General features: G+C 44.5%; 1 protein-coding gene and 1 long non-coding RNA gene across 2 annotated transcripts; both read left to right on the top strand.

Moving 5' to 3' along the window:
* Nucleotides 1-11,602: 11,602 nt before the first annotated feature.
* Nucleotides 11,603-14,141, top strand: LOC137381343 (uncharacterized). Its single transcript, XR_010977150.1, has 3 exons — nucleotides 11,603-11,679; nucleotides 12,956-13,107; nucleotides 13,920-14,141. It is a non-coding gene; the product is annotated as an uncharacterized lncRNA (long non-coding RNA).
* A 40,911-nt stretch (nucleotides 14,142-55,052) lies between these two features.
* On the top strand, nucleotides 55,053-128,818 carry LOC137353534 (embigin-like). The gene is made up of 9 exons (XM_068020112.1): nucleotides 55,053-55,128; nucleotides 57,840-57,926; nucleotides 96,167-96,356; nucleotides 106,939-107,027; nucleotides 109,024-109,154; nucleotides 118,833-119,106; nucleotides 126,142-126,166; nucleotides 126,246-126,318; nucleotides 128,639-128,818. Exons 1-9 carry the CDS (start codon nucleotides 55,053-55,055, stop codon nucleotides 128,816-128,818), a joined length of 1,125 nt encoding a protein of 374 aa, XP_067876213.1.
* The last annotated feature ends 15,361 nt before the right edge of the window (nucleotides 128,819-144,179 follow it).

The following is a 144,179-nucleotide window of genomic DNA, read 5'->3' as shown; positions in this document are numbered from 1 at the left end:
ATGATACAAAAATCTCTGCCAGGGCCTCAGCAATCTCCTCCCTTGCTTCCCATAGCATCCTGAGGACCAGTCCTATCCTTTTCCATAACTATCTTGAAGCTAACAGAGTTATGGTCACTGGTCCCAAAGTGCTCCCCCACTCACACATCAACCACCTGACCAGACTCATTTCCTAAGAGGAGGTCGAGTGTAGCCCCTTGTCTCATAGGGCCATCCACATGCTGCTTCAGAAAACTATCCTGGATACAAATTCTTCCCCATCTGATCCCTTAGCACTAAGGCAGTCCAGTCAATATTAGGGAAGTTAAAATCACCTACTATTACAACCCTATAATTCCTAGACCTATCTGTGATTTCCCGACATATATGCTCCTCCACTTCCCTCTGCCTATTGGAGGGCCTGTAGTATAATCCCATCAAAGTGATCACCCCTTTCTTATTTCTAAGTTCTACCCATATGGCCTCGCTGAACCTTCCCCCCGGGATATCCTCTCTAAGTACTGCCGTGATGTCCTCCTTAATCAATAGTGCAACTCCCCCTCCTCTCTTACCTCCACCTCTGTCACGCCGGAAGCATCGGTACCTGATTGAGCTGCCAGTCCTGCCCATCCGTCAACCATGTTTTTGTAATAGCTATAATATCACAATCCCATGTACCGATCCATGCTCTGAGTTCATCTGCCTTACCTATAAGGCTTCTTACATTAAAGTAAATGCAGTTTAGCCTACCAGACCTTCCACGCTCCCTGTCCTGCCCCTGCCCGGCCTGCCTACTGGACTTGCTTGCTTTAACCTCTACATTTGCCTCAACTATCTCATCGGAGAGACTACTACTTTGGTTCCCAACCCCTGCAAGACTAGTTTAAACCCTCCCGAGTAGTACTAGCAAACCTCCCCACAAGGATATTGGTCCCCTTCCAGTTCAGATGCAACCTGTCTCTCTTGTACAGGTCACCTCTGCACCAGAAGAGATCCCAATGATCCAAGTAGCTGAAGCCCTCCCCCCTACACCAGCTTTTCAGCCACGCATTCATTTGCCTGATCCTCCTATTCCTAACCTCACTAGCACGTGGCACAGGGAGTAATCCTGAGATTACAACCCTAGAGGTCCTGCTTTTTAACCTTCTGCCTAACTCCCTATATTCATTTTGCAGGACCTCATCTCTCTTCCTGCCTATGTCGTTAGTACCAATATGGACCACGACCTCTGGCTGCTCTGGCTTTGGAATTATCTTCCTCAAAAGGCTGTGGAAGCTGAGTTTTTGAATGTTTTTTAGGCAGAGGTAGATATATTCTTGATAAGCAAGAGGGTGGAAGGTTATCGAGGTAGGTGGAAATGTGGAGAAATCAGTTCAGCCATGAACTTATTGAATGGCAGAGCAGGCTCGAAGGGTCGAGTGGCCTACTCCTGCTCCTAATTTGTATGTTCGTATGTTCATCGGGCTCTTTGATGCCTTACTCTGTCAAATGCTGTCTTGATGTCAAGGGTGGTCGCTCTCACCTCATCTCTGGAGTTCAGCTCTTTTGTCCATGTTTAGACCAAGGCTGTAATGAGGTCAGGGGCTGACTGGCTCTGGCAGAACCTCATCTGAGTATCAGTGAATAGGTTATTGCTCAATAATTGCTGCTTGATAGCCAACAGCCCCTTCCATCACTTTGCTGATGATTGAGTGTAGACTGATCAGGCGGTAATTGGCTGGGTTGGATTTGTCCTGCTTTTTGTGGACAGGACATACCTGGGCAATTTTCCACCTTGCCGGGTAGATGCCAGTGTTGTAGCTGTACTGGAACAGCTTGGCTAGGGACACAGCAAGTTCTGGGGCACAGGTCTTCCGTGCTATTGCCGGAATGTTTTCAGGGCCCATAATCTTTGCAGTATCCAGTGCCTTCAGCTGTTTCTTGACATCACCCGGAGTGAATTGGATGCATCATTAACATCCCATTAATTTTCCAGCAAGATGTGGCCCATTGTTTTACAATTTACTGGGGTAGAAATTGTTGGGGTTCTGCAATTCCCCATTGCAAGTTTGGTGGAAGATCAGTGGAAACTCTACAGGAATGGCATAAATGGCTCTTCACATTAATTTTCAAAACAAAAGAAGAAGACAGAGATAAGCAGACATTCGAGTGAGAAAAGAGAGACAGAAGCAAAGAGGAAGATAGAAAGAAATGTACGCATGAAAACATCAGTGACAGATTCGAGGCTGATCTTTTTGGATTTATTGGGCTGAATTTTATCGGCCCTCTCTAAATGAGCAGGGTGGTGGGGGAGCCCATAAAATAGCGAGGGAAGTCAGGAGGTGAAGTGCCATCGCCTTCCCGACTCCTTTGGATTTTGGCCAGAGCAGAGAAAGCGAAGAAGGGCCTTCCTGCCCAGAGGCCAATTGAGGCCCTGTAGTGGCCAATTAATCGACACTTAAGGGCCTCTTCTGGCTGTCATTATTTTACCAGCAGCTGGTGGAAGCCCCGCTACGTGGGGAGGCTGCCCAGTAAAGGCAGATGGCCTCCCAGTGGGCTTGGTGGGAGGGAATGGGGGGGCTTGGGGGCTCCTGCTTGGGTAATCTGTGGCCCACAGAGGGTCCCAGTAGCAAAGGCTGTTCCTACACCAACACCCATCCTACCCTCAACAACCACCCCTCCCCGACCTCCTCTCCAACCCCACAGGGGCCTGACTGAATGGTCCTGGCAAGCCCACCCCTCTTACCTTCACTCCAGCCTCCATCACTACTCCTGGTCCTGAACCTACAGCAGTAGCAGCAGTGTCCACCACTCCCAGTGATGCTGCTGGGACTGCAGAGCTGCCAGCCCTTAAAGGCAGGATCCCCTTCCTTAAAGTAACGGGGGCACTGGCAAAGAGCAGTTAACTGCCTGAGTGCTTTAAAATGCAGCCAGGGTTCCTCCAAATGGCCAAGGTGGGGTTCCCTCGCATTTTTGGCCAGGCGTCGGAACCTCTGACGCCTGCATAAAATTCATCCCGACCATGTGCAGTACCATAGGAGATTGGCTGGTGTGTTAGAGACATTGTGTGACACTGGGCTAAATTATAACTGCTGTCTAGGGACTGACAGGGAGGCGTGGCTACCCATAAGATAGTGAGGGAAGACAGGAGGTGGAATACCTGCCACCGTCCTGACAACATTGAATTTTGTCATGGGCGGGGAAGGCCAAGAATGGCTTTCCTGCTCAGAGGCCAATTGATTCCCCAAATGGCCGAGGCAGGGTTCCCCTAACCTTTCTGGCCCGGCGTCAGGACCCTACCGCCTGCAATAAATTCAGTCCACTGTGTGCATCTGCTGCATTTTCCTCATTGGGAAAGTTTTCCTCTCAATGAAAGTTAGACCAAATTAATACCGCAGCAATAAAAGCAGCAACAGCTTGCATTTATATAGCATGTAAATGTAATAAAATGTCCCAAGGCACTTTACAGAAGCGTTTATAGAACAAAATTTTACACCCAGCCACATAAGGGAATATTAGACCAGATGACCAAAAGCTTGGTCAAAGAGGTAGGTTGTAAGGAGCGTCTTAAAGAGAGGTGGAGAGATTTAGGGAGGGAATTCCAGAGTTTAGGGCCTACGCAATTGAAGGCACAGCTTCCAATGGTGGAGCAATTAAAATTTGGGATGCTCAAGAGGCTGTAAGTGTGCAGAGATCTGGGAGGATTGTGAGGTTGGAGAAGATTATAGAGATGGGGGGTGGCCGAGGACATGGAGGGGTTTGAAAACAAGGATGAGAATTTTAAAATTGAGGCATTACTTAACCTGGAGTCAATGTAGATCAGTGAGCACAGGGGTGATGGGTGAGCAAGACTTGATGCGAGTTAAGATACAAACAACACAGTTTTGAATGCCCTCAGGTTTATAGATAGAATGTGGAAGGCCAGTCAAGAGCAGAATACAACACTATAATACAAACAAACTCATCTTGGACCAGCTCAGATTTGTGCTTCTTTCTCTTTTATCATAATCAGTCTATCTCTTTATCTCGCCAATATTTCTACAAGAGCTAAACAAATAATTATTATTATCACCAACTTGTGGCTTTATGCACCATTGTACATGAGGAGGATGCCATACTATTGGTGATGTGGTTTTCTTTTTCATACAATGGATTGCCAAACACAATAGTTAACAAAATAAAGAAAACAGACACTTCATCAGAAAAGATAGCAGGCGTGCAATTTATCTTCAGATGAACAAGAGCTAAAATATCTTTTTCTGGAAACTTTTTTTAGATGCCTAGTGCCATTGTAACACAGAAGGATTCACATTACACTTGGATAAGACTCTGTGGATTTCTGGACAATGCATTACTTAATATAAGTTGAACTGTACTAAAAGAGCATACAGATAGCAACCATGAGGTCAAATTCCTCTCCTTTAAAGTACTGGAGAGAGTCCATGTGGACACACCTCCATGGCAAGGCTGTTTACCCCCTCATTAGGCTGTCAATTATCAGACCTGTGCACCTCCCTCTCCATTATCCCAATAGGTACAGCACAAATGGCTACTCATCATGAGGCTGCATATCTCTAACCACCCCTGCTCCCAACCCCCCAACCTCTCAAAGAATACCAAGGATTTAAAGAAGTATCTGGATTGCCACAGTCTTGTGTTTTTTTTTCTCTCCTTGGGAAAATTGTGTACATCTTTAAGACTGGAAACAGATTAGTGCACCTTTAAGAACTCTCCGGAGGCTCAGTGAGCCAAAGTGCATTCTGGTTGCCAAGCAACAGTCACAGAAAGAGAGAGGACAGAGATTCAATGTTGCAGTTTTGACTTTTAAAAATTGGCTGAGCAGCAATCAGTTGAGAGACTGTTCCAGCAACTTAAGGAAGAGACAGAACTCGGAGACAATTTAAACTAAAGGAAGAAAATCTGTGTTATTTCTCTCAAAATTCCTTCTCTCTCAAAAAGTTTCAAGCCGAATTAATTCCATAAAAAATAAGGAAAAGCTTTTTTCTTTCACAACAAATTATTGATATCTGCTGTGCTCATCACTGAAAAAAAAGTGTTTATTACTACAACAGCCGAACTATTGAACCCCTATCTTTGGAAGGACCTTTTGTTTCATCGGGCCTTGGAAGACCGCAAGTGAACTTTAACTGTGTTGTAGTGAAAGACCATTCATCAGGAATGTAATCTGCAAAGAATATTTTTTTTAATTTTTTTAGTCAGCTAATTTAAAACCGAGTATATGTATGTGAATGTAGGAGTCAGATTTTTAAATAAGAAGTTATAAGGTCTTTAGATAATGGTTTATCTTAGTCGTATTTAATATTTTAGTTTTTTTAAAATAAATAGATAATTTGTTGATATCTAAAGATACCTGGTTTGGTTGGCTTCATTTGGGGGTTACTAGATTGTTCAATTTGGCTGCTTTTTCCTTCGATTTAGAAAGTTTAAAGAAATATGATGCGGCCTGTGGAGAGACGGGACTGAATTGACAGTGCGTTGCTCCCACCTCGATCAGAATCATATATATATTGATTGGGGGCTTTGTTCTGAGCAGTCGTAACAGGATTTATACACTTCCTGGATTGAACAATGTCCACTTGGCATGCAAGAATTCCCCTGTTCGTCCACTGGATAGAAATCATTGTAAAAACTTTGTCACTGTGGCTTTGGCCATAAATTCAACTCCAGCAGCTAACCTGACAGTAGGGCCACTTGATTGAGTTTTGTGAGGAAGTGACAAAGATGATTGATGAAGGAAGGGCAGTGGATGTTATCTATATGGACTTCAGTAAAGCCTTTGACAAGGTCCCTCATGGCAGACTGGTACAAAAGGTGAAGTTACACGGGATCAGAGGTGAGCTGGCAAGATGGATACAGAACTGGCTCGGTCACAGAAGACAGAGGGTAGCAGTGGAAGGGTGCTTTTCTGAATGGATGGATGTGACTAGTGGTGTTCCGCAGGGATCAGTGCTAGGACCTTTGCTGTTTGTAGTATATATAAATGATTTGGAGGAAAATGTAGCTGGTCTGATTAGTAAGGTTGCGGATGACACAAAGGTTGGTAGAGTTGCGGATAATGATGAGGATTGTCAGAGGATACAGCAGGATATAGATCGGTGTGAGACTCGGGCGGAGAAATGGCAGATGGAGTTTAATCCAGACAAATGTGAGGTAATGCATTTTGAAAGGTCTAATGCAGGTGAGAAGTATACAGTAAATGGCAGAACCCTTAGGAGTATTGACAGGCAGAGAGATCTGGGTGTACTGGTCCACAGGTCACTGAAAGTGGCAACGCAGGTGGATAAGGTAATCAAGAAGGCATACGGCATGCTTGCCTTCATCGGTCGGGGCATAGAGTATAAAAATTGGCAAGTCATGCTGCAGCTGTACAGAACTTTAGTTAGGCCACACTTAGAATATTGCGTGCAATTCTGGTCGCCACACTACCAGAAGGACGTGGAGGCTTTGGAGAGGGTACAGAAGAGGTTTGCCAGGATGTTGCCTGGTCTGGAGAGCATTAGCTATGAGGAGAGGTTGGAAAAATTCGGATTGTTTTCACTGGAACGACGGAGGTGGGGGGGTGACATGATAGAGGTTTACAAAGTTATGAGCGGCATGGACAGAGTGGATAGTCAGAAACTTTTTCCCAGGGTGGAAGAGTCAGTTACTAGGGGACATAGGTTTAAGGTGCGAGGGGAAAAGTTTAGAGGGGATGTGCGAGGCAAGTTCTTTACACAGAGGTTGGTGAATGCCTGGAACTTGCTGCCGGGGAGATGGTGGAAGCAGGTATGATAGCGATGTTTAAGAGGCATCTTGACAAATACATAAATAGGATGGGAATAGAGGGATACGGTCCCCGGAAGTGCAGAAGGTTTTAGTTTAGGCAGACATCAAGATCGGCGCAGGCTTGGAGGGCCGAATGGCCTGTTCCTGTGCTGTACTGTTCTTTGTTCTTTGTTCTTTGAAAACTGCTGGAGTAGATTTGCAGAGGGGCAAAATACATCACACATCAACCCAGAATCAGGCTTCGCCATGGTGACCAATCAGATGAAAAGCCTGCTGATATACAACAGCTAGGCCCACTCAAGAGGACTGGCCATTTGAGCAATGTTCTGAAAGACTCTCAGCACCTGTGGAGTGTTAGCACAGTACAAAGTCAATGACTTCAAGACTGGAGAACAGGAAGAAGTACATCGAAAAAAGGCAAGTAAAATGAAAATTGAGATTTTATCAAACTCAGCCAAGATAATTTAACTCTAACCAAGCGAGCACTAGTCAGTTTGATATACAGCTTGTTCCAAGCAGACATTTAGATTTGAAATTATAACTTCAACCATTTGTCTACTGGCTGTCTGCTGCTGTGTGGTAACACTGACAGATGGTTCAATTGCTCCACCCTCAGCTTTGTGTTGTAAAATCAAATTCTGAACTTTTGTATAAATATTTATTATTTTCAGGGAGCCAACAACAAATTGTATATATTACGGAAATGTAGCTGGAAAACCTAGTAATATTATTGGTTTTACTGAAAAGACGAGTAGCAAGGGAGCCAGAGCACATTGAAAGTGTAAAAAGACAAAGTTTAATTCAAAATGCAACTTCCAGTTTGAATATACAATGATTTCAATATTAATCTTTGTAATTACAATTTTAAAGTTGAAGTGTTACTAAGGTTGTTGATAAGGATGCTTCTATTTGCTTCTTTCCTAAATGTGAAAACCTGTTGCACATATAATTATGCTCAGAAAACTTTTATTTATGCATCAAACTTTCAGGAACTTTTAACACTTAGATTGCTGGAAGATTCAGGGCAATTCCAGTTTTCCGAGGCCAGTTGGGTCTTGTAAGTTCTCAACTCACACACTATTGTGGAAACAAACATAACAATACTGAAGCTTTCCAATATCAGGAATGCCTTCATCGCTGAAATATTGGGCCAAATTTTGCTGTAAAAGTTACAGTGAGGCTAACTGCGCTCACCGTTAATTATGTGCAAATCAGACAGCATCTTCTGGCCATGACACATGTGCAGTTAAATGCGAAAATCCAGAAATCTGAGATCCCCTGCTCCTCCACAAACTACCCAAAAACAACATCTCATTGTCTGACCCACTATTCCAATGTATTGAATGAATATGCCATTGCTGCACTTACCTCATAGATATGGACTAAACTCACCAGACAACATTAGAACTCATCTATTCCAGGGTACATATTCTTTTAAACGTGTGGTAAGTCTTAATTACTGCCAAACAAACTCACTGGCACTGAAAATTAACCTTTAAACGTAATGGCCCGTATTTTACCGGCCCCTCGACGTTGCGGGTCACAGCACGAGAAGGGCCCGCCACAAATTGCTGGTGGCAGGGGGACCTCGGTGCGGCTCCCCTGCTTCTCAGTGGCGGCACCCCAATTACCATATTCAAAACGGTACTTGCCTCTGTCGATTATGCAGCCCACCGCCTCTTGATGCACACTTCCAGATTTTACTTTGAACGGGCGGCCGTCACATGCTGTCCCGTTCCTGAACAGAAAAGCTGGTGGGTCATCAGAGACAGAAGGTTTCGTGACCGAAGGTAAGTTCTGATGTTCAGGGGTCTCACTCTGCATACTGGAAGAGAGGGGGAAGGGAAGGATATTCAGGGGTCTAACTCTGCATATTGGAAGGCTGAAGGGAGAGGGGGATATGCAGGGGTCTCGCTCTGCATACTGGAAGGGAGCCACTGCGATTCCGCCCTCTGTAAAGGTTGTCAGCTCTGTGCCATTGACTGCTTCTGTCATTGAAGGAACAATAGCACTTGAGTCACCCTGTATGTTGGGAGAGTGCCAGAGACGGAGGCATGTGAAGCTTATATGTCTTGTGGGCCAATCGATGCAGCTTGTACAATCTTTATGTGGGACTCTTAGTGGGAGCTAAGATGGGCAATGCCAAGCCATGCCACATAACTGCTGCATGAAAGCACCTGATGTACCACTCAACATCAATCTCTGCCCTGTCAGGAACCTTCAAAGAATTGAAGGAATCGAGTTGAATTGCAACTTGAAGATGGGATGGTTCACCCTAAATTCATTGATGCGCTTCTTGCGAGGATCCATATGCGCCGCAGGCAAAACCAACAGGCAAATGCAGCACACAAAGAGGCCCCCGGTCTTGAGCAGCAGTACCCAAGGAGAGCTCGCCACTACAGATCGCCACGCATCTATAGGTCCCGCAGGACATACCTGCAGATGTCAGAGCGCCAGTATCAGAGGTGACTACAGATGTCGAGAAAGGCATTGACACATCTCTGTGCCCTGCTGAATGATGACCTTCAGCCCAGGAGCTTCGGGGGACATCCTATGCTGTGGCCCTCAAAGTGACAGCGGATCTCAATTTTTACATCTCTGCATCATTTCAGAGGCCCACTGGAGACCTTTGTGGGGTCACACAGTCAGCAGTGCACTGCTGCCTCAGGGAGGTCACTGATGCCCTGTTCCAGAGGGCTGGTGACTATATCCACTTCACAAATGGACCATGAAAGCCAGGCCCAGAGGGCCACTGGTTTCAGCTCCATCGCGGGATTCCCACAGGTGCAAGGCATCATAGATTGTGCCCATGTGGCCATCAAGGCTCCCACCGGGCGACCAGCTGAACAGGTAAACTGTAAGGGCTTCAACTCAATCAATGCGCAGCTCGTGTGTAATTACCAGAAATGATTCATGCAAATCTGTGCCCGCTTTCCAGGCAGCTGCCATGACGCCTTCATCCTGTGCCAGTCGCAGTTGCTGTTGCTGTTCACTGAACTGGTTCCGATGGAAGGGTGGCTTCTTGGAGAAAAGGGCTACCCCTTGCAGACATGGCTCCTGACACCAGTGAGACACCCACCACTGCTGCAGAGGAGCTACAAGAGCCACCATTGAGCAGGCGATTGGCATGCTGAAAATGCAGTTCTGCTGCCTGGATAGATTGGGTGGTGTGCTGCAGTACGAGCCGGAAAGGGTAGCTCACATCATTGCTGTCTGCTGCGCTCTACACAACTACACACTCAATAGTGGGGAGGCCTTGCAAGATGAGGTGAAACATGAGCAGGACTCATCCTCAGACAATGAGGTCGCTGAGGACTTACAGCAGGGAAGGTATATGGGAGGACAGAGAGCATCCAAGCACTGCATGCAGGGTGAGCAGCGAGCTTTTGATGCATGACAGCACCTCATTGCAGCTCAGTGGTGCAGTGTTTAGCACCGCAGCCTCACAGCTCCAGCAACCTGCGTTCGGTTCTGGGTACTGCCTGTGTGGAGTTTACAAGTTCTCCCTGTGACCGCGTGGGTTTCTGCCGGGTGCTCCAGTTTCCTCCCACAGCCAAAGACTTGCAGGTTAATAGGTAAATTGGCCATTATAAATTGTCCCTAGTGTAGGTAGGTGGTAGGAGAATTGAGGGGATGTGGTAGGGGACATGGGATTGATGTAGGATTTGTATAAATGGAAGGTTGGCAGAGACTTGGTGGGCTGAAGGGCCAGTTTCAGTGCTATGACTCTAAAGGTTCTCCACCATCGGAACCACTGTGAGCTCTGCGCGCCACACAGCACCCTTATTCACCTGTTGTGCAGCAGTCTGCATCTGCAACATCTTTGCATCCACCATTACTGGCAGCAGAATACTGATACATGCTGGCACACTTCATTCACACAGTAAAAACAATGCACATGTTATTGAGGACAATTTTGTTTTCAGTCTTTCTATATTGTCGTGTCACGCATGCAGACCCATTTATGTCACGATGTTTTTTGGAAATGCTTGCAGATTCTCCTACGTTGTGCCACTTCTGCACTAGCAGCCTGACTTTAGGAGGGCTGCTGACATGATGGCCCTTTGGCTGTGGATGAGTTTGGCAGTCGTACCCTGTGCGCACGAGGCCTTGCGGGTCCTGGCTGGCTGGAAGAGTGATCGTTCATCCCCTTCTAGCATTGGACCCTTTGACACTGGATGGTCCCACGGCTACTCACCTCCTCTGCCATATCCAGCCAGGCTGCCTCGTTCAGGCAGGAGGGCCTCTTCTTATCATCGCTGGTGAAAAGGATCTCCCGCCTTGCCCACACAGCCTGAAGCAGAGTGAGCAGGGAGGCTTCGCTGAACTGTGGGGTCACCCTCGAGCACCCCTCTGCCATCCTCGACCTTTTGTGTTGTCCTTTAAATCCAAAGGTGACTGCACCGTGTAACTGCTCTAACTTCTGGCTGCAAGGTTTGACTTGCACATGTTTGAAAACCAATGCAGGACTAGTGAAGAAATCTGTGTTGTCACGGTTTTTCAACTATTACACATCGACACATGTTCACGGACACTTTGCTTCTGCAGCAGCTGATCATAGTTATTGGTGTAATATTTCTAGTTGACAATGCAGCTAGAATATGAATATATTTTCCTGTTTTTGTACAAAGATTGTTTAACTGAGGTCATGTCTTTTCACATAACAGTTGGCAGAGAAATTAATACAGGTTCCAAATGCATATTAGTCTGCGGCTTTTCATAGTCAGATGATTAGAAGCCCATAGTATGTAAATATTCTTCAATTATAGTTTCATTTCTGTTTTGTACTTGTCTTTTATGGTACTTTTAAGTCTCACAGCTGGAATGTGCAAAATTAAGATTATTTATCCAGGTGCAGCACGCCTACAAGAAGGAATGTTACATTTGAGTGGACGAAGAGGATCGCAACTTCACAGGACACTGGGACACAGCAGGGTAAGTATGTGGCAGCAAAGTGGAAATTGCTGGGGAAACTCAGCAGGTCAGGCAGCATCTGTGGAGAGAGAAGCAGAGTTAACTTTCAGGTCTGTGAACTTGGTGACAACTGACACTTCCTGGTTTAAACTATGCACTGCTAATAAACAATTCATCAATTTGAGTGGTTAAGGAGATATAGGGTTGACTTTTCATTCAGGGGTCGGGACACAGAAATAGGGACTGGTTCCCGGTCCCAACCCTCCAAGGTGTGCTTTAAGCACGTCCATGAGGATTCTCAAATCGTTAGCTAATTAAAGGCCAGGGAGTGGACTCGCCATCTAATCAGGAATGGCAGGCAAGCCCCTGACACTGGAGGGCCAATGAGTGACTCTCTAGCACCCAGTGATCAGCAGTTCCACTGACTGAAGGGGAGCTGCTTATCTGAAGATGGATAGAGAGAGAGATAAGGCCAGGTAAGGTTTTTTTTTTATATTTAAAGCTGCCACAGCTGCCTGGCTATGATCCTGAAGGGGCAACCTCTCCAGTGGACGGCTGTGGCCTGGCGGCCATTATGGGTTGGGAAAGGGGAATCCCTTGCGTGATTCATCCTCCCCCACCCCACTCCACCACCTCCTGCCCTGAGCCCACCATGTTGGCCTGGATGTGGTCCAGGACAATGCGGGCTGCCTGCATTTCCAATTGGAAATTTCAATCAGTAAAGGAACAGGGCCTTAATAGGCACCGTAATTGCCAATAATTGGCCTCAATTGGCTGCCTGCCGGGAAGCGGTGGTCAGCCGATCCGATCCCAAGTCACCCTCATTCAAAATGGCTCAGGGCCAGGATCGTGGCGGTGAACCAGCACAGAGTCTGGCAGCACCAAATTGCATTCTTGCCAGCCTCTGATTCGGACCCCAACCGCAGTTAAAAATCCAGCCCATACAGTTGCTTGTCCCAGATGCCTTGTTGAGGGAGAAGTGCTTTTTTTTGGATGGTTGGCTGCAAAGGACTTCCAGTGCAAAAGTCTATGCAAAGTCTATGGCCAAGTGCAAGTCCAACCAACTGCTCAGAGCAAGTTCCGGCCCATTAAGTCTGTAAAAATAATAAGGCATATAAAGCACAATGCTAAATATGAAGAAATGTTCTCAAACATTTTTCTTCTGTTGGCTATGACTTTCTTTTTCACTCCTTTTCAGTCCTGTTACACATTTTTTCTCTAGCTGCTACTTTGATTTTACATTTCTATCTGATACACCTCTCCTTACCTTTTCCTCCTTATAAAACTGACATCCAAGGTTGGAGCAATTTGCAGAAACCTGGCTAAGAAACAGCAACAAAGGCATTTGGAATCTCACGGTCAACTTCTGATGCATGAAAACATATCAACATAGGAAGGCCTGTTACCTCAGTGCAGCTCACAGAACCTCATTCCACCATTTCAAGAAAGGTAAGTGTTGATCTTAAAAGTGGGCTTTCTGAACTCAAGTTTATAATTAAATGGAGTATCGTGTACATGAAGATAATGATTTTTTTACTTGAACTGCTGTCAGTATTTCCTCAGCTGTATGAAACAAACACCTCACAGCCCACAATTTGTTATCTTATTTGCATATTTGTCTAGCTTTCCAACTGTCTACTCCTCACTGCTGCCTAAGAGAGGTCACTGAGCCTCTCTATGCATGGAGAGACAGCTTCATCTCATTCCCTTTTGCCAGAGACAAGCAGCCAGAGTGAGGGCAAGTGTTTGTCTGGATTACAGGCTGTCCCACAGTGCACGACGCCATGGACTGCACGCACATTACCTTAAGAACCTAAGAGCATAATAAATAGGAGCAGGAGTAGATTGTATGGCCTCTCAAGTCTGCTCCAAAATTCAATATGATCATGGCTGATCTTCTGCCTCAACTCCACATTCCTGCCTGCTCCCCTTAGCCCTTGATTCTCTGAGAGACCAAACATCTTTCTATCTCAGCCTTAAACTTAGTCAATGATGGAGCATCCATTACCTGCTGGGATAGAGAATTCCAAAGATTCACAACTGTCTGAGTGAAGAAATTTCTCCTCTCCTCAGTCTTAACTGATTGACCCCTCATCCTGAGACTGTACTCTTGTGTTCTAGATTCCCCAGGCAGGGGAAACAGCCTCTCAATGTCTATCCTGTCAAGCCCCTTCAGAAACTTGTATGTGTCAATCAGATCACATCTCATTCTTCTAAACTCCAGAGAGTACTAGCTTAATTTACTCATCCTCTCACCCTAGGAATTAATCTGGTGAACCTTTGCAGTACAAAGAACAAAGAACAAAGAACAAAGAAAATTACAGCACAGGAACAGGCCCTTCGGCCCTCCAAGCCTGCGCCGATCCAGATCCTCTATCTAAACATGTCGCCTATTTTCTAAGGGTCTGTATCTCTTTGCTTCCTGCCCATTCATGTATCTGTCTAGATACATCTTAAAAGACGCTATCGTGCCCGCGTCTACCACCTCCGCTGGCAACGCGTTCCAGGCACCCACCACCCTCTGCGTAAAGAACTTTCCACGCATATCCCCCCTAAACTTTTCCCCTCTCACTTTGAACTTGTGACCCCTAGTAATTGAATCCCCCACTCTGGGAAAAAGCTTCTTGCTATCCACCCTGTCTATACCTCTCATGATTTTGTACACCTCAATGCAAGTATATCCTTTCTTAATGTGGAGATCAAAACTGCGCACAGTACTCCAGGTACAATCTCACCCAAGCCCAGTACAATTAGAGTGGTGCAGTGGCTAGCACTGCAGCCTCACAGCTCCAGCAACCCAGGTTTGATTCTGGGTACTGCCTGTGTGGAGTTTGCAAGTTCTCCCTGTGACTGCGTGGGTTTCCACCAGGTGCTCCGGTTTCCTCCCACAGTCAAAGACTTGCAGGTTGATAGGTAAATTGGCCATTGTAAATTGCCCCTAGTGTAGGTAGGTGGTAGGAGAATTGTGGGGATGTGGTAGGGAATATGGGATTAATGTAGGATTAGTATAAAATGGGTGGTTGATGGTCAGCACAGACTTGGTGGGCCGAAGGGCCTGTTTCAGTGCTGCATCTCTAAATAAAATAAATAAAAAATTGTAACAAGACTTCCTTATTTTTGTATTCCAAACCCTTTACAATAAAGTCCAACATGCCGTTTGCCTTCAGAAGTGTTTGCTGTACTTGCATGCTAACTTTCTGTGTGCCTTGTACGAGTGAACATTTAGAGGTTTCACACCATTTTAAAAATATTCTACTTTTCTATTCTTACGACAAAATGAATAACCTCACTTCCCCACATTATACTTTATCTGCCACCTTGTTGCCCACTCACTAAACCTGTCTTTATATCTTTGCAGCCGCTTTGTGTCCTCCTCACAGCTTACATTCCCACCTAGCTTTGTATCATCAGCAAACTTAGATACATTACTCTCAGTCTCTTCGTCTAAATCATTAATATAGATTGTAAATAGCTGAGGCCCCAGCACTGGTCCTTGTGACACTCCACTAATTACAGCCTACCAACTTGAAAATGCTCGGATTATCTCCACTCTCTGCTTCCTGTCAGTTAACCAATCCTCTATCCATGCTAATACATTACCCCCAACTCCATGAGCCCTTATCTTGCATATGAACCTAGGTGTGGCACTTTACTGAATGCCTTTTGGAAATCCAAGTATACTACATCTACTGGCTCCCCTTTATCTACCCTATTAATTACATTATCAAAAAAGTCAAATAAATCTGTCAAACACGATTTCCCTTTCATAAAATGATGTCAACTTTGTCTGATCATACTATGATTTTCTAAGTGCATTGTTAAGACTTCCTTAATCATAGATTTCAGCATTTTGTCGATGACTGATGTCAGGTTAACTGGTCTGTATTTCCTGTTTTTTTTTCTCTCTCCTTTCTTGAATATATTTGCTAACTTCTAATCCACTGGGACCATTCTAGAATCGAGTGAATTTTGGAAAATCATAGCCAGTGCATTCACTATCTCTGCAGCTACCTCTTATAGAACCCTAGAATGTAGGCCATTAGATCCTGAGGATTTGTCAGCTTTTAGTCCCTGAAGTTTCTACAATAATTTTTCTCTGTTGATATTAAACACCTTAAGATCCTCACTCTTATTATCCCCTTGCTTACCCTCTATTTCTGGTATATAATTTTTGTTTTATACTGCGAAGGCATACGCAAAATATTTTTTCAACTTCTCTGCCATTTCCTCATTCCCCATGATAATTTCTCCTGTCTCTGCCTCTAAGGGACTAATGTTTACTTTAGCTGCACTTATTTGTATATACTTGTAAAAACTCTTACAATCTGTTTTTATATTCCTGGCTAGTTTACTTTCATTATATTTTTTCCTTTTTATAACTTTTTATTAGCTCTTTGCTGGTTTCTAAAATATTCCCAATCCTCAGGCTTATTACTATTCTTTGCTACATTATACTTCTTTTTTCAATCTAATATAATCGGTAACTTCCTAGTTAGCCACAGATCGATCTTTTTTATGAGTTTTCGTTTTTGTAATGAATTGTTCTTTGAATATATCCCACTTGTTACGGTCAAGTGAGGAGGGGTCGAAGAGCTTCCCTCTTTTCCCTCTCCTTGTTTGACCACAACAGGTTTAATTCTTTCTTAAAGTGGATGTACTGGCCAATTCAGTAGGTGTTTGATTACTTACTTGTCATGATCATAACAAGAACCAATCGAACAGGTTTTCTTGACTTGAACAAAGAAAGAGGTTAACTTTATTGTACCTAAACTGAACTAATAAAAATAATAAACAACGTGCCAACTTTCACTCACAAATACATGCTGGATGCTTACACACACACAAATAGGTTACAGAGTGGGGAAAGGTAGATTGATTGAGTCCATAGAAAAAAGTGGTATACAGTCTGTGGAGTTTGGTGATTCGGCTGGCTTCTAGCTGAATTCTGTGGTCCTGAGGTTTTTAGTTTGAAGAGGTAGATGACTGGTTCAGTGGGTCTCTTGGAGAAAGCAATGTGGATGATTTCCTCCAATGAGGTTTCTGATTGTAGCCAGAGTATGCAAAGGTGGTCAGTCAACAGGCAGGATTTGAAAGCTTTCAAGCAGGAATGGAGAGAAAGAGAGAGAGGGAGATAGAGAGTTACCCCCACTTGGGTCTGCACATGTGAGAGTCCAGTTGCTTCTCCTCTTCTGCTGCAGAAAGACACAAGCTTAAAACCACAGATGGGGAGGGGCTTGTCACATGACAGTCACTTAGTCATTCAAACATAACAGCAGTATTTCTCTCTTTCTAAAAGAAGAACAAGCAGTTCCCTTAAACTTCCTGGATCTTGGTTCTTGCTGGGATATGAGTAGACATTTTGTCTCCCTCATCATAAGCATTGCAGTGTAAGATACGGTGCTGCAAATTAGGTAACCATCTTATGCTGCCAGCAAAGTCATCCTTTCAGCTGGTCTTTTTAAAATGTCTTAAAAAATATAAATTCAGATCTCCAATTAGTGGATTTAAAAAAATTATCATTCAACAAAGCACATTGACGTAACACTTCCCCACCACGTGAAATGAAATGTGATAACAGGAATATTTCATTATGAGGTCACAAATTAAAAAGAAGCCATACACACATACTCATCAGTCTCACTGTCATAGTCATGCTCTGGTTTAATTTTTAAAATCTGGGATTGGGCACGAGGACAACTGGGGAACTCAAACTGCTTTGACTGGGCTCAATCAGCTCCTGCTCCAGCATATACTGACTTTCTTCATGTATTTTTACAGTATATTCCTTGTCCAGCGTCTTTATTTCAGTGAACTCAACCCTGGATTTAAAGTTGTTCATAACTTTGTGAAAATCATCCAATGCTTTTTGTACATGTTTTTTTATTCTCGGTGCTCATCCAGCCCATCCCACAATTCCTCCTCAGTTAAGATTCTTGATTTGCAGTCACCACCACCATCACCACTATCCAAATCTGTCACAGAACATTTTGTGCTTAGGGTTTTCCTCTGGCTTATGAGCTTTTCTGTGTCTCCTTTCAGAATTTAAATCTTTAATTTCTCGGCCTTCAGTCTGAATTTCCTCCCAAACCTGGGTCAGTTTCTTGAGACCTAGGCAATAGGGATTTTGTTTTATCGGAGGGGTCTCTCCTACATCCACATTGTGTAGGGTTAGGGTTGTGCACTCTGGTTTGTCCCTGTAGGTCCCTTTAAATGCTGTAAGCAGCCTTTTAAGTCTCCTCTCTGTTCTGCATTTAAATAGGAGAGTACGGTGTCTATTTTCCTTAACAATTCAGTGTTAGCTAACCGATAACATTCTATTAGCTTTCCTTAATTACTTGCTGAACCTGCACACTAACCTTTTGCGATTCATGCACTAGGACACCCAGATCCCTCTGCATCTCAGAGCTCTGCAATCTCTCACCATTTAGATAATGTTTCTTTTTTATTCTTCCCACCAAAGTGGACAATTTCCCATTTTCCCACATTATACTCCATTTTCCAGGTCTTTGCCCACTCACTTAACCTATTTACATCCCTATGTAGCCTCCTTATGTCCTCTTCACAAGTTACTTTCCTACCTCTCTTTGTGTCAACAACAAATTTAGCAACCATACCTTTGGTCCCTTCATCTAAGTCATTGATATAAATTGTAAAATGTTGAGGCCCCAACACAGATCCCTCTGCCATATCACTCATTACATCTTGCCAAGCAGAAAATGACCCATTTATGCCTACTCTCTGTTTCCTGTTATCTAACCAATCTTCTATCCATGCCAATAAGTTACCCCCCACACCATGAGCTTTAATTTTTTGCAATAATTTTTGATGTGGCACCTTATCAAATTCCTTCTGGAAATCTAAGTACAATACATCCACTGGTTCCCCTTTATCCATAGCACATGTAACTCCCTCAAAGAACTCCAAAGAATTTGTTAAACATGATTTCCCTTTCACAAAACCATGTTGACTCTGCCTGATTACCTTGAGTTTTTCTAAATGCCCTGCTATCACATCTTTAATAAAAGCTTCTCACATTTTCCCTAAGACAGATATTAAGCTAACTGGCCTGTAGTTTCCTGCTTTCTGTCTCCCTCCCCTTTTGAATAAAGGAGTTACATTCACTATTTTCCAATCTAACGGAACCTTCCCCGAATCTAGGGAATTCTGGATAATTAAAAATAATGCATCAACTATCTCACTCGTCACTTCTTTTAACACGCAAGGATGAAGTCCATCAGGACCCAGGGACTTGTCAGCCCGCAGGTCCAACAATTTGTTCAGTACCACTTCCCTAGTGATTGTAATTTCCTTGAGTTCCTCCCTCCCTTCCATTTCCTGACTTACAGCTAATACTGGGATGTTATTTGTATCCTCAATAGTGAAGACTGATGCAAAATATCTGTTCAACTCCTCTCCTTATTATCCATTATTAATTCCTCAGACTCACTTTTTATAGGACCAATGCTCACTTTGTTCACTCTTTTCTTTTTTAAATATCTGTAGAAACTCTTACTATCTGTCTTTATATTTCTAGCTAGCATTCTCTCGTACTCTAATTTTACCTTCCTTATCAATCTTTCAGTCATTCTTTGCTTTTTTAAATATTCTGTCCAATCTTCTGACCTGCCTCCCATCTTTGCGCAATTATAGGCTTTTTCTTTAAGTTTGATACTATCTTTAACTGTTAACCACGGATGGCAGGTCCCACCCTTGGAATTTTTCTTTCTCGTTGAAATGTATCTATTCTGTGTATTCTGAAACATCCCCTTAAATGTCTGCCACTGCATCTCTATTGACCTATCCTATAACCTGATTTGCCAGTTCACTTTAGCTAGCTGTGCTTTCATGCCCTCATAATTGCTGTTAATTAAGTTTAAAATACTAGTCTTGGACCCACTCTTCTCTCCCTCAAACTGAATGTAAAATTCAATCATGTTATGATTGCTGCTACCTAGGGGTGCCTTAACTATGACGTCAGTAATTAATCCTATCTCGTTGCACAATACCAGGGTGAAACAGTACTCTCCAAGCAGAAGGCAAGAATGTTTTTTTTGCAGGCAGGTTGAAGAGAGTAAAGGCAAGATCTAGGAGAAGCGTCTGTTATTTAGAGGAACTAATTAACCAGACAAGACCATACAGTGCACAGGGTTGTCACTGAAGAGCATGGATAAAGGTAACACTGGGAATCGATGCCATCAAGGCTGTTGTGAGGAGAACTGAGATGGTTCTGGAGAAATACATCGTTTTTCTTCTGGTGAAGACTGCACCTTTGAAGTTTGAGATTAAAGTGAAACTGGAGTCAGTCAGGAATTGAGGCTGCATCTTAGAAGATAGGATCTGAAGACCTACCTGGCGAATTTCAGAGTTTTGAAGAACTGTATGACTGCATTTGGTGCCAAACATGCTGAATGGACTGCCTAGTAAATCCATGAGATCCATCTTTATTGTTATGATATCTTGACCATGATATACTGATACACTGGTAATTCATGTTTAATTTATGTTGATATTGGTTTGATTTTTAAAGTAAAAGTTGTGAAAGTGAAATCTTGTCCCTTGGGTTTTTTAATTGGGGTTGTTCAGCAAATTCGGTTCATTTGGTTTGTTTGTTTTCATAGAGATCATAACACAGGGCTACTCCTCCTCCTCTTTTTCCATTCTGTCTCTCTTTTTGAAATGTTGTGTACCCTGGAATATTTATTTCCCAACCCTGGTCACCTTGTAACCATGGGCTGAATTTTATCAAACCTCTGGGGATGGACAAGGAGGCGGGGTTCCCCATACAATAGCAGGGGAATGTGGGGGTGAGGGGAGAGGGTGGAATGCCCATCCTCTTCCTGACACCAGTGAATTTTGTGGGGTGGGGGGGATGCCTGAGGACGGCCTTCCCACCCGGAGGCCAATTGCGGCCTTTAAATGGCCAATTAATGGCCACTTAAGGGCCTCTTTCCACCATTGCTGGCATTTATCCAGCAGCAGGGATGCCCTCTGCCATGTGGGGAGGCCTCCCAATAAAACCAGGCAGCATCCCTGTGGGCTGTGGTGGGGTGGGGAGCCTCCTGCTTAGGCAATCTGTGGTCCACGGAGGGCCTCTGGCGGCAAAGGCCGCCCAACACCAATACCCTCCCCTCGCCCTCATCAACTAACTGGTGTACTAAGGGCAGTAGATTGTGTAGGGGGATCGGTTCTGTTGGCAAGGAGAGAGACACTGGTGGGGGGCATTGTGGTGCAGTTCGGGCAGTGTAACCACGGCATCCCTCATATGAGGGAGGGGTTGGGAGATTCCATTAGCGGGCTGACCTATTGGAGAGAGCAGGAGGGAGAAAGCAGGGAGGGTTAGAGGGAGAGGGAGACGGGGCTGCAGCCAAAGCAGGTGGATAATGGTGGGGGAGGGTTCAGGGAGGGATCTGGAAGAGGAAGATAGAATTTGGGAGAAGGGTGATTTTGGGCGAGGTAGGGGTATGTTGTAGAAGGAATCTTTGGGAGAGTGGCTGATGGAGGTTTAGGGATTGATGAGAGTTTATGTCCCTGTGTCTGTTGTCATGAAGGTGCTTCCATTACTAACATTTTGTGAGGACTTGTGTTTAAAAGACTGTGGAAAATACCTGAGAAGATGGCTGGATTTGCTTTTTTTTTAAAGGGTCACTGGAAAGACACTTGGGGCTTTAAAAAAAAAAAATCTTACTAGAAGTCACATGTCTTAAGCTAAGTAAACAGCCAGAGACTTATAGACTATGGAACTGTTTGGACTTAGAAAAGTCACATGTCTAGATTTATAGTTGTCAGGAGTTTTGATATCATTTTTGGATATTGTTTAGAGCTCAGTTGGTGTGCATCCTGATAAGAGAGAAGCCACCCAATCCATTCTTTTCCACCGGCTTTGGAAAATCTTCTGAGATTCCAGTGAGATAGCTGAAATCATTCATGCAGTAATTCTCCCGAAAAGCCTGCAAGACTACTCCTCGACGTCTCCTGAACAGAACTGCTCCAGAAGGATCCCAGTGACAGCTGTCTACATGAACCCGGATGCCAGACCAAAGACAATTGGAACATTCCATATCTTATCTTTTTTCTTCAAGAATTCACAATAACTTGACCAGTTAACGACCACTGCCACAGGGATTTTACCGTTGGCTGGCGGGCGGTCCAGGCCTGAGAAAAGCCGACTGTTAAAAGTAGGCATCTTTCTGACAGCCTGGGGGTAGGGGACCCTCCTGATCAGGTACCCTATGCCCGATGGAGGGCTACCCCCATTGCCCCAGCCACCCCCAATGCCCAACATGCCCCCCATCCCCCCAAGCGACCACCTTTGCCTCACCGGGGCCCAACAGATTGCCCCCGGTGAGGCCCCAAAAACTTACTGGTTCTCTGGGGCACCCCGACATTTTCCGTCTACAGCTGGGTTGCAGTCGCAGCATTGGCCACCGCTCCAGGTGGCGCTGCTGGGACAGAGAGCTGCTGGCCTGCTGATTGGCTAGCAGCTCCATTAGGTGGAACTTCCTGCCTCAATGAGGTGGAAGTTCCGCCTCAGCCCAATTAAGGGCCTGGGAACCGCAAAATGCGGTCTGGATCCCCAGGGCGGGTGGAGGAGGGATCGCCACCGACTTTTCGGTCAGTGGACGAGAATCTCACACACACTCCTCAAAATGAAGTTCAGGATATGGAGCATCAAGACCCTCACGGACAATCCCAACAGTGGCAGACCTGAATGTCTGGCACACTGTGCAAGCTACACCACGCATGTATGGTGCCCTCAAATGAACAATACACTACATATCAAATGAACAATAAATGAACAATACACTACCAGGAAAGGATGAATAGGCTGGGTCTGTTTTCTCTTGAACAAGTAAGGCTGAAGGATCACCTAATAGAAGTCTTTAAAATTATGAAAGGTTTTGATAAAGTGGATACAGAGAGAATGTTTCCACTCATGGGGAAGAGCATAACTAAAGGCCATCAATATAAGATAGTTACCAAAAAATCTAATATGGAATTCAGAAGAAACTTCTTTACCCAAAGAGTGGTGAGAATGTGAAACTTGCTACACATAGAGTGGTTGAAGAAAATAGTGCATTTAAGGGGAAGATAGACAAGCATATGAAGGTGAAGGAAATAGAGGGTTATGATGATAGATTTAGATGGGGAAAGATGGGAGGAGGTTCGAATGGAGCATATATTCTGGCCTGGTCTGTTTCAGTGCCATATATCCTATGTATGCAATCCTATGTATGTTATTGGGTTGAAAGCACTTGTGGATGTCCTGAGAATGTGAAAGACTCTATATAAATACAAACTGTTTCTTTATAAAAGCTCCAAAATAAAATTATGGAAGATCTTATTTTTGTAGCCATTATCACATATTTAATATTTAAGAAGTTGTATACCTGTGCCAGGCAATGACCATCTCAAACAAGAGAGAATCTCACCATCTCCCCTTGATTACCATCGCTGAATCCCCCACTATCAACATCCTGGGGGTTACCATTGACCAGAAACTGAACTGGACCAACCACATAAATGCTGGGACTACAAAAACAGGTCAGAGGCTGGGAATTCTGCAGCAAGTAGCTCACCTCCTGTCTCCCCATTGCTGTCTACCATCTCCAAGGAACAAGTCAGGAGGGTGATGGAATACTCTCCCCTTGTCTGGATGAGTGCCACTCCAACAACACTCAAGAAGCTCGATACCATCCAGGACAAAACAGCCCGCTTGATTGGCAACCCATCCACTATCTTCAACATTAACTCCCTTCACCACCAATGCACAGTGGCAGCAGTGTGTACCATCTACAAGATGCATTGCAGCAACTCACCAAGGCTCTTTAAACAGCACCTTCCAAATCTGCAACCTCTACCACCTAGAAGAACAAGGGCAACACATGCATGGAAACACCACCACCTGCAATTTCCCCTTCAAACTACACACCATCCTGACTTGGAACTCTATCGCCGTTCCTTCAATGTCACTGGGTCAAAATTAGGGAACTCGTTGCCCAACACCACTGTTGGTGTACGTACACGCCAAAGACTGCAGCGGTTCAAGAAGGCAGCTCACCTTCACCTTCTCAAGGGCAATTAGAGATGGGCAATAAATGCTGGCCTAGTCAGTGATGCCCACATCCCATGAACGAATTTAAAAAAAATTAAAATTGTTATGCGTATTATGAAGAAAGGTAACAAAAGCCAATTTAAACTGAATAGCTGTTCTGAGATATCTAAAGGACATTCTTTAAGACAATATTAATTCTTTACAAAGATTTCACTGCAGTCAACCCTGGCAATACGCTGAGCTGCTTGTCCCTCTATTCCTTCTCAAAGATCTTCATTCCACAACTCAAATTTCTTCAGCCCCAGGTGAGGTAGTCTAGACCATGAAGCCCTTATGACTGCTCATTATTAGCCAATGGGAAGTACAATGATAGCTGAGTGACACTGAGCAGTCCCATTTTTTCCTCACCTGAGGCACTGTTCCATGTTCACAAGGAGCTCCATCTAGGGGTCTAAAGGAGCAATCCCCTACTCCAATACAATCCACAGAACAGACATGGTCAAACCCATGGTCATCTGACCACCCTGCTGGCCAAGTTGGGGAGTTTTAAATTGTAGAGACAGTGTTTGAACTGGCAGAAAGCTGTTTGCTCCTGGATTGAAAATACCTCTCCTGGCTGGCCCGCTGCAGTCTCTCCTGTCTGCTCCCATCTCTTTCTCACAGAACTCCAAAAACCCATTGGAGACACATGAACCCCAAGAGAGAAAAGTCTCCTACAGTGAACAAGGTTTAGGAAGAATACTGGGCCCCAACAAAAAGCAAGAACTACCTACAAAAGGACTCTACAGTGAGCTCAAAGAACCGTAACAACAACTCTTCAGATATTGCCTCAAACCTTTCCACTTTATTTCTTCTGTTATTTCTGCCAATATCTGCATTGTATGTCGTGTATGCATGTTAGCGTGGGCGCGTCATGTATCCGTAGGCGTCAACTGAATTAGAGTTTAAGTTTAATAAAATTTCACTTTTTTTCTTTAAACCTAAGAAAGCCTGTTTGTGCTCATTTCTTTGCCTTATAATTGGAAAGCGATGAAACAAGGATTCACCAAGGGGGAGCTAAAAACATGGTGTGTTTAAAAGTGTGTTTACAGTAAGACCAGGTGAAGGCTGAAAGGGAACCCTAGACTTCTTTCTCACCTGGTCATAACAAGAGTAAGTTTCAGGATAGCTCAGAATCCTGAGATTTATGAGTTACTAAATTCTGCTGGAATTTGCTCGATTATCTTTGAGAATTAGAGTGGAATTGTAAAGAGTTTTCCCTCAATTAGAGTCAGATACTTTCTCTTTTTTAGTCTTTTCCTGTCGGTTATGTGACTATGGGGGGATGGGGTCGGAGGTGGAGATTTGACAGTTCGATGGGCAATTCTCATGTTCATATTCATCAGGACTCCACTTTTCAGTGCTGCTAATCTTTTCACAACAATTCATTTCCTACACTTATCTCTAACATTTTTCCACAGCCTCTAAAAGTGCACCTACATTTTTATTTCCACCATCATTTGTAATATGACTTTTATTTTTCACCTTCTAGAATTGAAGGAAGTATAAATATCTATTTAATTTATTTAAACTGGAATGATGGGTAATTCTCTGAGAGTTCCTCTTACTTCAGAAAGTTGTACTGCCTGGGAAAACAGATCTTCCATCTTGTCATATCCATGCTGTGAGCTACTTTCTCAGACTGTGGAGCTACTGTGATGTCTCTGAAGCGCATTGTTAGGATACTTTCCAGCTGATTGCTAGCACATTGAATCCAGGTAGGTCAGACTCATGTTTAGTATATTGGAGCACAGGCCTCTGTAACATTAATGATCAAGAGAGCCTATATTTGTGCTTAGGGCTTCAGCTAAGAAGAGTTTACTGCAGTTGGCACTTCAAGTGCCAAGAACACTACAGAAGCACCTATGAAATTATAGGTGAGATGAGAAATTATTTCAGTAAAATCAGAAAAATGGTCCTCATCACAAATACGATTTGCCAATACATTCCATGTTGTGAATGCCAGAGTATGAGAGTGTGTGAAGGATTACAGGGAAGAAGATTGACAGAAGTGCACAATATTTCCTTCCATGACTCTCTGTAATTGGCTGCACAGATTCTAAGCTCAATATTTCAAGATTAATTTCTTCCAACTGATTAGCAACTTCAGACAGATGATCCTACATCCTGTTGTTTAGCACTCCTTTCTGATGTGTATTTTTTTTACTGCAACCATAAGCAAATTGATAAATTGCTGGAATCAAAACCCTGACATTGCAGGTGTCTTCACTCGTAACATGAGTCAATGAGAATACAACATAAAAATTAATTTTGGTGGAATCGTTAGTACACTGGTTTTCTGTTAAGTGAGTTACATCTTCGGAGATTCTCCTGGAAACTGAAATATGTCAAATATCAATGTGAGCTGCTTTATGATAGTGTGAAAAAGGCTACAGGATTCCCAAATAGTAAATCTACATCTGTAACTAGCTTTGTTCATTGCTAGCATTGTTACCTTTGAGTCCGAAGGTCATGGGTTGAAGGCCCACTCGCAGCACTAAATTTAAGTTTATACTTCAGTGCAGTATTGATGGATCCTGGCACTAAAACACTGCGAGGGTTCTAATGGTCTCCGACTATTTACACTCTTTCTCGGAGTTCTGCTGGTATTCCAAAGTTCAGGGCTGATGCCTTTCAGATGAGATTTTAAACTGAGACGGTAAGACTCTGAAAAAGGGGGTCTCACTTCCCTCTTAGGTCCTGACCCCATACTGAGTATCAATTGCATGAAACAGACTTTGGATACAATTTCCACTTTATGTGGAACACCTTTATTAACTCACCAAGCAAGGGTATATAATTACAACACCAGTTGTTTAGGAGACTCACGTATGGAAACTCGTTCCCGGATGGTCAGATCCGCTGAACGATGTCTTTTGCATAACTTCCTGTGACTGACCCTGGTCCCTTAACATAAAAGGTAATGTTTTGAATTGGGTCATCCAATTGGGTTTCAGTGCATTATGAATCCCACATTATGCAAGACCACCTACATGTAGTCATGTCCTGCTCTCAGCAGTAGGAGGGGGGTGCTTAGGTGCATACCACCCATGGGTGTGATATCTGCATCTTGATAAGGCAAGAAAGAAACCATTCACATATATTTCAAAAAGCCATTGTCCCTGAGTGTGTTTGTAGACAGGCTATCACTTCGGTGGCATGTCTTGACTTGTCTGTGTGTTTGTATACGTGGGGGTCCTAGTTCACTTACATTGTCTTTTATTTTTAAAAAGTCCCTTTGAACCCCAGCAATGATGTCTTTGGTCAGAATTCGTCTCCCTTCGTCCCAATGTCCTTCGCCTCCACATCTTCATCACCTGGGTGAGCTCCACATGTTGGTCCAGACCTCAACTGGTTACATTTTACTGATGAACAGAAATACAGGAGCTATTAACAAATGCCTCACAGCTTAACAAAAATACAAGAGATATCCAAATGCCTTACAAGACTGTCAGCCTGTATAGGTGGTTGGAAAAGATCCTGTGACGTTCTTTGGAGAAGAGTGGGGAGCTCTACCTGTGCACCGGTCAACATTTATCCCATCACTAAAAATAAATCACATTGTCATTATGAGATCATTGCTGTTTGTTGGAATTTGGTATATGCAAATTGGCTTCTGCATTTGCCCACGCAACATCAGTGACTACACTTGAAAAGTAATTAATTTACTGTGTAGCATTTTGTGATGCCTTGAGATGCCAACATTGGAAATGTTAAAATATTGAGATTTGCATTCTTGGAGAAATGGAGAAGTGAGAACACATAAAAAATATGGAGGCAAAGAAAAAAGTCTTGAAGGTTAAACAAAAAGAAGGAAATAAAAGGCAAGATGGGAAACATCAGGGGACAGGAACGAATTTCCAACATTTATATGAAATTAACAAAAACATAGACAAATGTGTGAATACAAAGGGAAGTAGCAGCTGCCTCTTTGAAGGATAAACAAAGGAAATGCACACTAAACAGTATAAATTACAATCAGCAAAGTTTCCATATGAATGTTTAATAGATTAAACTACAATAGCTCTGAGCGGAACATGGTAAGACTGATTGAGCATTTTTGTAACAATAGTAATTTATACACTCATATAACATAGCTTAAAAGTTCCAATGTGAGTAGCAGGGGCCCAACCTAATAATGTCTCAGCTCAGAACTCATTAATCTATTAAGCAGGCAGATCTGTAGAGAGTGTGACTGTCATGCAAATCCCCACCTGCCAAGAATGAGGCATATTAATTTTGTCATATGAACATTGACTTTAAACTGTTGCTGGAGCGAAGAAATTATTTATTAAACATATCAGCCTTGGCTGGAAGAAACATTTATATACTAACAGACAGTGCTTGTGGAGACAAAGGACCATTCCCTGACACATCCAACCCACAATGGAATTTGATCACCAGACATTGAAGGTGAGGAAGCTCACATTCCAGGATGACTGCTAAGATGGCTGAATCCACAGACAGACATGGTCAAACCAGCTAGTCACATGACTAACCTGCCGGGCAACCTGAATTTTTTGAATTGAAGGCAGTTTGAACTGGAGAGAGACACTGTTTCCTCCTGGATTATAAAGACCTCTCCTGGCTGGCTCACCACAGCGTCTCATGTCTGCTCCCATCTCTTACTCATAGAACTCCAAATCCACTGAAGACGTGAACTACAAGAGAGAAAGGTCTCCTACATTGAACAATGTTTAAGAAGAATACTGGGTCCCAACGAAAAGCAAGATCTACCTGCAATCAAGCAGTCTACAGCGAACTTGAAGAACAGTAACCAAAACCATCTTCAGATGTTGCCTCAAACTTTTCCACTTTATTTCTTCTGCTCTTTTCTGTCTCTACCTGCATGTGCTTTTATTACGTATTCATGCTAGCGTGGGCAAGTCGTGTATCCGTAGGTGTTAACTAAATTAGAGTTTAAGTTTAATTTTAAAAATGGGAAAATGTGACTAGAATAGTTAGGTGCTTGATCGCCGGCACAGACACGATGGGCCAAAGGGCCTGTTTCTGTGCTGTTTAACTTTGACTCTACAACCTTTTCTCTTTAACCCTAAGAAAACCTGTTTGGCTGGTGTCTTTGTCTTATAATTGGAAAGTAGTGAACAAGGATTCACTAAGGGGGTGCTAAAAAAACAGTGTGTTTTAAATAAAACCCTGTAACGGTAAGACCAGGTGAAGGCTGAGAGGGAACCCTAGATCCCTTTCTCACCTGGTCGTAACAGTGACATTTAACAGCAAATGAAAGGTGTTCATTTTGTAATAAATATTAAAATTTAATAACGCACCTGGAACTATAATATCATGCAAGTTGCATCAACGACCATTTACATTTCTGTGGTGCCCATTACAGAGAGAAAATTCTGAGTATTTCATACAGAGAAGAAAACGTTGTCCTGGATTTTGTGGCAGTAATGATAGTGAAACTGTTAGCATTCACCATCCTAGAGGATATAGCTGCTAGACTGGGTCTGTGGCAGGTGGTGAATCAACAAGAGGGAAAAGTATACTTGACCTCGTATCACCAATCTGCCTGTTGCAGATGCATCTGTCCATGACGGTTTGGTAGGAGTGACCACCGCACAGTCCTTATGGAGATGAAGTCCCATCTTCACATGGAGGATACCCTCCATCCTGTTGTGTGGCACTACCACTGTCCAAAATGGGATAGATTTTGAACAGATCTAGCAATGCAAAATTGGGCGTCCATGAGTTGCTGTGAGCCATCAGTAGCAGCAGAATTATATTCAACCACAATCTTTAACCTCATGGCCTTGAATATCCCCCACTCTACCACTACCATTAAATCGGGGGACCAACCCTGGTTCAACGAAGACTGCAGGAGGGTGTCAAAATGAGGTGTCAACCTAGTGAAGCTACAGCCCAGGATGACTTGCATGCCAAACAGTGTAAGCAGCATCCAATAGTCAAGGCTAAGTGATCCCACAGCCAACGAATCAGATCAGAGCTCTGCAGTCCTGCCAAATCCAATCATGAATGGCAGTGGACAATTAAACAACTAACTGGAGGAGGAGGCTCCACAAATATCCGCATCCTCAATGATGGGGAAGCCCAGTACATCAGTACAAAAGACAAGGCTGAACCATTTGCATCCATCTTCACCCAGAAGTGCCGAGTTGATGATCCATCTCGACCTCTTCCTGAGGTCCCCAGCATCAAAGATGCCAGTCTTCAGCCAATCCAATTCACTTCACATGATATCAAGAAATGGTTGAAGGCACAAGATACTGCAAAGGCTATGGGCCCTGACAACTATCTGGCAATAGTACTGAAGACTTGTGCTCCAGAACTAGCCGTGCTCCTAGCCAAGCTGTTCCAGTACAGCTACAACACTGGCATCTATCCAACAATGTGCAAACTGTCCAGGTAGGTCCTGTGCACAAAAAGCAGGACAAATCCAACCCAGCCAATTATCGCCCTATCAGTCTACTCCCTATAATCAAAGTGATGGAAGGGGTCATTGGCAGTGCTATCAAGCAGCACTTACTCAGCAATAACCTGCTCACTGACTCTCAGTTTGGGTTCCACCAGGGCCACTCAACCCCTGACCTCAATACAGCCTTGGTCCAAAATGGACAAAAGAGCTAAACTCCAGAGGTGAGGTGAGAGTGACTTCCCTTGACATGAAGGCTGCATTTGACCGAATGCAAAGATGGAGTCAATGGGAATCGGGGGGAAACTCTCCGCTAGTTGGAGTCATACCTAGCACAAAGGAAGTTGACTGTATTTTCTGGAGGTCAATCATCTCAGCTCCAGGACATCACTGCAGGAGTTCCTCGGGGTAGTGTCCTAGGCCCAGCCAGCTTCAGCTGCTTCATCAATGACCTTCCCTCCATCCTATGTTCAGAAGTGGGGATCTTCACTGATGATTGCACAATGTTCAGCACCATTCACAACTCCCCAGATTCTGAAGCAGCCATGTCCACATGCAGCAAGACCTGGACAACATCCAGGCTTGGGCTGATAAGTGACAAGAAACATTCGCGCCACACAAGTGCCATGCAATGACCATCTCAAACAAGAGAGAATCTAACCATCTCCCCTTGATGTTCAATGGCATTACCATCGCTGAATCCCCCACTATTAACATTCTGGGGGTTACCAGACGCTGAACTGGGCCAGCCACATAAATGCTGTGGCTGCAAGAGCAGGTCAGAGGCTGGGAATTCTGCGACAAGTAACTCACCTCCTGACTCCCCAGTGCCTGTCCACCATCTACAAGGCACAGGTCAGACGTGAGATGGAATACTCTCCACTTGCCTGGATGAGTGCAGCTCCAACAACATTCAACAAGCTCGACACCAGTCAGGATAAAGCAGCCCTCTTGATTGTCACACCAACCACAACCTTCAACATTCACTCCCTCCACCACCAACACACAGTGCCAGCAGTGTGTACCATCTACAAGATGCATTGCAGCACCAAGGCTGCTTCGACAGCACCTTCCAAACCCACGATCTCTACCAGCTAGAAAGACAAGGGCAGCAGATGCATGGGAACACCACTTGCAAGTTCCCCTCCAAGCTGCACGCCATCCTGACTTAGAACTATATCACCATTCCTTCACTGTCGCTGGGTCAAAATCCTGGAATTCCTTTCCTAACAGCACTGTGGGTGTAGTTACACCCCAAGGACTGCACGGTTCAAGAAAGCAGCTCACCACCAGCTGCTCAAGGGCAATTAGGGATGGCAATAAATGCTGACCTAGCCAGTGACACCCGCATCCCATGAATGAACACAAAATGTGACTACACTTCAAAAGTGCTTCATTGGCTGTAAAACATTTGGAGTCGTCCTGTAGTCATAAAGGATGCTATATACATTCAAGTCTGTCTTTCTTTGATTGTAAGCTTTGAAATAGCCAAGAACTCTCGCATGCCTAGCCACAGCTGCCACAGAAGAAAGAAAGAGGGATGCACCACACCATTGATGAAGAAGCACCATCACATGATCAGGCACTTGCAGCCAACAGCTCTGATTCTGGCACTATTCATGCCTTAGATGGTCGCATGGAGTCAGGATCAGCGTTTGGTGAGTCACCGGGCATGAATGGTTTGCAACCAGCCCGGGGAAAAGGTAGCTTGTATGCCAGATCACCAGAGGGCAAGGACATAGACGAGTTCTACTACAGGGGACTTAGATAAGAATTTCAATGGGTCAGTGTACAGCATTCACGCTGAGATGCTTGGTGCATTGGCTGGCCTGTCACAGAGCCTCCTGTGACTGCTAAGGAGCATGCAAGAGTTTGGCTCCAACATAGCGCAGGGTCTTGTCCAGAGGTTGGAGCCCAACTTTTCCGGGGTGGAAGTGGTGGCCATCTCTATAACAGTACTTGCGGCTCCACCTATGATGCAGTGTCTGGTGGGCGCTGTCTTAGCTTCCACTGCAGCACAGGTGAAGCAAGGTAATGTCTCAGTGCTACAGTGGAAACTCAGACAGAGGTCAAGAGACCGATGCTTGCTGCCATGCAGGCTCAGATTACTGCCATCATGGCTGAAAATCTCAGTGCTCAAAGGGGTTTGCAAGTGCGCACGGCAGTCCAGCAACCAGGATTACTAGGATTGCTGATCTGTCATCCATGCTGCACAAACCTGCTATTCTCTCTCAGGATGACAACATTTGTGCTCCCACCAGTGCCACACCATCAATGCCCTTGGTGTTGCCCTCTCAGCCAGCCAGTCCAGATTGCTCCTGCCCAGGCCTAGGTGGTGCAGTCTGAAGTTAGGCCCTCAAGGCTCAGAGCTGCTCAAGGGAATCCTGAAAGGCCCATCTGCAGTGTCCCTCATTGAAAGTCAACAGCCTTCCATCAGCCATGCTGCAGCCACTGGGGTAGCTCTGCATTGGAACACTAGGACAGACAAAGGCACTAAGGGAATGCACAAGGATGAATAGTTAATTTCTGTTTGTATAAGTGGATGTGTTTTTGGATAAAATTGTTTTGGAATGGTTATTGTTGGCGGATATTAATGCAGTATTTTGGCCAAGGGGATGCTGTAATGGTGAGGTGGGGAATACTGAAGCTATGGTGGTAAAAGGAAGTTCTATGGGAAGTGAAGTCTAAGCAAGCACTCTCAGACAGCCTTTCCAGAGCAAAGGTGTTCGGATGACTCCTCCCTGCCTCCTCTTCCTTCTCTTGCTCCTTCTCCTGAGGTGGCCTCCACATGGGAGGGGTCTTCCAAGGGTTCCAGGCATTGGAAGCATTGCTTCAGCACACGGGTCATCTGCTCCACTATGTTTCTGGAGGCTCCATGATTCTTGTTATATGCCTACTGTCCTCCTGTGGTCGGGTGGCGGAGAGAGGTCAACAGCCGCATGTGATTAGCCATTGTCCCTGAGCAGCAACCCTCTGGTTGTGCATGGAGGCATGAAGATAGTGGGAATGGCAGATTGTCTCAGAATGACGGCATTGTGACTGCTGCCCGAATAGTGGGTATTCATTGACATGATGTACTGTGCATGGTACTGAGCACAGCAACTGCACATCGATGAAATGCTAGATGTTATGGTTCCTGTACCTTTCCCCGTTAACATGGGGGGACTGAAGAGCCATGTGCGTGCAGTCAATGGCTCTCTGTGCCTTTGGAAGTCTTACTATCCTGGAAAATCCACATGCCCCCCCAATCCTGCTTCTCCCTCATTGGATAGAACATGATGTAATCGCTTCTCTTGGCATATAGTACCTCTGTCACCACCCGGAGGCAGTGACAGATGGCATACTGGGAGATGTTGAATATATCACCCTCTCCCACTTGGAATGATATGGTCTTGTATATATTGGGAGGAACTTCTAAAGAAAGACAGACACCAAGATGGCCAGATCACATGGTTAATGATGTCATCATGCAGTGGGCGTGCTCATAACATAGGAATCATTACATTGCTTCCCCGTTTAAAAAAAAACTACTTCCAAGTACACTAACTATACAATTTCAAAAACAAAGAAATCTTTGTGAATATGCACAGTTGGCAAAATAACAACTGAATCTTAGTACCACAAACTTCTACAACATTTCCCATGTCCCACTTGTGTAACGTGTGAGGGAGGCTCAGAACACGAACACGTTCATTTCTGCTGGTACGACGTTCACTTTTGTTTGTATTGTAGTGAACGAGTAGTGCATCATGGTCAAGCTTCTCTTACATGCGTCATAAACATCTTGTTGTGCTTTAAACCATTTCCATTTCACATCTTTCTTCAAAAACTCATTTAATGGAGCTAACACCGTTGCAAGCTCCAGGCAGAAATCGCGAGTAGCACTGGACCATTCCCATAAAAGATCTAAGCTCAGATACATCTTCTGGCTTTGGGCAATGACCAAAGCCTCTACCTTCTCTTTCACTAGGTATGGCGCTTTTCATTAATTTCCAAGCCAAGGTACATTACCCCAGATTGCACAAAAACACACTTAAGGACGCTCGCTCCTCTTCAACTTCACACTGTGAAGTAAAGTGATAAAGCCTTTTTAACGCTTCATCCAATACTTGAAGATTCTCTTCCTCTGTTACAGTCACAATCAACACATCATTCTGATTACACAAACAATGTGACACTCCTTGCAAAATCTTATCTAGAGTAGCATGGAGGATTTATGGAGAAGACTTCACACCATAGAGCAGCTTCATGTCGGAGACTTACCCCATGTGTGTGTTTATTATAAGATACTGTTGACTCTCTCCATCCACATTGACCTGTGCATAGGCATGGGACAAATCCAACTTCGTGAATAGCTTGGATCCTGCTAACACCGCATACAAATCTTGAGAGAACGGTAGTGGATACTGTTCATCATCCACTGCCTGGTTGATTTTGACTCTGTGGTCCCCGCATAGTCTTATGGTTTTGTCTAACTTGGGTACTACTACAATTGGCATTGCCCAATCGCTGTGGTCAATTTTCACTAGCACATCGTTCCTCTCTAGCTTCTTTAGTTCCTTTTCATTCTGGGTTTTGCGAGCATAAGGAGCCAGCCTAGCCTTGCAATATACTGGTTTTGCATCAGGCTTAATTCAGATGTGCACTTTCACACCAATTATACCTTCATAGCTATCCTCAAAAATGTTCCTGTAACAATTCAATAGCTGATCCATTTTTTTGCTTTTCTCAATTTGGAAAACATGCTTCCAGTTGAACTTCAGCTTACAAAACCAGTCTTTGCTCATTAATGTTGGTTTGTTGACCTATATCACTACAACAAAGGACAACTTGAGGGATTTGCAGTCCCTTTGTCTACACGTTTCTAACACCTCACCAGAGTAGGTTTTCAACTGAACTGTGGTCTCAGTTGAGGTACGGCACTGACTTTGCTCTTGTCTGTGTCTCGACTCATATTGGAGCAATCTGCAACTGTATCAATGCACATGTTGTTATACTGTTGATTTACCAACACCTTTGTACCAAAGTCTCTGTCATTTGAGTGACTGCCAGTGGCATAAATGTTGTACAGCTGTAGCTCCTCTTAGCTTAGGCACTTTGGATTCACTTCAAGATTGTGAACTCCACCCTTGAGACATCGCCATTTTCCATTACTACTAGAAAGAGTTCTCTTTCCTGCTTTGGCCCTCGGTCAGCAAGCAGTTGCGATATGGTCTATCTTTTGACAATTAAAGCATTTGGCATTTCTGTACTGAAATGCTTGTGCCATGTGGTTGCCATTACAGCGATAACAAGTCACTGAACTTTTATCAACCAGACCTTCCTGATCAGGTCTCCCCACTTTAGACTTGGCAGAAGGCTTCTGACAGTGGACGGAAGCTGTATTAATCACTTGCACTGGACAAAATTCCCGACCATTCTTTGATGCCATCTCCATGGTAGAAGAAATCTTACAAGCTATCTCAAACATAAGATTTTGTGTGTTTAGTAACTTCAACTGGATTCTTTCATCCACCAAACCACACGTGAATCTGTCTCGTAATCCATGCTCTAAGAAAGTACCAAAGTTGCAATGTAATGATAAATTCTTCAGTGCCACAAAGTACTCGCCAACTGTTTCACAACTTCTCTGGTTTCTGGTTCCAGATTTGTGGCTTTCCACTATCTCTAGTGGCTGAGGATTAAAATGCTCCTCTAACTTGGTGTTAATTATTTTGAATGGCACATCTTTTGCCTTGTTGAGAGTAAGAGGGTTTGTCAGCGTGCCATACATATCTGGGCCAATTTCTGTTAGCAAATATGCTTTCTTGCTCTCAAGGATTGCCTTATTCTAAGTCTTGGCCTCTTCACTTTCACCTTTGAGTTCTAATATATTATTAGCTCTGAAGGACATGTCCATTCTTTCAATGTATGAACTAAATGATTCTCACGCTCTATCATACATTCCTAGACTTCCAATGTATCCCATGGGCACAGCCATTTTGTCCCATTTGTTACAGCAAGCCAGTAAACACTTTACTGTGACTGTCTGTAACAGTGATACAGAAGATATGTCAGCCTAATCAGATCAAACTCACCAAAGCCAGTGTAGTCAGTAGTTGAATCAGATAGACACTAGAACCCTGCAGAATCCATTCAACTGAGTGCAGCCACACGTTTACAGAAACAATGAGGATCAACACAGTCTAGTTGAAAATCTTCACCATTCTACCAGATAGGTTACTGTGACCTAGCTTATTTTGTTCATCATGGTCTCTAATGCTGTCTGCTGCAAAACTTTTTGTACTTTGATCCCATCCTCATCGACAAAATCTGTTATATATTGGAAGGAACTTGTCAAGAAAGACAGAAACCAAGATGGCAAGATCACATGTTCAATGACTAATCATCTTGCACTAGGCAGGTTCATAGTAGAGGAATACATTACAGGTCTCATAATGCAACTGTCACTTTTATGACCACTGGCAGCACTGCCCTTGACCTGGTGTGATGCTCCAAGTCCTGGTGCAGAAGGTGGCACATTTCTGTAACCATCTCCTTGCAGAAACCGTGTCACCTCAGACATTGCTCCTAACTCAGATGGAAGTATGAGAAGTTTTTTTATTCGTTCGTGCAATGTGGGCATTGCTGGTGAGACCAGCATTTATTGCCCATCCCAAATTGCCCTTGACAAGGTGGTGGTGACCTGCCTTCTTGAACGGTTGTAGTCATTGGGGTGTAGGTACATCAACAGTGCTGTTAGGAAGGGAGTTCCAGGATTTTGACCCAGTGACAGTGAAGGAATGGCGATATATTTCCAAGTCAGGATGGTGTATGGCTTGGAGGGGAACTTGCAGGTGGTGTTCCCATGCATCTGTTGCCCTTGTCCTTCTAGGGGGGAGAGGTCGCGGGTCTGGAAGATGCTGTCAAAGGAACCTTGGTGAGTTGCTGCAATGCTTCTTTTAGATGGTTACACACTGCTGGCACTGTGTGTCGGTAGTGGAGGGAAGTGAATGTTGAAGGCATGGTTGGGGTGCCAATCAAGCAGGCTGCTTTGTCCTGGATGGAGAGTATTCCATCACACTCCTGACTTGTGCTTTGTGGATGGTGGACAGGCTTTGGGGAGACAGGTGGTGTGTTACTCACTGCAATTCCTAGCTTCTGACCTGCTCTTGTAGCCACAGCATTTATGTGGCTCGTTCAGTGCAGTTTCAGCATTGGTAACCCCCAGAATGTCGATAGTGGGGGATTCGGTGATGATAATGCCACTGAACATCAAGGGGAGATGGTTAGATTCTCTCTTCTTTGAGATGGTCATTGCATGACACTTGTGTAGCATGAATGTTACTTGCCACTTAACAGCCCAATCCTGGATATTGTCTAGGTCTTGTTGCATATAGACATGGGCTTCTTCAGTATCTGAGGAGTCACGAATGGTGTTGAACATTGTGCAATCATCAGCGATCATCCCCACTTCTGACTTTATTATGGAGGGAAGGTCATTGATGAAGCAGCTGAAGATGGTTGGGCCTAGGACAATACCCTAAGGAACTCCTGCAGTGATGTCCTGAGACTGAGATGATTGAGCTCCAACAAGCACAACCATCTTCCTTTGCACTAGGTATGACTACAACCAGCGGATTGTTTTGTCCCTGATTCCCATTGACTCCAGTTTTGCAGGGGCTCCTTGATGCCATACTTGGTCAAATGCTGCCTTGATATCAAGGCCAGTCACTCTCACCTCACCTCTTGAGTTCAGCTCTTTTGTCCATTTTTGGACCAAGGTTGTGATGAGATCAGGAGCTGAATGGTCTGGGTGAATCCGAATATCAGTGAGCAGGTTATTGCTGAGCAAGTGCCACTTGATGGCACTGTCGACGCCCCCTTCCATTATTTTGCTGATGATAGGTCAGTAATTGGTTGGATTTGTCCTGCTTTTTGTGCACAGGACATACCTGGGCAATTTTCCACATTTCCGGGTAGATGCCAGTGTTGTAGCTGTACTGGAACTGGAAGTAGGGGCATGGCTGGTTCTGGACACAAGTCTTCAGTACTATTGCCGGAATGTTGTCAAGCTCATAGTCTTTGCAGTATCCAGTGCCATCAGCTGTTTAGTGATATCATGTGAAGTGAATCGGATTGGCTGAAGGCTGCCAGCTGTGATGTTAGGGACCTCAGGAGGAGGCTGAGATGGATCAGCCACTCGCCACATCTGGCTAAAGATGGATGCAAATGCTTCAGCCTTCTCTTTTGCACTGATGTTCTGTGCTCCCCCATCATTGAGGATGGGGTCATTTGTGGAGCCTCCTCCTCCTGTCAGTTGTTTAATCGTCCACTGTCATTCATGATGGTATGTGGCAGGACTGCAGAGCTTAGATCTGATCTGTTGGTTGTGGGATCGTTTAGCTCTGTCTATTGCATGCTGCTTCGGCTGTTTGGCATGCAAGTAGTCCTGTGTTGTGACTTCACCAGGCTGACACCTCATTTTTAGGTAAGCCTGGTGCTGCTCCTTGCATGCCCTCCTACACTCTCCATTGTACCAGGGTTGGTCACCCAACTTGATAGTAATGGTTGAGTCGGGAATATGCCGGGTCATGGTTGAATACAATTCTACTGCTGCTGATGGCCCACGGCGCCTCATGGATGCCCAGCTTTGAGTTGCTAGATCTGTTCGCAATCTATCCCATTTAACACGGTGGTTGTGCCACATGACACGATGGTGGGTACCTTCAGTATGAAGATGGGACTTCATCTCCACAAGGACTGAGCAGTGGTCTCTCCTACTAATACTGTCAAGGACAGATGCATCTGCAACAGCTAAATTGATGAGGACGAGGTCAAGCAGATTTTTACCTCTTGTTTCCCTCACCACCTGCTTCAGACCCAGTTTAACAGTGTGTCCTTTTGCACTCAGCCAGCTCGGTCAGTAATGGTGCTACCGAATCACGCTTAGTGATGGACATTAAAGTTCCCCCACCCAAAGTAAATTTTGTACCCTTGCTACCCTCAGTGCTTCTTCCAATTGGTGATCAACATGGAGAAGCACTGATTCATCAGCCGAGGGGGGCAGGGGGGTGTGGGGGGGTAGTTGTGGGCGGTGGTAGCGGTATGTGGCAATCAGCAGGAGATTTCCTTGTCCATCTTTGATCTAATGCCATGAGACTTCATGGGGTCCGGAGTCAATGTTGAGACTCCCAGGGCAACTCTCTCCCGACTGTATACCATTGTGCCGCCACCTCTGGTGAGTCTGTCCTCATGGTGGGACTGGACATACCCAGGGATGGTGATGACACCTACCATAAAATTACTGTGCACTTTCCATAATTCTGTATCTTTTAATGACTTTTTATATCCGTTTAGGTTCCCCTTTACTTTTTTAAAAAACTTTATTATGTTATCCTAACTACAAGCCCTAACTACAAGCTAACAGCTAGTTTATGTTACCTGGGCCCACTGCCCTCCCCCAGCCATACTTGCTCTTTGTTTTCTCAATGAAATTGAACGTAATCCGGACGAAACCGCAACGTACAGCTGGTGATACTTTGATCTCCGATCCTGCTGTCTACACCGTCCAGAGTGTCCGCGACCACGGCGTGCGGTAAGTCCATTGCAGAGAAGAAGGAGCAGCGGGACCCTAAGGAAATAAGTCTATCACAGAGGGGAATCCCCGAACACGCAAAAAGCCACAAACGGCTCCTCGGCCCGCAACTACAAAGCACCCGCAGGAGATGGCTCGGAGAGCATCTGCAGCGCACTGTCGGCAATGCTGGTACCGGCGCCCGAGGATGTCGCTCACCTCCCGCAGGACGCGGATGAGCTTTCCAGGCGTCGATGGTGGGAACTGAGGCTTATTACCTGCATCCCCTTTTCCCCCCTTCCACCCCCCCATCCCCTTCCCAGCTAACCACCACCCCCCCGCACCCTCCTCCCCCCTCACAACCCCTTCCCAGCCCCTCCTCGCACCATCTTCCCCCTGCAACCCCTTCCCCTGCACCCCCCCTACCCTCTTACAGCCCCCTTCCCAGCTCCCCCTCGCACCCCCTTCCCTCCACCCCTCCCCCTTGCACCCCCTCCTCCCACCGGCATCTTCCTACACCTGTGTAGGGGCCCTAACAACCCCACTGCCTTGTGGGCGTCTCGGGAGAGACCAAGGCTAAGGGAGTAAACCCTAACAGAAAATCCGGAGCGGAACCACGTAGGCGGTCATGTGTCACCTTTGGCATGTTTCCGGCAGTTCCTGCAGCCATACCGGTGCCAAACGTTGTGCTCTGCACTCCTTTGGACCCCGCCAGAAAGGCCGAGAGGGGGATTTTGACGCTTGGGCAACTCTCAACCTCCATACATTCGCCCAGGCCTGCGCCAAGGAGAGGTCACTCCATAGTCGCCTCACAGCGACCGAAACAACACGGAAGGCAGCAGTTACGGGTTATAAGTCCAGCTAAATTGGCATAGAGATTGGGCGCCACGGGTTGCCTTTGTCACTGGGAGAGGTCATCGCACCTCACTGGACAGCTACCGCCCACCTCAAACAGGACAACCCCCGGTCAATAAGGTTCTGTCCCGCCACAGTCCACCTGCTTCAATGGGTGCTTGGAGTTCACCGTCATTGCCCGAAAAGTGGACTGCAACACCGCACCAAACAACATGAAAAAAGGAAAGAAGGTACCAGCCCTTCGCTTTGCAAGCTGGAAAGTCAGAACTGTGTGTCCTGGCCTGTTGGAAGACCTTACACAAATCAACAATTCTCAGAAGACCGCCATCATTAACAACGAGCTCAGTAGACTCAATGTAGACATTGCAGCACTTCAGGAGACACGCCTCCCCGCGAGTGGATTTCTAGCAGAGCAAGACTACACCTTCTTCTGGCAGGGCAGGGATCCTGAAGAACCAAGACAGCATGGAGTGGGCTTCACCATCAGAAACTCCTTGCTCAGCATGATAGAGCCTCCCTCAAATGGCTCGGAACGCATACTGTCCATCCGACTGCTCACCACCTCTGGTCCAGTACACCTACTCAGCATCTATGCTCCAACACTCTGCTCCCCACCTGAAGCTAAAGACCAGTTCTACGAGGAACTCCATAATATCATTAGTAGTATCCCCAACAACGAACACCTGTTCCTGCTGGGGGACTTCAATGCCGGGGTTGGGGCCGACCATGACTCATGGCCCTCCTGCCTTGGGCGCTATGGCATTGGAAGGATGAATGAGAATGGGCAGAGACTGCTTGAGTTGTGTACCTATCATAACCCCTGCATCACCAACTCGTTCTTTCACACTAAACCCTGTCACCAGGTTTCATGGAGGCACCCAAGATCACGTCGTTGGCACCAGCTAGACCTCATCGCCACAATGCAAGCCTCCTTAAACAATGTTCAAATCACATGCAGCTTCCACAGTGCGGACTGCGACACCGACCACTCCCTGGTGTGCAGCAAGGTTAGACTCAGACCAAAGAAGTTGCATCATTCCAAGCAGAAGGGCCACCCGCGCATCAACACGAGCAGAATTTCTCATCCACAGCTGTTATAAAAATTTCTAAATTCACTTGTAACAGCTTTTCAAAACACTCTCACAGGGGATGCTGAGACCAAGTGGGCTCACATCAGAGACGCCATCTATGAGTCAGCTTTGACCACCTGCGGCAAACGTGCGAAGAGGAATGCAGACTGGTTTCAATCTCATACTGAAGAGCTGGAACCTGTCATAGCCGCTAAGCTCATTGCACTGTTGAACTACAAGAAAGCCCCCAGCGAGTTAACATCCGTAGCACATAAAGCAGCCAGAAGCACTGCACAAAGAACAGCCAGGCGCTGCGCAAATAACTACTGGCAACACCTATGCAGTCACATTCAGCTGGCCTCAGACACCGGAAACATCAGAGGAATGTATGATGGCATTAAGAGAGCTTTTGGGCCAACCATCAAGAAGATTGCCCCCCTCAAATCTAAATCAGGGGACATAATCATTTGCAAGCAAATGGACCCTGGGTTGAGCACTACCTAGAACTGTACTCCAGGGAGAATGTTGTCACTGAGACTGCCCTCAAGACAGCCCAGCCTCTACCAGTCATGGATGAGCTGGACGTACAGCCAACAAAATCGGAACTCAGTGATGCCATTGATTCTCTAGCCAGCGGAAAAGCCCCTGGGAAGGACGGCATTACCCCTGAAATAATCAAGAGTGCCAAGCCTGCTATACTCTCAGGACTACATGAACTGCTTTGCCTGTGCTGGGATGAGGGAGCAGTACCTCAGGACATGCGCGATGCCAATATCATCACCCTCTATAAAAACACAGGTGACTGTGGTGACTGCAACAACTACCGTGGAATCTCCCTGCTCAGCATAGTGGGGAAAGTCTTTGCTCGAGTCGCTTTAAACAGGCTCCAGAAGCTGGCCGAGCGCGTCTACCCTGAGGCACAGTGTGGCTTTCGTGCAGAGAGATCGACCGTTGACATGCTGTTCTCCCTTCGTCAGATACAGGAGAAATGCCGCGAACAACAGATGCCCCTCGACATTGCTTTCATTGATCTCACCAAAGCCTTTGACCTCGTCAGCAGACGAGGTCTCTTCAGACTACTAGAAAAGATTGGATGCCCACCAAAGTTACTAAGTATCATCACCTCATTCCATGACAATATGAAAGGCACAATTCAACATAGTGGCACCTCATCAGACCCCTTTCCTATCCTGAGTGGCGTGAAACAGGGCTGTGTTCTCGCACCCACACTTTTTGGGATTTTTTTCTCCCTGCTGCTCTCACATGCGTTCAAGTCTTCAGAAGAAGGAATTTTCCTCCACACAAGATCAGGGGCAGGTTGTTCAACCTTGCCCGTCTACGAGCAAAGTCCAAAGTACGGAAAGCCCTCATCAGGGAACTCCTCTTTGCTGACGATGCTGCTTTAACATCTCACACTGAAGAGTGTCTGCAGAGTCTCATCGACAGGTTTGCGGCTACCTGCAACGAATTTGGCCTAACCATCAGCCTCAAGAAAATGAACATCATGGGACAGGAGGTCAGACATGTTCCATCCATCAATATTGGCGACCATGCTCTGGAAGTGGTTCAAGTGTTCACCTACCTAGGCTCAACTATCACCACTAACCTGTCTCTAGATGCAGAAATCAACAAGCGCATGGGAAAGGCTTCCACTGCTATGTCCAGACTGGCCAAGAGAGTGTGGGAAAATGACGCACTGACACGGAACACAAAAGTCCGAGTGTATCAAGCCTGTGTCCTCAATACCTTGCTCTATGGCAGCGAGGCCTGGACAATGTATGTCAGCCAAGAGCAACTTCTCAATTCATTCCATCTTCTCTGCCTCCGGAGAATACTTGGCATCAGGTGGCAGGACCGTATCTCCAACACAGAAGTCTTCGAGGTGGCCAACATCCCCAGCTTATACACACTACTGAGTCAGCAGCGCTTGAGATGGCTTGGCCATGTGAGCCACATGGAAGATGGCAGGATCCCCAAAGACACATTGTACAGCGAGCTCGCCACTGGCATCAGACCCACCGGCCGTCCATGTCTCCGCTTTAAAGACATCTGCAAACGCGACATGAAGTCCTGTGACATTGATCACAAGTTGTGGGAGTCAGTTGCCAGCGTTCGCCAGAGCTGGCGAGCAGCCATAAAGGCGGGGCTAAAGTGTGGCGAGTCGAAGAGACTTCGCAATTGGCAGGAAAAAAGACAGAAGCACAAGGGGAGAGCCAACTGTGTAACAGCCCCGACAAACAAATTTTTCTGCAGCACCTGTGGAAGAGCCTGTCACTCTCGAATTGGCCTTTATAGCCACTCCAGGCGCTGCTCCACACACCACTGACCACCTCCAGGCGCTTACCCATTGTCTCTCGAGATAAGGAGGCTAAAGAATTCTCAATTTCTTCTCATTTTTTTTTAGTGCCTGATTCTTTTTCCCAACTCCTCCATTTTCTTTCAGGAAATTAAGGATAGTATTCGATTCAAAGAAGATGCTTACAATGTTGCAAAAAAAGGAGTAGCAGGTTTGAGCATTGGGAGCATTTTAGAAACCAGCAAAGGGCCACCAAAACGTTGATAAAAAGGAAAAAAAAATATGAGTAATCTCGCTAGTAGAATAAAAACAGATCAAAAGAGCTTTTCTAGGCATATAAAAAGTAAAAGAGTAGCTGAAGTAATCGTTGGTTCTTTCGAAGCAGAGACAGGAGAAATTATCATGAAGAATGAGGAAATGGGAGAGGACTGAACAAATATTTTGTGTCTGTCTTCACAGTAGAGACACAAATTTCATACCAGAAATAGACAACAACACAGGGGCTAAAAAGTGTGAGGAAATTAAGGACATTAATATCAGCGGAGACAAAGTATTGGAGAAATTTAAGGGACTAAAATCTGACAAATCTCCAGGATCTGATGGCCTACACCTCATGGTTCTAAAAGAGATAGCTGCAGAGATAATGGATGCACTAGCTATGATTTTCCAAAATTCCTTAGATTCGGGAACGGTCTCATCAGATTGGAAGTTGGCAAATGTTACACGACTTTTCAAGAAAGAAGAGAGAGAAAACAGGGCAGTTAGCCTAACATCAGTCATTGAGAAAATGCTGGAAACTATTCTCAAGGAAGTCTTACCAATGCACTTAGAAAAGTACAGTATGATTAGAGCAAGTCAACATGGTTTTACTAAAGGAAATCCCGTTTGACAAATTTATTAGAGTTTTTTGAGGATGTAACTAGTAGGTGAATCAGTAGATGTAGTATACCTGGATTTCCAAAAGGCATTTGATAAGGTGCCACACAAAACGTTAATAGGCAAGATAAGGGCTCATGGAGTTGGGGCAAATATATTAGTATAGATAGAGGATTAGTTAACAGACAGAAAGCATTAACAGGGCATTTTCAAGCTGGCAGGCAGTGAATAGTGGTGTGCCGCAAGGATCAGTGCTGGACCCTCAGCTATTTACAATCTATATTCATGACTTAGATGAAGAGTCAGAGAGTTATGTATCTACGTTTGCTGATGATCTGATGACACAAAGGTAGGTGGAAATGTAAGCTGTGGGAGGAGAAAGAGAGGCTGCAATGTGATATAGACAGGTTAAGTGAGTAGGCAACAAGATGGCAGATGGAGTATAATGTAGGGAAGTGTGAAGTTATTCACTTTGGTCGTAAAAATAGAAAAGCAGAATATTTTTAAAAGGTGTGAAACTTGTAAGTGTTGCTGTTTAAGGAGACTTGGGTGTGCTTGTACAAGGAATGCAGAAAGTTAGCGTGCAGGTACAGCAAGCAATTAGGAAGGCAAATGGCATTTTGGGCTTTATTGCAAGGGGATTGGAGTACAGGAATAAAGAAGTCTTGCTACAATTGTACAGGGTTTTGGTGAGACCACATCTGGAATACTGGGTGCAGTTTTGGCCTCCACATTTAAGAAAGGATATACTTGCATTGGAGGCAGTGCAGCGAAGATTCACTAAATTGGTCCCTGGGATGCGGGGGTTGTCCTATGATGAGAGGCTGAGTAAATTGGGCCTATATTCTCTGAAGTTTCGAAGAATGAGATGCGATCTCATTGAAACATATGAGATCTGAAGGGGCTGGATAAGGTAGACACTGAGAGATTGTTTCCACTGGTCAAGGAATCTAAAACATTGGGGGGGGAGGGGACACAGTCTCAGGATAAGAGGCCAATCATTTAGGACTGAGATGAGGAGAAATTACTTCATTCAATGGGTTGTGAATCTTTGGAATTCTCTACCCCAGAGGGTTGTGGATGTATTTTAGGCTGGGATAGATAGATTTTTGGTCTCAGGGAATCAAGGGATATGGTGAGCAAGCGGGAAAGTGGAGTTGAATCCTAAGCTTAGCCATGATCGAATTGAATGGTGGAGCAGGCTCAATGGGCCATATGGTCTCCTGCTCCTAGTTCTTGTGTACATTTCCTTTCTTGCCTCTAATCTCAACCCTCTAGATTACTCTCTCTCACCTGCCTTCTTTCACTGCCATATTTTCACTTCTTCTCCTCTCCTGAAAGTGTTTCCTCATTGTGTTTGAATCTCCTTTACTATGATGCCTTACTTGTTCAAAGGCTTTCTTCTTCCAGCTCATTTCTGTTTTCCAGCAGTTCCCAGTTACTTGTCTGTCTCTCAGAAGCGGTTCCTGCTCACAACTTCCTTACATATTGACTTTGGTATGTCCCCTCCACTCAATCCAGTTGATGAGTCAAAGTTTGTCAAAAACATTTTAATTGAACTGCTTCTTTCAGTTTGTTCACAGTTCAAACAATCAAGCTAAAAAAAACAAGCTAAAAGAAGCGATAAACTAAGTTCTTTCATTTATAAAGGATGGGAACAAAATCAGTTCATCTGCGATCTTGATCTTTAAAAGATGCAAGCATTTAATTTCATATTTATAGGCAGAGGATTTAGACAGATTTCAAAGAATATAATACCTGATAATTGTATAGTGGTTGTTATGCTTCCATCACTGGAACTGTTTTAACCTGGTATAAAATAATGGATGTAATCTCCAAAAGCATTATAAAATAAACATGCAATTTTAAGTCACATTGTGTATGCTATATTACGGCATTAAAACCTCTCACATCAGATCAGCATATTGTGAAGCACAAAAAAAATTGAAAGCACAATGACCTAAATCAGTAATATATCTCCACTACAACAGCAATAACTTCATATTAGCCAATAAAATCAATGGTAAACCCAAGAAAAAAATTCAGGCTTTAAGCAGTCTTCCACAAGTACACTAACATTAAATATAGAAATAGATAGCACAACAAACTGAAATGTTGATTTCTGTGACAACTTCTAAATCTATGATAAAGAAAAATGAGAGTCAGTACAAGAAATAGAACAAATGGAAATGCTCACAAAGAGAAAATGGATCTGTGACAAAAGACCAACAGCTTACTGACAGACAACTATATTCAAAGGCTGTTAATACAACTCTTGTGCAGCAATCAACATAGCATGAGGGAGATGGTGGTGTGATGGTAATATCACTGGACCAGTAATGCAGAGGTTTGGGTCAATGTCATGGGGAGAAGTAGCTGGTGGCATTTAATTTCAATTAAATAATTTTAAAAAATCAACTAATTAATTGAAATCTGGAATTGAAATTAGTCTCAGTAATGGTACCATGAAACTATCATTGATTGTCAGAAAAATCCATCTGGTTCACTAATGTCCTTTAGGGAAGGAAATCTGTGATTCTTATGTGGTCTGGCCTACATGTGATTCCAGACCCACAGCAAAGTGGTTGACTCTTAATTGCCTTCTGAAGTGGCCAAGCAAGCTACTCAGTTCAAGGACAATTAGGGATGAAGAACAAATGCTGGCCTTACCAGTGACACCTACATCCCATGAAGAGTTTTTTAAAATTCTACCTGTTGAGGCCTGAAACAGTTGACCTTGTTGGATAATGTTTGGCTAGATCATTTACATTTTCCCTGGCATTCCCAGTATATTGCATAAGATACAGTAGGACTGTACCTAGTTTGAAGTACAATTAAATTAGAGAATTATTATGACAGTACAAAAGCACCATTAACCCATCCTTTTACACCCAAAAGAAACACCATGAGAGCTTATATTCGAATCCTGGCACTGAAGCAGAGGAGCTGGAGTGCTCAGAAACTTTTGTTGATTCAAATCAGGAAAGATAATCAGATCACATCTTCCAGCTGGATGTCTAAAACACATAGAAACCCATAACCAAGTTCAGTTGGTTGTAATGTGGTAAGCAAGATATGAACTTGGCTTGGATTGACCTTCAGTGTGGAGGGCTCAAGGGATAATGTACAGCATCAGCTCTTAAAGGGTTACCACCTGAATTGAATTGATGCAGCTACTTAAAGGTAAATAGCTATATGTGGAGGTGACATTCTTTCAGAAGGTCTTTCCAAAGGCCACATTGACTCAAAGATTATTTTTCAGCCTATGCAAAGTCTGTCTGGAGTAATAAATGACTGGGAAAAATAATGGATTTGAACACAAATTTAGTGATAGGAAGTAATGGAGTGCACGGAGAGAAGACTAAATCTGAGTGAGATGCAGTCAGAGTGCAAAGGTGGGAAATTGGTGCAGAGGGGAAAGAGATGCTCCTTTTTCAGCCTCCAGTAGCAGCAGAAGATGCAAGTTGCTTCCTGGAAATAGAAGGCAACCTTGAGACAGTGACATCACAGGAAAGCTGCAAGTTGGTTGGTTGGTGACTAACTGCTGTTAGGGAGTATCTGTAAATAGCTAGGTTAGTGCACTGTTGTTAGGGTATGTGTGTTAATAGCTGGAAATTAGAAAAGTGTAAAATAAAAATTAAACTTTAAGTATCTACCTTCTAATTAATTAAGACACAAAAGCTGAAGGGAAGTAAAACACTGAGTCTCCTGTTTTGTTTCATTTTAAGTGGTAAGCTTTATTGGGTTACCAAGGTTTAATTAGTACAGTAAGTGCTGGTGAGGAGAGGCATTAATTAAAATAATGAATTAAGAAAATAATGAATGAGTTATTTAAAATAAATCAAGATGGCAGGGCAGGTGATGTGTTGGAGCTGCAGTATGTCGGAGCTCGTGGATGCCAATGTGATCCATGGCAACCATGTCTGCAGTAAGTGTCTATGGCTCGAAGAGTTTCGGCTCAGAGTGGATGAACTGGAAGCTGAGCTACAGACACTGTGATGCATGTAGGAGGGGGAAAGTTACCTGAATACTTTGTTCCAGAAAGCAATCACACCCGATAGGATAGTATCTTCTGATTTGGTCAGTGGTCAGGGACAGGGCAGTGTGACTGCAAGCGAGGCACGTTAGGGATCAAGAAGGCAGAAATGGAGGAACCTCAGCTCTTGCAATTGTCCAACAAGTTTGAGGTTCTTTCAGTTTATATGGATGAGAGCGAGAACTTCAGGGTGGCTGAGTAAACTGACTATGGCACCATGATACAAGAAGTCATTCAAGCAGGGGGAGTAAATAGGAAATGAAGTGGTTGTAGGAGATAGTATGATCAGAGAGAGACACACAGTTCTCTGTGGCCAAGAGCAGCTGTCCAGAAGGCTGTGTTGTCTGCCTCGTGCCAGGGTCTGGGACATCTGCTCAGGGCTGGAGAGGAACGTGCAGTGGGATGGGGAGGATCCAGTCGTCATGATCCATGTGAGTACCAACAATATAGATAGGACTAGGAAAGAGGTTTTGCATATGAAATATGAGCAGCTAGGGACTAAATTAAAAAGCAGAACCTCAAAGGTAATAGTCTCTGGATTATTACCTGAGCCACAAGCAAATTGGGGTAAGGTAAATATGATGAGAGGTGAATGCATGGCTTAAATTCTGATATGGGAGAAATGGGTTTTGATTTATGGGACACTGGCACTAGTACTGGGGGAAATGGGAGCTGTACCGTTGGGACTGTCTTCACCTGAACCGTGCTGTGGTCAGTGTTCTGGCGAGTTGTATAACTAGAGCAGTAGAGAGGGCTTTAAATTAAATAGTGGGGGGACAGGATCATGTGAGAAGAGATGTGGTAAGTCAAAGGGAAACAATGAGGTAATAGAGCAGGGTAGTGATTTGGGTAATGATAACCAGCGTGTGGCAGGAAGGGACAGAATATACAAACCTAAGACTGCACCAGCAGATAAGGCCAAAGATTGCAGAAATGGTAAAAAGACAGAGTTAAAGGCTCTGTTTCTGAATGTGTGCAACTTTCATAACAAAAGATTGATCCCACTGAGAAAGAAAGTTTCTTTGACAAGGATGAATTGTTAGCACAGATAAAAATAAATATGTACGACCTGATAGCCATTACAGAGACATGGTTGCAAAGCGACCAAGGCTGGGACCTGAATATTGACGGGTATTCGACATTTTGAAAAGGCAGGAAGCTAGGAAAAAGTGGCGGGGTAACTTTGTTATAAAGGATTGCCATTAGTACAGTGCTAAGAGATGACCTTAGCTCAGAAGAGCAAGATGTAGAATCAACTTGGGTAGATATAAGAAATAGAAAAAGTAAGAGGGCACTAGTGGGAGTAGTTTATAGACCCCCTAACAGTTGCTACACTGTAGGACAGAGTATACAGAATAAATAAATGAAGCATGTAAGAAAGGTACTGCAATATAGTGACTTTAATCTACATGTAGATTGGATGAATTAGGTTGGCAAAGGTAGCCTGGAAAATGAGTTCATAGAGCGTATTCAGAACAATTTCTTAGAGCAGTATGTTCTAGAGCCAACTAAGGAGCAGGCTATTCTAGATCTGTTAATGTTCAATGAGACAGGATTAATCAATAACCTCATGGTAAAAGAGCCTCACCACTGACCACCTCCAGGCGCTTACCCATTGTCTCTCGAGATAAGGAGGCCAAAGAAGAAAAGAGCCTCAAGGCTAACATGATAAAATACTACGTTCAGTTTGAAAGGTTAGTGTTTTAAACCTAAATAAAGGTAATTACAGGGTAGGAAGGCAGATCTAACCAAAGTGAACTGGGAAACTAGGTTAAAAGGTAGGACAGTAGAGATGCAGTGGCAGACTTTTAAGGAGATATTTAATAACTCTCAGCAAAGATTTATCCCAGTGAGAAAGAAAGGTTCTTTGACAAGGATGCATCATGCATGGCTAAACAAGGAAGTTAAGGATAGTATCAAATTAAAAGAAACATTATAAATATCTGCAAAGATTAGTGGTAGGTCAGAAGATTGGATAGATCTTAAGAACCAGCAAAGCATGACAAAAAAAAAAAATTAAGAGAGAGAGAGAGCATGAGAGAAAACTATCTTGTAATATCACAACAAATAGTAAGAGTTTCTGCAAGTATTTAAATAGAAAAAGAGTAACTAAAGCTAGAGTTGGTCCTCTACAGAGTTAATCTGGGGAATTAATAGTGGAAAACAAGGAAATGTAAAAGCTGCCGAGATAAGAATTCAATAGTAACATTTACCAGGTTAATGGCCAAAGTATGCTTGCCACAAATAGTTGCCTTTCAACCTGTTGACCTGTGTCAATCACTCACACATTCAGCTCTTTCTTTGCTTACTATATCGACATTCCAGCAAAGCACATGCCAAGCTGCAAAATACTTTCACTGATATCCAGCAGATGGTCACTCCCCTTTTTTCCTGTCTGTTGGGAAAGAGCCTAGACGTCTGGAACACATATCTCATACACTGTCACCCAGGGAAAACAATGCAATAAAATAGGAGGCACACATGCCTTTTAAGGTGTTAGATTTGATTATACCTTATTTCACCTGTGCCCAGGCAGTTTCTTCTGATGGTGCAGAATAAAGCTACAGAGCAAAGGATAGGATCTATTGTCGGTGAATTAGAATAGAGAACTACATTGATGATGGTATATTGGCCATTATGTTGTGCAAATGTGGACAGGGCTATTAATGCAATCTTTTAATGAAGTTCCTGTCCAGACAATCAGGTGTCTAATTGTTCCTGGTTTCAGAAATGTCTTCTGGGTCAGTCAGGGTCCTGCTCTTCCCTAGCCTGTGGCTCTTTCACCTTTGCCTGTTCCACCATTAAGCCTTGCTTAATGTCCAAACTGTGCCACTTGCTGCAAGAAACCATGGTTTTGGGAATGCTGGTGAGACTGTATTCTAATATCTGCCCTGATGTGTCCAGGCATCTGAACACTGCTTCAATATGCTTATAGTGTACTCAGTAATGATCCTGGTGGTTGCATGCACCTTGTGGTACCTTCAGACAGCAGTGCTTTACAGTCTGTGTTACTAATGTGGCATACTGTGGTCTGAAGTGCTTGGTGCATGCATGGTACAGGCATTCTAATGAATGAACAAACTTTATTCAAGATAAAAACAGAAAGCACTGGAAATACTTAGCAGGTCTGGCAGCATCGGTGGATATGAATCTTTTTCAGAACCTTGGCCACTGTCCCCTTGTTTCTCCTAAACTACAAAAATGTCATCACATATCCTTAGTCAATTGAAATCAGAGGGTAGACTTGACAGATTTGTGTAGCAAGTACAGAGATTTGTGTGCCAGGAGGGCAAACAAAGCAGACAGGCAAGGGAGTAAATAGACTGTATGAGGTCTTCCAACCATTAATTCTAAGCCTGGAGTGCAAGTTCATAAAATTTACCCACAAGACTCATCTCAATGACTCCTAGTGTAGCTCATTCTCAAAACGGTATGTTTTCTTTTTCTCTTAGCCTTCCCTATCTCTTACAATCTTCAATAAAACCCAAGCTAGGTATCACTTTATCACTACTTTTAAAAAATTCATTCATGGGATGTGAGCGTTACTGGCAAGACCAGCATTTATTGCCCATCCCTAATTGCCTTTGAGAAGGTGGTGGTGAGCTACCTTCTTGAACCTGTGAGTTAGGTACACCCACAGTGCTGTTAGGAAGGGAGTTCCAGGATTTTGACTAAGCAACAGTGAAGGAACGGTGATATAGTTCCAATTCAGCATGGTGTGTGACTTGGAGGGGAACTTGCAGGTGGTGATGTTCCCATGTATTTGCTGCCCTTGTCCTTCTAGTTGTAGAGGTTGCGGATTTGGAAGGTGTTGTCTAAGGAGCCTTGGTGCATTGCTGCAGTGCATCTTGTAGATGGTACAGACTGCTGCCACTGTGCGTCAGTTGTGAAGGGAGTGAATGTTTGGGATGGGGTGACAATCAAGTGGGCTGCTTTGTCCTGGATGGTGTTGAACTTCTTGAGTGTTGTTGGAGCTGCACCCATCCAGGCAAATGGAGAATATTCCATCACACTCCTGACTGGTGTCTTGTAGATAGTGGACAGGCTTTGGTGAGGCAGGAGGTGAGTTACTCACCGCAGGCCTCCTAGATTCTGACCTGCTCTTGTAGCCATGGTATTTATAAAACTACTCCAGTTCAGTTTCTGGTCAATGGTAAACATCTTTTTTTGCACTAGTTATGAATCCAACCAGCAAAGAGTTTTCCCCCTGATTCCCATTGACTTCAGTTTTGCTAGGGCTCCTTAATGCCATACTCAGTCAAATGCTACCTTGATGTCAAGGGCAGTCACTCTCACCTCACCTGTTGAGTTCAGCTCTCTTGTTCATGTTTAAACCAAGGCTGTAATGAGGTCAGGGGCTGAGTGATCCTGGAGGAACCCAAACTGAGCGTCACTGAGCAGGTTATTTCTAAGCAAGTGCCGCTTGATGGCACTGTTGATGACACCTTCCATCACTTTACTGATGATTGAGGGTGGACTGATGGGGCAGTAATTGGCCGGGTTGGACTTGTCCAGCTTTTTGTGTACAGGACATACCTGGGCAATTTCCACATTGCCAGGTAGGTGCCAGTGTTGTAGCTGTACTGGAACAGCTTGGCTAGGGGCATGGCAAGTTCTGTAGCACAGGTCTTCAGTCTATTGCCGGAGTATTGTCAGGGCCCATAGCCTTTGCAGTATCCAGTGTCTTCAGTCGTTTCTTGATATCACGTGGAGTGAATTGAATTGGCTGAAGTCTGGCATCTGTGATGCTGGGGACTTCAGGAGGAGGCCGAGATGGATCATCAACACGGCACTTCAGGCTTAAGATTGTTGCAAATGCCTTATCTTTTGCACTGATGTGCTGAGCGCCCCCAACATTGAGGATGGGGATATTTGTGGTGCCAGCTCCTCCTGTTAGTTGTTTAATTGTCTACCACCATTCACGACTGGATGTGGCAGGACTGCAGAGCTTAGATCTGATCGGTTGGTTATGGAATCACTTAGCTCTGTCCTGATTTTCTTCATCTCTCATATTCTCTTCATTCTTTATAGTGTCTGACTCCTGTTCTATGGGCCTGGAAAATTCATCTGGAGTTTTCAAAGTTAATTTGTTTATGTCAGATAACATCTACTATTGTTGCAGTTAAATTTGTATCAGAATTGATAGGAGAATTGATTATTTATAAAAAGGCTGGTAACATCCACCTCTGAAAGGTGACTGGGACAAAAATATGTCTGGGTTATATATGATCATTTGAAATACGTTAAATATTTTCTCCTGCAATTTCTGTAGGTTCTCTGATGAAAGGTGGGTGGAATCTCTCTTTTTGCTATGTATGTTCTTTTTACAGCTGTCTGTCCATCTCTCACCAGAGGTCCAAAAAAGAGGGATACAATCTTAAAATTAGAGCTAGCTCGAGCATGAACAGAAAGTACCTTTTTACACAAAGAGTAGTAGGTATTTGGATCTCTCTCCCTACATCCTCAGGCTTTTTGGGGACAATTTGAACTTTCCAGATGGATCAACAGCTTTTTTGTCAGCTAAGGGTTTAAAAGGATAGTGAGCACAGGCCCGTAAATGGAGTTGAGATACAGATAATCCATGATCTTATTGAATGGTGGAGCAGGGTTGAGAAGCTGAATGGCTTCTTCCTTTCCCTATTTTCCTATATTAGTACAGGTTGTGATTCACTCAGGAGAAGTAAAATCTGATAAATGCAGTTCCATCCAGATCACTGTGAAAACCAATTGCAAGATTAATAGGGTTGCAGATCGTGTTGCATTTCCATTAATAATCTTGCTTTTTAATTCACAAAATATTTATTAAGATGAACGCAATGGTTTATTGAACAGCAGTAAGAATCTGATTGGATGGAACACTTGTTGGAACAGATATGTTAATGAAATTTGGGTAAATGCAACATTGCTTTGTAATCAATTTGGGAGCAAGTTCAGAATTGCACTTTCTCCCAATAACTCCTGATATCCAACAAGTTATTCCGTGTCAGCAACGTCGGCGCTGTTGTTTTGAGAGAAGGGTTCCCTCTTGACGGCCGTGGATCGCTCGATGCGCACGCTTTAACCTTCAGGAGGATCTGAAGGAGAAAGAGAAGACGGAGAGACATCATAGAGAGTGAGAGGGAGAAGGAGGACTGAGATAGAGAAATATCGTTCATGGAGGACAGCGAGAGGAAATCCCCAGAGGGGAAGGCATCACCGTGAGAGCATCACTTAGATCAAGATGACTGGGCCATTGATGAAACAGATTCTCTCCGTGATCTTCCTGATCGTCACCTTTCAGGGTCAGGTCGAATCAGGTAAATGTACCAGAGTCGTTTTACATTCAATCAGTGTGTGTATGTGGGAGGCGGGTTCGTTGTCGATTTTGAACTGAGTCTTGGTTCAATATGAATGAAACTGGAGTCACTGGGAGATGTCTGAGCAATCACAGGACCATGGCGCCTTTGTACCGCGGAACCTGTCCTCTTGTGCTGAGACAAACCGTGGATTGTGTGAAGGGGATGATTTAGTGTGAATTCATTCATTGTGGGTGGCTGCCAATGGCTCCGCTGCACAGGTCCTGTTTTGGGCTTGTACCTAATCATCTTATTGCAGCCTCTCGCTTACTGCTAAACACAGAGACACACATGGACGGAAGAGGCTGGGGAGATGTATATAAACTGTTCTGTGAAACATCAAGAAGGGGAAACATATGGACCTCGGATACAATAGATGGCTATAAGAAATGTGTGTTTATACATATATATTCTATTTAGGTTGCTAGAATATATTTGGCAATATAATTTATGTGTAGAAGTGTAGATGATAACTGTCGTTAAAACAACATCTTATGAAAAATAATTAGGGTTTACATGCTTTAATTGAGGAACAGCATCCCGTTAGTAATGTAAGATGCTGTATAATACAACAGAAGTGTTTGAGTATATAGCTGCTACTGTAAAATGACAAAATGACTCAATGTGTCTTATACCATCTCTGCAATGGTTAGTTATGGGAGCAGGCGTGTGGGGAGGGAATGACATGTTGTTGCAGTGCCCAGTCTTGGGCCAGACTCTGGTATTGTGTTCTAAATTCAGCTTTAAAACGCGAAACATGACACGGATAGCTGTGTGCAAAGGTTTTGTAATTCTAGTCCAGATTCTTTTTGTGAACATTTGGTTGAGTTTATTTTAAGTGAAGGTATGTTGGTGTTGCTACCGTAAGTTTCCAGGTCGGCTAAGTTATTGGGAAAGGTTGCTGTAGGCACGATACAGTCACCATGTTGGATTGCAGCACACTTTGGAGTTGCAGCAAATGCTGAAGCATGCCATTTGATCTGTTTATTAATTTTTAATTGAAAGAGGCTGAAACTGGAGGGTGAAGTAGTTTCAGAACAAAGTACCCTTTCAGCCTCACCATTCACTTGTCCAACCATGACTTACAAAACGAAATTACTTTTTACAGGATACATGTATAGTTAATGTATTTGTGAGTACTGTTTAATTTGAGGAAAGGATATGATCATTGATGGCAAAAATCAGCCAGGAGCGTGTTAGCTCAGTCAGCACAAGTAAAAGCATTGGTGACTCTTTTGTAAATATTAGTTGATCTGTCACATTGCATCTCACAAAAATTAAAAATGGTCTCTCATGATGGAACTGTCTCTCCTGTTTTGTATGTTAATTCGTTTTCTATCTGTATCTTTATTTCCAGCTCCTCTTTTTGTTTTAGTGTCCATGGCTTTTACACAATTTTCTGGTTGGCATCTCTATATTTGACCTCCTCTGACTTATATTCTACTGAATTGACAACATTGTTCAACAATCTATTGACATTCTTGATTGCTGATCTGCATTGATTGGACATGTTGAATGTTGAGCTCTACCTGTTCCTCACTCACCTCCCCTGCCTTTCCAACCAGTTTATATGGCCAGATTGGCACCCACACCCAGTGCTTCAGGCTGAAACTCATTTAGAGGAACTGTAACTGTTGGCAATATTTTCTCACCCTTTCTTAATTTTCTATAAGTCCTTCCTTTATTTCCTCCCTCTTCTATGTGGTTCCCATTCAGTCTGTGTCCCACAATGGAAATAAAAATTGTAAGAGATGTAAATTGAGACTTACTATTGTCTATTTTACACTATTGCACAAAGTCAACATCTACCCCTGTGTCTTTGCCTTTTGCTACAGCCAGGAATTTCTTTGAAGACACTCTTGCTTCATCAGCATTACTTCACTGGAAGTATGGCGGAACCCTGTTTACTTATTTTAATGGGGTTTCCACTACACTTTATTGTCAGCGGAGCGGAAGCAGCTCCAAGGAATTTCCCAGCCAATGTCGCCAATTCTGTATATGTTGCTCACACAGTCTGAGGTAGCAATCTATTTTGTATGATCAAGTTGCTCACAAACAGTGACTTACTCATATTTTCAGTATCTCACAGATAATGAATCATCTCACATTTCCAGTTGACCCAGGTGAGTGATAACTTGAAACACTGGGCATGGGTGCAATTCTAGGAGTTGGCTGGGAGGGCAGGTGAGTGAGGAGTCGGCAGGGTTAACATTCAATATTTTTGGCCAATACAGAGTAGTACTCAAGAAAGCCAACAAAATGTTGGATAATGTGCCAAACTATTGGAATATAAGTAAGAGGAGGCCATGATCAAACTGTATAGTGATTTTGTTGGACTACATCTTAGGTGATGTGTCCAGTTTTGGTCACAAAGACACAGAGGAGACATTAAGTATTGGAGATGGTGCAGAAGGGCTGCAAGGTTGTTCCCTAGTGCCAGAGGTTTGAGATTGAGGAAAGATTGGAGAAGCCTCGACTTTTCAGCCTTGAAAGGAAATGCCTAAGGGAGAGAGAGATCTAATAGAAATATATAAGATTGTGAATTACATAAAAAAGTAAATTACAATATAGCTTAAAATAATTGTGTGAGTCCATTTTGTTTCAGCAACTATTTCAGAAATCCCAATACCACGGAGTGGCTTTACTAAGGTTCATTTATTTTAAATTTCCAGATCATTCTCATGTTGTAACATCAGAACCAAAAATGTCCATGAGCAATGGAAACCATTTATCAGTAGTGGAGACTATTCATCTATCAGGTAATTCCAATATGATATTTCTCTTTCATTGCAGTCTAATAATATCTGTTGTGCGAGCATGCTTTGCTTCAATGTATAATTGTACTTTATAATAAATGGATGGACATTGCTTTGAATATGAGATGCTTCAGTTGAGCATAGATTTTCAAAACCTCATGAGGAATATGTTTTTCTTACTTACCCTCTGGGATTCTATAATATTTTATAGCATTGAGTAGGATGCTAAGTGAAAATTCTAATATTTCATAGAATATTTTAGGTAAGGATTTGATGCTACATATTTTAAAAAAAACACATTTGTACTATTTTCAATTAGGCATCAGCAGTTAGCTGTAGATATAGATGACAACACTAAACCATCAAGAAAAAAATAGTGAAAATTCAGATTTAAACAAGAGAATGAGTTATTCCATATGACTGATAAAATTTGTTGTTAAGTCTTTTTGTAAAACTGGTTTGTAGAATCATAGAATGGTACAGAAAAGAAAGAGGCCATTCAGCCCATCGAGTCTGAACCAGCTCATTCGAACAGAAATCCAGTTAGTCCCACTTGCCCGCTCTTTCCCCATATCCCTGCAATTTTTTCTGCATCAAGTATTTATCCAATTCCCTTTTGAAGGCTGCTATTGAATCTGTATCCACCACCCGATACGGCAATGCATTCCAAATCCTAACCATTGGTTGCTTAGAGATGTTTTTCCTCATGTCGTCTCTTGTTTTATTGTCAATCACCTTTAATCTGCACTCTCTGGTTAGTGACCCCTCAGCCATTGCAAACAGTTTCTCTTTATTTACTCTGTCTAAACCTGTCATGATTTAAATGCCTATGTCAAAACTCCTCTTAGCCTAAAATAAAAGCAAAATACTGCAGACGCTGGAAATCTGAAATAAAAACAAGAAATGCTGGAAATACTTAGCAGCTCTGGCAGCATCTGTGGAAAGAGAAGCAGAGTTAACGTTTCAGGTCAGTGACCCTTCATCAGAACTGCAGAACTTTTAGCCTTCTCTGCTCTAAGGAGAACAGCCCCAGCTTCTCCAGTCTATCCACATAATCCCTCATCCCTGGAACCATGTTCGTAAATCTCTTCTGTATCATCTCCAAAGCCTTCATGTCCTTCATAAAGTGTTGTGCCCAGAATTGGACAGAACACTCCAGCTTGGGCCAAACTAGTGTTTCATATAGGTTTAGCATCACTTCCGAACTTGTACTCTTTGCCTCTAGTTACAAAGCGCAGAATCCCATATGCTTTATTAGCTGCTTAGTTAACCTGTTCTGCACCTTCAAAGATTTGTGCACAAACATCCCCAGGTCTCTCCATTATTGCATCTCTTATAAAATTGTACCATTAGCGTGTATTGTCACTCTTTATTCTTCCTAGCAAAATATATCACTTCAGACTTTTCTATGTTGAATTTCAATGTCCTCTTGAAGTCTATTATTATCTTCCTCACTGTTTACTGCACTACCAAGTTTCTTGCCATTTGCAAATTTTGAAATTGTGCCCTCTACCCCCAAATCCAAGTCATTAATGTACATTGTCAAGAAAACGTGCTATGCCACATGACGATTTTTAATTCATCAGATGGAAACCTACATTAACCTTTTAAAAAGGGAAGCTGGGATCCTACATTTAATTTTTTTAAAGTTGGCAGCCGAGATGACCACCTCAATTTGCATTGAAATACCTCATATTCCAGGACATTGAATTGGGGATGCATGTCTAATGAGGCCTCCATCCAGGACAATGACTTTGACCACTGAGTAGATTATCCAGTATCACTCTCATTAGTGGGACAGTCAAAGCCATCTTGAAGCAGTCATGAGTAGAGACGTACCTCATTGAAACAATGAGACCCGAGAGAGATTTATAATTCCTAGACTTGAATCTAATTAAATTTCAAATGAGGACACTGAACAATCATGTGACTGCCTCTCCATCTGTGTAAAATCTAGCAGCCTTTTGCTACAAACACACAAGCTGCTGAGACTTTGAAGGAGAACCCATGGGAGTGGGGGGTGGGGGGTCTCTCTCTCTCTTTCTCTTTCTCTCTCTCTCTCCCTCTCTCTCAGCTAACCTTGGGGCATTCAAAGCATGCCTGCCAGCTGGAGAAGAACCAAAGACCTCGGGGAAGAAGACTATCTGCTTGACTGTCTTCAAGAACATCTACCAACCAAGAACATCAGAACTCCAGATTCAGCCGGAAGACAACTGAATTAACAGACACCATACATTATTTTTATTTCTTCTGGACTCTAATCCAACCCAAACTATTCCTCATCACTCTGTAATATATTTGTGTGTGTGTGTGTGTGTGTGTGTGTGTGTGTGTAGTTTATTATTTTATTTAGATTGGGTTTTTGGTTAAGTACAATAAATTCACCTCTTTCTTGTTTAAACTCAAGAAAACCTGTCCGATTGGTTCTTTTATGATCACTACAAAGGTGAAAGGTTAAACACTCACTGAAGTGATAAGAACATCCATTGTTTAAAAAGGAAAAAGTCCTGTTGCAATCAAACAAGGAAAAGGACAAGAGGGGAGCCTTGTGACCCCACCTCACCTGATCGTAACAACATCAAAATCAGCAGTAGTCCTCGTAGTGAAGCTTGGGGAACTCCACTGTTCACACCCCTTGAGTCAGAAAAATAGCCGTTCACCACAATTCTGTTTTCTATCCGCTAGCCAATTTTGTATCCCTGCTATTACTGTCCATTTTGTTCCATGGGCTTCGATTTTGTTAACCTGCTTAATATGTGGTACTTTGAAAGTACACAACAACAACTTGTATTTATATAGTGCCTTTAATGTAATAAAATGTCCAAAGGTGCTTCACAAGCGCATTACAAAGCAAAATTTGACACCGCGCTACGTATGTAGATATTAAGGCAGATGAGCAAAAGCTTGGTCAAAAAGACAGATTTTAAGGAGCATCTTAAAGGAAGAGAGTGAGGTAGTTAAATGGAGAGGTTTAGGGAGGGAGTTTTAGAGTTTAGGGCCATGGCAACTGAAGGCATGACTACCAATGGTGGAGCAATTAAAATCGGGATGCTCAAGAGGCCACAATTAGAGGAGCACAGATATTTCAGAGGGTTGTGCGGCTGGAAGTGATTACAGAGATAAGGAAGGACGAGGCCATGCAGGGATTTAAAAATAGGGATGAGAATTTTAAAACTGAGGCATTGCTTAACAAGGAGCCAATATAGGTCAGTGAGCACAGGGATGGGTGAACAGGGCTTGGTGTGAATTGGGACGTGGGCATCAGGATTTTGGATGACCTTAAGTTTACAGAGGGTAGAACATGGGTAACTGGCCAAGAGTGCAATAGTCAAGTCTAGAGGTAACAAAGGCATGGATGAGGGTTTCAGTAGACAATAAACTGAAATAGGGGTAGAGTCATAGAGAGATGCAGCACCTAAACAGGCCCTTCGGCCCAACAAGTCCACACCAACCATCAACCACCCATTTATATTAATCCTACATAGAGTTATAGAGTCGTACAGCATAGAAACAGGCCCTTCGGCCCACTGCGTCCATGCCGACCATAATGCCTGTCTATACTAATCCCACCTGCCTGCATGAATTCCATATCCCTCTATGCCTTGCTCATTCAAGTACCTGTCCAGATGCCTCTTAAATGTCGCTACTGTTCCTGCCTCCACCACCTCCTCAGGCAGCTCATTCCAGATACCCACTATTCTTTGTGTGAAAAATTTACCCCTTTGATCCCCTTTAAACCTCCTCCCTCTCACCTTAAATCTATGCCCTCTAGTTTTAGTCACCCCTACCATGGGAAACAGACTCTGGCTATCTACCCTATCTATGCCTCTCATAATTTTATATACCTCTATCATGTCCCCTCTCAGCCTCCTTCACTTCAGGGAAAACAGACCCAGCCTATCCAATCTCTCTTTATAACTCAAGCCCTCCAAACCAGGCAACATCCTTGTGAATCTTTTCTGCACCCTCTCTAAGTTAATCACATCTTTCCTGTAGTGCGGCGACCAGAACTGCACACAGTACTCCAAATGCGACCGAACCAACGTTACGTACAACTGTAACATGTCATCCCAACTCTTGTACTCAATGCCTCGGCTGATGAAGGCAAGCATGCCATACACCTTCTTCACCACCCTTCCCACATTCAGGGAACTATGTACTTACACCCCAAGGTCTCTCTGCTCAAGAACACTCCCCAGGGCCTTGCCATTCACTGTATACGTCCTGACCTGGTTTAACTTCCCAAAATGCATCACTTCACACTTGTCTGCATTAAATTCCATTTGCCACTCCCTTGCCCATTTTCCCAGTTGATCTATATCCTGTTGTAACCTTAGACAACCTTCTTCACTGTCCACTATATCACCAATTTTGGTGTCATCTGCAAACTTACTAATCATGCCCCTGACAAAGAAAACAAAGAACAAAGATAATTACAGCACAGGAACAGGCCCTTCGGCCCTCCAAGCCTGCGCCGATCCAGATCCTCTCTCTAAACATGTCGCCTATTTTCTAAGGTTCTGTATCTCTTTTCTTCCTGCCCATTCATGTATCTGTCTAGATACATCTTAAAAGACGCCATCGTGCCCGCATCTACCACCTCCGCTGGCAACGCGTTCCAGGCACCCACCACCCTCTGCGTAAAGAACTTTCCACGCATATCCCCCCTAAACTTTTCCCCTTTCACTTTGAACTCGTGTCCTCTAGTAATTGAATCCCCCACTCTGGGAAAAAGCCTCTTGCTATCCACCCTGTCTATACCTCTCATGATTTTGTACACCTCAATCAGGTCCCCCCTCAACCTCCGTCTTTCTAATGAAAATAATCCTAATCTACTCAACCTCTCTTCATAGCTAGCGCCCTCCATACCAGGCAACATCCTGGTGAACCTCCTCTGAACCCTCTCCAAAGCATCCACATCCTTTTGGTAATGTGGCGACCAGAACTGTACGCAGTATTCCAAATGTGGCCGAACCAAAGTCCGAGACAACTGTAACATGACCTGCCAACTCTTGTACTCAATACCCCATCCGATGAAGGAAAGCATGCCGTATGCCTTCTTGACCACTCTATTTACCTGCGTTGCCACTTTCAGGGAACAGTGAACCTGAACACCCAAATCTCTCTGGACATCAATTTTCCCCAGGACTTTTCCATTTACTGTATAGTTCACTCTTGAATTGGATCTTCCAAAATGCATCACCTCGCATTTGCCCTGATTGAACTCCATCTGCCATTTCTCTGCCCAACTCTCCAATCTATCTATATTCTGCTGTATTCTCTGACAGTCCCCTTCACTATCTGCTACTCCACCAATCTTAGTGTCGTCTGCAAACTTGCTAATCAGTCCACCTATACTTTCCTCCAAATCATTAATGTATATCACAAACAACAGTGGTCCCAGCACGGATCCCTGTGGAACACCACTGGTCACACGTCTCCATTTTGAGAAACTCCCTTCTACTGCTACTCTCTGTCTCCTGTTGCCCAGCCAGTTCTTTATCCATTTAGCTAGTACACCTTGGACCCCATGCGCCTTCACTTTCTCCATCAGCCTGCCATGGGGAACCTTATCAAACGCCTTACTGAAGTCCATGTATATGACATCGACAGCCCTTCCCTCATCAATCAACTTTGTCACTTCCTCAAAGAATTCTATTAAGTTGGTAAGACATGACCTTCCCTGCACAAAACCATGTTGCCTATCACTGATAAGCCCATTTTCTTCCAAATGGGAATAGATCCTATCCCTCAGTATCTTCTCCAGCAGCTTCCCTACCACTGACGTCAGGCTCACTGGTCTATAATTACCTGGATTATCCCTGCTACCCTTCTTAAACAAGGGGACAACATTAGCAATTCTCCAGTCCTCCGGGACCTCACCCGTGTTTAAGGATGCTGCAAAGATATCTGTTAAGGCCCCAGCTATTTCCTCTCTCGCTTCCCTCAGTAACCTGGGATAGATCCCATCCGGACCTGGGGACTTGTCCACCTTAATGCCCTTTAGAATACCCAACACTTCCTCCCTCCTTATGCCGACTTGACCTAGTGTAATCAAACATCTGTTCCTAACCTCAACATCCGTCATGTCCCTCTCCTCGGTGAATACCGATGCAAAGTACTCGTTTAGAATCTCACCCATTTTCTCTGAGTCCAAGCATAACATTCCTCCTTTGTCCTTTAGTGGGCCAATCCTTTCTCTAGTTACCCTCTTTCTCCTTATATATGAATAAAAGGCTTTGGGATTTTCTTTAACCCTGTTTGCTAAAGATATTTCATGACCCTTTTTTTTTTACATTCACATCCAAGTCATTAATATATATGGCAAACAACAGAGGGCCCAGCATCGATCCCTGCGGCACACAACTGGTCACCGGCCTCCAATCTGAAAAACAACCCTCCACTACCACCCTCTGCCTCTCACAACCAAGCCAATTTTGTATCCAATTTGCTAGCTCACCCTGGATCCCATGTGTTCAAACCTTCTGGACCAGCCTACCATGCGGGACCTTGTCAAAGGCCTTGCTAAAGTCCATGTAGACAACATCGATCGCCCTGCCCTCATCAATCCTCTTGGTCACCTCCTCGAAAAACTCAGTCAAATTCGTGAGACATGATTTCCCACGCACACAGCCATGCTGACTATCCCAAATCAGACCATGCCTTTCCAGATGCATATAAATCCTGTCTCTCAGAATCCCTTCCAATAACTTTCCCACCACTGATGTAAGGCTCACCAGCCTGTAGTTCCTTGGCTTATCCCTGCTGCCCTTCTTAAATAAAGGCACAACATTAGCTATCGTCCAGTCTTCCAGTACCTCACCCGTGGCTAACGATGATACAAAAATCTCTGCCAGGGCCCTGCAATCTCCTCCCTTGCTTCCCATAGCATCCTAGGATACAACTGGTCAGGCCCTGGGGATTTATCCACCTTAATGTGCTTCAATACCTCCAACACCTCCTCCTTTGTAATGTTGATATGCTCCAGGATATCGGTGTTCCCTCCCTTGAACTCACTCGCTTCCACGACCTTCCCCATGGTAAATACGGATAAATATTCATTTAAGACCTTACCCATTTCCCGTGGCTCCACACATAGATTGCCACACTGATCCTGAAGGGGACCTACTCTCTCCCTAGCTACCCTTTTACTCTTAATATACTCATAGAATCTTTTAGGATTCTCCTTTATCCTATCTGCCAGGAAAATCTCATGGCCCCTTTTCACCCTCCTAATTTCCTTTACTGTAGTCCTCCATCCCCTATACTCCTAGAGCGACTCACTCGATCCTAGCTGCCTATACCTGACATATGCCTCCTTCTTTGTCCTGACCAGACCCTCAATATCCCTCATCAACCAACGTTCCCTAAACTTGCCACCCTTGCCCTTCCATCTAACAGGAATATGCTGGCCCTGAACTCTTCCTATCTCACTTTTAAAAGCCTCCCACTTGCCAGACGTCCCTTTACCTGTAAACAGCCTCTCCCATTCAACTTTTGAGAGTACCTGTCTGATGCCATCGAAATTAGCCTTCCCCCAATTTAGGACTTCAACCTGAGGATCAGTCCTATCCTTTTCCATAACTATCTTGAAGCTAATAGAGTTATGGTCACTGGTCCCAAAGTGCTCCCCACTGACACATCAACCACCTGACTAGCCTCATTTCCTAAGAGGAGGTCGAGTGTAGCCCCTTGTCTCATAGGGCCATCCACATACTGCTTCAGAAAACTATCCTGGACACACTTAACAAATTCTTCCCCATCTGATCCCTTAGCACTAAGGCAGTCCCAGTCAATATTAGGGCAGTTAAAATCACCTACTATTACAACCCTATAATTCCTACACCTATCTGTGATTTCCCGACATATATGCTCCTCCACTTCCCTCTGACTATTGGGGGGCCTCCAGTATAATCCCATCAAAGTGATCACCCCTTTCTTATTTCTAAGTTTTACCCATATGGCCTCGCTGGACATTCCCCCCGGGATATCCTCTCTAAGTACTGCGGTGATATTCTCCCTAATCGATAGTGCAACTCCCCCTCCTCTCTTACCTCCACCTCTGTCACGTCGGAAGCATCGGTACCCCGGAACATTGAGCTGCCAGTCCTGCCCATCCCTCAACCACATTTCCGTAATAGCTATAATATCACAATCCCATGTACCGATCCATGCTCCGAGTTCATCTGCCTTACCTGTAAGGCTTCTTGCATTAAAGTAAATGCAGTTTAGCCTACCAGACCTTCCACGCTCCCTGTCCTGCCCCTGCCCAGCCTGCCTACTGGACTTGCTTGCTTTAACCTCTACATTTGCCTCAACTATCTCATCTGAGAGACTACTACTTTGGGTCCCACCCCCCTGCAAGACTAGTTTAAATCCTCCCGAGTAGTACTGGCAAACCTCCCCACAAGGATATTGGTTCCCCTCCAGTTTAGATGCAACCCGTCCTTCTTGTACAGGTCACCTCTGCACCAGAAGAGATCCCAATGATCCAAATAGCTGAAGCCCTCCCGCCTACACCAGCTCTTCAGTCATGCATTCATTTGAATCTCCTCTGCACCGTCTCCAGTGCAAGCACATCTTTCCTCCTATTCCTACCCTCACTAACATGTGGCACAGGCAGTAATCCTGAGATTACAACCCTAGAGGTCCTGCTTTTTAACCTTCTGCCGAACTCCCTATATTCACTTTGCAGGACCTCATCTCTCTTCCTGCCTATGTCGTTAGTACCAATATGGACCACGACCTCTGGCTGCTCACCCTCCCCTTTCAGAATGTCCTGCAGCCGCTCCGAGACATCCTTGACCGTAGCACCAGGGAGGCAACATACCATCCTGGAGTCTCGTTTGTGGCCACAGAAACGCCTATCTGCACCCCTTACGATAGAATCCCCTATATCTATAGCTCTTCCAACCCTTTTCTTCCCCTGCTGTGCAGCAGAGCCCTCCGTGTTGCGACAAACCTGGCCGTTGCTGCTTTCCCCGGGAGGTCACCCCCCGCAGCAGTATCCAAAGTGGTATATCTGTTTGGGAGGGGGTTGGCCACAGGGAACTCCTGCACTACCTGCCTGCGCCTACTACTCCATCTGGTGGTCACCCATCTCTTTTCTGCCTGTGCAGCCATTACCTGCGGTGTGACCACCTCACTAAACGTGCTATCCACGACTTCCTCAGCATCGCGGATGCTCCACGGTGAATCCACCCGCAGCTCCAGCTCCGTAATGCAGGTAGCCAGTAGCTGCAGATGGATACACTTCCTGCACACATGGTCGTCGGGGACACTGGAAGCATCCCTGATTTCCCACATAGCACAGGAGGAGCATATCACGGGGCTGAGCTCTCCTGTCATGACTTACCCTTAGGTTAATTAGTTACTCCCTAATTAAAAAATACTAATTATACTAGGGGCCTTGTTCTACCCACTCCAATCTAAAGTCCTTAAAAAAAAAACACTTCAGTAGTACTCACATTATCACCAGAGATTTTTTTTCCAACAAAAAAAAACAACTTTCCCCTTTTTTTAAGATATTCTAACAGCTGCTATTCACCAACCAATCACCTTGCAGCTCTCCTCTGACGTCACTGTTTGCCCTTTTATTTCAAAACTCCTGCGCGCTGGAAGATCATCTCCGCTCCGCTCCCGGAAGGTAAGAGACTGGGCCTTGATCCTTGGGGTCGATTTATAGGCTCCGCTCCCATCGTTCTCCCCACAGGTCCGCTCTGTTCCCAGAAGGTAAGAGACTGGGCCTCGATCCTTGGGGTCGATTTATAGGCTCCGTGCCCAGCGTTCTCCCCACAGGTCCGCTCCGCTCCCGGAAGGTAAGAGACTGGGCTTCGATCCTTGGGGTCGATTTATAAGCTCCGCTCCCGGTGTTCTCCCCACAGGCCCGCTCTGGTCCTCTCCGCTCTGCTTCCGGAAGTTAAGAGACTGGGCCTCGATTCTCGGGGTCGATTTATAGGCTCCGCTCCCGGCGTTCTCCCCACAGGTCCGCTCCGGTCCTCTCCCGGAAGGTAAGAGCATTAATCCCATTTTCCCTCTCACATCCCCACCTTCCCTCAATTCTCCTACCACCTACAGTAGGGGCAATTTTTATTTTTTTACAATGGCTAATTTACCTATCAACCCACAAGTCTTTGGCATGTGGGAGGAAACCAGAGCACCTGGAGGAAACCCACACAGTCATAGGGAGAACTTGCAAACTCCACACAGGCAGTACCCAGAACTGAACCTGGGTCACTGAAGTTGTGAGGCTGCAGTGCTAGTCAATGCACCACTGTGCCGCCAATGTTTTGCAGGTAGAAATAGGTGGTCTTAATGATGGCATGAATATGTGGTTGAAAGCTCATCTTGGGGTCAAATATGACACCAAGGGTGCAAACAGTCAGATTCAGCTTCAGACAGTTGCCAGGGAGAGTGATAGTCAGTGCCTAGGGATTGAAGTTTGTAGCAGGCACTGAAGACAATGGCTTCAGTCTTCCTAATATTTAATTGGAGGAAATTTCTGCTCATCCAGTGCTGAATGTCAGACAAGCAGTCTGAGAACTTCGAGACAGTGGAGGAGTCGAGCGGGGTGGTGCTGAGGTAAAGCTGAGTGTCATCAGCATACATGTGGTAACTGATGCTGTGTTTTCGGAGGATGTTGCCAAGGAGCAGTATGTAGATGAGAAACAGAAGGGGTCCAAGGATAGTTTCTTGGGGGGCATCAGAGGTAATAGTGCGGGAATGGGATGAGAAGCTATTGATGGGCGATTTCCTGGCTACAGTTAGATAGATTAGAATGGAACCAGGTTAGTGCAGTCCCACACAGCTGGACGACAATGGAGAGTGTTGGACGATGATGATGTGGTAAACCGTGCTAAAAGCTGCAGACAGGTCAAGGAGGAATAGTTTACCTTTGTCACAGTCACATAGGATGTCAATATGAACTCCACTAGCCTAATCTATTCTCTCTGTTACTTCATCAAAAAACTCAATCAAATTAGTCAAACGTGATTTGCCCTTAAAAGATCTGTGCTGGTTCTCCTTTATTAGTCCCTGCTTGACTTAGTTGTTGTCAATTCTCTCCCAGATTATTGTCTCTAAAAGCTTCTCCACCACTGATGTTAAACTGACTGGTCTGTAATTGCCAGGTTTATCCTTCTTGCCTTTTTGAACAAAGATCTAACATTTGCAATTTGCCAGTCCTTTGGCCTCTGCATCTAAGGAGGATTGGAAGATTTGGCCAGCACCTCCACAATTTCTACCTTTACTTCCCTCAGAAACATCAGATGCATCCCATCCAGACCAGGTGACTTATCTACTTTAAGTATTGTAACCCTTTCTAGTACCTCCTCTTCATCTTTTTTTTAAAGCAGTGCTTAAACATGGACTTGAACCCTCATATTAAACATCTGATACTTTACCAACTGGCTGCATGTGGTTCTTTAACATCGCATTTGCGGCTCTCAACCTTTTCCAGTTAGATAGCACTAACATGAAAAAAGCTTAAAAAAAATTAAGTCAAGAAAAGAAAGAGCCATGTTTTTATTGTGGAGATCAAAGACTAAACATTATGCCTCACTTTATGGCTTCAGATGATTATTTTAATGAAAAACATAGGGTTGAAATTTATGGTACAGCCACTATAATCGGCAGTGGACATAAACAATGGTGGTCTGCCTGTGCGGACCGCACGTCACGCAGCCACTGCATTATTCAGCGCCGCAGCTCATTTAAATGGCCGGGGCGAACTGCCCACCCCAATGATGTGGAGGGGCGGCTGTCCGTCCGCAGCAATGGCGTCAGCAGCCTTTGTGCAGGCGCTGATGCCATTTTTAAAGGGCTGCGAGCCCTTCCATTTAATTTAAATATTTACAGAAAGAGTTTACAAAAATTTTTTAAAACATTTAATTTGCCCCTCTTCCCCACCCCCAATAACCATGCAATTCATTACCTGACCTCTCCCCCCCTCCAAACACTTCCCCTGCCCACCTGACCTTCCCCCACCAAAGTTCATATGCTGTGCACTATAACCCTTCCCACCATCCTCTACACCAATCAGCTCACTGGAAAACTTACCTACTCCCCCCTCCCCACCAGTGTTCCACCTCGGATCCCTGGACGGGGATCCAAAGGTGCAGGAGTGCCAGCCACTGGCACCAATATTGCTCCGGGACGGATGGCGGGAGCACGGCGGTCATTAATTCAGGTATTTATATTAATTTACATATTGAAATTGGGCTCCTGTCACTGAGTGGCGGGGGGGAGGGGGTCCACCACGAGGCCTTGCTGCCGCCGGCAATATGGGGTTGGGCCTTCCTGGTGTTGAGGTCCATGGTGGGCCTCTCCCGGAGGCATTTTCCGGCCCCCCCCGCCCCCCCACCATAACCCCTGAAGTCGGGCGGTCTGTAAAATTCAGCCCAGTATCATGCTTTAAATAAACTTGCTTGAGTGGTATAGCTGCACCATGATTATAGCTAATGCCTTTGGTTCAAGAAACAGCTTTTATGGTTGCGACCATTATTGTTTCGAATATAGCTGAGATGATAAATTATTCTGATTGTGCTATTGAAAGCTTTTTTTAGCACGAGAATCAACAGCTGAAAAAACTGTCTTATTTCTGTGCATCATAAGTTACAGTTTGTTTTAAAGATGACTTTACTGACAAAATTATCGTAAAAAAATGCCAAAAATGCAAATAATTCAGAGTTAGGTCTATTTTAATTTTGATTTTTTTTCCTATGATGCATAAATTCAATACATGTATTTTATTTATTGTACATGCAAATTATGCATTCTACCAGTAACACTTGGCAGTTTGCCAAGTATTTTGTTTAGTAATGCTGAAATTTCATCTTGTGGCTCCTAATAGTTTTTAATTTTAACAATTTTTTTTAAAGACTATTCAGGTTGCTGACCCCTGAACTAATGTAACCTGGCTAATAGCAAATTTTCCTTTCACAGTTTTGGGTTTAAATCCACTTGTCTGTTTTAAAAGGCAATCAAGCTATTAACAATTGGAGCCCCTTGACCTTTGTGAATCAGCCTAACACTGGTGGAGAGCAATGCAAAGTAAGGGGGAGGTAGCAGTAAAATAAGCAAATCTCAGGGTGCCTATGGTTAGAGCTTTTTGTTAATCCAGTTATAAGACAGTGGAAAGTATTTTTTCATTTTATTCTTTTGAATTCAAATCATGAGAACACTCTGTTGTTGGGTATAAGTATAATCCAAAAGGTTAGGAACTGGGGAGCATTGAGAAATGCATCTTGATGAGGGAAGAAAAACCTCGAAGGACAAAATGGCCTACAGTAAGCAATCCAAGCATTCTGTGGGAATTGAACCCCAATCCCAAAATATATTTCACCTGTGGAGCAGAAAATGACATAACCCTGCTGTTTAAATCGATCAAGGGTAAAGCCCTGAAGTAATCTGGTAAGTCTTCAGAAGTCTGAATGCACAACTGTACAAAAGTTTAATACAGTAGCCACTTTGGCAGATCTCAAGTGTACTAGTTGTTACATTCACATCAACATCATTCATATTGATCTTCAAATTACATGGTGCTTTGATAGGTACGACTGCTTAATATGTTTGTCCAAAAATCCTCCATTTATTTGTTAGTGCGAGCATTAGGTGGGTTAATCACTCTGCTAAATAAGCAAATTTCATGTTCCTATCTACCAATGTATATTATCCATTAAGTATCACATAGTTTACAAGAGTTGGCTGATATTTGTCACTCTTAATCCATATAGGTAATACTGGAAGCTTTGGAGTACCTAAACCACAAGCTATGGATCCCACTATTGTAATTGTAGATGACTGAGCCAAAGGTGTTGAATATTCCATGGCCATCAGAAGTTTTTCCCTCTGACAACAGAATAGCTTTACCTGTTGAGCAGAAAATAACAGCAAACCAGAAAAAGGAACAGCCACCTCCAGGAAGCAATTGAGGTGGACATATGCATTATAGTTAGAAAAAAACCTGAAAAAACAAGACCAGCTCAATCATCATAGTCAGGGGTTGATATTTCATTTCCTACAGACTTTCTGAATAGCAAGACATGCCAAGCTTATCATTTCTGTGAGGAAATTACTGTCTACTGTGCATCCTGAGGTGACAGACCTACAGAATGCTAGCTAGCTTGCAGTGAAGTTAGAATGGATAAAATTTTATCCTGCAATAAATGCATATGCTTTATTATGTACTGTGGAAAGAAGTCAAGTCAGTTAGCTTAATGACTGACCTGCGAGTTATCTCCATTTAGGTACCTCTGTTTATCCATTCAAAGCTGCTAGCCAGACCGCTGAAGATACTGAGCAGCTTACCTGCTAGGAATCCCGAGTCAGCACCAAGTGTACAATGGCTGGAATCTTTCATGACCCGTTGATATGTCCCAGCTATTCTTCCTCCATCTGAAACTTTATATCTGATTGTTTAATCTAAGTCTTAATCTCTTCTGCACCCTTCAGATCTTTAAAGACATAGTTTTGTTTTCTATGTCTTAAAATACAAAGAATAGCTTCTATTATTTAATCTTGATGACTCTACCGTTACTCGTTCTTTATCGATTGATAATCTTGTCTTATCTCTTCTGATTTCAAATGGAACTTGCACTTCTCCTCCTTCATTACTAAAGCTATCTGTAAGATGCTTGCTTTTCTCTGTTTGCTATACTGGGAAGACTTTTCCAGAAACTCTCTCATACTCATGGACATGATGCAAGAAAAGAGCATGTTATTTGATAAGCAATCCTTCTCACATTTGTGCTGGGATTTAATTTAGAGGCGGTAACTCCGCCCACCAGCTGGAAAGTCGGGGGCAAGCCTGCCTCCGCTGGCCCCAGAAGCCAGGACCATATTTTACAGTCCTCGGGGAATTAACTGCCTGCAGTCGTGGCTTCCACCTATCACCGAGAGTGTGGCCACTGCTTGAACTGCAGCAGTCCTAGGAGCAGCAGCCATTGAGGAGCCCTGGAGTGTAGGTAAATAGGGTTGGGGATCACCGGGGTCAATCATGCAGGCCTCAGCCAGAAGGTGGGGATGAGTCGATCGTGAGGGCAGGGGTGGAGGTTCTTCCAGTGGGGGCAACACTTGCTGCTAGGAGGGGGGCCCTTCATGGGGTGCAGGGTGCCTGATCAGGAGGTAATGTCCCCACTGAGCCTGCAGGAAGGCCAGCAGGCTATACTGGGTGGTCTCGCCAGGTGGCAAAGTGCCTATCCGCTGCTGGTAAAATAGCAGCGGCGGTGGGAAGAGAGTTGTAGAGAAATACCGCACTGAAACAGGCCCTTCGGCCCACCGAGTCTGTGCTGACCATCAACCACCCATTTATACTAATCCTACATTAATCCCATGTCCCTACCACATCCTCACCTTTCCTCAATTCTCCTACCACCGACCTACACTAGGGGCAATTTACAATGGCCAATTTACCTATCAACCTGGAAGGGAGGAAGGTCCTTAAGTGGCTCTAATTAGCCACTAAAGGGCCTCAAGGGACCCAAAGACAAGGGCCACCTGCTACCTCCCTTGCCACTGGTAAAATACCAGCGGAGGCGCGTAGGCAATGGGCACATCATCTCCCGCGATCCCACCCAATTTTACGCCCACCGCCCCCCGCCTTCCAGGTTGCTCCCGGGGCGGGTGGGGGTAGGGGGAGAATGGTCAGGTTTCCAATCTTTGTCTCTCTATCAAAATCTTTCCTGTATCTCATTTTCAATGACTACTATCCTCTCTTACTATTCCTATCCTCATGCATATTATCCTACATAATACCTTACCTCTGGTAAAAAAAAACTGAAATAAAACCTGAAATGGTGACGTCACAGGAAAGCTGTGACCTGATTGGCTGGTAAGGAATTTGTACTGAATTTGAAAATAAAACATTGATAAAAATTGATTAAAACCCTAATTAACTAATTAATTAATAAGTAGAGTAACTAAACCAGAGGGAGGAGATGACTGTATTTAGTTAGCATTTAATATTTATAGTAGAAATCTAACACTAGGGACCATATAGTTAATTATAACATAATTTAGTAAGGATTTAATAAGTATTGATTTATTTTAAATTAATTAACTAATTAGAGCTAGAAATGTCAGTTAGAGGGGTGAAGTGCTTCACCTGTGAGATGTGGGAGGTCCGTGACGCTTCCAGCGTTCCGGACGACTACATCTGCAGGAAGTGTACCCAGTTGCAGCTCCTCACAGACCGCATGGATCGGTTGGAGCAGCAACTGGATTCACTTAGGAGCATGCAGGTGGCAGAAAGTGTCATATACAGGAGTTTTAGAGAAGTGGTTACACCCAAGGTGCAGGCAGATAGATGGGTGGCTGCTAGAAGGGGCAGGCAGTCAGTGCAGGAATCCCCTATGGCTATCCCCCTCTCGAACAAGTATACCATTTTGGATACTGTTGGGGGGGATGGCCTATCAGGGGAAAACAACAGCAGCAGCCAGAGCAGTGGCACCACGGCTGGCACTGTTGTTCAGCAGGGAGGGACAAAGCGCAGAAGAGCAATAGTTATAGGGGACTCGATAGTCAGGGGCACAGATAGGCGCTTCTGTGGACGTGAAAGAGACTCCAGGATGGTATGTTGCCTCCCTGGTGCCAGGGTCACGAATGTCTCTGAACGGACAGGGGGCATTCTGAAGGGGGAGGGTGAACAGCCAGAGGTTGTGGTACACATCGGAACCAACGACATAGGCAGGAAGAGTGACAGGGTCCTGCAGAGAGAGTTAGGTAGAAAGTTAAAAGACAGGACCTCTAGGGTTGTAATCTCTGGATTACTCCCTGTGCCACTTGCCAGTGAGGCTAGGAATAGGAAGATAGTGCAGCTATCATGGCTGAACAGCTGGTGTAGGAGGGAGGGTTTCAGATATCTGGATCATTGGGATCTCTTCAGGGACAATGGGACCTGTACAAGAAGGACGGGTTGCATCTAAACTGGAGGGGCACAAATATCCTGGCTGCGAGGTTTGCTAGCATCACTCGGGAGGGTTTAAACTAGTGTGGCAGGGGGGTGGGAACCAGAGCAGCAGGACAGCAAGTGAAATAAATGAGGGGGAACTAGTGAATAAGGACAGTAAGACTGAGAGGAAGAGCAGGCAGGGAGATGTTGCTGAGCACAGCGGGACTGGTGGTCTGCAGTGCATTTATTTCAATGCGAGAAGTATAACAGGTAAGGCAGATGAACTCAGAGCTTGGATTAGTACTTGGAACTATGATGTTGTTGCTATTACAGAGAATTTGTTGAGAGAAGGACAGGATTGGCAGCTAAGTGTTCCGGGATTTAGAAGCTTCAGTCGGGATAGAGGGGGATGTAAAAGGGGTGGGGGAGTTGCATTACTGGTTAAGGAGAATATCACAGCTGTAATGTGGGAGGACACCTCGGAGGGGTCATGCAGCGAGGCAATATGGGTGGAGCTCAGGAATAGGAAGGGTGCAGTCATGATGTTGGGAGTTTACTACAGGCCTCCCAACAGCCAGCAGGAGATGAAGGAGCAGATATGTAGACAGATTTTGGAAAGATGTAAAGGTAACAGGGTTGTGGTGGTGGGTGATTTTAACTTCCCCTATATTGACTGGGAGTCACTTAGTGCTAGGGGCTTGGATGGGGCAGAATTTGTAAGGAGCATCCAGGAGGGCTTCTTGAAACAATATGTCGATAGTCCAGCTAGGGATGGGGCCGTACTGGACCTGGTATTGGGGAATGAGCCCGGCCAGGTGGTCAAAGTTTCAGTAGGGGAGCATTTCAGGAACAGTGACCATAATTCCCTAAGTTTTAAGGTACTTGTGGATAAGGATAAGAGTAATCCTCAGGTGAAGGTGCTAAATTGGGGGAAGGCTAATTATAACAATATTAGGCAGGAACTGAAGAATTTAGATTGGGGGCGGCTGTGTGAGAGTAAATTAACATCTGACATGTGGGAGTCTTTCAAACGTCAGTTTATTAGAATCCAGGACCAGCATGTTCCTGTGAGGAAGAAGGATAAGTTTGGCAAGTTTCGGGAACCTTGGATAACGAGGGATATTGTGAGCCCAGTCAAAAAGAAAAAGGAAGCATTCGTAAGGGCTGGAAGGCTGGGAACAGACGAAGCCCTTGAGGAATATAAAGACAGTAGGAAGTAACATCAGCAAGGAGTTAGGAGGGCGAAAAGGGGTCATGAAAAGTCATTGGCAAACAGGATTAAGGAGAATCCCCAGGCTTTTTATAAGTATATAAAGAGCAAGAGGGGAACTAGGGAAAGGGTTGGCCCACTCAAGGACAGAGGAGGGAATCTATGTGTGGAGCCAGAGGAAATGGGCGAGGTACTAAATGAGTACTTTGCATCAGTGTTCACCAAAGAGAAGGACTTGGTGGAGGATGAGTCTAGGGAAGGGAGTGTAGATAGTCTGGGTCATGTTGTTATCAAAAAGGAGGAGGTGTTGGGTGTCTTGCAAAGCATTAAGGTAGATAAGTCCCCAGGGCCTGATGGGATCAACCCCAGATTACTGAGGGAGACAAGGGAAGAAATTGCTGGGGCCTTGACAGAAATCTTTGTATCCTCATTGGCTACAGGTAAGGTCCCAGAGGACTGGCGAATAGCCAATGTTGTTCCTTTGTTTAAGAAGGGTAGCAAGGATAATCCAGGAAATTATGGGCCGGTGAGCCTTACGTCAGTGGCAGGGAAACTATTAGAGAGGATTATTCGGGACAGAATTTACTCCCATTTGGAAACAAATGAACTTATTAGCGAGAGGCAGCATGGTTTTGTGAAGGGGAGGTCGTGCCTCACTAACTTGATTGAGTTTTTTGAGGAAGTGACGAAGATGATTGATGAAGGAAGGGCAGTGGATGTTGTCTATATGGACTTCAGTAAAGCCTTTGATAAGGTTCCTCATAGCAGACTGGTACAAAAGGTGAAGTCACACGGGATCAGAGGTGAGCTGGCAAGATGGATACAGAATCGGATCGGTCACAGAAGACAGAGGGTAGCAGTGGAAGGGTGCTTTTCTGAATGGAGGGCTGTGACTAGTGGTGTTCCACAGGGATCAGTGCTGGGACCTTTGCTGTTCGTTGTATATATAAATGATTTGGAGGAAAATGTAGCTGGTCTGATTAGTAAGTTTGCGGACGACACAAAGATTGGTGGAGTTGCGGATAGTGATGAGGATTGTCAGAGGATACAGCAGGATATAGATCGGTTGGAGACTTGGGCGGAGAAATGGCAGATGGAGTTTAATCCAGACAAATGTGAGGTAATGCATTGTGGAAGATTTAATACAAGTGGGAAACATACAGTAAATGGCAGAACCCTTAGGAGTATTGACAGGCAGAGAGATCTGGGCGTACTGGTCCACAGGTCACTGAAAGAGGCAACGCAGGTGGATAAGGTAGTCAAGAAGGCATTCGGCATGCTTGCCTTCATCGGTCAGGGCTTAGACTATAAAAATTGGCAAGTCATGCTGCAGCTGTACAGAACTTTAGTTAGGCCACACTTAGAATATTGCGTGCAATTCTGGTCGCCACACTACCAGAAGGACGTGGAGGCTTTGGACAGGGTACAGAGGAGGTTTACCAGGATGTTGCCTGGTCTGGAGGGCATTAGCTATGAGGAGAGGTTGGATAAACTCGAATTGTTTTCACTGGAACGACGGAGGTGGAGGGGCGTCATGATAGAGGTTTACAAAGTTATGAGTGGCATGGACAGAGTGGATAGTCAGAAGCTTTTTCCCAGGGTGGAAGAGTCAGTTACTAGGGGACATAGGTTTAAGGTGCAAGGGGCAAAGTTTAGAGGGGATGTGCGAGGCAAGTTCTTTACACAGAGGCTGGTGTGTGCCTGGAACTTGCTGCCGGGGGAGGTGGTGGAAGCAGGTACGATAGCAACGTTTAAGAGGCATCTTGACAAATACATGGATAGGATGGGAATAGAGGGATACGGACCCCGGAAGTGTGGAAGGTTTTAGTTTAGACAGGCATCAAGATCGGCGCAGGCTTGGAGGGCCGAATGGCCTGTTCCTGTGCTGTACTGTTCTTTGTTCTTTGTACATAATCCCCTTTCATGTATTCTCACTGTGTGGAAAACAAGATTAATTGCACTTTCTCTTAGACAAGATCAATCTTTCCTATGACCTCAAAAAGGCTGTACTCTATCTCCTGGCAGTTCTGAAGAAGAGTCACGGACCTGAAATGTTAACTCTGCTTCTCTCGCCACAGATGCTGCCAGACCTGCTGAGTATTTCCAGCATTTCTTGTTTTTATGTACTCTATCTCCCTTGAAAGTGGAGTCTCCGCTTTAAAGACGCCTGCAAACGCGACATGAAGTCCTGTGACATTGATCACAAGTCGTGGGAGTCAGTTCCCAGCGGTCGCCACAGCTGGCGGGCAGCCAGAAAGGCGGGCCTAAAGCGTGACGAGTCGAAGAGACTTAGCAGTTGGCAGGAGAAAAGACAGAAGCGCAAGTGGAGAGCCAACTGTGTAAGAGCCCCGACAACCAATTTTATCTGCAGCACCTGTGCAAGAGTCTGTCACTCTAGAATTGGCCTTTATAGCCACTCCAGGCGCTGCTTCACAAACCACTGACCACCTCCAGGCACTTACCCATTGTCTCTCGGGACAAGGAGGCCAAAGAAGAAGATCTCCCTTAATCTTCCACTTACAGTCCACAATTTTATTATGGTGTAATATCAGATTCAAATGTATTCAAATTTATGTTTGATGTGGTTATGTATTTGAACTAAGTAAACATTGCGCATGGAAGTGCCCATTCACTATCCTCAAGTTCAAAGAGTTTCTTCATTGTATTTTCTGATGAAAGATGATCAGCCTGAAACATTAAAACTGTTTCTCTCTCCACGGATGCAGCCTGACGTGCTGAGTATTTCTAGCACTTTCTGTTTTATTTCAGATTTCCAGCATCTGCAGTTTTTTCTTTTTGTGTCATTGTATCTATGTTTGGTGGGATATTTAAAATGTATCTTGTTTCATTCTTCAAAGAAATGAAGACCCCAAAATTCTAATGTCACTGGTTTGCTGTTAGAAGTGCAGTGAAGTGTGGCTTAAGTTTGAAAACATACAGCGATGATGACCATATCCCAAATTCCAAGAGAAACAATCATTAGGAGACTACAGTAGCCCTTGCTCTAATTCCCCAGTGGAAGTCAGGAAGTCAGAGCTGCCCACGTACATTCCGCTAGAAGGAACCAGAGGCCCTTCCCGGGCCAAAGATTAAATCATCTGTTTTCTTCTTCAACTCTTATAGGATCTCAAAGCCATGATTGCTAAAGTAAACAATCACGTTTGGGATCAATTATTTAGTCTTGCTAACTTTTGGGCCCTTTCTCATCGCCACAACTGTACACATGGTGGCTCTCATATGGCAAGAGCTCATTTGAGACCTTATATGAGTGTAATGGACGGAATTCCTGGGGTAGCCTGGAAGCTTAGAGTCATAGAGTTATACAGCACAGAAACAGGCCCTTCGGCCCATCGTGTCTGTGCCGGCCATCCAGCACCTATCTATTCTAATCCCATATTCCTGCACTTGGCCCGTAGCCTTTTATGCTATGGCATTTCAAGTGCTGATCTAAATACTTCTTAAATGTTGTGAGGGTTCCTGCCTCCACCACCTCTTCAGGCAGTGCGTTCCTGATTCCAACCACTCTCTGGGTGAAAATATTTTTCCTCAAATCCCCCCTAAACCTCCTACCCCTTACCCTAAAATATGCCCCCTGGTTCTTGGCCCCTCTGCTAAGGGAAAAAGTTTCTTCCCATCTAACCTATCTATGCCCCTCATAATCTTGCACACCTCAATCAGGTCCCCTCTCAGCCTTCTCTGCTCCAAGGAAAACAACCCTAGCCTTTTCAGTGTCTCTTCATAGCTGAAATGCTCCAGCCCAGGCAACATCCTGGTGAATCTCCTCTGCACCCTCTCCAGTGCAAGCACATCTTTCCTCCTATTTCTATACTCACTAGCACGTGGCACAGGGAGTAATCCAGAGATTACAACCTTAGAGGTCCTGCTTTTTAATCTGCTACCTAGCTCCCTAAATTCTTGTTGCAGGACCTCATCCCTTTTTCTACCGATGTCATTGGTACCAATGTGTACCACGACCTCTGGCTTCTCACTCTCCCCCTTCAGAATGTCCTGCTGCCGCTCCGTGACATCCTTGACCCTAGCACCAGGGAGGCAATATACCATCCTGGAGTCACGTTTGCGGCCACAGAAGCGCCTGTCTGTACCCCTTACGATAAAATCCCCTATCACTATAGCTCTTCCACTCCTTTTACTCCCCTGCTGTGCAGCAGAGCCATCCTTGGTACCACGGACCTGGCTGCTGCTGCTTTCCCCATGAGGCCATCCCCCCAACAGTATCCAAAGTGGTATATCTGTTTGAGAGGGGGATGGCCACAGGGGACTCCTGTCCTCCCTGCCTGCGCCTACTACTCCACCTGGTGGTCATCCATCCCTTTTCTGTCTGTGCTGCCATTTCCTACGGTGTGACCATCTCTCTAAACTTGCTATCCACAACGTCCTCAGCATCGTGGATGCTCCACAGTGAATCTACCCGCAGCTCTAGCTCCATAATGCAGGTAGTCAGCAGCTGCAGATGGATACACGTCCTGCACATATGTTTGTCAGGGACACTGGAAGCGTCCCTGATTTCCCACAAAGCGCAGGAGGAGCATATTACGGGTACGAGCTATCCTGCTATGACTTACCTTTAAATTAATTAGTTACTCCCTTTAAAAAATACTAATTATCCTAGGGGCCTTGTTCTACTCCAAACACTACCCAGTACAATCAAAAGTCCTTCATAAATTACGCTAATTTAAAAAAAAAACACCCTTTAGTACTACTCACCCTATCACTTGAGTTTTTTTTTAAAAAAAACTTTCCCCTTTTTTAAGCAATTTAAATGCACGAGCAACTGTTACTTACCCAACCAATCACCTTGCAGAATTCCCATGATGTCACTGTAAGTTTTCTTTCCTCTTTTCGAGTCTCAGCGCGCGCCGAGAGACACAGGGAATCTGCCGCCGCTCCGGACTAGCTTCCGGAGGTCCGCCAGTCGCCGCTCTGCTCCCAGGTAAGTGAATGAGGGCCTCGAGCCCCGCTCTTTATTTACATCTGCCGCTCTGGATCACCTTCCTCACAGGTCCGCCAGCCGCCACTCCGCTCTGCTCCCAGGTAAGCTTCCCCAAACATGGTCGGGGGGGGGGAGAAATGGTGGGGGGAGAGAAATACTTGACTGCTCCCACTTGTTCAGAATGTATGGCGCTTCTTCCTTGGGTGGACTCTGAGCAGAACTGGGTTCCGCCTCAAATTCTAGCATCTCAGTAGGTGAAACATCTGCCAGCTGTCCTGTCTCACCTCTGGAATTTTGGACCCTAAGTACACATAGCCAGGCCTGTTTTCAGATTCAGTGAAACCTGTTGAATTCTGAAGGATGTTTAAAGTAAACTTGCTTACATGTTGCAGGTGAAACTCTCTACTTGAGGGATATGGATCAAGATAACATTCTGCTACTGGAGCACAGGATGCCAGGCCTGGCATCATTCGCTGGGCAGTATTAAAGACTTTGCTTTTGTTCAATGCACTGTCGGAGAAAAACATTTGAGAGCTCTAATGAGCTGCTTCTTGTAAATCATAGTTACCTTGCACTCTTGTATTCGTCTAACTTTCTATATTTTATAACTCTAGCTGATATTAACAATCAATTTGATTAATTGTTTTGACTGGTGAAATCTCTGGGATTTGTGCAATGTTTTTCATCAATCTGAAGTTTATGTTGGAGCATTGCACAAGACTAAGTTTAATCCAGTATCAGACCATAACTAGAGTAATCTCTAATCCTTGGGTCCTGCACTCTGCAGAGACAGAGAGCAAAAATACACAGAATTCAAATCATAAGAGATGCAGCAACTGTCCTCAAAACATTTGAATGAGAAAATGGTGCAAAAACACCTTTCATCAATATTGTCGTTGTAGTCTTTTTCTTAGTCTTTTTTATTCATTCATGGGCTGTGGACATCACTGGCAAGGCCAGCATTTATTGTCCATCTCTAATTGCCCTTGAGAAGGTGGTGGTGAGCTGCCTTCTTGAACCGCTGCAGTCCTTGTGAGGTGGGTACACTCACAGTGCTGTTGGGGAGGGAGTTCCAGGATCAGGATTTTGACCCAGCAACAGTGAAGGAACAGTAATCTTTTTCCAAATCAGGATGATGTGTGACTTGGAGTGGAACATGCATAGAAACATAGAAAATAGGAGCAGGAGTATGCCATTCGGCCCTTCGAGCCTGCTCCGCCATTCATTATGATCATGGATAAACATCCAACTCAGGAACCTGTTCCCGCTTTCCCCCCATATCCTTTGATCCCTTTCGCCCCAGGAGCTATATCTAACGCCTTCTTGAAAACATACAATGTTTTGGCCTCAACTGCTTTCTGTGGTAGCGAATTCCACAGGTTCACCACTCTCTGGGTGAAGAAATTTCTCCTCATCTCAGTCCTGAAAGGTTTACACAGTATCCTTGGACTATGACCCCTGGTTCTGGAATATCCCACCATCGGGAACATTTTTCCTGCATCTACCCTGTTAAGTCCTGTTCGAATTTTATAGGTTTCTATGAGATCCCCTCTCACTCTTCTGAACTCCAGCAAATATAATCCTAACCGACTCAATCTCTCCTCATACGCCAGTCCCGCCATCCCAGGAATCAGTCTGGTAAACCTTTGCTGCACTCCCTCGATAGCAAGAACATCCTTCCTCAGATAAGGAGACCAAAACTGCACACAATATTCCAGGTGTGGCCTCACCAAGGCCTTGTATAATTGCAGCAAGACATCCCTGCTCCTATACTCGAATCCTCTCGCTATGAAGACCAACATACCATTTGCCTTTTTTACCGCCTGTTGGACCTACATGCTTACCTTCAGCGACTGGTGTATGAGAACACCCAGTTCTCGCTGCATATTCCCCTCTCTCAGTTTATAGCCTTTCAGAAAATGATCCGCCTTCCTGTTTTTGCTACCAAAGTGGATAACTTCACATTTATCCACATTATACTGCATCTGCCATGCATTAGCCCACTCACTCAACTTGTCCAAATCACCCTGAGGCCTCTCTGTATCCTCCTCACAACTCACCCTCCCACCCAGTTTTGTGTCATCTGCAAATTTGGAAATATTACATTTAGTTCCCTCATCTAAATCATTAATATGTATTGTGAATAGCTGTGGTCCTAGCACCGATCCCTGCGGTGACATTTAGTCACTGCCTGCCATTTGGAAAAAGACCCATTTATCCCTACTCTTTGTTTCCTGTCTGCCAACCAATCTTCTATCCATCGCGATACACTACCGCCAATCCCATGCGCTTTAATTTTACATGCTAATCTCTTATGTGGGACTTTGTCGAAAGCCTTCTGAAAGTCCAAATAAACCACATCCACTGGCTCCCCGTCATCAACTCTACAAGTTACATCCTCAACGAATTCTAGTAGATTTGTCAAGCATGATTTCCCTTTCGTAAATCCATGTTGACTCTGTCCGATTCTACCACTGTTCTCCAAGTGCTCTGCTATAAAATCTTTTATAAAGGACACTAGAATTTTCTCCACTACTGACTTCAGGCTGACTGGTCTATAATTCCATGTTTTCTCTCTACCTCCTTTTTTAAATAGTGGGGTTATATCAGCTACCCTCCGATCTGTAGTAACTGTTCCAGAGTCTATAGAATCTTGGAGGATGACCACCAATGCAGTCACTATTTCTCGGGCCACTTCCTTAAGTACTCTGGGATGTAGATTATCAGGCCCTGGGGATTTATCAGCCTTCAATCTCATCAATTTCTCCAACACCATTTCTCTACTAATACTGATTTTCTTCAGTTCCTCCCTCTCACTAAACCCTGTGATCCCCAACATTTCTGGTATGATATGTGTGTCCTCCTTTGTGAAGACAGAACCAAAGTATGCATTTAGTTGGTCAGTCATTTCTTTGTTCCCCAAAATAATTTCTCCTGTTTCTGACTGTTAGGGACCTACATTTCTCTTCACCAATCTTTTTCTCTTCACATACCTATAGAAACTTTTACAGTCAGTTTTTATGTTCCCCGCAAGCTTGCTCTCGTACTCTATTTTCCCCTTCTTAATCAATCCCTTGGTCCTCCTTTGCTGAATTCTAAACTGCTCCCAATCCTCAGGCCTGTTGTTTTTTCTGGCAAATTTGTATGCCTCTTCCTTGGATCTAATGCTATCTTTAATTTCCCTTGTAAGCCATGGTTTGGCTACCTTTCCTGTTTTACTTTTGCACCAGACAGGAATAAACAATTGTTTCAGTTCATCCATGCGCTCTTTGAATGTTTGCCATTGCCTATCCACTGTCATCCCTTTAAGTAACATTTCCCAATCCACCATAGCCAACTCACGCCTCATATCTTTGTAGTTTCCTTTATTAAGATTCAGGACCCTAGTCTCAGAATCAACTACGTCACTCTCCATCTTAATAAAGAATTCTATCATATTATGGTGGCTCATCCCCAAGGGGTCTTGCACAACTAGATTGTCAATTATTCCTCTCTCATTGCACAATACCCAGTCGAGGATGGCCTGTTCTCCAGTTGGTTCCTCAGCGTATTGGTCCAGAAAACCATCCCACATACACTCCATGAATTCCTCTTCTACGGTATTATGACTAATTTGATTTGCCCAATCTATATGCAGATTAAACTCACCTATAATTACAGATGTTCCTTGATCGCAAAATTTCCTGTTTAATGCCATTCCCAACATTCCCACTACAGCTTGGGGGTCGATATACAACTCCCACTAATGTTTTTTGCCCCTTAGTGTTTCTCAGCTCTACCCATACAGATTTCACATCGTCAGAGTTAATATCCTTCCTCACTATTGCGTTAATTTCCTCTTTAACCAGCAATACAACTCCACCGCCTTTTACTTTTTGTCTGTCCTTCCTAAATACTGAATACCCCTGGATGTTTATTTCCCATCCCTGGTCACCCTGCAGCCATGTCTCCATAATCCCGACTATATCATACCCGTTTACATCTATTTGTGCGATTAATTCATCCACTTTATTGCGAATGCTCCGCGCGTTAAGGCACAAAGCCTTAAGGACTGTCTTTTTCACATTACTTGTCCCCTTCCCACTATTTTTCACTGTGGCCCTGTTTGATTCTGGCCCTTGATTTTTCTGCCTATCACTTTTCTTATTCCTCTTACTGTATTTTGTTCTTGTCTTTGATCCCCCTTCCTCTGACTCCTTGCAAAGGTTCCCACCCCCCTGCCATTTTAGTTTAAACCCTCCCCAACCACTCTAGCAAATACTCCCTGTAGGACACCAGTCCTGGTCCTGACCAGGTGTAATCCATCCAGTTTGTACTGGTCCCACCTCCCCCAGAACCGGTCCCAATGTCCCAGGAATCTAAAACCCTCCCCCTCACACCATCTCTTCAGGCACATATTCATCGATATATCCTGCTATTTCTGGTCTGACTAGCATATGGCACTGGTAGTAATCCTGAGATTCCTTTGGACCTTTGGGGTCCGACTTTTCAACTTACTTCCCTAACTCCCTATATTCTGCTTTTAGGACCTCATCCTTTTTTTTTACCTACGTCGTTTGTACCAATGAATACCACAACCCACTGCCTGTTCACCCTCCCCCTTCAGTGTGTCCGGTAACCGCTCTGAGACATCCTTGACCCTAGCACCAGAGAGGCAACATACCATCCTGGAGTCTTGTTTGCGGCCATAGAAACACCTATCTATTCCCCTTACAATTGAATCCCCTATATCTATTGCATTCCCACACTTTTTACTCCTCCCCTGTGCAGCAGAGCCAACAGTGGTGCAATGAATTGGGTTGTTGCTGCTTTCCCCTGAGAGACCATTCCCCCCAACAGTATCCAAAGCAGTATATCTGTTTTGCAGGGGAATAGCCACAGGAGATTCCTGCACTGCCTGTCTAGTCCTCTTGCTGTGCCTGGTGGTCACCCATTCCTTTCCTGCCTGTAGAGTCTGAGCCCGCAGTGTGATCACCTCTCTATCTGTACGTGCTATTCACAATATTCTCCGCCTCGCGGGTGCTCCACAGTGTCCCCAGCCGCCAGTCCAGCTCTGAAACCCAGGCTTCCAGGAGCTGCAGCTGGAGACACTTCCTGCACACATACTGGTCCTGGGCACTGGAATTGTTCCCAGTTGCTCACAAAGAGCACGAGGAGCACACCATGGCTTTGAGCTTTCCTGCCATGACTTAACCCTTTAAATTAAACCTTTTGTAAGATGCTTAATATCAAATAATATCAATTACTCTAAGGCCCTTCTTCCCTGGTCCTCATTACTACAGAACTCCCTAAAAAATACTACTTACTTTTTATGAAAATAAACTGTTGACCTTTCTTACCTTAGTTACGAAGCCAGCTATTTAGAGCTATTCCCTAACAGCATTTACTCACCAACCAATCACCTTGCAACTTTCCTGTGATGTCACTGTTGATTTTTTTTCAATCACCTTGCAAGTTCTCCCTGTGACCGCGTGGGTTTTCCCCGGGTGCTCCGGTTTCCTCCCACTGCCAAAGACTTGCAGGTGATAGGTAAATTGGCCATTGTAAATTGCCCCTAGTGTAGGTAGGTGGTAGGTAATATGGGATTACTCTGGCGCACCTGGACTGTGTGTTTATCCTCTCCTCGGTGATTCTCCCCGCAGGTCCACTCCACTCTGCTCGGCTTCCGGAAGGTAAGTAACCAGGACGCGATCCTTGGCCTCTATTTATCCTCTCCGCGGTCAGTGATTCTCCCTGCAGATCCACTCCACTCTGCTCGGCTCCCGGAAGATAAGTAATCAGGCCGCGATCCTTGGACTCTGTTATCCTCTCCTTGGTCGTTGATTCTCCCCGCAGGTCCACTCAGCTCCTGGAAGGTAAGTAACCAGGCCGCGATCCTTGGCCTCTATTTATCCTCTCCGCGGTCAGTGATTCTCCCTGCAGATCCACTCCACTCCGCTCGGCTCCCGGAAGATAAGTAATCAGGCCGCGATCCTTGGCCTCTGTTATCCTCTCCTTGGTCGGTGATTCTCCCCGCAGGTCCACTCCACTCCGCTCGGCTCCCGGAAGGTAAGTCAGGTGGTGGTGTTCCCATGTGCCTGCTGCCCTTGTTCTTATAGGTGGTAGAGGTTATGGGTTTGGAAGATGTTGTCAAAGGAGCCTTGGTGAGTTTTATTTTATATTTTTTATATTTAGAGATACAGCACTGAAACAGGCCCTTCGGCCCACAGAGTCTGTGCTGACCAAGAACCACCCATTTATACTAACCCTACAGTAATCCCATATTCCCTACCACCTACCTACACTAGAGGCAATTTACAATGGCCAATTTACCTATCACCTGCAAGTCTTTGGCACTGGGAGGAAACCGGAGCACCCGGGGAAAACCCACGCGGTCACAGGGAGAACTTGCAAACTCCGCACAGGCAGTACCCAGAATTGAACCCGGGTCCCTGGAGCTGAGAGGCTGCGGTGCTAACCACTGCGCCACTGTGCAGTGCATCTTGTAGTTTTTTTTATTTGTTTCATGGGATGTGAGCCTTGCTGGCAAGGCCAGCATTTGTTGCCCATCCCTAATTGCCCTTGATTAGGTGTTGGTGAGCCACCTTCTTGAACTGCTGTAGTCTATATGGTGCAACGTTCTGTTGGGAAGGGAGTTCCAAGTTTTTAACCCAGCGACAGTGAAGGAACGGCGATATAGTTCCAAGTCAGGATGGTGTGTGACTTGGAGGGGAATTTGCAGGTGGTGGTGTTCCCATGTGTTGGCTTCCCTTGTCCTTCTAGGTGGTAGAGGTCGTGGGTTTGGAAGGTGCTGTTGAAGGAGGCTTGGCGAGTTTCTGCAGTGCATCTCGTAGATGGTGCACACTGCTGCCACTGTGTGTTGGTGGGGGAGGGAGTGAACATTTAAGGTGGTGGATGGGGTGCTGATAAAGCAGGCTGCTTTGTCCTGGATAGTGTCGAGCTTCTTGAATGTTGTTGGAGCTGCACCCATCCAGGCAAGTGGAGAGTATTCCATCACTTTTTATAACTTATCATCAGATTTCTGCATTCAGTCCTTCAAGTGACAATGACCTTCAAGGTGTTTGCTGCTCATAATATGTTACCATGAAAATTTGACTTGCAGAAAAATCAATGTAGCAAAAAATTCATCTGGTCCCATTTTTTCACAGGTTGTCCCACTACTAAGTTGCTATGCTTTGTGCTCAGTTTGCACCCAAAAAATGGGCGCAATACAATTTCTCCATTTGATGATGGTGCATATGTGATTCAACTTGACAGAACTTACAGACCTGCAAGTAACTATGTGAAAAATTGTGTGCACATGTGCAATAACGTCTGGAACTGCAAAACAACAAGGGTTGAAATTCCTGTCTTTACTAATTTTTACAAAAGAGTAAATGTGAACATAAATTGATGGGTAAAGTTAATGACTATAATAATTTACCTGCTTGATTATTGATTCAGCAAAACCTTTTTCGATTAATGTTAAATGTGTGGCCTTGATGGCTTTAAGTACCCTTGAAAATCAAGCAAATACATAGGCCTCATGCTGGATTCAGAATTCCACTGCTGCTGGGTGTAGGAAACTACAGGCTAATTTTGTTGAGCTCCTGATGTCAGGCTGCATGGCAGGAGGGTGACCAGAAGATTGCAGAGGCAGCTACCTGCCATGGAGTCCGACGCCGGGATTGCCCGGGCCCGATCTCCCTGGCGACAGCGAGGCTCCATGGCGGCCCTCCCACTGCTCAGTGACAGGACTCGACTTTAAATATTGAAACAAACCTCATGAATACATTTACCTACAATTCCCCATGTTCTTACCGGCTCTCCAGGATCTTCCGTGCGACGGGCGGCACTCACACGCCTTCACTTTCCTGTCCAGGGAAAGCTGGCACCACCAAGGTGGGGAAGGGGGAGTCTTAGGATTTTTAGTGTAGTGGTGAGGGGAACGGGGTCAACTCTGCATTTCTAGTGTGTGTGGGGGGTGAAGGGGTGACCTCTGCACTTTGTGTGGTTGGAGGGGGGATGAGGTCAAATCTTCAATGTAAGTGTTTTGAGGTGGGGGAATGGGGCAGCCATTTATTTTCATTGTATGGTGCGGGGGGTACAAGTCAGAAAAAACTTTACAGTGTAGTGGGGGTGGTAAGGGGTTCAACTGTGCAGGTCTGGCAGCCCTTTAAAAACGGCGCCAGCACCTGTGAAGAGGCAGCTGATATCGTTCAGGGCGTTGCAGAGCCTGCCCCCACCATTTGATTGAGGGGGGACGGCCCAACTTGCATTTTTAAATGAGCTGCTGCGTGCTAGATCGCGGCGGTGAGGCAGCACGCGGCACTTGCATGCAGGCTGCCATTTTTGCCCATCGCCTCTCCTGGCAGTGGGAAAAGAAAATTCAGCTCAATATCTGTTTTTCCTATGGTGTGCAGTGTGCATTTGTTTGATTACCTAACAAACCTAGCTGGAATGGATGAAAGTAAATAAAAGCTGAGTGAAAAGCAATAAGTATTTGGGCTTGAATACCATGGCGCTATAATTCTAAACTATAAACTTGGAGCTGGAATTTAAGAAGTCCTTAGCGTCATGATCCGTGGCGGGGTTGTGGGGTGGGGGGGGGTGCCTGAAGATGGCTTCGGAAGAGGCCGGCCACGGACCTCAGCGCTGGGAGGGCCCAGCCCGATCGTCCCGGCAGTGGTGAGGCTCCATGGTGGCACCCCCCGCCGCTTGGCGATGGGGTCTGGATTTGAATATTTAAATTGACGCTTATGCACGCCACTGCGATTCAGCCAGCAGGTCACGATCTTCATCCAGATGTGCGGCACTCACGTGCCTTCAATTTCACGTCCGAGGCATCAGTCCTCAGAATATGTGAAGCTGGGTGGGTGGCTGCAATGAAAGGGGTCTGAACTCTGCATTCATGAAGGGAGGAGCCCCTTACCCTTCTTGCCTAAAGGGGCCACTCTGCGCGGGTTTAGCGGGGGAGGAAGGGAGTTGACCCTGCTTTCAGCCAACAACATTTGGGGGAGGGGAGGATTAATGGCAGTCCATGACTCCTTTATGTGGGGTGGGGGTCACAAATGGCGGCTGGTTTAAGGTCGTGTTGCTGGTGATCCAATCCAGGCAATGGCAATAATGTGACTGTAGTCATGCTGCCCCACTCTTATTTAAAGCTAAGATGGGCAATGCCACAGCATACCATATAGGTGATGCTGGAGCACAGCTGAAGCACCAATTCACATCACTCTCTACCCAGATAGGTGCCATTGACCTACTGAAGGAACCGAGTTTACCTCCAGCATACAGATAGGGCTGGTCCACCCTGTCTTTCTTCATCCACATGCCGTGAGGTGCCATATCCACTGGAGGCCGAACCAAGAGGCAGGCGCAGCCCACGTGGAAGCTCATGGACATGAGCAGCAGCAGCCAACAAGGCACATTCGAGGCCAGAGAAGACAGCGGGTCTACAGTCCCCGCATGATATACCTGCAGATGTTGGAGCAACTAGGGATGTCCAGAGAGGCAGTGGCACATCTTTGTGCCCTGCTGAATGATGACCTGCAGCCGATGAGCTTTGCTGGACACCCTATGCCTGTGGCCCTCAAAGTGACCGTGGCTCTTACCTTCTACGCCTCCGCATAATTCCAGGACCCACCGGCGACATTTGTGGCGTTTCATAGTCAGCAGTTACCGCTGTATCAGGGAGGTTACCGATGTCTTGTACAGGAGGGCGGGTGACTATGTTCACTTCAGGATGGACCCTGAGAGTCAGGATCAGAGGGCCTGTGGATTTGGGGCCTTCGTGGGATTCCCACAGGTGCGAGGGGTCATCGATTGCTCGCATGTGGCCATCAAGGCTCCAGCCAGACAACCAGCTGCATACCTCAATCGGAAGTGCTTCTACTCTCTCAACGTGCAGCTAGTTTGTGACCACAGGAAGCGCTTCATGCAAGTGTGTGCCTGCTTTCCAGGCAGCTGCCATGACTCATCCTGCACCATTCTCAGATGCCACTGCTGTTCACTGCACCGGCTCAGATCCAGGGGTGGATTCTTGGGGATAAGGGCTACCCCTTACAGACATGACTCCTTATGCCAGTGAGAAACCCCACCAGTAATGCAGAGGAGAGATACAATGCCTGCCATGGCACGACATGAGCTACCATCGAGCAGGCCATCATCATGCCGAAGATGAGCTTCCGCTGCCTGGATAGATAGGCTGTGGCCCTGCAGTACTCTCCAGAAAGGGTGTGCACATCGTTAACATAGAAACATAGAAAATAGGAGCAGGAGCAGGTCATTCGGCCCTTCGAGCTGCTCCACCATTCATTATGATCATGGCTGATCATCCAACTCAGTAACCTGTTCACGCTTTTGCACCATACCCTTTGATCCCTTTAGACCCAAGAGCTATATCTAACTCCTTCTTAAAAACATACAATGTTTTGGCCTCAACTGCTTCTGTGGTAGTGAATTCCACAGGCTCACCACTCTCTGGGTGAAGAAATTTCTCCTCATCTCAGTCCTGAAAGGTTTACTCCGTATCCTTAGACCTTCCCTCATCTAAATCATTAATACGTCGTTGCTGTATGCTGTGCTCTGCACAACATTGCAATACAGAGGAGGAAGGTCTTGCAGGATGATGAGAGATGGGAGCAGGAGACATCCTTGGACGATGAGGACACAGAGGAGGTGCAGCAGCATATGTGCATGGGAGGACGGGGAGCATCGATGCAGTGCAGACATGTCATGCGGCGAGCAAGGGATGCACATATGCTCCCCACGTCACATACCACCATGTCTCATCTGGTAGGCAGCCTTCTGCATCTGTGACATCTGTGTCATCACTATTACTGGCAGCAGATGACTGAGTCATTGCCCATATGACTGCATCCATGCAATGCCACATCATGCATACTGGCATGGCGATGATGTTATTCCATACATTTCTGTCAGGTCAATGATGTAATGGGAGGACACATAATCGGTACATGCTGGCATTTGTCATTCACACAGTAAAAAGGAGACATGTTCGAAAAGCACATTTGGTGAGAAGGCATTAATACATAGGCATGTCACCCGTGATAACCCATATTTTGTCCTGATGTCTTTTTTAACCACTAGTGGGTGTTCCTTCGCAGTGCAACCTCTGCACCAGCAGCTTGACTGGAGGCAAGTTGCTGATCAGGATGCCCTTTGGCTTTGGATGACTTGGGTGTTCATCCTCTGGGCGCACGAGGCCTGGAGGGCCCCGGCTGCCTGAGGACCTCCTGTGCCAGTGCAGGGCTCTGCACAAACATCGTGGCTGCTGGAGCTGGACTCACAGGAGGAGGGGCTGAGGAGCTGGTGTCCAGATTGTAATCACCCTGAGGGGGCACCCCAGATATGGAGCACTGGATCGCCTCCTCCCTCTCAAGCCTTGTAGGAACCTCACCACTCTCCTGAGAAGGACCGGTAGCAGAGACACTCTCCAGGCCCCTGGTCCCTCTGTCGCCTAACCACTGCTGCATCCATCTCATGGCCGAGGTGAGGGTTTGCATGTCTGCGCGCACCTATGGAATGTGGCTGTCCATGAGGGTCACCATCCTCTCCATGGAGGAAGACATGCGCTCATTTGCCTGGGACATGGCAGCTGTCATGGCCTGGATAGGCTCCCCCATCATCTGCTTAAGACTGTGGCATCTCCGCCAGATGTTGCTTTACCTCGCCATGCAACTCCAGCATGCCCTGTTCTGTCGACACCAGAGGATCATCATCAGCCTGGGGCTCAGCATGGGCCTGGACACAGACAGTCCTCCGACTGTCAGAGGAACTGTCTTTCTCAACCTCAGCCAGCTGTTTGGGTGCGTGTGTGGTGCTCTCACTACTTGTGAACCAGACTCTAAAGCTGAATGGATTCCCACCAAGGTGAGAATATCTGCGCTGATGAAAGTTGTGGGAGTATCATGGGCGCTGCACCTTCTGAGGTTGTCACTCCCTCAGAGGTGCTGGAAGTTTCCAGGGCCTCCAGTGCCAACTCTAAGCATCACCCTGCAAGACACAACATGAAGAGCACAATTTTATGTTTAATGGTGTACATGTCATGAATATGACAGCATTGTATCCAAAAATTAAATGTTTTGGGTGGGCAAACAAAGCGATAGAATACACAATAAACGGGAGGATATTGAGAGGGGTAGAAGAAGTGAGAGACCTTGGAGTGCATGTCCACAGGTCCCTGAAGGTGGCAGGACAGGTAGATAGAGTGGTGAAGAAGGCATATGGAATGCTTTCCTTTATTGGTCGAGGTATAGAATACAGGAGCAGGGATGCAATGCTGGAACTGTATAAAACACTGGTTAGGCCATAGTTGGGGTACTGCGTACAGTTCTGGTCACCACATTACAGGAAGGGCATAATTGCTCTGGAGAGAGTACAGAGGAGATTTCCAAGAATGTTACCAGGGCTTGAAAGTTGCAGCTATGAGGAAAGATAGGATAGGCTGGGATTGTTTTCCTTAGAACAGAGGAGGCTGAGGTATGACTTAATTGAAGTGTACACAATTATGATGGGCCTAGATAGAGTAGACAGGAAGGACCTGTTTCCCCTAGTGGAGAGATCAGTTACCAGGGGCACAGATTTAAGGTGATTGGTAGAAGGATTAGAGGGGACATGAGGAAAAACTTTTTCACCCAGAGGGTGGTGGGTGTCTGGAATTCACTGCCAGGAATGGCAGTGGAAACAGAAACACTCAATTCATTTAAAAGGTACCTGGACATGCACCTGAAGTGCTGTAACCTGCAAGGCTACAGACCAGGTGCTGGAAGGTGGGATTAGGTTGGGCGGCTAGTTTTTTTTTTCAGTCAGTGCAAACACAATGTGCTGAAATTTTTCTATGTTTCCATGGTAATTCATTGTATTTGTCAAAGAGCTGCCTGTTGACCTGGGATCCCAAGCTCCACATCCAAAACTGCACATCCTCCCTGACTGCCATCCAGCTCAAGGGCCTCCTCCTCAGCCTGTGATAGTGGTCTGATGTCTGGCACCCCTTCACCGGTCCAGGAGGGCTCTCCTTGCACTGCGGACCCTCTTCGCCTGGAAGAGCAAGGATGCAGACTTTAAACATTGCTCAGCAACAGCATGACGCATGTCACGACAGGGGCGTGAAAACAAAAGGTGGGGGAAATTCAGTCTGGAATACGGACTCAGTCTGTCATGTAGGTACCAAACAAAGGTGAGTTCTTTCACACATGCAGCCACTCATGTGGCATCAATCCTCCCCGCCTGACTTCCCTGTCTTTAACATGTCAGTGGCACCCATGTGCCACTCTGTGTGGGGACACCCAGGTCAAACAGAGCCGTTGAACTAAGTTACCTTTGCTGAATGCATGAGATTGTTCATCTTCTTGCATCACTGGACCCAGCCATGGTGGATGACCCCACGGCAGCTGACCTCCACTGCGATCTCTGTCCAGGCTTGCTTGGTCAGGCAGGAAGACCTCTTCCTACCATTGCTGGGGGAAAGGACCTCCCGCCTTTCCCGTGCACCCTGGAGGAGAGTGAACAGGGAGGCATTGCTGAACGGTGGGTCCACCCTTCCTCGCACCTCTGCCATCTCCGGTGCCTTGCAGGGGTCGTTGTTTGGCAGCTGGGGCTCTTCACACTTCAGTAATGACTGGTCAGCTCCAGCAGCAAACATTTAATTGTGAATGATGATGTATGCAGGGCTGGCTGCCATGTAAATATGGTGCCAGCACCTGCTGACTTGTCAGCTGATGCCATTCACAGCATCATACAGCCCCTCGCCTCCACATCATTGAGGAGGGGCAGCCCGACCTGGGCATGTGCAAGATTGCTGCGGCTCCACGACATGCGGCCTGTTTTCACCCACCGCCGAGATCGGTGGTGAGCTCATAAAATCCAGCCTTTGGATTCAACTGACCTGTATTTCCTGTTTGCTGAGGCCACATTTGCCCAAATATTTATTCGCTCTTATCTGCAAAGGTGCATTTAATTGTGTACACTGGAGAGAAGCTGGCCATTCTCCTTTCAACCTCCCCTCCTAGAATTTCTTCATAAATTCTAGTGATTAATATGTAATTATAAATGTAAGATTATTGCTTGACCTGTTTTCCTTTTATGACATTAGGGTAAATTGAAAGAAAAATCACATTTCTACTTCTACCATTTCTAAAATTAAAACCTCCACACTCATTTGTGCATTGACCACGTAAGGACTGAAGAGTTAATCAAAATTAAATTAAAAAGTTAGAAATGTTAGAAAAGTTTGAACAAGTGAAAGGGGGAAGGTGGGAAGAAGACAAAAGGGCAGGTCTGTGATCGGGTGGAGGGCAGGACGGATTTAATAACAAAAGGTTTCATGGTGCAAATCCAAAGGGAGTGGTAAATGGGACAAGTAAAGAAACAAAAGATGTGCCTGGTGGAGGTGTGAATGGCAGGATCCTGAATAGCTGCCGCCTGAAAGCAAAGGAAAAGAAATGGCAGAAACGAGAAACAAGAAGACGCTTGAGCTTCTGGCAGCTTTACAAAAGCTGCATCCTAAGTCCATAAGCTTTAAAGATTGACCTGCTAGCCCTGAAGAAAAGGAACTATCCTTTGAGTGCCTCTGCCAGAGTGTTGCCTTTCCCTTGCTAAGTCTCTGATTGGGATGTAAGTGGGGACAGAGCCTAAGATGTACTTGTTCTAGGTGCCTGTCAAAATGGGTACTGCAGCTAACAAAGAGGAAAATAAGGTGGGAGGCCTCCTTACCTCACTCAAATGTATGTCATTATTTTATAATGAAAAAGAAATAGAGTCCCAGGGGCATAGATCTCTGCCTCATTTTCCTCTGCTTTATATTTGGAGAATAAACATTCCCTGAGCACAAAGCACAGGAAAATCAACAATTCTACTGAACGGCTCACTGGTGTACTTTCAAAATAATCACAATAGTTTCTATTAAAATTGAGCAAAGTATAATAATTAATAAAATTACCATTTTTTCTGGGCCGACCCAAACATTCATTACTACTAATTTCTGGAAGAATGCAGATTTATTGCCACTTTAACTATCTGCTATGTAGCTATTTCAATTTTTCAGTTCACAGAAATTCACTACAAAATGGTACGCCATTGATTAAATTCAGCAGGATCCTGAGGAGAAACTCCTGTTGAATCTTCTAATTTTATGAATTCAGATTTAAAAGTTGAAATTAATTTTTTATTGTCTTTGTTCAAAATTGTTTCAGGATCATCTAGACCGATGCTAATGACGATGAACATAACCGAGGTTACAAAGGTCGTGCTGTCCTGCAATTTGACTCTTTCGGTTGCACAAAAACCGCCAATAACTGGCACTTGGGAAAAAGATGGCAACAAGATTAATAAAAGGGAGATTGATTTTGACCAGAACGCTGGTCATTTATCTCAAAAATATGAGTAAGTAGGCAAGCTGTAGGAAAAACAAGCGAATATTTTAACCAAAATAAAAATTCTCATTCAAGTTCAGAGGGTAGGAGCCACTATGAGTGATAATAGTGTACAGACGCTTCATGGTTTTGTCAGTTACCTCACTCCTCTAATTTAACGAGGAGATTAAGCTGTTCATTATAAATGGGCAACACTGTTGTTAAAATCGCAAAATGAGGAATCCAATAGGTGTCTGTTAAGTGTTTCCACAACAATATCATGACAGTAATTTCTACCCTTAGGTTTACTTTATAATATCCCCCTGAAAGTTGCTGAAATAACAAGGAAGCTACGGCAGAACTGTTGTCGGATTGGGTGCTTCAAGAACTGAAAAATTACAGAACATTATAAGCCAAAAGTGCAGAAAAGAAATACAAGCTGAAAAACTATTTTGACAATCCAAACCATTGGAGTAAGATTTAAGGGAGTGTTACACCAATGTGCTTTGTTGAATGATAATTTTCTTTAATCCAATGACTGGCAATCTGAATTTATATTTCTTTTAAAAGACGTTTAAAAAAGAAAGGCAAGAAGGATGATTTTGCTGCCTGCTTAAGATGATCACCTAATTTGCAACGCTATATCCTACATTGCAAAGGACTGTGAACAGGGAGACAAAATGGCTGCATTTCCCAGCAAGAACCAAGACGCAGGAAGTTTAAGGGAATTGCTTGCTCTTTTTCTTTTTGTTAAGAGAGAAATACAGCTAACTGCGATGTTTTGAATCACTGAGTGAGTCATGTGACAAGCCCCTCCCCATCTATGGTTTTAAGCTTGTGTCTGCAGCAGAGAGAGGAGAAGCAACTGGACTCTTACATGTGCAGAACCAAGTGGGGGTCTCTCTCTCTCACTCTCTCTCTCTATTCCAGCTGGAAAACTTTCAAATCCTGCCTGCTAACTGATCACCTTTGCATACGCCGACTACAACCAGAAACCCTGTTGGAGGATATCATCCACATCGCTGTCGTCAAGAGACCCATTGAACCAGTCATCTACCTCTTCAAACTAAAAGCCTCAGAAGCAACAAATTCAGCTAGTAGCCAGCTGAATCAGCAAACAACACAGACTGTATACCCCCTTTTTTTTCTATGGATTCTAACTCAACCAATCTACCTTTCCCCACTCTATAACCTACAGAGTGTATGTGTGAGAGTGAAAGTTGGCATGTTGTTTATTGTTTTTATTAGTTCAGTTTAGGTACAATAAAGTTAATCTTTTTCTTTGTTAACTCAAGAAAACCTGTCCGATTGGTTCTTGTTATGATCATAGCAAGTAAGTAATCAAACATCTACTGAATTGGCCATACCTCAACTTTAAAAAAGAATTAATTCTGTTGTGGTCAAACAAGAAGAGGGAAAAGAGGGAAGCCTTTTCCCCCTCCTCACTTGACCATCACAGAAGCCATTTATTACAACGATAGCAAAACTTTAATAAGGTGTGGCTTGCTAAATAACGGTCATCTGTACCTCGAAAATGCCACTTTGCCACTTGTGCTCCACTAAGTATCTCAGCAAATTCTTATTCTCGTTGCTACCACTTGTCTGTGGCTGAAAATACAGAAGATTTATTGAATGCATTAAAAAAACATTGTGGGCTGAATTTTATCAGCCTATCATGGGTCGCTGTGGCAAGAATGGATGAGGGTGGCATCGGTGCTCGTCACACATGCGGCCGGCTGACCGTGATCACGTGACAGCCGGCCCAATTGAATGCAGGAGGTTTGGGGCCCATCTCACTGGAGGAACCATAGAACCATAGAAAAGTTACAGCACAGAAGGAGGCCATTTAGCCCATCATGTCTGCGCCGACTGAAAAAAAAACTAGCTGCCCAATCTAATCCCACCTTCCAGCACCTGGTCCGTAGCCTTGCAGGTTACAGCACTTCAGTGCATGTCCAGGTACCTTTTAAATGAGTTGAGGGACAGGCAGTGAGATGCGTTATCAGCGGAACTGAACACTGATGCGCCATATTTAAAGAGCTGCTGATTCACTGACTGCCTTTGATGCTGCTTTGCCTTTGCTGCTTCTGTGCTGCTGAACCCCTTCCTGTCCTGTGCTGCTGTGTTGCTGACCCCATCACTTCCCTCCCATCCTGCAGGCCCTGTGCTGCTATGCTGTTGACCAAGGCCTCAAAAAGCCAGGAACTCTCCAGAAGTCAAGAGGGACCATATCAGGTGGATGACACCGGGTAGGCCCACGGTTTAACAATGTCTCCTTGCAGATTCTCCTCCAGGCTGCAAGGGAAAGGCTAAAGCTCCTCTTCCCAAGGGAAAGCAGGAAGAGACCCTTCCACCTGACAAAGCAAGCCTGGACGGAGATCATGGAGGAGGTCAGGAAATGTGGGGTCACCCTCTGAAATTGGGTTCAGTGCTGCAAGAGGGTCAATGACCTCCTTCGCTCTGCCAAGGTGAGTCCTCTATACCCATCTCACATTTTGGGCTTGCATGTGGGAGGGAGTGTGACATGGTCGGAGAGTGGCTGCAAAGGCAGTGGATGAGGCAACAGCAGATCATGTCAGATGCATGGCTGCATCTCCAAGACAGCAGCCCTCTGTCCTAGCTTGCCCCCACTCATGTCCCTTGGGAGCGGATGTGAGGAGCCCCATCAGGGGCCGAAGGGCTGCCACCAGAACAAGTATCCTGCTGGTCTCTGTGGAAAGACTAATAGTGTCCCTCTTTCTACTCACAGGAGAAATTGGTCCACAATATTAGGGAAAGGGAAAAGACTGGAGGTGGGTCCCGGATATCCAAGAACTGACCCTGGCAGAGGAGGAGTCCCTGGAACTAGTGTTCTCCCAAAACGGCCGGTCTCTAGCAGATGGAGAAACTCGAATGTCCAGCCAAGAGCGTGAGGAGGGATTGTGTTCATGTGCCCACCACCGCCCTTCTAAAGAACCACATCACGCATGGTTGGCATGGGCAGATCCACGCAGCAGAATCCCGAAGTGTTTTTGTTTTCTCATACAGGTCATGGTACCTCAGAGGGAAGATCGTCTGCTGGCGCCACTGGAATCCTGCCGTCCTGTGAGATCGAGGAGGAAGAATCCTCAGAGGGTGTAGCATCACACTGTTACCCTGCACCAGAAACTTTCACATTGGTGGGTATGCGCTCAGGATTAGATTCAGTGTCACATGCGAGTGAGAGCACTACACACACATCCGAGCAGCTGACATAGGCCATGATATGCGAGGCCGCTGACAGTTGGAGGACTGTGGGAGGCCTGGCCCATGCTGAGCCCTTGGCTGATGACGACCCTCTGGTGTCAGCAGCACAGAACATGCTGGAGACACAGACAGAGGTAAGGGTACATCTGGCAGAGCTGCCAGAGGCAATCCGTAGCTATGTGTGGATGATGGAGGAGTCTATCCATGACATTAGTGCTGTCATATCTCAGGCATACGAGTATATGGCTCCTCCATCGAGAGGTTGCCCATCCTCCTTGAGAGCCAGATCCTGGGGATGCGGACAGACCTGTATACACTCACCTTGGCCATGAGTGCAACGCAGCAGCGGCAATGCGAAAGGGGGACGTGCCGCCTGATGTCTTTTTCAGATCCTCGCCTGTCAATGGTCAATAGGGAAATTTACGTGAGCCTTGAAAGGGAGGAGGAGAGGCTGACCTCCACTGCTGGGGGCTCCCCTCAGTGCACATTGACTGTGGACAGTAGCTCCTCAACCCCTTCACCAGTGACCCCAGCTCCAGTAGCTGCGATGACTGAGGAGGCTCCTGCAGCTCTGCAGGTACCCCTCAGCCAGCTGGGGCCCTCCAGGCCTCAGACAGCCAGAGGACGCCCACCAAAGGCATTCCAGGCCAGCACATTGAGCAGCCTGCCTCCAGCTCAGTGGTCAGTGCAGGGGGAGCACTTCATAGAAGCTCACAGAAGTGTGTGAGCGAGAGAACCGAGACACATTTGCGGGTTTCATGGGTGTTTGCAACTTGGTCTTGTTATTTGATATTGTAACCTTTTCAAAGAATGGAGCTCACTTGCCTTGCTGAGAATCTCTCATGCTTTCCCTGCTGCCCTGTCAGATGCCACCTTCACACTTGCTCCCTCAATGGGCTGCCAGTGCAGGGGCAGACCGCGTATGGGCACCTTCTCAGCTTTGTACATGCGCCTGGTGGATTGCGATGGGAAAAAGACGACATGCAGATTACAGTAGGTCAGTCTTTATCGAGTTTCTTGGAATGGGCATCATGGTGGCAGAAACTGGATATACATGAGATTGTCCTGAGCCTCCCTTGCATGACTTTCAATGGCCCTCGCCTCCGGTACAAGGGCTTCATCATCCCACACTGCCTGCTCGACGTCCTCCTCCACATCCTCTTTGTCGGATGAGGAATGGTGTTCAGTCACGTCCTGTTGATGCAAGGCCCCCTACCCCCTCTGTAGTGCTAGATTGTGCAGAGCACAGCAGACCACCACAATATGCGCGACCCTCACTGGGACATACTGCAGGGCTCCACCAGATTGATCGAGGCACTGGAATTTCATCTTCAGTGGCCCAATGGACAGATTGATGGTCGTTTGCGTGGATCTGTGGAAGGAATTGTACCTCTCCTCTGCTACATTGTGAGGATTCCTCATGGGCGTGAGTGGCCATGTCCCCGAGAATCCATCCCCGAAGGCGAGCAAGGGGCTGGAAAAGCCGTGGCACCTGTGACTGCTGAAGTATGTAGGCATCGTGGCTGCTTCCCAGGAAATGGGCACACACCTGCAGGAAACATCTTCAGTGGTCGCAGATCAGTTGAACATTGATGGAATGGAAGCCCTTCCTATTGATGAAGGCTGCTTGCTGCTCCATGGGAGCCTTGATGGCCACATGCGTGCAGTTAATGATACCTTGCTCCTGGAGAAATCCAGCAATGGCTCCGAATCGGATGCCCCTCTCCGCCTGACTGTCAGGGTTGGTCCGGTGGCGCACATAGTCACCGGCCCTCTTGAAAAAGGCATTGTTCACATCCCAATTTTTCGGCTCCCCACGCTTCCACTCCCATTCCTGCTGGCTGAATAAAATCCAGCCTGTAAAAAACTGTTCTTTCCATTAGTTTGTGTGGGAGTCAGTTCCTGGTAACACATGTATTGTCTGGATATAAAGGGCTGGATTTTGTTCTCAGCCTGACGTCGGGTTTCGTGGTGGGACAGGGGCTGAAGAATCGGAGCGATCTTCCCGGTGGCAGCGAGGTTCCATGGTGGCATCTCTGCCATTCTGCAACAGGACCCTACCTTAAATATTTAAAATACATCCTTGCATAAATTTAAATGTAATTCGCCACGATCTTACCTTCAGTTCCCAATCTTGAGCTCGTCCTGCAGCACTCATGCGCCTTCACTTTCCCATGAGAAACTGGTGTCCATTGAGGTAGGGAAGCGGTCAACTCTGCATGAGTTGTATGGGGGAGGGGTAGTGGGTGAAGGGGAAAACTCTGCAGGATTTGTATGAGGAAGTGGGAGAAGGGGGTCAACTCTGCATGAATTGTATGGGGAAGGGGAGAAGGTGGCACCAGCACCTGCTCCTGCATCAGGTGACACCATGAATGGCGTCGCCAATGCCACATCTGCCATGTGATTGGTGGGGGGGGGATGGCTGTCATTAATATGTTAAGTGGCCGCCTGTTGCATAATCATGACAGCAGGTCCTGTGTGGGGTAGCCACCATTTTCTGCACCAGCCGCCACTCCCGGTGGCGGGACAACAAAATCCAGCACAAGTGTCACGATATGACAAGATAGTTCTGGAAGATGAAAGCCATTCAGCCCATTTTAATTAATCCATCCAGAAAAACCCTACCACAGCTGTTGCTCAATCCTCTGTGTCAGCCCCCACCCCACCCCCCACAGCATTGTTTTGTTGTTTAAATGATTCCAGATTCCACAGTGGCGCAGTGGTTAGCACCGCAGCCTCACAGCTCCAGGGACCCGGGTTCAATTCTGGGTACTGCCTGTGTGGAGTTTGCAAGTTCTCCCTGTGTCTGCGTGGGTTTCCTCCGGGTGCTCCGGTTTCCTCCCACATGCCAAAGACTTGCAGGTTGATAGGTTAATTGGCCATTATAAATTGCCTCTAGTGTAGGTAGGTGGTAGGGAAATATAGAGACAGGTGGGGATGTGGTAGGAATATGGAATTAGTGTAGGATTAGTATAAATGGGTGGTTGATGGTCGGCACCGACTCGGTGGGCCGAAGGGCCTGTTTCAGTGCTGTATCTCTAAACTAAACTAAACTAAACTTGAATGCTCTTGGTATGAAGAATTTCAAGTTACTAGTTTCAAATTGTATCCCCTTGTCATATTCTCACAATACCCTTCAATATTCTGGATTGATATTGCCACAAATTTATACTCAATAAATGGCCTCACAGCTTGGTGTCATCAGCAAAATACATAAAATTATAGTTACGATTCTCTTCTAAAGTTTTTTTATGAATGCTGAGGACACTGCAAACTCCACAAGTCATTGCCTTTGGACAAAAGACTGCAACTGATAATAAATTCCTGTGAATATTTCTAGAGTGATATGAGAAAAGTTGTTTAAAATTCAAGCAAGTATAGAATAGTAAGCAGAATAAGCTACTGAGAAGGTGCATGGAGGCATTGTATCAAAGCAATCAAATTCATATTTGGTGGCAGGATTAGAAAACCTGAAAAATGTCACAGGATGCTAAAACCGTTTTAAATTTCTTACAATGTAATACAATTATTACTTTTATGTCCTCTTTACATCCATGCAATAATCTGTCAATGGCTCTATCCATTTCCTTGAAAAGTATCTTTCCTTAGTTGGTCCACAAGGAGTCACCAATCACAAGTACCTTTTCCACATTATTATATCTGTTATTTCCTTTGTCTCATAGCTAACATTGGCATTCTCTGTATTCTTGAATAATGGTCTGACTAAAAGTTTAAAAAGAGTCTTCAAACAGATTTCTCTGTTGGGGAGGATTTAAACTAGAAATGGCAGGGGGATGGGAACCTGAGCGGGGAGACTGAGGAGGAGGAAACAAGGATAGAAACGAAAGACAGGAAACAAAAAGGCAAAAGTGGAAGGCATAGAAATCAAGGGCAAGAAACAAATAGGGCCATAGTGTGAAATAATGCTAAGATGACTAAGAATGTTAAAAAGACAAGCCTAAAGGCATTGTGTCTCAATGCAAGGAGTATTCGCAATAAGGTAGGCAAATTAACCGCACAAATAGATGTAAATGGATATGATATAGTTGCAATTACGGAGACATGGCTGCAGGGTGACCAAGGATGGGAACTGAAAATCCAATGGTATCCAATATTTAGGAAGGACAGGCAAAAAGGGAAAGGAGGTGGAGTAGCGTTGTAAGTAAAAGAAGAAATCAATACAAAAAGTGAGGAAGTATATTAGCTCAGAGAATCCTGATGTGGAACCTGTATGGGTGGAGCTAAGAAACATCAAGGGGTAGAAAACCCCAAACAGCAGTGGTGATGTAGAGGATAGCATTAAACATGAAATTAGAGATGCATGCAATAAAGGTGCAACTGTAATTATGGGTGAATTTAATCTACATATAGATTGGGCGAACCAAATTAGCAATATTATTGTAGAGGAGGAATTCCTGGAGTGCATATGTGATGGTCTTTTGGACTAATATGTTGAGGAACCAACGAGAGAACAGGCCTCCTAGACTGGGTATTGTGTAATGAGAAAGGATTAGTTAACAATCTTGTTGGGGAAGAGCGACCATAACATGAGATAATTCTTCATTAAGATAGAGAGTGAAAGAGTTGATTCGGAGACTAGGGTCCTGAATCTAAATAAAGGAAACTAGGAAGGTATGAGGCGTGAGTTGGCTATGATAGGTTGGGGAATGTTACTTAAAGGTTGACAGTGGATAGGCAATGGCTAGCATTTAAAGAGCGCATGGGTGAATTACAACAATTGTTCATTCCTGTCTGGCGCAAAAATAAAACAGGAAGGGTGGCTCAACCGTGGCTTACAAAAGTAATTAGGGATAATAGTAGATCCAAGGAGGAGAAATATAAAATGGCTAGTACAGGCAGCAATCCTGAGGATTGGGAGCAGTTTAGAATTCAGCAAAGGAGGACAAAGGGATTGATTAAGAAGGGGAAAATAGAGTATGAGAGTAAGCTTGCAGAGAACATAAAAACTGACTGTAAAAGCTTCTATAGATATGTGAAGAGAAAAAGATTAGTGAAGACAAATGTGGGTCCCTTCCAGTCAGGAACGGGGGAATTTATAATGGGGAACAAAGAAATGGCAGACCAATTAAATACATACTTTGGTTCTGTCTTCACAAAGGAGGACACAAATTACCTCCCAGAAATATTGGGGAACATAGGGTCGAGTGAGAAGGAGGAACTGGATGAAATCAGTATTAGCAGGGAAATGGTGTTAGGGAAATTGATGGGATTGAAGGCCAATAAATTTTGATAATCTAGATCCCAGAGTACTTAAGAAAGTGACCCTAGAAATTTTTCAAAATTCTATGGACTCCGGAACAGTTCTAATGGATTGGAGGGTAGCTAATGTAACCCCACTATTTAAAAAAGGAGGTAGAGAGAAAACAGGGAATTATAGACCGGTTAGCCTGACATCAGTAGTGGAGAAATGCTAGAGTCCATAATAAAAGATGTAATAGCAGAGTACTTGGAAAACAATGACAGGATCGGACAAAGTCAACATGGATTTACGAAAGGGAAATCATGCATGACAAATCTACTGAAATTTTTTGAGGATGTAACTAGTAGAATGGATAAGGGAGAACCAGCGGATGTGGTGTACTTGGACTTTCATAAGGCTTTCGACAAGGTCCCACATAAGAGATTAGCGTGCAAAATTAAAGTACAGGATGGGAGTAAGGTACTGACATGGATAGAGAACTGGTTGGCAGATAGGAAACAAAGAGTAAGAATAAACAGGTCTTTTTCCGAGTGGCAGGCAGTGACCAGTAGGGTACTGCAGGGATCAGTGCTAGGACCCCAGCTATTCGCAATATATATTAATGATATAGATGAAGGTATTAAATGTAATATATCCAAGTTTGCAGATGACACAAAGTGGGTGGGAGTGTGAGCTGTGAGGAGGATGCAGAGAAGCTCCAATGTGATTTGGACAGGTTGAGTGAATGGGCAAATACATGGCAGATGCAGTATAATGTGGATAAATGTGAGGTTATCCACTTTGGTGGCAAAAACAGAAAGGCAGATTATTATCTGAATGGAAAAGGGGGAGGTACAGCAAGACCTGGGTGTCCTTGTGCACCAGTTGCTGAAAGTAAGCATGCAGGTGCAGCAGGCAGTTAAGAAGGCAAATAGTTGTTGGCCTTCATAGCAAGAGGATTCGAGTACAGGAACAAGGATGTCTTGCTGCAATTATACAAGGCCTTGGTGAGACCACATCTGGAGTATTGTATGCAGTTTTGGTCTCCTTATCTGAGGAAGGATGTTCTGGAGGGAGTGCAGCGAAGGTTCACCAGATTGATTCCTGGGATGGCAGGATTGACGGATGAAGAGAGATTGGGTTGATTAGGCTTGCATTCACTAGAGTTTAGAAGAATGAGAGGGGATTTCATATAAACTTACAAAATTCTAATAGGACTGGACAGACTTGATGCAGGAAGGATGTTCCCAATAGCAGGAGAGTCCAGGACCAGTGGTCACAATCTAAGGATAAGGGGTAAGCCATTTAGGACTGAGATGAGGAGAGATTCCTTCACCCAGAGAGTGGTGAACCTGTGGAATTCTCTACCGTGGAAAGCAGTTGAGGCCAAATCATTAAATGCATTCAAGAAAGCGTTAGATATAGTTCTTAAGGCGAATGGGATCAAGGGATACGGGGAGAAAGCGGGAACAGGTTACTTAGTTTGGATGATCAATGGCGGAGCAGGCTCGAAGGGCCGAATAGCCTACTCCTGCTTCTATTTTTCTATGTTTCTATTCAATGTTGAAGTATCGTAATGATTGGGCCACCAATGATTGACAGCAATTGTACAAGTTGCAATGTTGCTACTTTCAGACACACTTGTGTGTATTAAAGTTTTGTTTTACTTTTTAGAATTGAAGGTTTTGCCAAGATTCAGCTTAAAACTATGTATTTAAGCTGCAAATTCCATGTTTAATGGAGTGAAACAAAAAAGAATTAATGTACAGTTTGGGAAATCAATGCTTTACAAATAAATTGTATTCAATTGGTTCAAAAAACCAAAGTTTGGTTATGTCATTGGTGAGACGTTTTTAGGTATGAATATCTATATGAATACAGCCCAACCCATCTCTATTCGATATCCTTTGGTAAGTGGTGCCATTATCTATAGATATGTTAACATTGAATGGCATAGAATTTGAAGCTCAGAATCAGGCCATTCGGCCTGTGCCAGTGTTTGTTCTCCACATGAGCCTCCTTCCAATCTATTTAATTCATCTCACCCTATCAACATATACTTCTACTCCTTTCTCCTTCATGTACTGACCAATTAAGATGTTAGAAATGGGACAATTGTCCTGTGCATACCATTGAAAAAATGATCTGGGGATTTAATATTAATAATTATCATGGTTTGTGATTGCAGGTTTGATTTTCAGAATGACAGTGATGCTGGGAACTATTCTTGTGTCTTTGACACAAACCCAAAATCGGAAGGCAGGTTTGAAGTACAAAGTGAGTTTAATACCTCTGGTATCAGAAAGGTTTCCAATCCCAATACTCTCATAGCCTAGACTGGGGTGTCCAAGCTTATGGCTTCCTGGGCCATATAGATATGTACCATAGCACCTTAGGGGTTATGCATAAAGTTTAAATCCATGTTCCAATTAAATCTGCATCAATCACAAGTTGCAAACACCAACAGATCTTTGTGTTCTTATTTAATATGTATACACCAATGAGGCAACTGTGTTAAAAATAAGCCTTTTGAAATCTTTACGCATACAGAATTTGGAGACAAATCCATAGCTAAGGTTAAGGGCAATAGAACTGAGTTACCTAAACTTCAGGACTGAGTTGCTAGTGCTTGAGAACTCCTTGTAGTCCTCATGGTGCAGGTTGGACACCCTGAGCTAAAGCAAAATCATTTTGGAAGTGGAAATGTATAGCAGTTAACTATTTGACTTGTTCATAACATGTTGCATCACAAATGCCTATTCATGTGGTATTCCATCAAACATATACTGGTTACATTTCGGAGCTACAGTGGTGAAATGTTGCCCTTGGGCGTTAGATATGACTACATATTCATAATATCCACAGGTCATGGGTAGCACCATTCTAACATTATAATGTAAGCTGCTTTGAGATTTTCTCAAAGACTGTCAATGCTGGTGCAAATTGAAACAGAAATCTGTTAATGATGGTATTCCACCTGGGCCCCAATCTAAACACCCTAAATGACTTTTGTAACTCTGGGGATTAACCCATTGTAAGATCAACCTGACTTTATGTCAATAATATAATATAACTTAAACAAAAATCCCTCCAGGTCATATAGGTAAAAGTCCCATAATGTCACATTCACACAAGCAAAGTGTATGTCACACTGCAACTAACTGACTCAAATATCGCATTCATAAAGCAGCAACAAACAACAATTGAACAATCCTAAAAATTAGATTTTAAAAAAGTAAGTTAGCAACTTACTTACTACTGTCTTCTTCTGGCTTTGAGAAGCTGGGAATTTATAAGCAACTGCTTACCTACAAAATCAACAGCAACAGCAACTCCCCTCTAATTGATTTTAAGACACACCTCTTCAGAGCACTTTCTCACATTTAGACTTAAAGGAATAGTTAAATGCAATTCCATCTTAGTACCAGATAGCATTCCTCAAGGCCATTTATGCCTATTAGGGAAAAGTATTCAAGTTGTACCGTTCACCTCATTATTTTATAATCCATTCTGCAATACATGCTATAACACATCATTATAAAACAACATAGCCTTCTATTTACTGTGAGGAGTTCGATAGTAGACTTGCCATTACAGCAATAAGAACATAAGTATTTCAGAATAATTGGTGTATTAGGAACAGGTTTTCAGACATGCTGAGGGGAACTGAAATGGCAATGCCTAAGCCAGCTGGACAGGTATAGATTAGACTCAAATCTAATTTATTTCCTCCAATGCAAGTTTATCTATTTTAACAAACCAATCACATCTGATTATGCCTAACATCTTGGTTACTCTGCACTCACTCCTGCTTTAACTCAATGTGAAACAGTGAGTACAGTGGAGTCAAAGATGACACCTCCAGCACTTGGTGTCAAGTGGAATCAGTGGGCCGAATGGCCTCTTGCTATGTCATAAATGACTCCATGACTCTATAGCTGATATTCTGTCAAGAGTTAATTTTATAGGTTACAAAGGTACTCTTGATATAAAGCTATCTGCCAGGATTAGCTTCCCAAATCGTTGATCCACAGGATGCACTTTTTAAAAACAATAAATTTGTTTTTAATGGTTAATTTTCAATCCAGCTATCCTGAGCCACTACTGCATTGGCAGCTAAGGTAAGACCTAAAGCAATGGTTCCATTACAGAGGAATGAATATTTATTCAGTGAACCAATAGGTAAAACATCTAGAAGAATAAGTAATTGTGTGCATTGCTAGAGTCCAGGACCTACAGTAATTTGCATACTCGTTTGTCTGTTTTTCCTCAGTTCCTCCTATTTGGACCAAAAATAAAAAAGAGATACGTTCAGATGGTGAACATATTAATTTAACCTGCAAAAGTGGCCAATATATTCCCCTTTACTGGATTTGGTCAAAGGAGGTCCAGGGAAGCAAGGTGGTAAGGAATAACAAATAATTTTTAAAAACCAGGAGAGCTGATGTATGGATTGGGAAGATTATATTTAAAATTATGAAGAAAACCCTTGGAGTGTAAAATAATTAAGTAAGACTACCTGATGTGATATTATCTTGGTAGATTCATTATTAATTTGTAGAATGTCCACATTACATCAGAAAAACACAGCTAATTTTACTTTGAACAATGTTTAAAATGATTGAATTTCTGATATACAAAATATGATTTTTGAGTAGTTTATTTTGATTGAATAAAGTTCGATAACATTGTTTTATAAAAATGTAAAGTTGTGGGAAATAGGGCTGATTTCTTATTCTGCGTCATCACACAACTGCCTGACTTACTGCTCAAATAGTATATAGTATATTTTAATAATTTATTTTCATACAAATCTAATTTTTATCTCCTCATTAGCAATTAAATAGATAAATATTTTAAAATCAGCAGGTAGGAGTTGCCATAAAGTGAAAACATTTGATCCCTGAATCCATTTCAAAGTAACAGGAGTAGGCTATTCAGCCCTCGAGCCTGGCCCACAATTCAATTATATCATGGCTGATCTGCACCAGAACTCCATTTTCCACCTTTGTTTCATATCCCGTGATCAAACAAAACATAAAAATTATATTACAGGCTATCTTATGGCTCCTTCTGTAAGGCCTTATGATGAACTTCACCCTCATTTTTTAATTCTTATTTTTAGCAGCAGTTTTGACACTTGTCCATCCAGACCAAAAAATAATAATTTCTGTTTCAGGAAAATATTTTTCTCATTAGAAAGTTTTGAATGTAACATTTCGGGAATAGTCCACTTTTGCGAAGAGTCCTGCTCCTGTCTGATATCTAGTAGCCCTTGCTACAAAGTGTGCAAACATCAATATTAGGAGCATAAGAAGGAGCAGGAATAGACCATTTGTCCCCTCGAGCCTGCTCTGCAATTCAGTAAGATCATGGCTGATCTGATTGTTGTTGTATATTGTTAGTGTAATTCGAGCATTATTTACAGATGTCTCGGAGTCTTGGTATGGCTAAATAATAAGTTGTTTATTTTATATACATAACTATTTACACTCTCATTAAGCATGGCCATCTAGCACCTCTCATGATGCTTCCAGCTCCTTCCAAGCCTAATACCCATGTGACTATTAGATCATCATTCCTACAGTAGGAGGGGATACTCTCACTGTTTCAAACATTAACCCTTTCAGACCCTTATACTACATCTTCCCCAAGCCATTGTCCATATATATTTTGATATATATACATTCATTCATTTTGACTTTACATCTTTCCCCAAGTCTCTGACATCACAGATTCAGCCTGTCAGGAGGCTTCGTGACTTTCCCAGATCGTATTCTTGTTGGACTTGGAAGATTAGTCGTCTTTCTTGAAAGTCTTGTTCAACAACTTGGATGGCCTTGACCAATTTTTGTAATATCCTGTTGTCTCTGGGTTTCTTGATCATCATCTGGTCCCTCCAGATATATGACTGGTTGTTGTATTTGAGGAATAGGAATAAGGTTTCTCCTATTTCAGCGTATGGTACCCTCGGAAATTTCGTGCAGAGAGATCGACCATTGACATGCTGTTCTCCCTTCGTCAGATACAGGAGAAATGCCGTGAACAACAGATGCCCCTCTACATTGCTTTCATTGATCTCACCAAAGCCTTTGACCTCGTCAGCAGACGTGGTCTCTTCAGACTACTAGAAAAGATCGGATGTCCACCAAAGCTACTAAGTATCATCACCTCATTCCATGACAATATGAAAGGCACAATTCAACATGGTGGCTCCTCATCAGAGCCCTTTCCTATCCTGAGTGGTGTGAAACAGGGCTGTGTTCTCGCACCCACACTTTTTGGGATTTTCTTCTCCCTGCTGCTTTCACATGCGTTCAAATCCTCTGAAGAAGGAATTTTCCTCCACACAAGATCAGGGGGCTGGTTGTTCAACCTTGCCCGTCTAAGAGCGAAGTCCAAAGTACGGAAAGTCCTCATCAGAGAACTCCTCTTTGCTGACGATGCTGCTTTAACATCTCACACTGAAGAGTGCCTGCAGAGTCTCATCGACAGGTTTGCGGCTGCCTGCAATGAATTTGGCCTAACCATCAGCCTCAAGAAAACGAACATCATGGGGCAGGACGTCAGAAATGCTCCATCCATCAATATTGGCGACCACGCTCTGGAAGTGGTTCAAGAGTTCACCTACCTAGGCTCAACTATCACCAGTAACCTGTCTCTAGATGCAGAAATCAACAAGCGTATGGGTAAGGCTTCCACTGCTATGTCCAGACTGGCCAAGAGAGTGTGGGAAAATGGCGCACTGACACGGAACACAAAAGTCCGAGTGTATCAGGCCTGTGTCCTCAGTACCTTGCTCTATGGCAGCGAGGCCTGGACAACGTATGCCAGCCAAGAGCGACGTCTCAATTCATTCCATCTTCGCTGCCTTCGGAGAATACTTGGCATCAGGTGGCAGGACTATATCTCCAACACAGAAGTCCTTGAAGCGGCCAACACCCCCAGCTTATACACACTACTGAGTCAGCGGCGCTTGAGATGGCTTGGCCATGTGAGCCGCATGGAAGATGGCAGGATCCACAAAGACACATTGTACAGCGAGCTCGCCACTGGTATCAGACCCACCGGCCGTCCATGTCTCCGTTATAAAGACGTCTGCAAACGCGACATGAAATCGTGTGACATTGATCACAAGTCGTGGGAGTCAGTTGCCAGCATTCGCCAGAGCTGGCGGGCAGCCATAAAGACAGGGCTAAATTGTGGCGAGTCGAAGAGACTTAGTAGTTGGCAGGAAAAAAGACAGAGGCGCAAGGGGAGAGCCAACTGTGCAACAGCCCCGACAATCAAATTTCTCTGCAGCACCTGTGGAAGAGCCTGTCACTCCAGAATTGGCCTTTATAGCCACTCCAGGCGCTGCTTCACAAACCACTGACCACTTCCAGGCGCGTATCCATTGTCTCTCGAGATAAGGAGGCCCAAAAGAAGAAGAAAAAGAAAAAAAGAACCCTCGGAAATATGTACTACATAAGGTCTCACATGAACATCATCACTCTGGATGACTCTACCTTCACGTTCTAGATCTCATATTCATACCTTCTCTCCATCCTTTACCATTGGTAGATTTCTGGTACAAAATCTTTTATTGTAATTGCGAGCTTGTTGGTTACTGTAAGAGTTCTCTCTGTCTTGAACTTTTTTGTAGTCTTGTGCCTGTAGCCCCGAAAGTAGTTTTCTGGGTAAAAGAGGAAGTTGAGTTTTTAGCTTCCTCCTCATCCACAGCTCTGAAGGTGAAAGTCCACATAACAATGGAGTAGATCGATAATTCAATAATGCAGTTGGAAGATCTTTGTTCTTCTGCAACAACAATTTAACAGTTTGTACTCCTCTCTCCACTTTGCCATTCGATTGAGGGTATTGAAGGGAACTTGTGAGATGTTCCAATCCCCACTTCCTCACCTATTGTGTGAAATATTCGTTTGCAATCTGTGGTCCGTTGTCTGACACAATCTCATCAGGAATACCACGCATTGCAAAGATCTCTTGTGAAGCTCTAATAACAGATTCTGTTGTTGTTAAGTACAATCTTTTCACTTCAATCCACCTTAAAAAATAATCAATCACTATGATGTAAGATTTTCCATTGTACATAAATATATCCATTCCTGGGTATTCCCATGGTCTGATTGGAAAATGTGTAGTTATCAGAGGGTCCCTCTGGTATGGTCTGTGTAGGGTGCATACCTGGCAATTCAAGATCATGTTTTCCATGTATCTGGATATTCCTGGCCACCAGACAGATGATTGAGCCCATTCTCTGCATTTTGTGATTCCCATGTGGCCTTGATGAATTCTTGCCAAGATATCTGATCGAAAAGAAATCGGAATGACTAGTCTGTCGTTATACAGCAGCAAATTGTCTATATTTGTGAAGGGTCTCCTGAATTTGAAGAAAATGTTCATTATCTTCCCACTAGGACATTTCTTTCCTTATAGGGAGGCAGTGGCGTAGTGGTATTGTCACTGGACTAGTAACCCACAGACCCAGGGTATTGCTCTGGGGACATGGGTTCAAATCCCACCACAGCAGAAGGTGGAATTTGAATTTAATTAATAAATCTGGAATTAAAGCTAGTCTAATGATGGCCATGAAACCATTGTCAATTGTTGTAAAAACCCATCTGGTTCACTAATGTCCTTTAGGGAAGGAAATATGCTGTCCTTACCTGGTCTGGCCTACATGTGACTCCAGACCCACAGCAATGTGGTTGACTCTTATATGCCCTCTGAAATGGCCTAGCAAATCACTCAGGGCAATTCGAGATGGGCAATAAATGCTGGACTGGCCAGCAACGCCCACATCCCATGAATGAATAATTTAAGAAAATCTTCCCACTAGGACTTTCCTGTGGCCAAAGTTGTATACTATACTGGTGTATCCAAATGCATTCTTCATCCCACTTTTGAGCTGACAAATTTCTTTACGTTTCTATGTACTTGCCGGCCATTACGACGCTGTGTACTGTGAATCCAACTCTGTCTCTTCAACAAAGTTAACATCTTGTTGTCAAGTTGCTCTTGATAATGCATCAGCTGAAGTTTGCATCTTTCCATGAACGTATACCATCTCGTAGGTATATCTCAACAATCTCAATCAGAATCTCGGAGGCATCTTTGCAATTTCCTTCTCAGCCAGCAAGGAAACCAAAGGTTTGTGGTCTGTCTCAATAACCACTTTCAGGCCAATAATGTAATTGGAAAACTTCTCTCAAGCCCACATGACTGCAAGTGCTTCTTTTTCAATGACAGCATACCTTGTCTTTGTCTCGGACAAAGCTCTAGATGCATAATAGATTGGTCTTCTACATCCATTTGGCTTTTCTTGAAAGAGGACTGGCCCTAACCCTGTAGATGTGGCGTCTGCTGCAATTATAGTTGGTAATGAAGGGTTGTAATGCACTAATATCTCTGGCGAGACTAATATCGCCTTAATTCTTCGAAATGCCTACTCTTGATGTGTGTTCCAACACCATGCTTGGTCTTTTTCAAAGTTGGCTTAATGGTTCTGTTATTTGAGCCAAATTGGGTGAAAATTTTCTTCTGGATCCTTTTATTAAACTTTGCCCTTTCCAGGATCTTATTGGTTCTTAAATTAACATATTTGTCAAAGGCTTGTAACACATCATCAAACTTGGCTGAAGCCTTATTTATGCCTTGTCTTACGATCGCGTCATCAGCAATTGCACCCATGGAGGACAGTAGATAGAGTATTGAATTTTTCTGCCTCTGATTCTAAATCTTAGGAATCCTTTTCTCTACATTGACCAATTCTGTATCTGATTGGGTCCTTCCAAATTCTGGAAGCTTTCAGGCATCATGTATTTCAAATCAATTTTTTCCTACTCTTTAGGATTTCTCTTTCATTCTAAGAATTTTTTCTTTGATTTAATGGTGGTGTTCCTGTTCTTTTTGGAGGTTTCCCGCTCTTTTCGGGAGTTCCTGTGTTTTTATGAGGTTTCCTTTTATCAGGTGTTTCTGTGCTTTTCCTCCACGGTCTGTTCGAGTAGTTGCTGCCGCCTCTAGCCTCGCCTTCGCAAGGTATCAACTATTTTTATCCGGTCTCATTTGCCCAGTGTGATGTTAAACAATAAACCTTTTGGAAAGGGTGAATTTCTCATCCAATCCCCGACCATCGTTTGGTACTGTGATTTGCAGACCAATTGCTGGACCTGGTTTCTGCTCTCAGACCACCACACTTTCCTAACTACTTGTTGCACCTGTATGCTAATTTTTTGTGATTCATTTAAGAAGACACACAGAAGCCCCAGTACTGCAGCATTCTCTAGTGTCTCTCCATTGAAATAATATTTTGCTTTTCGATTCTTCCCACCAAAGTGGACAACCTCACATTTTCCCATATTATACTCCATCTGCCACATTTTTGCCCACTCACTTAACCTATCTATATCCCTTTGCTGACTCCCTGTGTCTTCCTCACAACTTGCTTTCCAACCTATCTTTGTATCGTCAGCAAATTTGGCTACAATACACTCGGTCCCTTCATCCCAGTCATTACTATAGATTGTAAATAGTTGACACCCCAAGACTGATCCCTATGGCACCTCACTGGTTACAGTTTGCCAACCTGAAAATAACCATTTATCATGACTGTCTGTTTCCTGCTAATATATTACCCCCAACACCATGAGTTCTTATATTTTATGTTTTTTCTTTTTTTACCAATTCATAGGATGTTGGCGTCGTTGGCTAGGCCAGCAATTATTGCCCATCCCTCATTGCCCTTGAGAAAGTTCTGGTGAGCTGCCTTCTTGAACCGCTGCAGTCCATGTGGGGTAGGTATACCCACAGTGCTGTTAGGAAGGAAGTTCCAGGATTTTGACCCAGTGACAGTGAAGGAACAGCGATATAGTTCCAAGTCAGGATGGTGTGTGGCTTGGAGGGGAACTTGCAGGTGGTGGTGTTCCCATCCAACTGCTGCTCTTGTCCTTCTAGGTCATAGAGGTTGTGAGTTTGGAAGGTGCTGTCTAAGGATTCTTGGTGCTTTGCTGCAGTGCATCTTGTAGATGGTACACACTGCTGCCACTGTGCGTTGGTGGTGGAGGGAGTGAATGTTTGTGGATGGGGTGCCAGTCAGGCGGGTTACTTTGTCCTGGATAGTTTTGAACTTTGTGAGTGTTGTTGGAGCTGCACCCATCCAGGCAAGTGGAGAGTATTCCATCACACTCCTGACTTGTGCCTTGTAGATGGTGGACAAGCTTTGGGGAGTCAGGAGGTGAATTACTCGCTGCAGGGTTCCTAGCCTCTGACATGCTCTTGTAGCCATGGTATTTATATGGCTACTCCAGTTCAGTTTCTGGTCAATGATAACCCCCAGGATGTTGATTGTGGGGGATTCAGCGATGGTAAAGCCATTGAATGTCAAGGGGAGGTGGTTAGATTCTCTCTTGTTTGAGATGGTAATTGCCTGGTCCTTGTGTGGCGCGTATGTTACTTGCCACTAATGAGCCCAAGCCTGGATATTGTCCAGGTCTTGTTGCATTTCTACATGGACTGCTTCAGTATCTGAGGAGTCACAAATGGTGCTGAACATTATGCAATCATCAGCGAACATCCCCACTTCTGACCTTATGATTGAAGGAAGGTCATTGATGAAGCAGCTGAAGATGGTTGGGCCCAGGACACTACCCTGAGGAACTCCTGCAGTGATGTCCTGGAGCTGAGATGATTGACCTCGAACAACCACAACCATCTTCCTTTGCACTAGGTATGACACAACCAGTGGAGAACTTTCCCCCTGATTCCCATTGAAACCAGTTTTTCTAGGGCTCCTTGATGCCATATTCGGTCAAATGCTGCCTTGATGTCACAGACAGTCACTCTCACCTCAGCTCTTGAGTTAAGCTCTTTTGTCCATGTTTGAACCAAGACTGTAATGAGGTCAGGAGATGAGTGGCCCTGGAGGAACCCAAACTGAGCACCAGTGAGCAGGTTATTCCAGTACTTTCAGTCATTTCTTGATATCACATGGAGTGAATAGAATTGGCTGAAGTCTGGCATCGGTGATGCTGGGAACGTCAGGAGGAGGTCGAGATGGATCATCAACTCGACACTTCTGGCTGAAACGTGTTGCAAATGCTTCAGCCTTATCTTTCACACTGATGTGCTGGGGATTGAGGATGGGGATATTTGTGGAGCCACCTCCTCCAGTTAGTTGTTTAATTGCCCATCATCATTCACGACTGGATGTGGCAGGACTGCAGAGCTTAGATCTGATCCGTTGGTTATGGAATCGCTTAGCTCTGTCTGTCGCATATTGCTTATCCAGTCTGGCACACAAGTAGCCCTGGGTTGTAGCTTCACCAGTTTGACACCTCATTTTGAGGTATGCCTGTTGCTGCTCCTGGCATGCCCTCCTGCACTCTTCATTGAACCAGGGTTGGTCTCCTGGCTTTATGGTAATGGTAGAGTGGGGGATATGCCGGACCATGAGGTTTCAAATTGTGGTTGAGTACAATTCTGCTGCAGTGCCTCATGGATGCCCAGTTTTGCATTGCTAGATCTGTTCGAAATCTATCCCATTTAGCACGGTGGTAGTGCCACACAACACGATGTTGGGTATCCTCAATGTGAAAGCGGGACTGTGCGGTGGCCACTCCTACTAATACTGTGGCAGGCAGATTGGTGAGGACAAGGTCAAGTATGTTTTTGCCTTGTGTTGGTTCCCTCACCACGTGCTGCAAACCCAATCTAACAGCTCTGTCCTTTAGGACTCGGCCAGCTCGGTCAGTAGTGGTGCTACTGAGCCACTCTTGGTGTTGGACATTGAAGTCCCCCACCCAGAGTACATTCTGCACCCTTGCCATGCTCATTGCTTCCTCCAAGTGCTGTTCAACATGGAGGAGCATTGTTTCATCAGTTGAAAGGGGGTGATAGATGGTAATCATCAGGAGGTTTCCTTGCCCATGTTTGACCTGATGCCATGAGACCTCATGGGGTATGGAACTGATGTTGAGGACTCCCAGGGCAACTCCCTCCCTACTGTAAGCCACTGTGCTGCCACCTCTGCTGGGTCTGCCCGACCAGTGCGACAGGACATACCCGGGGATGGCAATGGCAGTGTCTGGGTCATTGTAAGGTATGATTTTGTGAGTATGGCTATGTCAGGCTGTTGCTTGACCACTCTGTGGAACAGCTTTCTGAACTTTGGCACAAGCCCCCAGATGTTAGTATGGAGGACTTTGCAGGGTTGACAGGGCTGGGTTTGCCATTTCTGGTACCTAGGTCGACGCTAGGTGTCTGTCTGGTTTCATTCTTTATTGACTTCGTAGCCTGAAGAGGTGGTAGAGGCAGGAACCCTCACAACATTTAAGTATTTAGATGTGCACTTGAAACGGCATAACATACAAGGTTACGGGCCAAGTGCTGGAAAATGGGATTAGAATAGTTAGGCGCTTGATAGCCGGCACAGACACGATGGGTTGAAGGGCCTGTTTCTGTGCTGTATAACTCTATGACTCTATGACTCTAAATACAACTGACTGGCTTGCTAGGCCATTTCAGAGGGAATTTAAGAGTCAGCCACATTGCTGTGAGTCTGGAGTCACATGTAGGCCAGACCAGGTAAGGATAGCAGATTTCCTTCTCGAAAGGACATTAGTGAACTAGATGGGTTTTTACAAGAATAAACAACATGGACGTCATTATACTAGCTTTTTAATTCCAGATTTATTAATTGAATTCAAATTCCACCTTCTGCTGTGGTGGGATTCGAACCCATGTCCCCAGAGCAATACCCTGTGGCACCTTATCGAATGCCTTTTTGGAAATCCAAATACACTGCATCTACTGGTTCCTCTATATCCATTCCACTCGTTATATCCTCAAAGAGCTCTTTTTCATAAAACATGTTGGCTCTGCTTGATTGTATTATGATTTTCTAAATATCCTGCTCTTAATTCCTCAATAATGGATTCCAGCATTTTCCCAATGACAGTTGTTAGGCTAACTGGCCTATAGTTTCCTGCTTTCTGTTTCCCTCCTTTCTTGAATAGGGTCAATACATTTGCCGACCCAATGTGAAAGTGCTAAAATGGTTTTCTTTTCTTTCTTTCTATCATCTAGACCCTGAATAATGAAACAGGAGACCAATTTTATATCCGTAGTAATGGCAACAAGTCAACACTTTTAATAAAAAACCTGATAATGGATAACACTACTTATTACCACTGTGATGCTGTCTATGAAGTGGGGTTTAGTGGACTGCGGATTCACCTGAAGGTTAACAGCCTAGTCGCTGCAATCATACCTTTTCTTTGTATTGTTGCCGAGGTACTAGTTTTAGTGATCGTCATTCTTGCTTGTGAGAGAAGGATGAAACAGAAGGAAGATCTTGCTGGTAAGAATTCAGCCATTTTAGCTTTTACTTGAAACTGAAACAAAATCATTTTTTTGTAGCTGTAGTTTCCAATTATAAATAATCACAACTAATCTGCAATCTTACATTGTGACTTTTGTCAGTGCAACAATTGTCTTTTTAATAAAAGCAAAAGATGTGGAAAACTTATTTATTTTCTTTGGCTGAACAGAAATTGTGCTTATTGCACCTAATCAATATGGAATGAAGTTAAGGAATGAAACGATAGGGATTTCCCCACTTATCCCAATAATGGTCTGAAATTCTTTACTAAACTTTGGCAACTTTGGACATTTGTGTCAGTTGGTACTTAGTATGGGACTTCTTCACCACTTCTCTTGCACCACCAGCCCCACCCCGACCTGATAGAGAATGGAATAGTTTGTATGTGCACTTCCAACAGCCCACCAGGAACACTATAGGGGCACATACGAACATACAAATTAGGAGCAGGAGTAGGCCACTCGGCCCCATGAGCCTGCTCCGTCATTCAATAAGTTCATGCCTGAACTGATTTCTCCACATTACCACCTACCCCCCGATAACCTTTCACCCCCTTGCTTATCAAGAATCTATCTACTTCCAAAGACTTATGACTCTCTGAGAGAAAAAATTCTCCTAATCTCTGTCTTAAGTGGGTGACCCCTTATTTTTAAACAGTGACCCCTGGTTCTAGATTCTCCCACAAGGGGAAACATCCTTTCCACATCCACCCTGTCAAGACCCCTCAGGATCTTATATGTTTCAATCAACTAGCCTCTTACTCTTCTAAATTCCAGCGGATACAAGCCAATCGTTCTTCATAAGATAGCCCGCCTATTCCCGGTATCAGTCTAGTAAACCTCTGAACTGCTTCCAACGTATTTACATCCTTCCTTAAATAAGGATTCAAATACTGCACACAGTACTCCAGATGTGGTGTCATTAATGCTCTGTATAGCTGAAGCATAACCTCCCTACTTTTGAATTCAATTCCCCTCGCGATAAACGATAACATTCTATTAGCTTTCCTAATCACGTGCTGTACCTACATATTAACCTTTTGCAATTCATGCACTAGGATACCCAGATCCCTCTGCATCCCAGAGCTCCAGAATCGGTCACCATTTAGATAATATGCTTCTCTGTTATTCTTCCTGCCAAAATGGACAACTTCTCATTTTCCAACATTGTACTCCATCTGCCATATTTTTGCCCACTCACTTAACCTATTCTATCTCCCTTTGTAGCCTCCTTATGTCCTCTTCACAACCTACTTTCCTATCTATCTTTGTGTCATCAGCAAATTTAGCAACCATACTTTCGGTCCCTTCATCTAAGTCATTTATATAAATTGTAAAAAGTTCTGGCCCCAGCATTGATCCCTGTGGCACACCACTTGTTACATTCTGCCAACCAGAAAATGACCCATTTATGCCTTCTCTCTGTTTCCTGTTAGCTAGCCAATCTTCTATCCACGCCAATATGTTACCCCCTACACCATGAGCTTTTATTTTTTGCAACAACCTTTGATGTGGCACCTTATCAAATGCCTTCTGGAAATCTAAGTACAATACATTCCCTTCATTCACAGCACATGTAACTCCCTCAAAGAACTCCAATAAATTGGTTCAACATGATTTCCCTTTAACAAAACCATGTTGACTCTGCCTGATTACTGTCAATTTTTCTAAGTGCCCTGCTATAAGGTCTTTAATGATAGCTTCTAACATTTTCCCTAAGACAGATGTGATAATGTGCAGGTAAGATTTGGTTTTTAGTGTAGAACCTGTCTGCCTGCCAGTATCGCATATTTTGAAGTCACCGGCGCAACTACTGCCAACAATTAAGAATTGACATCAACCTTGCTAAGCAGGCTCAGGCATCTAAATATTAATTGATGGATGTGGGGCTAAATTTAAACATTTGTGTCTAAATCTGATAAAGTTTAGTGTTCTTCATTTGACTTAGTTTGCAAGATTTCTTCCTATATGTCAAGAAGAGTACAGCAGCAAGGTTGCCTACTATCGTCTAGACATTGTTTATTCCACCACGACCTCACCCCAATGCCACTAAAATCCATATCCGTGACTTTGTCAGCAACAAATTGCATTTCTGAAAGAAAGGATTCCAAGCCAAAAATGGATACATTAGGAGGAGTAACCAAACGCTTGGTCAAAAAGTGATTTTGAGGGTTGTTTTTAAAGGAGGAGAGGGAAAGACAGATGGGCTTAGTAAAGGAATTCCAGAGTGTGAGGCCTCAGCAGCTGAAGGAATCATGCCAATGGTGGGGTGAATGGTGAGTCAACACACAAGAAGGCAGGATCAGAGGAATGGAGAATTTTGGGGAAGGGGCACGTGTAGGGCTGGAAGAAGGTATAGAGAGCGGGAAGAGGTGAAGCCATAAGGGGGATCGAAACATGAGGATGATCATTTTAAATCTGAGTTGCTTGGGGAACATGAGCCAATTAGGTCAGTGATGATAGGTCTTGGTATGGGATAGAAAATTGGCAGCAGAGTTTTGGGTGAACTGATGTTTAATGAGGGTAAATGATTGGAGGCCTGCCAAGAGAGCATTTGAATAGAATCATAAGATGATTACAGCACACACAGAACCCTGTTATGTCCGTGCCAGCACTTTGCACATGCAACTCAGCTAATCCCACACCCCCACCCTTTCCACCATTGCCTTGCAAATCTTTGTCTTCAGACAATTATCCAATTCTCTTTTGAATACTATGATTGCCTCATGTCACCTTTGATTCTTTAGCTGTTTATCTTAAATCAGTCTCCTCTGGTTCTCAACCCTTCTGCCAATGGGAACAGTTGCTTTCTATCTACTCTGTCTAGACCCCTCATGATTTTGAAACCTCTATCAAATCTCCTCTCAACCTTCGCTTCTTTAAGGCGAACAACTCCAGCTTCTCCAATCAATCCACGTAATTGAAGTCCCTCATCCCTGGAACCATTCTTGTAAATTTTTTCTGCATCCTCTCTAAAGCTTTCAGATCCTTCCTAAAGTGTGGTGCCCAGAATTAGACACAATATTCCATTTGAGGCTGAACCAATATTTTATACAAGTTTATCATAACTTCATTGCTTTTGTACTCTATGCCTCTATTTATAAAGCCCAGGATTCTGTATGCCTTTTTAGCGACTTTCTCAACCTCCTCTGCCGCCTTCAACAATTTGTGCACATATACCTCCAGGCCCCTCTGCTCCTGTATCCTCTTTAGAATTGCACTCTTCATTTTATATTGCCTCTCCTCGTTCTTCCTACCAAAATGTGTCACTCACATTTCTGTTATAACAATGTGGTGTGATGTGGATTGTTCCCACTATTCAACTCCCCACGTGACTCCAGCAAATGTATTTGTATTAGGGTTTAGCTCCTTGGAGTTTCGTCTTTCAAATAAACAGACAGTGACAGGTTTTCTTGTAGGTTTTAAAAACAGAAAGTCAATTATTTATTGATCAGTACGCCTTATCCCAAGATTGTCACAATCACCCACACACCACACACACACCACCCACACACCACACACACACCACCCACACACACAACGCGCGCGCGCACACACACACACACACACACACACACACACACACACACACACACACACACACACACACACACACACACACACACACACACAAGCAGAGACAGATAGAGAAGGGAAAAGGAAGCTGGCGTTTAGTGGGGCAGGGGGAAGTTTATAATAAACTTGTTGTATTCTCTTGGAAATCAAGTTCTTGATGGATGCAGGCCTAAGATGATTGAAAGTTCAATTGAAGACAATGGGTTACTTCCAGCTCTCACTGCTGTATAAGATGGATATTGGATTCTGCAGCTGGGCACATGTTTTTTCTGGCTTGGCTGGAACACAAGCTATTAAGATGTTGCTTCACCCTCTCTCTCTCTCTGGCTGTATTTTTTTACAAAGTGATTCCTGACAACACAACCCAGCGTCAACATCAACAGAGCACTCCCAGCTTCGCACATGCGCAGAACGGACCCTTGCTGTCAGTATGGTGCTGCGCATGCACAGCCTACATCGGCGCCCAGCTTACCAGGACTAATTCACGCATGCGCGCGAAAACATCATCGCATACTGCATCATTTGCTCGCCACTCGCTCCCTGCCTCACCATTTTCCCTCTCCCTCTGCTCTGCTTCTGCTCCCTCCCGCAATCGTCGTCTCTCTTCCCTGCATGGAGGAGGCGGGGAGAGACAGCGTGACAAGTTAGGCAAGGGAGGGGAGGGAGACTGCAAGTGGGAGACAGTGGGGAGAAGAAGCAGGAGGGAGCGGGGAGCAGAAGCGGAAGGGTGCAGGGAAGCAGAAGTGGGAGGTTTCAGGAAGCAGGAGTGGGAGGGAGTGGGAAGCAGAAGTGAGAGGTTGCAGGAAGCAGGTGGGAGGGTGCAGGAAGCAGAAGTGGGAGGTTTCAGGAAGCAGGAGTGGGAGAGAGTGGGAAGCAGAAGTGAGAGGTTGCAGGAAGCAGAAGTGGGAGGGTGCGGGAAGCAGAAGTGGGAGGGAGCAGGAAGCAGAACTGGGAGGAAGCGGGAGCGGAAAGCAGAAGCAGGAGGAAGCGGGAAGCAGAAGTGGGAGGATGCAAGAAGCAGAAGCAGGAGGGAGTGGCAGCAGGAAGCAGAAGCAGGAGGGTGCAGGAGTGGGGAGCAGAAGTGGGAGGGAGTGGGAAGCAGAAGCGGGAGGTTGTGGGAAGCAGAAGCGGGAGGGTGCGGGAGTGGGAAGCAGAAGCGGGAGGGTGTGGGAAGCAGGAAGCAGAAGCGGGAGGGTGTGGGAAGCAAAAGCGGGAGGGTGCGGGAGTGGGAAGCAGAAGTGGGAGGGTGTGGGAAGCAGAAGCGGGAGGGTGCGGGAGTGGGAAGCAAAAGCAAGAGGGTGTGGGAGCACGAAGCAGAAGCGGGAGGGTGTGGGAAGCAGAAGCGGGAGGGTGCGGGAGTGGGAAGCAGAAGCGGGAGGGTGTGGGAGCGGGAAGCAGAAGCGGGAGGGTGTGGGAAGCAGAAGCGGGAGGGTGCGGGAAGCAGAAGCGGGAGGGTGTGGGAAGCAGAAGCGGGAGGGTGCGGGAGTGGGAAGCAGAAGTGGGAGGGTGTGAGAAGCAGAAGCAGGAGGGTGTGGGAGCGGGAAGCAGAAGTGGGAGGGTGTGGGAAGCAGAAGCAGGAGGGTGTGGGAGTGGGAAACAGAAGTGGGAGGGAGCGGGAAGCAGAATCGGGAGGGTGTGGGAGCGGGAAGCAGAAGCGAGAGGGTGTGGGAGCAGGAAGCAGAAGCGGGAGGGTGCGGGAGTGAGAAGCAGAAGCGGGAGGGTGCGGGAGTGGGAAGCAGAAGCGGGAGGGTGCGGGAGCGGGAAGCAGAAGCGGGAGGGAGCGGGAAGCAGAAGCGGGAGGGTGCGGGTGTGGGAAGCAGAAGCGGGAGGGTGCGGGAGCGGGAAACAGTAGTGGGAGGGAGCGGGAATCAGAAGTGGGAGGGTGTGGGAGCGGGAAGCAGAAGCGGGAGGGAGCGGGAAGCAGAAGCGGGAGGGTGCGGGTGTGGGAAGCAGAAGCGGAAGGGTGCGGGAAGCAGAAACGGGAGGGTGCGGGGGTGGGAAGCAGAAGCGGGAGGGTGCGGGAGCGGGAAGTAGTAGTGGGAGGGAGCGGGAAGCAGAAGCGGGAGGGTGCGGGAGCGGGAAGTAGTAGTGGGAGGGAGCGGGAAGCAGAAGCGGGAGGGTGCGGGCGACAGAGTAGAGGGGAGGAATCTGCAAGGCGAGTGGGGGAGAAGTGGCGACTTGTGGAGCAAGCGGCGAGCAGACATAAGAAATAGGAGCAGGAGTAGGCCTTTCAGCTCCTCAGGCCTGTCCCGCCATTCAATAAGCTCATGGCTGATCTGTCCCAGGCCTCAACAACTTTTTTGGGCCCGGGAGTTAGCGGTGAAGAGAAGTGCGATGGCAAGAGGGAACGGGGTATTGTTGGGGATGGGATGGAGGCAGCATTCGCCACCACTGGGGATTTGGGTTTCCTTTTATTTTGTGATAAATTGAGCAGCGCCATTTTTACTACTGGCAGCTGCCAAAAACATCACAGACAGTGACATTCAGTGCATGAGGCTGCATTTGTGCATGTGCAAGTACTGCACCATCTAGTGGTTGCGTTGTCAGCAAATGCAACCCTTTTTTAAAGGTAAAACTGTTATCTTTCACCTCGTGTTCAGAGACGCTCTGGTTTCTTCCCTATGGTGATCGCACAATGGCCCAGACGTGACTATTTCACACCTCCTTTGTTTCAGAAGAAAACATTCAATTCTGGAATGTTTCAGGATATGTATAAGATGGGTTCAATTGACACCTCTTAGCTTTGAAGATTTGTCCTTTGGCTTTGTCAGGCAATTTGAATACACGAAAGGCCAATCCCTTTTCCTGCAGTGGCCATTTTGGACCATTGTTCACTTTTTAAAATAATGGTTAATTTTTTTTAAAGACAAAGTCCATTTTTCATAACTCTTCAGAGTTAGTCCATGCTTGTTGTATCATTGCACTTCAGGTGTGTGTGACGCTTCTCTGCATTAAATTTCATCTGTCACGTATATGCCCATTCCACCAGCCTGTCTATGTCCTCTTAAAGCTTATCACTATCCTCCTCCTGTTCACAATACTTCCAAGTTTTGTGTAATCTGCAAATTTTGAAATTATACACGCAGTAGTCAAGTCTGCAGGTGACAAAGGCAGGGTTGTGATCTACATATCAGACTTTCCTGTATACCCCCTCACCAGACTCCCTGCACAAAATCCTATTCATTAGCGAGAAATTAAACAGGAATTGCAAGTCACCTTTTTCTCTCACCTCCAATGATATCTGTGTTATTCAGAATATGTTTTCGTCTATTTTAATTAAGGAGAACAACAATCTTTGTTACCACCTTCTTCTTTGAATACAGTCTTGCTTTATAGTGCATTATTGGATTATCATTCAAGGACAGTTGCTTTATGTAACTCCATTTTACTGGTTTTTTTTCCCCCATGTAAATATTCTGACAAATGGCTATTGACACAGAAGGAGAAATACTTCCAGAGAAGCAGTAAGTACATTTTTTGTTGTAATTTCAAAGACTGATTTGAAATTTTTCCGTTCTAATTTAATTATCAATATTTCTGTAGGACTGCAGAAGAGTCGCTCGATTCCACTGAAAATGGAGCTCGGCACAGAAAGGTTGAATCTGCTTCAGTGCAAGTGAGTGAATAGTTTATTGTAGGTTATGGTCCAAAAATTCTGTGAGGGCTCTTTCTGTCTCCTGCCAAACTTATGATGGGAGACTGGGACAGTATCCTGGAATTTCTAGACCGATATGTGCAGTGCTTGAGACTCAAGGTGATGAAATTAAAACCAAATGCAGTGAAGCCCCTCCTTGAACTGTAGCAAAACTGTAGCAAAATTTACATCAAAACTAAACTGGACTATTGTGTTTAAGACTTGAGGTAGGGGAGACAAGAGGATTGTTTTGTAAATATACATGTAAACATGAAGAATTCCTGCTGTATGGAATAAATAAACGGCATCATATGAACATACGAATTAGGAGCAGAAGTAGGCCATTCAGCCCATCGAGCCTGCTCTACCATTCAATAAGATAATGACTGATCTGATTGTGTCTCGAGTTCCACACTCCCTTCTACCCCCGATAACCTTTGATTCCCTTGCCTAACAAGAATCGATCTACCTTTACCTTAAAAATATTCAGTGACCCCGCCTCCACCACCTTCTGAGGCAGAGAGTTCAAAAGTCACACAACCCCCTCATTTTAAAACAGTGCCCCCTAGTTCTGGACACACCCACAAAAGGAAACATCCTCTCCACACCCATCTTGTCTAGACTGTTCAGGATCTTATATACTTCAATCAAGTCTCCCCTCAAACTTTAGTGGAAACAAACCCAGTCTGTCCAACCTTTCCTCATAAGATAACCCGCTCATTCCAGGTATCAATCTAGTAAACCTCCTCTGAACCACCTCCAATGCATTTACATCCTTCCTTAAATAAGGACACCAAAACTGCACACAGTATTCGAGATGTGGTCTCACCAATGCCCCATATAATTCAAGCATAACATCATTTTATTTTCAATTCCTTTTGTAATAAAGGATAGCATTCCATTAGCCTTCTTTATTACCTGCTGTGCCTGCATACTAACGTTTTGTGACTCCTGCACTAGAACACCTAGATCCCTCTGCCCTTCGGAATTCTGCAGTCATTCTCCATTTAAGTCGGCCGGCACAGACACGATGGGCCAAGTGGCCTCTTTCTGTGCCTTAAACTTTCCACGATTCTAAGACTCTAATACTCTGCTTTTTTATTCTTCCTGCCAAAGTGAACAACTTCACATTTTCCCACATTATACTCCATCTGCCAGATTTCTGCCCACTCACTCAATCTATCCATATCAGTGTGCAACCTCCTTATGTCATCTTCACACCATACTTTTTCTACCTATCGTTGTGTCATCTGCAAATTTAGCTACCATGCCATCGACCCCCTCATCTAAATGATTGATATAAATTGTAAAAATTTGAGGCCCCAGCACAGACCCCTGCGGGACTCCACTCGTCACGTCCTGCCAATCAGAAAAGGACCTATTTATGCATACTCTTGGTTTTCAGCCAGCCAGCCAATCTTCTATCCATACTAATATATTATCCTCTACACAATGAGCTCCTACTTTGTGCAATAACCTTTTATGTGGCACCTTGTCAAATGCCTTCTGGAAATCCAAGTACAGTACAGCTCCCCTTTAGCCACAGCACATGCATTCTCTCATTAACCAATGATAGGGGGATGAGAAGACTATAAAATATACTTGACCCCATACAAGATGATGACCTCACACCCACATACGGTCCTAAAGTAGCACATTATCCAATGGAGAAAAAATGGCTAGTTTGGAATTTTGGGTGCATCAATCATTGCGCTCTGACTCAGTCTTTGCACCTACAATCTTGCCTTCCATTGCAACATATATTCTAGTCAATCACCTATTGCTACTCTCAGGTAAAATTTTCCCAGGCAACAAGAGGTGGGTTTTGGTGCATGTAGGAAGTTAATTATTATAAAAGTGATGTCACTTTGGGATCGCAATTTTAGTCCGCCTGCTTCCAGGTTTCATCAGGGTGGGTTCTGAGGTGAGTGGGGATATGTCAGGAAAACAATTAAGACACTTAAAAAGCCAAGTATTAACCCTGTATTTTGACTTTCCCAGCCAGTGCAAAGGTTCCACACTATTTCCACATCTTGTCAGGTTGGAGAAGGCAAGTTTACAGCAGGAATTCATTGTTGTATGAAATGGATCTGTTAGCAACAGTATAAAGGCTGAAATCAGCAAGCTTGTGGCTAGCCACAGTAAAAGGTTAGCGCTGACAGGAGTACTTCTTTCTGCCTGAATTCACGACTTTCTTTGGAAATAGCAACTTTGCTCAGTAACTTTCAATTGCCTTGGAGTCTACTGAGCTGAATCTCAATTTCTTGCCTGCGAGACTTCCCTGCAACATGTGCTGCAGTAGCTTGAAGCTCTGAGGAGGATCAGCAGCTTGATCCAGCCCAGCAGCCATACCAACAGGAGCAGCAATCCCAGCAACAGCAGCAGCTGCCTTCTGCACAGCCACATGCAGCTCCACAGGAAAGAAGGTATGGACACAGGGCTGTACCTCGAAGGAACCGATACCTCAGCACAAGATCTATAGGCTAAAGGTCAGCTTCCTCCACATGTCTGAGCAACAGTGCCTTAGCAGGCTCAGGCTCTCATGGCAAGTAGTTGCAGATATCTTCAGCCTTCTGGAAGCAGACCTCCGCCCAAGAGGACCAGGTGGCCATTCCCCATGACTGTCCTCAATTTCCTTGCCTCCGGCTCCTTCCAAGGATATTCTGACGACATCTGCAAGATTTCACAACCTGATGCCCACAACTGCATCACCTGGGTCACCGAAGCCTTGTTTGCCAAGGCTGCAAATTTTATCCATTTTGGCATGGATAAGGCGAATCAAACCCAGAGAGCTGTCGGCTTCGCTTCACTCACAAGATTTCCACAGGTCCAGTAGGTGATTGATTGCACTCATGTGGCAATCATCGTGCCATCAGATCAGCCAGGTGCCTTTATTAATCGGGGGGGCTTCCACTTCCTTAATGTGCAGCTGGTCTGTGACTATCGCAAGAACATGCATGTTTGCATCACATATCCAGGAAGCTGCGACGACTCCTTCATCCTTTGGCAGTCTCATCTATCACAGGTATTCTCTCAATCAGACAGCCTCAGCTGGCTCCTAGGAGACAAGACCTGGCTGCTGAGCCCAGTTTGGAACCCTACCACAGAGGCACAGGAGAGATATAACACAGAGCCTTGTCAGCATCAGGGCAACAATAGAGCAAGCCATTGGCTTGCTCAAGGTGAGCTTCCCTTCTCTTGACTGATCTGGAGACACCCTTCAATATACCCCAGCAAGGGTTTCTAGAATTGTTGTGGTCTGATGTTCCCTTCACAACATGGCGCTACAAAGAGGACTGGAACTGGCGCAAGAGGAAGGTGGAGAGTGCCCAGCACCCTCAGTGGAGGAGCAAGAGGAGCCTGATGTGCTGTTGGTACCTGCAGCCGCACATCTGGTTGCCAGAGGAGCTCATGACTCATCCAGGCACACTTCACTTGTGCTTGAAGCAAGTTTCCATCAAGACCCCTGGGCACCCCAACCCTCAACACACCTCTGTCCTGCAGACACCCAGCCAAGCATCACATTCACAGCCTTTCCTCATTAAGGCTGCTCATTCTATTCACTGGAAGGAAACCGACCAGGGTGAAATAAAGAGCATGACTGAAACATTAGTATTGCATTTTGCACCCAAATGAATCCCTTTGTGCAAAAAGACGTCTTCCTCAGATTTCCAGCACCTGAAGTATTTTGCTTTTGTCTTCCTCTTACACTTTTTATTATTTCGATGTGGTGCTACCCCTGTGGCTTCAGCTGAGCTGAGACAGGTTGCTCGCATCCGTGCTTTAACACATGACATGCCCTCAGCGAATGTCCTCTGGGTTTGATGCCCCTGAGAGCCCCGCCAAAGACTGCCCCATCTGCACCTGTGCAAGGGCAAACTCAGTCATCAAAACAGGAGGCAGCTTGGACGACTCTGTCTGAGGTGGGGGAGGGCAAGGACTTGAGAAGAGCCCCCACTGCCATGTGCCCTTTCTCTCAGATCCCACCTGCATTTCCCTGCTAAGCAAGGGTGAGAGAGCACTTGGCTAGAGGTCAGTGTGGCATTCAGCAAGGCGAAGCTTTGCTCAATCCTTTATAAACTGTCAACTGGAGAATTTAGCCATTGGTGTGGGTCAGCATGTACCCACCCCCTGCAGCGTCTGACTCTCTGAGGTTAGCCAGTCTTTCCATGGAGGTGCAAATGCCTGAAACATCATGGCACTCTTCCTAGAGATGGACTCCTGCAATCTCTCTCCAAGTGTGTGCACTGCCTCTTGAAAAGCAGACAGAAGCATATACGTTTCCCGTTGCTACTCCACAAATTCCATTTTCGTTGATGGCATAGCAACGTAGGAACATAGGAGCAGAAGTAGGCCATTCAGCCCATTGAGCCTACTCCGCCATTCAATACAATCATGGCTGATCGTCCACTTCAATGCCTTTTTCCCAGACTATCCCCATGAACTTTATGTCATTAGTATTTAGAAATTATCAATCTCAACTTTAAAAATACTCAATGACTGAGCTTCCACAGCCCTCTGAGGGTAGAGAATTCCAAAGATTCACAACCCTCTGAGTAAAGAAATTTCTCCTCATCTCTGTCCTAAGTGGCTTCTCCCTTATTTTGAAATTGTGTCCCCTAGTTCCAGACTCCCCAACCAGGGGAAACATCTTACCTGCATCTACCCTGACTATACCTTTAGGTATTGTGTAGGTTTCAATGAGATCACCTCTCATTCTTCAAAGCCCTAGAGAATACAGGCCCAGTTTCCCCAATCTCTCTTCATAGCACAGTTCCGGCATCCCGGGAACATGTCTGGTGAACCTTTGTTGCACTCCCTCTAAGGCCTTCCTAAGGTAAGGGGACCAAAACTGCACACAGTACTCCATGTGGATTCTAACCAATGTTTTATACAATTGAAGCAAGACTTCACTACTCCTGTGCTCAGATCCTCTTGCGATGAAGGCTAACATACCATTAGCCTTCTTAATTGCTTTCTGCACCTGCATGTTAGCTTTCAGTGCCTGATTGACAAGGACACCCAGGTCACTTTGTACACCTACACTTTCTAATCTCTTACCATTTAAGAAATAATTTAAGAATGGCCCCCAAGGTTCAGCATCTGTGTCCAGCTGAGTAGAGCTTGGCGTGTCCTGAGCCCTCTGATGGGAACTCTCCACTGCTGTCCCTGTCTCCAATACCTGCTCCAACTCACATGTGATGTGCTTCCTCACCAAGTGCCACCTATCTATCTGTAGTGGTGGATCCACCAAGGTGTGCATATCTGCTCTTGTGGAGGGTACACAAGAGTCATGAGATGGTGCACCCTCAGAATGCTGGTCCTTCTCTTCGGACTCCTTGGTCTCCTCCTTCATCTTCTATGTCGGGACCCGTGAAGGACCTGTGAGAGATGAAAGACATGAGGTTTTTTTCTATTCATTTGGGGGATGTGGGCATTGCTGGCTAGGTCAGCATTTATTGCCCATCCCTAATTGCCCTTGAGAAGATGGTGGTGAGCTGCCTTCTTGAACCGCTGCAGTCCTTGGGGTGTAGGCACAACCACAGTGCTGATAGGAAGGGAGTTTCAGGATTTTGATCCAGCGACAGTGAAGGAAAGGTGATTTGGTTCCAAGTCAGGATGGTGTGTGGCTTGGAGGGGAACTTGCAGGTGGCGGTGTTCCCATGCAACTGCTGCCCTTGTCCTTCTAGGAGGTAGAGGTCATGGATTTGGAAGGTGCTGTCGAAGGAGCCTTGGTGAGTTGCTGCAGTGTGTCTTGTAGATGGTATACACTGCTGCCCCTGTGCATCGGTGGTGAAGGGAATGAATGTTGAAGGTGGTGGTTGAGGTGCCATCAAGCGGGCTGCTTTGTCCTGGATGGTGTCAAGCTTCTTGAGTGTTGTTTTAGCTGCACCCATCCAGGCAAGTGGAGAGTATCCCATCACACTCCTGACTTGTGCCTTGTAGATGGTGGACAGGCTTTGGGGAGTCAGGAGGTGTTACTCACTGCAGAATTCCCAGCCTGTAATCTGCTCTTGTAGCCGCAGTACTTATATGGCTGGTTTGGTTCAGTTTCTAGTTAATGGTAATGCCCAGGATGTTGATAGTGGGGGAATTCAGCAATGGTAATACCATTGAACATCAAGGGGAGCTGGTTAAATTCTCTCATGTTTGAGATGGTCATTGCCTGGCACTTGTGTGGCGCAAATGCCACTTATCAGCCTGAGCTTGGATATCGTCCAGGTCTTGCTGCATCTGGACATGGCTACTTCAGTATCTGAGGAGTTGCAAATGGTGCTGAAGATTGTGCAATCATCAGCGAGATTTATTGCTGAAGGTAGGTGAAATAGGGTACAAACTTAGCATAGTGCAGATGGTGATATCTCATGTCTTGGTGACATCAATTTAACATGAGTGACAATTACGTGCAAAGTGGCAGTGCACCATCTAATGCTGTCACCAGATCTCTGGGTCACTCCAATCTGTCCCTCACCAATGACTAGTATTTGTGTCACCCTGCCAATCTCCAGGGCGTCCCCCTGTGTTGTGATCAGGATGGCAATGGGTGAAAGTCTACCCCCATTCTCTGCCTGTCATTGAAGTTGTGAGCTCTCTTTTCATGCAGTGAGAAAAGTCAGAGAGTTATGAGTGTGAGAAGTGAACTGATTGCAGAGGATGGAGGGTGAGGAATGGGTCTGAGAAGGCAATAGGATGAGGTTGAGTGTGAGTGTTGTCTATTGAGATGGAGATTTCAGGAGGAGGCTGGAGAGAAAGGAATGTGTGTGACAGCAAGTTGTGTCAGTCAGAGGAGTGCTATTCCGGAGAATGCGAGGGAGGTAAATGAGTGATGGCTGCCAGGTGAGACATCCGCCTTGCTGGACCTCATGAGGTCATTAAATCTTTTGCGGTAATAGGCCCAGGTCCTATGCACCACATTCCTGTTGCTCACTGCCTATGCTAATTGCAGCCATGCCTGCTTGGTCAAGTTTCTCTTCTGGCCCTGACTGCATCCATCATGACATCCCTGACTGCATCCTGATTGCATCCATCCTTCCTAAAAGTATGGTGCCCAGAACTGCTCACAGTTACTCCAGGCACGTTCTAATCAAGGCTTTGTATCACTGAAGCATGACTTCTACCTTCTTGTATTCTCGTCCTCTAGACATAGAGGCCAGTATTCCATTAGTCTTCAATTATTTTCTGTGCCTGTCCATGACATTTTAATAAAAGCAAAATACTGTGGATGCTGTAAATCTGAAATAAAAACAAGAAATGCTGGAAATACTCAGCAGGTCTGGCAGCATCTGTGGAGAGAGAAGCAGATTTACCGTTTCAGGTCAGTGATCCTTCTTCAGAACTGACATTTTAATGATCTATGTACCTGGACTGCCAAGTCTCTTTGGACCTCCACTGTTTCTAGCTTTTCACCAATTAAAAAATCATAGAGTCATAGAGTTATTGTTGTGCCTAACACACACTCTACTCTTAAAGAATCTGTGGAATCCGATTGGTGAAAGGTATATATCAATATTTTATTCACACACTAACTCATCAAATACAAGCTCTCACTACTTGTACAGTATCAAAACTCATCAAAGTACAAGCTCTCACTACTTGTACAGTATACTACCCGTCAAGACACAAGGTGATCAGTCTCGGACTTGTGGCTGCTCTTCTGTTCTCTGAGCCCCTGGCTCAGGGTATCTTCTCGAGTGTTCTTCCCCGGGGTTCTCGTACCTTCCTCAGTTTAAATCAGGGATTAAATCTTGTTTCTAAGACCCGCCCCTCTTACTTACTCATAGGGCTCTGGTATAATGACATAATGATAATTCCTTATTTGGCTCAGTGAGAACCTGTTCAAAACTTCACAGTTTCCCATTGCCTATTTTGAGTTTAATCATATCTGGTGTCGTTGACGACTCCCTATGCCTGCTAAGTCCAAGGACAGTTTCTGGGATCCTCCTCAATACCTTTTCTATAATCATATCTACAATTCCTCGGCTATCTGTGTGCTGTGCCCCTTTCTACTCATCCCGCTTCAACACACTGTTCATTGTTGTGTTACTGGCCCCTTTGTTTTAATTAAGTTCTTATGTGTTTTTGCTATATGTGTTTTACTGTATGTGTTTTTACTAGGTCTACAGTTATACAGCACAGGAACATGCCCTTCGGCTCATCGTGTCCATGCCAGCCATCAAGCACCTATCTATTCTAATCCCATTTTTTCCTGCACTTGGCCCGTAGTCTTGTATCCTATGGCGTTTCAAGTGCTCATCTAAATATTTCCTAAATGTTGTGAGGGTTCCTGCCTCTATCACCCCTTCAGGCAGTGTGTTCCAGATTCCAACCACCCTCTGGGTGAAAATTCTTTTCCTCAAATCTCCTCTAAACCTCCTGCCTCTTACCTTACATCTATGCCCCCTGGTTATTGACATCTCCACTAAGGGAAAAAGTTTCTTCCAATCTACCCTAACTATGCCCCTCATAATTTTGTATACCTAAATCAGGTCCCCCCTCAGCTTTCTCTGCTCTAAGGAAAACAACCCAAGCCTATTCAGTCTCTCTTCATAGCTGAAATGCTCCAGCCCAGGCAACATCCTGATGAATCTCCTCTGCACCCTCTCCAGTGCAATCACATCCTTCCTATAGTGTAGTGACCAGAACGGTACACAGTACTCCAGCTGTGGCCTAACTAGCATTTTATACAGCTCCATCATAACCTCCCTGCTCTTATATTCTATGCCTCGACTAATAAAGGCAAGTATCCCATATGCCTTCCTAACCACCTTAAGTATCTGTGCTGCTGCCTTCAGTGATCTATGGACAAGTACACCAAGGTCCCTCTGACCCTCTGTACTTCCAAGGGTCCTACCATCCATTGTATATTCCCTTGCCTTGTTAGTCCTCCCAAAATACATCACCTCACACTTCTCAGGATTAAATTCCATTTGCCACTGCTCTGCCCATCTTACCAGCCCATCTATATCGTCCTGTAATCTAAAGCTTTCCTCCTCACTATCTACGACACCACCAATTTTTGTGTCAAAGTAACCCTGTTCTATCCTTTTTAAGTCCAAAGTGGATGACCTCACATTTACCTACATTGAAATCCATTTGCCATAATTTTGCCCATTCATTTAATTTATCAATGTCTCTTTGTAATTTTATGCTTCCATCTATGCTGCTTACAATGCCACCTATCTTTGTGTTCTCGGTAAATTTGGTTATGTGGCTTTCTATCCCGTTATCTCATCGTTAATGAATACTGTGAATAGTTGAGGCCTCAACTTAGGTCTTTGCAGGATGCCACTAGTAACACTGTTATTTTAGCAACTGTGGACTTGGTTTTGAGAATGTTTTAATAATGATGCATTTTCCTGTGGCAGCATAAATTTTTAAGTTAAAATAAAAACAAGAAATGCTGGAAATATTCAGCAGGTCTGGCAGCATCTGTTGAGAGAAAAGCAGAGTTAATGTTTCAGGTCAGTGACCATTGGAACTGGCAGAGCCAGAAATGTAATAGGTTTTAAGGAAGTAAAGTGGGGGTGGGGCAAGTGATAACAAAAGAGGTGTTGATAGGACAAGGTCACAGAGAATAACTGACCAAAAGGTCAGGGAGCAAAGGCAAACGGTATGTTAACGGTGTGGTGAAAGACAAAGCGTTAGTACAGAGAGGGTGTTAATTGACAGAAAACTGAACAGCCTGGCCCCAAGCACAAACATGAAAAAAACAGTGGGTAGGCACAGCAGAAGCAAACTAAATAATCTAAAATAAAATAAACATTAATTTTTAATTTGCTGTTCACCATTATTTTAGTTCCATCTGACTATTAGAGGTAAATAATGATTCCTAATCTGTTTACAAGTCCAGGACTAAATACTTTTGAACTTGGCTTCTCAGAAGACAATACAATTCACTTCCAGAAATCAAATCCCTACCAAGCAAACCATTAGTGCATGATACCCAGCCTTAGGTGATCATTCTCAGGAACACTGCCTGAGTTGTGTCAGTAGCTTCATTTTTGCAAAATGCTGAGATTGAGGGCTGTTCAGACTAGTTTGGAAAATTGGAATACGGATAAATTCAGCTGAAGCAAAATGCCAAGAGCACTGTCAAAGCCTCAGTGCTGCCATTTTGTATGTCCCATCAGACCATTCTACAATTCAGGCACACAAAATAATCTAAGCTATAAATCTGATGGCCTTTATATCCATCATCTCTAGCTGAAGCCACCAATTACTTTTTCAAATTAAACTATCGACAGACTAAATTAGGAATGCGACCAACTCAGTGTGCTTAATGAGGGGTTGCTGAATGCATTCCAGTTATTTACAGGTCTAATCAGGCAGCTGTCCAGCCTGTACTATCAATCTGGGTCTACATGATTTACATTTGTGTTAGGAAGATCTGAATTTTGAGCCCCTTGAGTGATAATGGTTTGTTTTCTAAATTGATTCCCAAAGAATACAGCATTCTAACTTCAGTGTTGACTTTAGCAATTGTCTGCAAGTAAACATATCTCCACATTTGCATCAGTTGCCATCACTAATAGATGAGATGCCAGCTACAAAATGTGATGTATTGCTGCAAGAAAGATTGGCCTTGAACATGCAGCAAGCCCTAATGGGGCTGGAGGCAGGACTGCAGCAAATTGCTGTTCTGGCCTCATTTGCTTATTATGGATGAACTATAGGCACCAGCCATGGCTCCAGAGGCAGATCATTGGTCTCGGTGGGAGGTGGGCAGCAACAGCGGCCAATTGAGACACTGACTAAGGTTGTTATGGAAGTGGTGGTGGGGTTGGCTGGCAATGGCTAATTGATTTACTGCCGACCTGGAAATAGCAGGAGTGTTCCTCCAGCTCGACAATAAACTAAGTAAAATATTTTCCAGCGCCCCTTAAAGGATTTATTTATTTATTTAGAGATCCAGCACTGAAACAGGCCCTTCGGCCCACCGAGTCTGTGCCGACCAACAACCACCCATTTATACTAATCCTACATTAATCCCATATTCTCTACCACATCCCCACCATTTCTCCTACCACCTACCTACACTAGGGGCAATTTTTAATGGCCAATTTACCTATCAACCTGCAAGTCTTTGGCAGTGGGAGGAAACCGGAGCACCCAGCGGAAACCCACGCAGACACAGGGAGAACTTGCAAACTCCACACAGGCAGTACCCAGAACTGAACCCGGGTCGCTGGAGCTGTGAGGCTGCGGTGCTAACCACTGCGCCACTGTGCCGCTTTAAGGTTTGGTTGCTAAGTGCTTAAAGAAACTGAAAGTATGCAGAGCACATGGGGCAATCATGTGCAATCGAATATGCATGTGTTAAAGTTCTAAGGTCTGTTCCAGGTACATGCCTTGGACACCTGGGAGGAAACTTAACCAATACAGCAGGCAGCACATTTCCAGCAAGGAATGAGCAACGCACGTCGTTCGCCATATTAGACCCTAAAGTGTCTATTTTGTGCCTTTAAAATGGGAGCAACACAATCCAATTTCTAAGCTGATTATCTCCAAGCTACTATTTCACTTGAACTGATTATCTGCAAGCTACTATTTCACTTGAACTCCATACTGGATGTGGTGCAGGTGAAGCTGGTCTTGGTTCCACTCTTTAAACAGTCATATACCACCGTTCATTTTCTTACATACCAATATTCTCAACAGCAGAGAGACTGGTTAGTAACACTCCAGGTGTGTACTGTGCAGAACTCTGCCTGCCTTCACTTCACAGCACCTTATTCACATTGCTGTTAATATAGCCTCAGCACTGCCTGGCAGACACAGTAAAAACACAGAATAAGATGGGAAAGGCCCATAAAATCAACAAGTCAGGTATGATGTTATCAGTATAATAAAAGCAAAATACTGCGGATGCTGGAAATCTGAAACAAAAACAAGAAATGCTGGATTCACTCAGCAGGTCTGGCAGCATCTGTGGAAAGAGAAGCAGAGTTAACGTTTCGGGTCAGTGACCCTTCTTCGGAACTGACAAATATTAGAAAAGTCACAGATTATAAACAAGTGAGGTGGGGGTTGGGCAAGAGATAACAAAGGAGAAGGTGCAGATTGTGCAGAAGGTGCAGATTTCAGAGCATGACAGCCCCCCACTTTACTTTCATTTTTAGTCATTTTTAGTTATTTTTTCTTCCTTTTTTTTTTGCATTCCTTTTTACATTTTTTACAATCTTTTTTTGCATTTATTTCATTTCATCTTAGTTTGTTCAGTTTGCTTACCCACTGTTTTTTTCAGGTTGTTTTTCTTCAGGTTTGCACTTGCTGATGTTCAATATTCAGTATATTCACACCTAATCTGTACTAATGCTTTGTCTTTCAACACACCATTAACATATTGTTTGCCTTTGCTCCGTGACCTTTTGGTCAGCTATGTGGCCTGGTCCAATCTGCACCTTCTCCTTTGTTATCTCTTGCCCAACCCCCACCTCACTTGTTTATAATCTGTGACTTTTCTAATATTTGTCAGTTCCGAAGAAGGGTCACTGACCCGAAATGTTAACTCTGCTTCTCTTTCCACAGATGCTGCCAGACCTGCTGAGTGAATCCAGCATTTCTTGATGATGTTATCAGTATCCAGCTAAGTTATTATTTGCAGTTAATCTGCTGATGTTTTGTATATATGTAAATAAAGGATGTAGTTTACGCCTGCTGCAATCTGGCTGCTTTCCTTGTGGATTTAAAAGGATTTTAAAATTAGAAACTTATAAATGTTCTTGTCTTTTTCTGTATTGCAGGAAATGCAAAACTAAGGAAAAACCTGTTGGAGCACCGTTATTTTGCTATGTACTAATGTGGCTCAACAGAAACTTGAATCATTAATAGATGAAATGAGTATTATCTGTAACTAATGCTTGGCCTTCATTTGTTTTAGAATTAGAGTTGCAGCCCAAGGTTAATCCTCTTATTATTCATCCTGGTGAGGTTCTTATTAATCCTCTAGCACTTTACTAGGCACTGTACCTTCTAATAACTACTGGGCTACCATGCCTTCGAAAACTACTAGGCTACCACACCCTCTAATAACTACTAGGCTACTGTATCCTCTAATAACTGATTAAACCTCTAATAACTACTAAGTACCATACCTTCTAACAACTACTAGGCACCATACTCGCTGAGAACTACTTGGCACCGCACCCTCTAACAACTACAATGTGACTTGGGGGTATATGTGAACAAATCATTGAAGGTGGCAGGGCAGGTTGAGGAAGCAGTTGATGAAACATACGGGATCCTGGGCTTTATAAATGGGGGTATAGAGTACAAAAGCAAAGAGGTTATGGTGAGCCTTTATAAAACACTAGTTCAGCCTCAACTGGAGGATTGTGTCCAATTCTGGATATCATACTTTAGGAAGGATGTGAAGGCATTAGAGAGGATGTAGAAAAGATTTACAAGAATGGTTCCAGGGCTGAGGGACTTCAGTTATGTGGATAGATTGGCGAAGCTGGGGCGAGGACATTTGATAGAGGTGTTCAAAATCATGACGGGTCTAGATAGAGTAGATAGGGAGAAACTATTCCCATTGGCAGGAGGGTCGAAAACCAGAGGAGACAGACATAAGGTGAATGGCAAAAGAACACAGGCGACATGAGGAAAAACCTTTTTTTACATAGCCAGTGGTTAGGATCTGGAATGCACTTCCTGAGAGTGTGGTGGAGGCAGATTCCATAGTGGTTTTCAAAAGAGGTATTTACTTGAAGAGAAAGAAACGCAGGACATGGTGAAAAAGGCAGGGGAGTGGGACTAGCTGAGTTGCTCTTGCAGAGAGCTGGCACGGACATGACAGGCCAAGTGGCCTCCTTCTGTGCTGTAACCATTCTATGATTCTATGATATTAGGTACCATATCCTCTAACAACTACTAGGCACCATACCCTCTAATAGGTCCTGGGCTATAGTTCCCTTTAATAACTTCTAGACTACTAGACTAATAACCAGCAGGTACTGTACCCTGTAATAAATACTAGGCTACTGTAACCTCTAGTAACTACTAGACTACTACAAAGGTAGTGTTGAGTGATATGAGCTCACAGGACACCAGTCTGGTGTGTACTATGTCTTTATTGAAACTGACTGTAATGGCTGCCTGCAGTCAGAGTGCCTCATGGTAGAGGCCACATGACTACAGCAAGCCAGGAGGCACATTGGTGCAGTATTGCATTTCTATCCCAAACATTGAGCTTGTGATCTTTTGTGATTGGTCTGTTAAACATTCAAATTGTTCTGAAGGAAATTGAACAAACTATTCCCAGATTCCAGATAGAAAATAGATTGCAGTGCAATGAATTTGTAAAGACGGAATAAGAATTAGAGGCCTAGGGATTGGACCATTTCAGTTGAAAATTCTTTGCATTGGATATAAGCAGTCCTGTGTATTGCAATTAATAAGAGCCTCAATTTTGTATCTTGTTGCTTGGATAAGAAAATAATATTGTACTGTAAAAAGAGTTTGTATAAACATATGAAATTTGACCATGCAAGTTGTACCACAATACTGCAGTGTATGAGAATAAGTGATGAAAAATGTACGTATTGTAGATATTCCAGGCTAGAAAAGATAGTAAACGACTTCTTAAAAAAGCTGTTGAAAATTGTCCAAAAGAGCTTAAAGGGTCTGTCACCAAAAATTTTGAGAACAGTGAGACTTAAATTTTTGTCTGGTGTCTACACTAGTGCAATGTTGGAGATAATTTAACCCCGGTATTAAAATAGCATATATTTAACACGTCAAAGAAGAAATGGAGTTGTCCTGTGGGAACAGAGTAAACACTAAAAGCTGTTTGAACTTTTTACTGGGCACCAATAACAATTCGTAAAATGATTGTGTTGCTCATATTGTTACAGAATGAAGCACCAAGCTTCTTTCAGCTGCTGTGACCAAGAAAAAAACAGATGGGTTTGATTTTTTGTTCTTCTGCCCAAAAATAATAATGTTTCAACAAAAGCAAAAAAAAAAAGTCCAATAAATTTTTGGACTGAGACAAAAACCTGTATCTTGCATAATCGGTGATTTGCAGAGCCTACTTACATGACTCAATTGAAGAATAATTGGTGAAATATTATTGCTTTGTCAACATGATTGAACTTTAATTTTTGAAGGGTTGTTGCTGACAGAAATGAATATTATAAATAAAACTAATGTCTTGATAATAATGTTGGTTCAACATCATTGTTAAGTACCAATCTTAGGGTAGGCATTTTAATCTTTACTCATCCACTTTAACTAAACCAGCTGTTGATTGGTAAATGGCCATGGGATTTAGAAACTTGCCTTAACTGCATTTCAAATCTTATGGCACTAAGAATGTGATTATTATCAAATTATTTGTACATATTTAAACAGTTGCTTTTGAAATTTACATAAAGAATTACTAATGTTTCTTTGTGCTTGTGTCAATGTGTGTGCATTTTCAGGAAAGTCTTAAAGACAGACTTTGAAATACCAGTGGAGTTCTACTGATCTCCTGCTGTTATGTGACAAATAATGACCATTTACAATTTTTTCCTAGTGGTTCTGTCAGTCTCCTGCCAGAGTTATGGTGGTAAACCGTAGAACATCTGTGGCATTTCGTTAGCATTCATTGCATTTCATTGAATGGAATGATATTGTTTCTTCTAGTAACTGGCTTTTTTGGCAAGGCAATTAACCGGGATCAATCTTTCCCTGAGTAAACCAATTCTGATATTTAACTAATGACATTCAGATGACCAGGGTACAAGATAAGCACAGTAATTAGAATTAGGGATCTTAAAAATTCTGAACAGCACTTCTTTACCTTCTATTTCATTGATATCAAAATAGATAGATTATTTTGATTTGGGCTTAAGAAATAACATCTCAAAATTTGCTGATGACACAAGTTGTCAAACAGAGAGATAGACTCACAAAGACTTTGAAAAGACATAGGTCTGGAATCTTCTCAGAGCAATTCTCACTCTGCTGCACTAACTTCACCAGAAATGCAGTGAAAACCTAGTTTGTGCACCTAAATGGGTTTTCCGCATCATTTCTGGCAAAGTTGCTGCAGTGCAGAGACAGAAAGCCTCTGATTTAGCTGAGATGGTGGTGGGGATGGTGCAGTTGGGTTAAGCATGGGAAGAGTCAGCTCACCAGCACCTCCAGCTGAAAAGTGTGTGTATAGACACACATAGGATGAAGACACCAGTGGAAACGGACAAAGATAATGATGCTGGAAGTGACTCATTAATGCAGAGAATAAGGGTAATTTTGACTTGGTGTGCAAGTGTAAAATGGGTGATGTCTGATCAGCTACCCATTTTGCATCTATCCCAATTTTCATTTCCATTGACTGTATAAAGGAGGGCACAACTGATATCGACCATTCTACACTATAACCCAAAGTCAAAATTACCCCTAATGAGTTTAAGTTATCATGTTTACACCAACAAATGTAAGCCATTTAGTCATGCTACTGTTGTTGTTGACTTTGCATTATGCACAGTTTCTGATTGTCTGTATTGCCTTTGTGTTTTTCTTGGTCTGCAATTTGGGAGCTTACCATTGTATGGCTTTTGTCTGTTTAGAGCATAAAAATACACTGCAGATAACAGTTTGGGGTATTTTTACAACATCTCCTACTGTTATAAATTTGTCAAGTTATTTACAACTAGAACCGAAAGCCCCATGCATTACATGCTTTTGCATTTTACTAATTTAATTCTAGAACAGTAAACTACCCTCCAGAACAATTTATTTAAAGCTTTTGACTGAAAGACTGGGCCATTTGAGAAAGAAATGTGTGAAATACAGCTCATGGTTCTAACCTCACTGTCATGACCTATTCAGTCATTACACACTTTTGGAGCTATTGTTAAACACACATGTCAAGATATTTTGTTGTCACAGGTTACAGTCACAAAGCAAACCTGTTTATTTCTATTGCATCCTTTGGAAATTGGCAGTTTGGCCTTTGTTGTCTTCCTACAATTATAACATGACTAACTTATTTTGTATATTTAAGCAGTTGTTGACAATTTTTTCCCTCAAACCTCTCCTTAGAAACCTGACCTGTCAATTGTGCATTTAGTCCCCTCATAAGAAATAGAAGCAGGAATAGGCCTTTCGGCCTTTTGGTCCCTCGAGCCTGCTCCACCATTCAACAACATCATGGCTGATCTGATTGTGGTCTTAACTCCACTTTCCTGCCTGCCCCCCTAACCCTTGTCTCTCTTGTAGATCAAAAATCTGTCTAACTCAGCCTTGAATATATTCAATGACCCAGTCTCCACTGCTCTCTGGAGAAGAGAATTCCAAAGATAAATGACCCTTTGAGAGACAAAATTCCTCCTCATCTCTGTCTTAAATGGGAGATGCCTTATGTTGAAACTGTGCCTCCTAGATTCCCTCCTCTCCCTCCTCCCTCCCCCCAGTTAGTGTCTCTTGTTCTTAGTAGGCATCCGCTTTCCATTGTCAAGCACCTATGTGAGGATCATGTTGTGTACTCTAAGACTGTCGTTTTGTTTCAGTTGTTGAAAAGGTTGTTAAGCCAATGTACCAGATTAATTTATTGTACACCAAAATAATAAAGGAATAAATGAGATGAAAGTTTTTAAAGCATCTGTCTGTGGCTTTTTGTTTTTTAATCTAAATCTATTAGGTAAATTGTGTTGGTCTGATGAACACTTTGCATTAACTTTCAGACTTAACTTTTCTTTCACATTCTTTGGTTATCATGAATTCAGCAGCTTGGTGGAGCTTTGCAACTTCTGACCACAAGATGGCATCAAATTGCTTTTTAATATCTGGTTTCAGGCAAAAGGTAAACAGGATGTGGGACTGTGCATGTTGTACATATTGCATTTTGAAATACA

This window comes from Heterodontus francisci, chromosome 1 (genome assembly GCF_036365525.1).
Source record: "Heterodontus francisci isolate sHetFra1 chromosome 1, sHetFra1.hap1, whole genome shotgun sequence".
Lineage (NCBI taxonomy): Eukaryota > Metazoa > Chordata > Chondrichthyes > Heterodontiformes > Heterodontidae > Heterodontus > Heterodontus francisci.
The sequence above is the reverse complement of the archived record's forward strand: the minus strand, read 5'-3'. Positions and strand labels throughout refer to the sequence as shown.

Bases quoted from the DNA above. Each gene is read 5' to 3' on its own strand.
- LOC137353534 (XM_068020112.1), top strand. From the start codon at position 55,053: ATGACTGGGCCATTGATGAAACAGATTCTCTCCGTGATCTTCCTGATC. The intron at 55,129-57,839 runs GTAAATGTACCA...TTAAATTTCCAG, and splicing joins TCAGGGTCAGGTCGAATCAG to ATCATTCTCATGTTGTAACA. The intron at 119,107-126,141 runs GTAAGAATTCAG...CTATTGACACAG, and splicing joins ACAGAAGGAAGATCTTGCTG to AAGGAGAAATACTTCCAGAG.